At 36.0% G+C, this 144,179-nt stretch overlaps 2 protein-coding genes, 1 long non-coding RNA gene and 1 pseudogene across 3 annotated transcripts; all 4 read left to right on the top strand.

The window, feature by feature from the left end:
* The first annotated feature begins 31,357 nt into the window (after positions 1 to 31,357).
* Positions 31,358 to 103,081, top strand: LOC114278450 (uric acid degradation bifunctional protein TTL). The gene is made up of 4 exons (XM_082869240.1): positions 31,358 to 31,463; positions 32,624 to 32,685; positions 32,917 to 32,968; positions 102,594 to 103,081. Exons 2-4 carry the CDS (start codon positions 32,667 to 32,669, stop codon positions 102,844 to 102,846), a joined length of 324 nt encoding a protein of 107 aa, XP_082725366.1. The 5' UTR covers positions 31,358 to 31,463; positions 32,624 to 32,666; the 3' UTR covers positions 102,847 to 103,081.
* LOC145790154 (uncharacterized) lies at positions 41,969 to 47,398 on the top strand. The gene is made up of 4 exons (XR_014328800.1): positions 41,969 to 42,153; positions 42,271 to 42,737; positions 42,913 to 42,997; positions 47,059 to 47,398. It is a non-coding gene; the product is annotated as an uncharacterized LOC145790154 (long non-coding RNA).
* Positions 87,512 to 89,923, top strand: LOC145790732 (putative germin-like protein 2-1). Its single transcript, XM_082869239.1, has 3 exons — positions 87,512 to 87,639; positions 88,254 to 88,466; positions 89,601 to 89,923. The coding sequence occupies exons 1-3, from the start codon at positions 87,525 to 87,527 to the stop codon at positions 89,921 to 89,923; spliced, it is 651 nt and encodes a 216-aa protein (XP_082725365.1). The 5' UTR covers positions 87,512 to 87,524.
* A 3,320-nt stretch (positions 103,082 to 106,401) lies between the features above and the next one.
* LOC145791533 (uric acid degradation bifunctional protein TTL-like) lies at positions 106,402 to 126,313 on the top strand (annotated as a pseudogene).
* The last annotated feature ends 17,866 nt before the right edge of the window (positions 126,314 to 144,179 follow it).

The following is a 144,179-nucleotide window of genomic DNA, read 5'->3' as shown; positions in this document are numbered from 1 at the left end:
TCTTCTTTCTCTCTTTCTCTCTCTAATTCCGAAAGCCCTTGGTTTTTCTTTCTTATATCTCCCATTTCATTAAGATTCAAGCCTAAATCTCTTGCAAGAAGTGGAGTCTACGTAAAGATCTTACTTTCTACCGATTGAATTTCGATTCTACAAAGGATTCTTCTTAAAGTCTAGTTTTCTTGCTATTTTCTTGAGGTAGGGTATCTTTAACCGTTGTGACCATGATACTTTACTTGATGATTGAGTTACAAATTGAGTTTTATGTTTAACACCAAAAGGGATTTTACCCAAATTTTATCAAGGTTTCAAATAAACTCTTATGGATTATGAGTATTGATGTTGGGAACTATCACATATATGAAGAGGGAGTAAAAGCCCCAATTTTATTAAAAACCGTAGTTTTGATTTTGATGAAAAATGATGTTTGGATGAAATTGATTTTCAAATCATGAAATTTATTAGACATTAGGCATAAAAAAGTGGATAACTAGATTTTTGAGTACTGTATTAATGTATGTTGAATTGGGATTTGTAGATTTGGAAATTGTTAATCCATGTATTGTATATTTGACTATTCATCTCATGTATTTATGAATGCTTGGTTACTTGGAAGGTGGTAAAAAAGGGGATATAAATAGTGTATGGGTCTGGGTAAAGAGTCGATTTTTTAGAACAATGTGTTGTGTTGGTCCCTGTGTTAGGAGTTTAGGCGCCCAAATGCCCTATCTTGAGCTTATCACCGGATGAATGTGGAAAAATATTTTTGGATGTCCGTTGGTCTTGCCGTATAATTTTCATGACCCCAAAATTGCCCCTAGAGGTTAAGGATCATGACCGGCCTGTACTTAGGCCTCAAAGACAAACTTTCAAAAATATTTAATTAGTTTCGGGGCCTGAAGTGGAAACAAAACAAAAATAAGAATATCCTTTGAGATGTGTACATGATAGACTTAAATAATTAAAACATTCATATTGCCTATACAAGGACATATCTTATACATATCTCACACACACATAAGACTTTATCAAAATATAAAACTCTGACAAAACAAAGCTAAAGCGTCAATACGGAGGCACCGCTTGGGTGGCTTCACAAAGGGGCTGACTCCGAGGCAAACTCTAATGCCGATCTTCCAGTTGCTCACCTATATATATATATAAGGGAGAGGGGTGAGCTAAAGCCTAGTAAGTAATACCAAAATAAAGAGGTTAATGAATGAAGTCCAACATAATATAAAAACATGTTTTATAATTCTAGAACGAATCATATTTCACATTCATGTCAAAACATTTGCTATAACAATGTCCATCATCTCATAAAACATATCTTCCAATTTCCAAAACAATTCATATATCCAATCATATCAATATTTGCGATCACAATAATCGATTAAGTCTTATACGTGGTATATCCAATAGAGTAACAATATAACAATGTGTTGAAGCCAATAGGACCACTAGGGTCAATCCAATGGAACCACAACAGGTCAATCAATAATCCATAATTCAATGTGGACCATTAAGGTCTAACATCAAAGATCTCTGTGTTTCAATTAATCCAATGGGCCGTGGTATTGTTTTCCCTAGGCAAAGGCCTATTAATCAATGGGCCATGGTATTGTTTTCTCCAGGCGAGGGCCTATTAATCAATGGGCCATGGTATTGTTTTCCCCAAGCAATGGCCTCACTAAAGGATGCCACGAATACATTTTGCAAAAGGGACATTCATTAATTAATATAAAATAACATTTCAAAATCATCATCATGTAACAATTTTCAAAACATATTTGAACATATCTTTATAAGGATATTACTCACAGTGGGCTTGACATGAAATATAACTCCTCGGATGCCCAACCTACACAAAGCACACAAACGAACATATCGAAACATAATATTACTCTCTTGATCACATATAACTTCTCTTATTCTTTCCTTCCCAAATAAACCGAATTCTTATTTCCACGTATTCTTACTCTTTCTTTTCAATAAACTGATTTCTTACTTTGCTTCATAATCAATTAATTTATGTTGGTTCTTAATTTATTAATTCTCAATGAGTCATAATTTATGCCTAAGAATGCTTGGGAAGAGATGAGAATGAAAATATGAAAAAGATGTAATTTTTCAACACATTTTGAAAAGGCCTGACTGCTCGAGCCACCACTTGATCACTTGAGCGGACTGCACAGTCTGTAAAAATACTGTGAGCTCGTAATGTTCGCTCGAGTCACCAATTGGTTGCTCAAGTGGTCTATAAATTTCTTGGGTTTTTAAAACTGAAGATTTAGCTTCCAAACTTCATTTCAAAACTTAGGCTCATGCTTGACCCAATTTCAAACTCATAAATTCAAAAACATGAATTAAACTTTCAAAATATAATTTTAAAACTTGGGTTCATACATGGCTTGTCTAAAAACGTACAAACTCTTAAATAATCAAGAAAACATGATCAATTTTAAATCATTTACATCAAAACACCTTTAATTTAAAAATTAAGCTCATTTGTTCATGAACTCATAATTTTCCAAAGCTTAATTCTTATTTCATCAAAACATGAAATCAATTTTAAGAAATCTATGATACATGTACAATTAGAGTATTAAAACTTGTAGAATTTGTTCATGCATGTAGAAATGAGACTCAAATTCATGCAAGATATTCAAAATGAAACCCAAAATAATTAATTTCTAAATTTATTTCCATAACCATGAACCTAGATCAATTCCTTCATCATTTTGCCAATTCCTATTTTAATTACATGAAATTGAACTTAATTACTTTTTAATTTCAACTTTTAGGTGACTTATCTTCAAGATTCAAACTTCAATTTCTTACCTAAAGTCTTCAATTTGTTGAGTCTCTTGATAAAGCTTTGAGTTTCTTCCCCTTGTCTTCAATTTCTTGATCTCTCTCTCTAGAGTTGAATTTTCCAGCAAAAACATGTTGAACTCTCACTCTCTCTCTCTCTCTTTCTCACGGTTTGCTCCAACAAAATGACTACGATGCATAGGTCCAGGACAAATATACAATTAAGCTCACTTTCTCATTTCTCCTACTTTCTAGAACACTCTCTAACTCTCTTATCTTATTTAATTGACTTTGATTAGATGAATTCACTAATCACATATTGACATAAATAATGAATTGTTAATGTTAATTAATTATGTCTAATCTTTAATTTAATTAGTCTAATTAACTTCAATTAAGGACCAATTAATTATATTTAATTTTTACTAATCTAAATCAGATTTTTAATCAAACTCCCAAAAGACTCCAAATATTAAATTAAACTTACTGCCATCATCAATTTTGATTTCTCAAATCATTTAAGCCTTCAATTTCTGATCAGATCCAAAATTCTTCTCAATAATTACATATTCAAATTTGACGCCTCATAAGTGAATTTAATTCAGAATAATCACAATTTCTAATTCTTATAACCAAATTGGCTTAATTAATTCTAATTCAGACCCATTAATCAAATCTTAATTTTACTAGATTGAATTGAAACTGAATCGAATATTTAATTAACCTCCTATATGGTTCAATACTTGAAATTAACTTATTCAACTCATCAATTTCACCTTCTTGAGCCATTTAAGCCTTTAATTTCTAATTCCAAAATAAATCCTTAATCAAATCATATACGAATCAGACTAAATAATTCTAATAAATCTCAAATTAAATTAGAATAAGGACTAATTAAAATCCAAATCTCTTTTATTAATTAAATGCTAAATATTATACGTGGCGAAGTCGTCACAATAATAGTCAGCAAAAGTGAAAAAACAGATGGTTTTGGGTGCCCACCATGCACTGTATTAATAGTCGGCAACTGTGGGGATAGTTTTGGTTATAAATCTATATATATGTAGTATGGGGCTCCTATGAGGGTTTCATGGCATATTTACCACCCTGGTGTTGAGAAAGGTTTTCAATGGAATAATGATGTATTTGTTTTATTTTTTTTTAAACATTAACTTTAAATTGCGTTTGGGTTATGATGATACCATGTGGATGTTCAAATAATTAGATACTCTGTTAAACGTATTTCTACTAGGCATATAGCTCATCCTATCTAACATTTTTAGGAATTGGTGATGTGCCACCACCTCAGTGAGGAGAAGTAGACTCTTTTGTTTTGATTGGAGCACAGAGGCTCATGGATGTTAATGTAGAAGCTCCGAGCTTATTTGCTTAGGACCATTTGTCCATTTTTGTTGTAATAAGGCAATGCCTTGAATTTGTTTTAAGCCATTAAGGCATTTTATTTTGTATCCTCTAACTTGTTGAACTTTGTCATATAGAAGTGTATTTAATATGTTGAACACAAAACTGTAAATGGAAACCTTAGTTCAATGAGAAAGAGGACCTTTTAGGGTTAATATTATTATGATGATGACGAGATTTTGGGTCCAACCATGTTTTAATTGATGTTTACATTAAATAATTTGGGGACGTTACAAATTGGTATCAGAGCTAACCAGGTTTGACTAACTTGAGCTCGTGGGAAACGGCTAACGCTATAGTGACTCTGCCATGCTAGGAAGGATGTTAATTGCTTAACATGATTATGTGTTTATGTGACTATATGGGTATGGGATCAAACTTCTAGGATACAACTTGGATCCACTGCACTCATTGAAATCCTTTTGGAAAGGCACATGATCAATGTTTTTTCCACTTGGAAGTCCTTGAGGACCGTGGGACATATTGATTTCTCAGAAGGGTGGTTCGTATGTGCTCTATGTGACAAGGTGCTTATGTGGTTTAAATACATGTATGTCCTCATGCTAGTGCGCGTGGGACGGGTGAGACTAAGTGTAGAAAGGTGAGTCACGAATTTAATCTTATCTATAATTCTTACAAGATGTTAGGATATAGAAGAGGTCTTGGTAGACCACACCGGGATGGTCGGAATATTCCATCCAAACTGGAGATCCCTCTACAAGAAGAACAAGGGGGTCAGAACAATGTGGCCGCTCTACCAGCACAAGACGTAATAGGGGCTTTGGCTCGGGAGATGGTTGGAGCTCTTAGAGAGTCCATGGACATACTGAGAGCCGAACAAGCAGCTAGGACCATCGAAGGAGAGACTAGAACTTCTTTCCTGAAAAAGGAATTCTTTCGTTCAAACCTCGCCGAGTTTGGTGGCGGACCCGACCCTATGAAAGCAGATGAATGGTTAGAGCAAATTGTCAAATCTTTTGAGATCTTGGACATCTGTGAAGGTGACTTACGGGTAGCATTAGTGGCATACCAACTGAAAGGAGAGGCTAGGCAATGGTGGAAGTACGCCAAAAATTGTGTTGAGCACACTTGGAAGACATTCACGCACACTTTCTAGGATAAGTTACTCCTTCCTACTACTTGGGAACGATTAAGGAGACGATTTAGAGAGCTATCGCGGTGACATACTTGTGGCCGAGTTTGAAGCCACATTTACTAGTTTATCACACTTTGCACCGAAGTTGGTAGCAACTGAAGGATGCTGATGCTTAAAATTTGAGAAGAGGTTAAGACCGAAAATTTTAATGAATGTAGTGGGTAACATAATTAGAGTTATGACCGGCTTGTGGAAGTCGTGGCTCATGTAGAAATTATAGTGGTGGCTAAGGAAACCAAGCAAAAGTCAAAGAGATTGGGGTACTCAGAGTCTAGGGTTGATTTAGGGTCTTTGAAAAAGTCTAGGAGCTCATTGTCCTATTAGTCATCATCGCAACAAGTTAAATCTTCCGGTTCAATGATGATTGGTGGTTCAGGGAACATGGGTCAAACCCGTGGTGCGTGTTATAAATGTGCCTAGTTGGGTGACAAGTTTTCAGAGTGTGGTTAGAGAATTGGGGCTCAGACACAGTTGGCTTGCTCTTATAGTCAACCCTAAACTAGGGACCAAGCACCATCTTGCTACCAGTGCGGCCAACTGGGGCACTTGAAGAAGTTTCGCCCACAGAAGCAAGGACTGCTAATGTATCAGGATCTCACCAGTCAAGGGGCTTCCAGACAGGCCAGGGGCAGGCACACTCTCATCAGCTGGCCTAATCGGGTCAGGCAACCAGAGTAGTACACGGGGCCACATCTGCACAATCTGTGCAGCAGGCCTATGTTTCGAGAGGCGACCTAGGAGAGCAGAGGCCACAGGGAAGGGTGTATGTCGTCACCGCATTAGAGCAGTCTTCAGGACCATCCATGGTGAGAGTTAGGGGTGTGCGTGGTGCGGGTCGGTGCGGTTTGAGAGAAAAATAGAACAGTATGGCGGGCGGCGGATTGATAAAAGTGTCATTAGAATCTGCTATTTTCCTTATCAAAAACCGGCGGTTCAGTTGGCAAATAATGGCGGATTTGCCTTGGCGGTTCGGGCGGATTGGCGGTTTATAAAAAATATAATTCAAATTACAAAACTTAAATCAAAGAGTAAAAAAAAGACAAGAGATACTGTGATGTTAAGCATCTTGCGAAGCTTTCTTCTGATGCAGCAAGTGTAGCAACAACATGATAATATCAATGACTATGCCATCAGTTCATTACAAGCATCTGTGGAAGCTACAATGATCAAATACAATACATAAAATTAATATCATTCAAGGTTTACAATATATTGAAAATGTTTACTGTTGAAAAGTATTTAGATTGAAAAGTGAGCTGATGCAAGTTTGCAACATGGCCAGAAAAAAAAAAAAAAGATTGAAAAGTGAATTGGAATCCAACTTTATTTTGGATTACTGACATCTTGAATTCCCCTCGATCAGTAATGTAATACTATATTCTAAGGTATAGAATAACAAGCAAACTTAAGTAAAAAAGAATTTTTAGAATCTTATAAAGCATGATTTAATAGCGGTGCGGGTCGGTGCGGTTTGGAAGAAAAATAGAAACCGGCGGATTGATAAAAGTGTCACTAGAATTTGCCATTTTTCTTACCAAACCGGCGGTTCGATTGACAAATAATAACGAATTTTCCTTGGCGGTGCGGTTTTGGTGGTTTCGGCGGTATTATGCACACCCCTAGTGAGAGTTACATATCTTATTTTCAATACTTGGGCCAGTATGTTGATAGATACTAGGTCATTTCACACATTCATAGCATCCACATTTGCATCCATGTTGGGGTTAGAAAGTGAGCAACTAGAGTCTTCGCTTGAGGTAGAGTCACCTGTTGGGGGTAAAATTATCGTGAATCGGGGATGTCACGGGTGTGTAATTGAGGTCGCTGATCGCCGACTTCTATTCAGCTTTGTGTTGTTAGATATGTCCGGATTTGATGTCATCCTCAGCATGGATTCGTTGTCTTCCTACCGTGCCATTATAGATTGCTGCTGTATGAGAGTTATTGTTTGCACGTCGGGTGGTGATTGCTTCTCTTTTCTGGGGGATAGAACCGACAGATTGTTGCCACCATTGTATGACCCACGTGATCGAGGCGAACTTAGCTCTCTCTTAACAAATTTCTTAGATAAAGGGAGTAGTAAGGTCTAAAATGTGTTTCCTAAAGTGGTTTGCGAGTACTCAGATGTCTTTCAAGAGGATCTCACCGAATTACTGTTTCAGCAGGAGGTTGAGTTTTCCATAGACCTAATGCCAGGACCATATAGATTCGCACTAGTTGAGTTGGTTGTCCTAAATGATCAATTACAAGAGTTGCTAGATATGGGCTTCATACGCCCTAGCAACCCACCATAGAGAGCTCCGACCTTGTTTGCTAAAAAAAAAAGACAGTTCATTGAGATTGTGTATAGATTATTGCAAAATGAATCGAGTTACGGTTAAGAACAAGTATCCCTTGCCTAGAATAAATGACCTTTTTAACCAACTCAAAGGTTCACGTTGTTTTTCGAAGATAGATTTGAGGTCAGGTTACTGTGCGATGCTTCTCGGGGTTTCCAAGTGCGTCCAACAGTTCAGACTCCCAATCTCCTGATCTAGTCTCATTAGTGCAATGTGAAACAGAAAATGAGAGTCCAAATCTGATGACTTTTATAGATAATCCATTTATTGTAAAATATGCCAGAAATGGACTACATCACCAAATTTCAAAGTTGCTACCTAATCTTTTGAGGGAATTAGGAAACCCATGACTCGTGCCAAAGGCCACTATCCGTCATAACCAACGTGTCTCGACTCGGGAACATAGGTATTAGAGGGGGAGGTTATTAACTGAGCACCCCACTCACTTTTTCAATCATCATTGTACATCACCATCAGTGGCAATGAGACATGATGGTTGTTGTTATTCAACTTGAAGACCTTCATGATGCCCAATATCAATGTTGTGCCACTTGGAGTTTACTTGGAAGTGGCAAAAGAGACGAATTTAGTGAAAATTGCAAAGGAATAGAGACTATGATTTGGATGATATAATAAAAATAGTGTCTATGTTTGGTTATGAATCAAAGACCCAAAGATTAGTTCAAAAAAATAAAAAATAAAAAATAAAAATCATAGACCCAGAGAAAAGAACTTTAGAGAGAGAGAGAGAGTGTGTGTAACATGCTCATGTGGGAGTTTTGGATTGGTTGTTCGTGAAGTGTGCCTTTCATGGTTCAGTCGGTATAAGTTAATCCCTTCGTATGGGGTGTTTTGGAAAGTTGGTTAAAAGCTGACTTTTTGTTTGTTTTTTTTTTTTTGATTTTTTTTTATAATCTTTTTGTGAGTAAAAAATGTGAGAGGTGATATAACCTAAAATTGGTTAAAAGCTAAAAACTAACTTTTAACCAACTTGCTGAAAGAACCCATATATACTAGTTAATTAAGCCCATGTAAGGCATGGATGACTTGCACAATTTTTTTTCTCTCTTTAATTTGTGATTTTTGACTCTATGGTAGTGTTTGTTTTAATTAAATCAAAATATAACGGAATGATTAATTAGAAGAGGTTAAAGAAGAATAATTTCATTCAAATTCAAATTATTAGATATGTTTTGAATTGTTCAAAATCGACTTCATGCTATTTTCAAAAATAAGAAGTCTTTTTATCCAACTATTGGAGAAAACAAGGAAAAATTACCCTAATTATAAAATACAAAAAAATTATGAGAAAGTCTATTTTCACACCATACAAATTATCAATATGCACCACAAATAGTGTTTGGATATAAATTTTTGAACAAATGTCAAAGTTTGGATTTAAAATTATGAATAAAAATAAATTACTCAAATATATATTCCGTTCAATTATTTATATCCAAACAACTACTTTATGTTCATAAATTTATATTCGAACATTTAACTTTTCTTTGAATATTTATATCCGAACACTATTTGTGAAATATATTGAGAATTTATATTGTGTGCAAATAAAATTACAGTAACGCCCCGAAATAAATAAAATATACCCATATCATAACAACCGATAAGTGGCAACATATATGAATTGATAAGCTTTCACTAATCAAAGTTTGATATACAAAAGGCGATACATGCGATATACATTCATAAATAGTACATCCTGAATCCACAGCATGTGTTACAAGATTGAGAAGAGAAATGACAGCTAAACAGATAATCGTATGCCTTAAAGGCTTACATCTTTCCAAGTCAATACTTAGGTACATCAAAAGTCAGTCTTAAGCTCAATACAAACAAAGCCCTAAGCTTGTACAAAAGTGAATATAAAACAACAAAACTGAGCCTTCAGCTCCACAGTCTTTCTAAGCTAAGTCCTTGGTGGAGGCATATCACCTGCACCTGAACATGGTTTTCCCCAAATAGAGTGAGCCAAAGCCCAGTAGAAATAATCTAACACAATATATAAATCTTAACAAAGATATAAGGGTAAAATGCATATGCAATGCCCATGTCAAAACGGTTTACATTTCTTTTTCAAAATCATGCCATGCTCAAATTATATCACAATTCTCAAATCATGTCCTTTACAATAGAAAACAAGGGGGAATTCTTAAACCGGTATAACCTTTCACAGATATTTCGTCTACGGGAAATTGTCAAACAAAACCCATGTAAACGTAACCTATACAAGCGCTACTATTGCCATTTAATGGATATTTCGTTCGTGGGAATTGGCACCCATGATTACGCGTGTTTTTCGGGACTTTCACCCTGGACACACTGGCCAACTTAGTTTGGTGATACACACCTCTTTCCAACTTTCACCATTTTTTCTCAAAATCACATACATTTGCAATGTATTAAGTGAGCAACAATGTTCAATGCACATGGATGAGAAATTAGTTTCAATTCAAATAATACTCATGCAATGTCTACAACAATCATACTATCCTTCACCGATAGCCCAAAATAGATATTTCTAAATAGATATAAAATCTCCAATATAGATAAACTTTCCAAATTTCAAGGTAAGCGATAATACATATCGAACTCAACCATCTATATTGAAAAATCTAGAAATCCCCTAGATGTTGATTTGTGATTATGTATCAATTTTAAGCAGTATATAACAATCTCAATCAAACAATCAAGACAAATCAACACAACGATTTTACGTGGAAAAACCACAATTGGACACCTCCAATTGTGATAAAAAAACCACGAGCAACTCCTTCGCTCGAGCGAGCAAGGGCGGACAAGCAACTTTGAATGCAATTTTGCATTTCGCTTCGGAGGTGCTGTCCCTCGACCTCGCCTGGGCGCTGCCTCGGACCCGCCAAAGGGCGCTGCCCCCTGGACCCCCGCTAGCTGACCGGGCAGCTCGATCCCCGTCATAATCAGCGAAGTGGCAATCTTGAAAGTATTAACATCACAAACTTCTCTAACAAGGCATAATTCGGGTTGGATTCGCATCTAAACGCTCATAGCCTCACTGAAATAAAAAGTGCGAAAACAAATACAACTTAAAGGAGTTTTGTCAAACGGGGTTGCCAAGAATAAAAACCTAACATATATCAATATCTATCAAATTTCATATTTCCAACATTAATTCCATTTATTTATACATTATTTATATGTGAGCCATTTTGGATAAAAACCTCTTTTTCTTCCGAAATCCATTCCAAGTATCAAAATCAATAATTTCATCACAACTCAACCTCATATCCAACCCCACAACCATTTTCAATACATCCATTGAAGACCCCTCTTTTGATTTTAAACCAAAACCCTAGGTTTGTTCAAAATCCTCCAAAATCACAAGATTGTTTCATAAAAACAAATAGCTAAGTTAAAAATCATAAAATAGTATAGAAAATCCCTACCTCGAAGCTAGAAAACCAAGGGGAGAGTGGAGAAACCTCAAGGAAGCCGAAATCCAACTCTATTCGAATGAAAACGAAGATCTAGATGAGCCCTACCTTTTTAACAAAGGGAGTATGGTGTAGTTTTTTCCATATGCATAAACAAGGGCTGGTCTTTCTTCGAACTGAGCAAATAAATATAGATTCGATCTGCTCTCACTAACAAGAGTGTCTTTCGCCATCTTGGTGTATTTATAGAGAAAGTGTAAGTTCTAGAGAGAGAAGGTTTAGATTTAGGGTTTTGAATGTTTAGAGAGAGAGAGAGATGAAATAGTGACTTTTACGAACTGATATATGCACAGTTCGCTTGAGCGCAAGAAGTGATGCTCGAGCGTTCAGATACAATAAGTTTTACTGCTTGAGCGGAAGAAGTGACGCTCGAGTGTAGATTACACACTCTCGGTAGTTTTACAGATAGAAGACCATTGCTCGAGTGCAAGAATGGCCGACCATCGCTCGAGTGCAAGAATGGCCGCTCGAGCACACGACCGCTCGAGCGTAGGAAACACCTCTCGAGTGTTGAATACACTCTCCTAGTAGTTTTGCAGGCATGCAAAAGTACTGAGAGTTCTAAAGGCCGCTCGAGCGCAAGAAGTGACGCTCGAGCATAAGAGTAAAATTCTAAGCAACAAGGTTTTTGAAAAACAATGTACCAACCTGTTCCAAATATAACCAACACATCCCAATAGCCAATCAAGAGGGAAAATAGGAATAAGACAAGAGCAACAATACAAAACCAAGAAACCCGAATCCAGAATATCAATGAGTAGGGTCTTAAACCATAATCGCTATAATTACTCAGAAATAATACCTCTATGAAAGTGGTTTTCTCCAAAATAACTCTCAAAATTCTGTCCAAAGAAAAAAGCAAAATAGAAAATTGAAACACAAAGCAAGGCAAAATAGGAATCAAAATACAAGCCATATCTATATATTATATAAGCAAAATGGGGTTTTTAGTGAGAAGCCTTATGAGAGTTTCAATATCTAATACTAATTTTCTTGATTTTCTTAATTTTAAACAATTAAGAAAATCTTTATTGGTTAGCTTCCATTTAACTTTTATTTTGCAATCTCAAATTGAGAAAAGAAGGAAAATGTGAATTGTTTTACTTACATAAAGTGAAGGAAAAAGTGAATTGTTTCTTTTACATAAAGTGAATCTTATGTTATCATTTATATAAGCAAAATGAGATTTTTAGTGAGAAACCTTATAAAAGCTTCAATATCTCATACTAATTTTGTAACGCCCTCAAAATTAACCCATTATATATCATTGACATACATTATTTAAAGAAGACAATTTATTAATTCATTCATCAGAGTATTACCAAATAAAGTATTACATGTATCATCGAATAAAATGCCCTACAGGCTTACATCTTTCCAAGCCAACACTTGGTAACTCAATACAAGAAAAAGCCCTAGGCTTGAATGTTTACATGTACTAATAATTAAAGACAATTAACTAAAAGTAGTCTTCTTCAACCTAGAAGCCAAACCCTCCCAAACTAAGTCCTTGGAGGTAGTTTATCACCTGAACCTGAAAATGATGTTCCCACAAAGGGTGAGCCACAGCCCAGTAGAAATATACTAAACCACATATAAGCAATGAATAAAGCAATAGCATTCAACAGATGGTTAACCAAGATAATCAATTACTTCATTTTACAGTCTCATGACACTATTGTCTAAGATACGTTTTACTTTCCAATTTTATTAACATGGCTCAGAACCTGGCCAAACTTACAACAGTGAATCACATATATAATATTCACATCCTTCCAATATCAACAAACAAATGAGACTCAAGCTCAAATCAAACACTTCATACTTCCAGATTGATACACATTTTAGTGCTGTATCAATAAAACACTTCTATATAAATAAGCACACATAAAAGTGATGCTAATGGAGTCCATCCCCTATCTCCTCCCAAACAAAATCCGGTTTAGAGGTCCATCCCCTATCTTCCCCTAAACCGTGGAGTACATCCCCTATCTCCTCCCACACACAAAACAATGTATGCAAATGCAATGCTCAATCAATACACGTATTTTCTGTATCAATTCCATAGTCAAAATTAATGACTTAACCAATATGATTAGTTTCAGTTATTCCTAATCCACATGCAATGTCTACAACAATCACAACTATCCTCCACCGATAGCCCAAAACAGTTATTTCTAAACTGAAAATAACTATATCAACAATTCAATAGACAAATGATACCAATTACCCAGTTACGCCATTTAATCAATGAATTCCCCAATTCCATGAATTTAACCCTCTTTTCCCAATTCCATGAATTACTTATACAAATTAATTCAATAATACAACTAGGGTTTTTCCCAAAATTTACCAAAGTATCCCCAACATGTTAAAATACCAAAACTTAGAACAAAACCTATAAAATGGAGTAGGAAATCCCTACCTCAAAGAAAACAACTCAAATGGTGCAGAAAGAGATGAGTGCCCAAATACCAAAGTGCTCCAAATCGCCAAATGCTCAGATTAAATGGAAGCCCTTGCCTCACTCTATCTTTTTAATGAAGGATCTAGGGTAGAAACACTCCCTAAGTGGATCAAATCTAAGAGAGAAGGTGAGTAGGGAGAGAGAGAAGTCGGACCTAGGGTTTGGAATCAAAAAGAAGATGAAAAGGACTGATCAAAACCCGCTGCTGTAAATATATACTGGACAGGCTCGCTCGAGCGAAGACTTGGTCGCTCGAGCGACCAGACACAGAGAAACTACGCTCGAGCCAAGGAAGCCTTGCTCGAGCCAACAACCCAAAAGCTCGCTCGAGCGAAAGAAAGCTCGATCGAGCGAAAGAAAGCTCGATCGAGCGAAGAACTCAAACCCTCAGGTCTGTAAACAGACACACGCTCGAGCGAAGAAACTATAGCTCGAGCGAAAGATGAACTAACTCGCTCGAGCGAAGAAAAGCTCGCTCGAGCCAAGAATGCAAAGCTACAGGTCCATACAGGACGCCAACTCTCGCTCGAGCGACCCAAACCCCAGCTCGAGCGAAGAACCGAAACGACATCTCGCTCGAGCGACCAACGCCTCGCTCGAGCGAAACACCAAAAACCTGGACAGCAACACTTGGTTTCTAAACCCAACCAACCTGAAACAAACCTGCCCAACACATCCTATAATTCCAAAAGAGAAAATAAAGGACAACAACACCAATTATACAATGACAGAATCTACGGAACCTAAGTCCGGATACAATAATCAAATGGGAAAAGACCGGGGTCGCTATAAATTTGCTTGATTTTCTTAATGTTAAAAAATTAAGAAATCCCCATTGGTTAGTTTCTATTTAACTTTTATTTTACAATCCTATATTGGGGAAAAAAAATGAATTGTTTCACTTATATAAAGTGAATCTTATGCTCCCATTTAATATTGTTGTATTGTGCATGCTTCAGTTCATGACAGTTTAAAATTTAATAAAATAAAATTAAAAAGTTTTAATTAATTAATTTTTGTGTAAGCTGGTTGGTTTTTTGACCAAGCTGATTAAGTTGAGCCTTTTTCAGTTTGAATAATTTGCTGGTTTAACCATGGTTTTAGCAGTTTTATCAAAATATATTGATTAGATTTGTTTGATTCGAAATAAACTGAAGATTGACCTAAAAAAAGATTAAACGGCTGAGATTGCTTAATTAGAAATAAACTTCTCACCCAAACAATTGTTAACTTTTATTTTACAATCCCATATGGGGAAAAGAAAAGAAAAAGTGAGTTGTTTCACTTATATAAAGTGAATCTTATACTTCCATTTAATATTGTAGTATTGTGCATGTTTCAATTCAAGACAGTTTAAATTTTAAAATAAAATTTAAAAGTTTTATTTAATTAATTTTGTTGTAAATTGGTTAGTCTTTTAACCTAACTGATTAGGTTGAATCATTTTCGTTTTGACTAATTCACTAGTTTAACTGTGATTTTAGCAGTTTTATCAAAATATATTAGTTGGATTTGTTTGATTTGAAATAAACTAAAGATAGATCTGCTTAAAAATTGAACGACTGAGATTGCTTGATTAGAAATGAACTTCTTGTCCAAACAATTGTTAACTTTTATTTTACAATCCCACATCAGAAAAAGAAGGAAAAAATGAGTTGGTTTACTATATAAATCTCATGCTCCCATTTAATATTGTAGTGTTATGTATGTTTCAGTTCAAGACAATTTGAATTTTAAAATTAAAATAAAATTTAAAAGTTTTAATTAATTAATTTTTGTATAAGTTGGTTGGTCTTTTGCCCTAGCCAATAGGCTGAACCATTTTTGGTTTAACTGATTCGCTAGTTTAACTGCAATTTTAACAATTTTATCATAATATATTAGTTAGATTTGTTTGATTCGAAATAAACTAAAGATTGACCTAGTTAAAGATTAAACAACTGAGATTGCTTGATTCGAAATAAACTTCTAGCCTAAACAATTTTTAACTTTTATTTACACAATCTTATATCGGGAAAAGAAGGAAAAAAAGTGAGTTATTTCATTTATATAAAGTGAACCTTATGCCCCTATTTAATATTGTAATGTTATGCATTTTCAATTAAAGTCGGTTTAAATTTTCATACTCCCTCCATCCTAAAATATTAGTCGCTTATTCCATTTTTCATTATCCCAAAATATTAATCCCTTCTAAAAAATTAATGACTAAAATAATATGAATTTTTTATTTTGCCATTCATTTAAATTTATTAATAATACAAAAAATACAATTATGACAATTAATATTCTCAAAAAAATATACTATCAAAGGGTAATTTTGAAAAATCAATATTTTTAAGGGTGAAGCACCAATAAATTTCAAAATGTGATCTTGTGAATTATTTAGTCCTCCCTTTTTTCCAATGAACTCAAAAGTCCAATTAAAGTGAAAATTATACAAAAGTGTAGTCACTTCCATGTTTGGGTTTAATTTTTCAAGGATAAAAGTGAGTTTCTCTAAATATAAAATTACACATTTGGGCAATCCACATTATAGAAGTTTTGGATTTTCCCTGATTTTGGAACAAATCCCACATTATGAACAAAAATGTAACACTCTAATTGTAACGCCCTCAAAATAATAGCATTAAACCCTTTAAATACGACATGCATTTACATATAAACTAACCGCATTCCTTTCATTCATTAGAATTCCATTACATAAGTATTACATGTTAACCTCATAACAAAATGCCCTACGGGCTTACAGCTTTCCAAGTTAACACTTGGTTACAACGAAGAGTTCTAACTCGTTTACACATTAAGCCCTTGGCTTGAAATTACATGTAATACATCAAAAGTAAAACGACAAAACTATGCCCGCCACTAGCCTCCCAGCTATGTCCTTGGAGGTGGCATGCTTCCTGCACCTGAAAATGATGTTCCCATATAGGGTGAGCCACAGCCCAGTAGAAATACACTAAACCAACCATGGACAATGACTAAAACATTAGCAATTGATAGTTGGTCAACACTGTTACAATCACATAAATTATATATTTATGTCAACGACTGACAAGTCCCAATTACTTTTCATTTTCCCTTTTTCAACAGATAAGCATGCTAGCTCTATCATCATTTCCACAGATATGTATAAAAACTATATCTCACATTCAGATAAGCGTAAAAGCTATATCCACAATCTCAACAGATATGTATAACAACAATATCCACAGATAAGCATACAAGCTGTATCCACACTTCACAACAGATATGTATAACAACAATATCCACAGATAAGCATACAAGCTGTATCCACACTTCATACTTCACAAAGATAAGCATATGAGCTCTATCTTCACTTCTCTAGACAAGCATATGAGCTCTGTCTACGGAGTACATCCCCTATCTCCTCCAAATACCTATCCGGTTTAGAGGTCCATCCCCTATCTTCCCCTAAACCGCGGAGTACATCCCCTATCTCCTCCTCTACACACAACGTATATAAACACATTGGTTCTATATACAATCACACAATACAAACAATTAATGTATTCTAGCAACTGTCAAGTTTCATAACACATTCCATTGATTAGTTTCAATTTGCCTAATCAACATACATTGTCTACAACAATCACGACTATCCTCCACCGATAGCCCAAAGCAGTTATTTCTAAAACAGAAAATAAATGCACAAATGGATATTCAATCAACATTTCATTTCCTCATTTCTCATCAATTAATTATCCTAATTAATTAAACAATGTAATTAGGCCATTTTCCATAATTACCATTTCAACCCTTAGGTCCCATTTTCATCAATGATTCAACAATCATTCCATTTTTCTATGCCAAACATGCATCTAGGTTTATTATGAATAAAACCCCAACTTTTGTATAATTGCACAAAAGCCCCAAACTTTCACAAAATTACCAAACCAAGCCCAACATCTCAAAATACCAAAATTTAAAGACAAAACCCATAGAGAGGAGTAGGATATCCCTACCTTGAAGTTTAAGCCAAAAAGGAGATGAAGACTCCAAGATCAACTTGCTCCAAATCCAAACTTTTTCAGATTAAATCGAAGCTCTCAACACCCTCTATCTTTTTAACAAAGGCCCTAGGCTAGATTCACACCCTAGGGAGATCAAATCTTAGAGAGAGTGTAAGTTTAGGAAGAGAGAGTGTCGAATTTAGGTTTTGTTCAAAGAAAAGGGCTGAAAAAGTGATGTTTTAGACGCTGCTGTCCGCTGATATAAAACACTCTCGCTCGAGCGAAGGATTGGTCGCTCGAGCGACCAGACACAGAAAACTCTCGCTCGAGCCAAGAAGTTCTCGATCGAGCGAAGAAAAACCCAGACCGCTCGAGCCACGAAAAGCTCGCTCGAGCCAGAAACTACAACTCTCAGGTCCAGAACCGGGGCAACACTACTCTCGCTCGAGCGACAGACTCCTCGCTCGAGCGAAGGACCAAAAATCTGGGCAGCAACACTAGGCTCCCAAACACAACCAACCTGTAACAAACCTGCCCAACACATCCCATAACTCACTATACAAGGTACAAAGGATGCAAACATGATAATAAACAACAACCAACATCCACGGGCACATGTCCGGATCACTGTACAACAAGGGTAAACCCGGGATCGCTATAACCTCCCCCCCTTAAAGAATTTCGCCCCCGAAATTAAGCACAAGTTTTCAAAAACAGATTTTCCTCCATTTTAAACAATGTTACAATTTAACATTCAACAATTCGACCCATTACCGGTCATCCCATCCCTTTAACAAGAGACATATCACAATATGTAAACAACATATGTATTTTCAACATGCATTAACATTATGCACTATCCTTCCAATTTCAACAATATATTTAACACATATAATGTCACTTTCAACTTCCATATTAGGCAAGTTCCAAAACATACTTCCAATAACCAAAACATTTTCAATGTTTCACAACTTAAGACATATATCAAAGCTCTTAAGTTCAACAAGATGTAAAATTTAAATACAAGATTACATATCAACAAACAAGTCCGGATATTTCTCTCGGACTTCCAACTCACGTTCCCAAGTGGCTTCCTCCACTCCGTGATGTTTCCACAAGACTTTCACCAAAGGAATGGTCTTACCACGCAGGACCTGATCCCGCCTATCCAAGACCCGAACCGGTCTCTCCTCATACGAGGCATCCTCATCTACCTCTAAATCAGTCCAATCCAACACATGTGATGGATCTGGCTCATACTTCCGAAGCATACTCACATGAAACACGTCATGCACTCCGGACAACTGCGGCGGTAAGGTTAACCGATAAGCAACCTCACCTATCCTCTCAAGGATCTCAAAAGGACCAATAAACCGAGGGGATAACTTCCCACTCTTCCCAAACCTCATCAAGCCTCGCCTAGGTGATATCTTCAGAAAGACATGATCACCTACCTCAAACGCTAAAGGCCTCCTCCTACGGTCGGCATAACTCTTTTGTCGACTCTGGGCTGTAACAAGCCTCCTACGGATAAGCTCAACTTTCTCCGTCGTCTCCCTAACCAACTCCGGACCCAACAAAGGTGCATCACCCACCTCGGCCCAACACACTGGAGACCTACACGGTCGGCCATACAAGGCCTCAAACGGTGCCATACCGATGCTAGACTGAAAACTGTTGTTGTAGGCAAACTCTACCAATGGCAAGTGCCTCTCCCACGTCCCACTGAAGTCCAGGACACAACCCCGAAGCATATCCTCGAGGATCTGAATAGTACGCTCGGACTGCCCGTCAGTCTGAGGATGATAAGCCGTACTAAAGGTCAACTTAGTGCCCAGTGCACTCTGCAAACTCTGCCACAACCTAGCAGTAAAACGAGGATCTCTATCTGAGACAATCGTCACTGGGACCCCGTGCAATCTCACTACGTCCCGAATATACAAGTCGGCAAGATGATCTACCGAATCTCTCACGCGCATAGGAATAAAGTGCGCCGATTTAGTCAACCGGTCTACAACCACCCAAATAGCATCACTACCCCGTTGAGTCCTCGGAAGACCTACAACGAAGTCCATAGTGACATGCTCCCACTTCCACTCGGCAATAGGCAAGGGTTGCAACAAACCCGCTGGCCTCTGATGCTCGGCCTTCACTTGCTGGCAAGTAAGGCACTTCGATACGAAAACAGCCACATCTCTCTTCATACCCCGCCACCAAAACTGACGACCCAAATCCTGATACATCTTAGTACCTCCTGGATGCACCGCAAGGCGCGAATGGTGAAACTCTCGAAGTACTTCCTCTCGGCAAGACTCCGGTACAAACAAACGGTTTCGGTATCTCACACTCAGGTCGGGATACACCGTCAAACCCTTCTCAACTTTCCCACTGGAGATCTTCTCTCGGAGGGATTCTACCTCAAGGTCACCTCTCTGTGCCTCTAACACTCTAGTCACAAGTGTAGGCTGCGCAACAACAGAAAACAAGGCCGCAGCCTCAACAGATTCGCCCAGTAGCAAATCAAACTCGCCAAGTGCCCCCAACATCACCCATTCCCGGATGGCTATACTAGCAACATCATTAATGGTCTTCCTACTAAGGGCATCGGCCACAACATTGGCCTTTCCCGGATGATAATGTAACTCAAAATCATAATCCTCGATGAACTCCATCCATCTCCTCTGCCTCAGATTCAAGTCTCTCTGTGTAAACAGATACTTCAAACTCTTATGATCCGAGAATACCTCGAACCTCTCACCATAAAGGTAGTGCCTCCAGATTTTCAAGGCAAAGATCACAGCTGCTAACTCTAGGTCATGTGTGGGGTAATTTTTCTCGTGTATTTTCAACTGACGTGAGCCATAAGCCACCACTTTCCCCTCTTGCATCAACACACAACCCAAACCCTCTCGTGAGGCATCACAATAAACCGCATAACCCAACCCTCTCTCCGGAATAATCAACACCGGAGCGGTGGTCAATCTAACTTTCAACTCTTGGAACGACTTTTCACAAGTCTCACTCCACACAAACTTGACTCCCTTCCGAGTCAGTCTAGTCAACGGTGACGCCAACCTGGAGAAATCTTTCACAAACCGACGGTAATACCCAGCTAATCCCAGAAAACTGCGGATCTCAAACACACTCTTAGGCTGTGCCCAATCTTGCACTGCCTCAACCTTGGATGTATCAACAGACACCCCTTTCCCGGATACCACGTGGCCTAAGAATTTGACTTCCCCCAGCCAGAACTCACACTTCCCAAACTTGGCATATAGCCTATGGGCTCTAAGCAATTCAAGCACCACTCTCAAGTGTGCCTCGTGCTCCTCCTCAGAAGACGAATAGATAAGAATGTCGTCTACGAAGACGACCACAAATCGGTCTAAGAACTCCCGGAAAATCCGGTTCATCAAGTCCATAAAGACTGCCGGTGCATTGGTAAGCCCGAATGGCATCACCAGAAACTCATAATGGCCATACCGCGTACGGAATGCCGTCTTAGGAATATCTTCCTCCCTGACCCTCAACTGATGGTAACCCGATCTCAAGTCTATCTTAGAGAAACAACGGGAACCCTTCAACTGGTCAAACAAATCATCTATACGGGGCATAGGGTACTTATTTTTAACCGTAGCCCGATTCAACTTCCGGTAGTCTATACACAATCTCAAGGCACCATCTTTCTTTTTAACAAAGAGTGCCGGTGCTCCCCACGGTGAAACACTAGGGCGAACAAAGCCCTTATCTAGCAATTCCTGGAGCTGAACTTTCAACTCAACCAACTCTGCTGGAGCAAAACGGTAAGGTGCCATAGAAATCGGCGCCGTACCAGGCATTAAATCAATAGAGAACTCTATCTCTCGGTAAGGTGGCAAACTAACAAGATCTTCGGGAAAGACATCCGAATACTCACAAACCACCCTCGGTAACACAACCTGGGTCTCAACACACTCGCTATTCTCAAGGCTAGCAAGTAAACCACTAAGCTCACTTCGCCCTCGCGAATCATACCCCGGTGGCAAAACACTACCAACCCGGTCTCCCAAGAAATGGAACCACTCCCCGCTCAAGGTACACAATGTAACCCTCTGGCGGTAGCAATCAATAACAGCCCGGTATGACGATAACCAGTCCATACCCAAAATAACATCAAAACCCTTCATGGGCATGACAACAAACGGAAAAGGAAGCCTATAGTCGGCGACCTCTATATCACATCCTCTAACACCCTGTTTCAGAATCAACTCACCGCCCAAAGGCGATACCACACAAATAGGAGATGCTAACTGTGCTAACTCCAATTCCAAAACAGATGCAAATGCAGCAGATACAAAAGAATGAGATGCACCCGTGTCTATCAACACATTAGCAACCGAGTTGCAAAACAGAAAAGTACCTCTCACTACTGATGGAGCCGGTACTAAATCCTGCGCGGTAACAGCATACACGCGCCCCGTAGGCCCCTGGTCTACCTGCTCACCTCTCGGAGCAAAAGACTGCTGCACAGACTGGGATGACGAAACTCCCGGATTGGCCCTCGAGGCCTGCACAGACTGAGCTGGCTGAAAACCCTGCGTCTGCCTAGAGCCAGACGCTCCCGAAGTGGCACTCAACTGTGGGCAAAACCTCTTCATGTGCCCAGGTTGTCCACACTGATAACAAATCAAGAGCTGCCCCCTGCCCAAACTCTGACTCGGCGGTCTAGCTGAAGAAGGAGCAGCTTTCTGACCCCCACCCTTCTGCGGGCAAACCGAAACCTTGTGACCCAGCTGGCCACACTTGTAACAAGTGAATTCTCCCTGACTGCCTCTCCCCGAGCCTACACTAGGCACGGGAAAGGTCGATCTAGAGACTGCACCCTGAGACTGCTGAGGGTTATTACCCTTCTGCCTCCTGCCATCACTCTGACTATCCTGGCTCCTCTTGGAGCCTCTCTGACCCTCATCCTCCTCCTGCATCATAAGCTCCATATGAGCTGCAGCATCCACTAGGTGTCTATACTCTCGAATATAAGACCCACCAATTCTAAACTTGAGGCCCCGCCTCAACTTCCGCTCAAACTCATAGCAACGGCGTTCCTCAGACGCCACCAGTTCAGGTGCAAACCTAGACAGACTGGTAAAAGTAGCCTCAAACTCGGCCACTGACAAGCCCTGCTGATTAAGCCGGCTAAACTGATCCCTCAGCTTCTCCCTAGCTACTGCTGATAAAAACCTCTCCTGAAAAGCATTCACAAACGCCTCCCAAGTACCACCAACACGAGCTTTCTCGTATTTCCACCATTGACCCGCATCTCCCTTCAGTTGGAAGGATGCCAAGGTCACTTTCAATGCTCCGTCCTCGATGCCAAGCATCTCAAACGTCTTCGTTGTCTGTTCGAGCCATTCATCTGCCTTAAGCGGCTCTTTAGGATCCCCGATAAACTCGTCCGGATTACACCGAAAGAACTCCCTCTTCAAGAAGGAAGGCCCTGTCTCAGCTGCCTGATTCTCAGCCCTAAGAATACCCAAAGCTCCTGCTAACTCTCTGGCCAAGGCACCCATAGCCTGCTGACCCACTGGCTCGGCCACATTGGCCTGCCCAACTCCCTCCTGCACTGCCGGGATCTCACCCTGTAACGGTACTTCCTGCCTCGCAGGTCTACCACGCCTAGCACCTCTTCCTCGTCCTGACATCCTAATAAAGGCAACACAGAACGTTAGCACATTCATAAATGTGCCGAAACTAAACACTCACGTCCTAATGCATGGACAACTGTAATTCACTCCACATAAGCACATAAACACATAAGCACTTACGAATTTCATTTCCGGATAATGATAGTCCCAAGGCGTTACTAGAGTTCCGGTTAGAAACAGCATTGATCAAGTGCCTTTCCAACAAGACTCCCAGAAACTCAAGGATCCAATCAACATCCTAGAAATTAAATCCCATACCCACATAGTCACATAAGCATGTTATCAAATAAACACATAGCATATGGTACTACATCTACGTCTCTATCAAGCGAGACAAACCCATTGTGATCCTAATCACTTCCCACGTACCCAAAGTATTCGAACCCGGTACGCTCTGATACCAAGTTGTAACGCCCTCAAAATAATAGCATTAAACCCTTTAAATACGACATGCATTTACATATAAACTAACCGCATTCCTTTCATTCATTAGAATTCCATTACATAAGTATTACATGTTAACCTCATAACAAAATGCCCTACGGGCTTACAGCTTTCCAAGTTAACACTTGGTTACAACGAAGAGTTCTAACTCGTTTACACATTAAGCCCTTGGCTTGAAATTACATGTAATACATCAAAAGTAAAACGACAAAACTATGCCCGCCACTAGCCTCCCAGCTATGTCCTTGGAGGTGGCATGCTTCCTGCACCTGAAAATGATGTTCCCATATAGGGTGAGCCACAGCCCAGTAGAAATACACTAAACCAACCATGGACAATGACTAAAACATTAGCAATTGATAGTTGGTCAACACTGTTACAATCACATAAATTATATATTTATGTCAACGACTGACAAGTCCCAATTACTTTTCATTTTCCCTTTTTCAACAGATAAGCATGCTAGCTCTATCATCATTTCCACAGATATGTATAAAAACTATATCTCACATTCAGATAAGCGTAAAAGCTATATCCACAATCTCAACAGATATGTATAACAACAATATCCACAGATAAGCATACAAGCTGTATCCACACTTCACAACAGATATGTATAACAACAATATCCACAGATAAGCATACAAGCTATATCCACACTTCATACTTCACAAAGATAAGCATATGAGCTCTATCTTCACTTCTCTAGACAAGCATATGAGCTCTGTCTACGGAGTACATCCCCTATCTCCTCCAAATACCTATCCGGTTTAGAGGTCCATCCCCTATCTTCCCCTAAACCGCGGAGTACATCCCCTATCTCCTCCTCTACACACAACGTATATAAACACATTGGTTCTATATACAATCACACAATACAAACAATTAATGTATTCTAGCAACTGTCAAGTTTCATAACACATTCCATTGATTAGTTTCAATTTGCCTAATCAACATACATTGTCTACAACAATCACGACTATCCTCCACCGATAGCCCAAAGCAGTTATTTCTAAAACAGAAAATAAATGCACAAATGGATATTCAATCAACATTTCATTTCCTCATTTCTCATCAATTAATTATCCTAATTAATTAAACAATGTAATTAGGCCATTTTCCATAATTACCATTTCAACCCTTAGGTCCCATTTTCATCAATGATTCAACAATCATTCCATTTTTCTATGCCAAACATGCATCTAGGTTTATTATGAATAAAACCCCAACTTTTGTATAATTGCACAAAAGCCCCAAACTTTCACAAAATTACCAAACCAAGCCCAACATCTCAAAATACCAAAATTTAAAGACAAAACCCATAGAGAGGAGTAGGATATCCCTACCTTGAAGTTTAAGCCAAAAAGGAGATGAAGACTCCAAGATCAACTTGCTCCAAATCCAAACTTTTTCAGATTAAATCGAAGCTCTCAACACCCTCTATCTTTTTAACAAAGGCCCTAGGCTAGATTCACACCCTAGGGAGATCAAATCTTAGAGAGAGTGTAAGTTTAGGAAGAGAGAGTGTCGAATTTAGGTTTTGTTCAAAGAAAAGGGCTGAAAAAGTGATGTTTTAGACGCTGCTGTCCGCTGATATAAAACACTCTCGCTCGAGCGAAGGATTGGTCGCTCGAGCGACCAGACACAGAAAACTCTCGCTCGAGCCAAGAAGTTCTCGATCGAGCGAAGAAAAACCCAGACCGCTCGAGCCACGAAAAGCTCGCTCGAGCCAGAAACTACAACTCTCAGGTCCAGAACCGGGGCAACACTACTCTCGCTCGAGCGACAGACTCCTCGCTCGAGCGAAGGACCAAAAATCTGGGCAGCAACACTAGGCTCCCAAACACAACCAACCTGTAACAAACCTGCCCAACACATCCCATAACTCACTATACAAGGTACAAAGGATGCAAACATGATAATAAACAACAACCAACATCCACGGGCACATGTCCGGATCACTGTACAACAAGGGTAAACCCGGGATCGCTATACTAATAACGTAACACTCCAATGTAACATATTAAAAAATTCTTGGTGTATTTTTCCCAAATGTAACAACGTAACATTAAAAAAAAAACTTCTTAATGTACTTTTCCCAAACGTAACACTCTAATGTAACAAAAAAAAAAACTCCTTAGTATATTTTTTCCAAACATAACACTCCAATATAACATATTCAATTGTAACACATACAAAAATACTAAAAACTCCTTAACGTACTTTTTTTAAACGTAACACTCACAATTTGAAATTATACATTCGCCCAAAACTTACTAAGGAATTTTTTGTACTTCTTTTGGAATAGTTTGAAGAATCTCACATCTTTTTTTTGGATTTTTACGTTTGAGAAAAGTATACTAAAGAGTGTTTTTTGGAGTGTTATATCGGAGTGTTACGTTTGGAAAAAGTACACTAAGAAATTTTTGTATGTGTTACATTAAAGTGCTACACTAAGGAGTTGTTTTTTTTTTTTTTTTTTTTTTTTTTTTTGAAGTGTTATATTAGAGAAAAGTACACTAATTTTTTTTTCTTTTTTGTGTTACATTAGAGTGTTACACTAAGAAATTTTTTTAAAATGTTATATTGGAGTGTTATGTTTGGGAAAAATACACTAAGGATTTTTTTTAGAGTGTTACATTGAAGTGTTACGTTTGAGTGTTATATTGGAGTGTTATAGTTTGAAATTATACATTTGTCCAAAACTTATTAAGGAGTTTTTATACTCCTTTTGAAATGTTTGAAAAATCTCACATCTTTTTGGAATATTTGAAGAATCCCATATTTCAAGTCATTTTTATACTACTTTTGAAATGTTTTTCAAATAAAAAAGATTCTTATACAAAAATTAATCCCAAATTTGATTCTCGTAGATTGTGTACCTTACATTTCTAGCACAAAAGGAAAAAACAGGTAATATAATAGGAATAAGGATATAATCGTAAATCTAATTTTTAAATAATATATTAAATCTACCTTTCAAAATTAATGGGACTAATTGGTCTATCAAAAAATTCTTAGAACTAAATGGATCACCATTTCTCAAAATGGGATTTATAGATAAATTTTCCTATTTTTAAAGTGCAATAATTGTACTACAAAAAAAAAAGTTGGAGTATAAAATAAAATTAAAAAGTTTTAATTAATTAATTTTTGTGTAAGTTGGTTAGGTTTTTAACCAATTTTAGCGATTTTATCAAAATATATGTTATTTTATGAGAAAATTAGTCTAAGGTCCCTTTTCCATTTTTAGTAATGGAAGAGATCCACAATATTATTTTTTGATGTCCAAGGTCTCTAAACCCACACCCATCTATCACAGAAAAATTTGATATATCTTATGCTCTCTATCTCTGTCTCCCGCTGCTCTTCTCTCTCTCTCTCTCTCTCTCTCTCGCCGATCTCAAAGACGAGATCGCTTCGTTCTTGTCTTGATCGTACAACTCGAAGGCATTCTTTAGCCCTACACTCTTGGAGACTGATGAAGCCATCAAGGTCGGTGTTAAGCTCCTCCATTAACTACTTTCTTATTAATGATTATTATTTATTTTGGTCCAGGTTCACTGTACCTTAGCATCTTCTCAACGTAACAATGGGGCTTCAGTTGAGTAGTTGCTTCGAAATCAATCCTACTTTTTTTGATTTTGTTGTGAAATTGCAGCATCATAATCAAAATCCATTTGTTTTTGTTTTTGTTTATTCTCTCTTTCACAATCTCTCTCTATCTATTTCAATGGTGATTTCGGATGAATCTGCAGCAGATTCCAAAATTTCGCCGCCAAATACATTTGGATCCGTCATAATCGAAGACACCTTCAACCGATTACACGACGGTCACTGCCTTTTCCTCAAAGTTCTCTTCTCTCTCTCTTTCTCTCTCTCTCTCTGTATATATATATATATCTGAAAATGTATCTAATTAAGTTGGTACCTACAAAAAGCAGCGGAATTGGCTAGGGATCGCATTGTGGTTGGAGTTTGTGATGGACCCATGTTGACTAAGAAACATGTATTTTAAACATCTTTGTGCTCTATGAGAATCCATGCTTGTTGATTACTAACTGGGTGATTACTATAAATTGCTCATTGCTTCACTTCACAATTTTCTCCGGATAGAGCCACACAAAGCCACACAAATTTTCTCTAACACAATTTTCTATGGATAGAGCCACACAAATCCACACAAATTTTGTCTAACACAATTTTTTCTTACAAAATTTTCTCTGGATAGAGCCATACAAAGCCACACAAATTTTTTCTATACAAATTTTCTTTCCACAATTTCTTAGAGAAAATTTGTTCAGAGAAATTAAAAGCTTGTTATTACAATCCAGAGAAAATTATAATTATTACAAATTTCTCTGGACTTTTATGTTGTGTTTTTATGTGTTTTTATATTGAACAAGTTGTTTTTCACCTATTTTTCTTGTGAGTTTCTTAGAACTCTTTGACCATTTATGGTTTATATAGCTTAATGCACGCTGTGTTGAAGAGCTTGAGAGAGAAGTGCTCATGGAGAGATTGTTTGAAGATGATCAAGTCTGTTGAATTTCTCTAAGAAGTCCAGTCTAGAGAGTTTTGGATTTCCAGAATTTCTCTAGAGTTGTGGCTATGTTTTTTTCTCTTTTCTTTGAGCTGTTGTTGACTCAAGTGAGATCATAAGTGGCTAGTTTGTAGTTTTTGTATCTGCTTATTGTCCAACTTATTGTAGAAGGGTCAAATCGAACCATTGATGGGTGGAGTTGATATTGTTATTGCCTCATGCTACCTCTAGTTAATCATTTGTCTTGTTGTGCATTTATGTTGATACTATCAAAGTGTTGTTGCTTTTATGGCTTTCATGGTGCTGGTACAACTGCTTATTTGATATAGAAAGAAGATGATGACGATGACGATGGAGGCTATCAAAGAATTTCTCTGAAGTGGTTTAAATTTTCTCTAGATCAGGTAAGAACAAAGTAGAAAAATTTTGAATTTCTTTGGATTGGTTTGAATTTTCTCTGGATTAGGTAAGAATAAAGCAAAGAAATTTTGAATTTCTTTAGAGTGCTTTGAATTTTTTCTGGATCAGGTAAGAACAAAGTAGAGAAATTTTGAAGCCTTGTGAATGTACCTTGCAATAAATTACAGATTTATAGTCCAGAGAAATTCTCAACAATTCAATTTATAGTCCAGAGAAATTCTCAATAATAACGAAGCCTTGTGAACCAGAATTTCTCTATGAAGTCCAGAGAAAATTCGACCAGAGAAAATCTCTGTGAACTAAAATTTCTCTGTGAAGTCCAGAGAAAATTCGTTCAGAGAAATTTTCTGGATCGATGTTGAGGGACCTTAGACATTATAAAAATATTGAGTGTCATTTATGTTATAAAATCTTAATATTAGGACCTTTAAAAAAAAAATCCCCTATTTTATTTCTAAAATATGTGTTTAAGTTTTATGACAAACTTTAACGTAGAATAAACTAAAACTATAAAATTTATAAAATGAAATGTATTTTCATTTCATCATAAATATAATTTTTTTTAATTTATTAAATTTTTTTCATCTTTACCCATTAAATTATTACATCTATTTATTATTGCGAATTTAGAATATACAATTAATAATATAACAAGTGCAATATATATTCTAATAAAATGATTAAAATTTAAATTATTTTAAATTATTTTTTATATTTTTTAAATAAATTTTATATTATTATTTAATTTTAAAATTATTTTTAATTATTTATTTAGTCCGTATATAGGAGGCTTTTCCCAATATAACCTTTTTTACATTATATTTCCAAAACTAGGCCAACTTCTGACGGTATTCCAAAACTAAGCTAAAGCGCCATTACTATTCACGCTTTTACTGTTAGGAGGCCAAAAGTTGATGAATAGTGAAATCGCTATTTTAAATCGCGATTTTAATTAAGAAAACGCTGTTCCAAATCGCGCTTTTAACATAAAAAAAATTTCTGAAGAAAACGCTATTTAAAATAGCGCTTTTACTGTGCATATAATAATTTTTTTTTTTTTTTTTTTTTTTTTAAAAAAATGCCATTTGAAATGGCGTTTCTACTATTGATTCACCAACCAAAGCCAACACACACTGACACACACACACCAATGAAATAATATAATTTTTATATATAATAATAATTTATAATAATTAATTATATAATTTTTATAATTTTCGTAAATATAAATCATTTTTAGGTTATGAATGGTTTGATTTATAATACGTATGTAAGGATAAAAATTTTTATAATCAAAAATAATTTTTTCAATTTTTATAATGACTTAAATGATAAATCAAACCATCCATAACCTAAATTTTTTTACCCTTACATACGTATGGTTTAAATAATTTATAAAAATTATTGTCATACATATGTAAAAATCGATTATAAAAATTGCAAAAATTATTCAAAAATTATTACAGTAAATCCATCTTCACATTTAGATTATTTGTAATATTTAAAATTGCAAAATATAATTTTCGTAAATATAAATCATTTTTTTACCCTTTATTTATAAAATAAAGGGTAAAAAAATTGTAAAAATTGTAAAAATTAAAAAAAATTTAAAAATTATAAAAATTATATAATTGATTATTATAAATTATTATTATATATAAAAAAATTTATAATCAATTTTTGCAATTTTTATAATCGATTTTTACATACGTATGGCAATAATTTTTATAAATTATTTAAACCATACGTATGTAAGGGTAAAAAATTTTAGGTTATGAATGGTTTGATTTATCATTTAAGTCATTTATAAAAAAATTTACCCTTAAACCATACGTATGTAAATGTGAAGATGGGTTTACTGTAAATGTAAATGTGAAGATACGTATTAAATTATTTACATACGTATTAATTATAATTTTTTATAAATTATTTTTGAATAATACATACGTATTATAAAATGTGAAGATCGGTTTACTATAAAAAAATTTAAATAAAAAATGTAAAGATTTAAATAATACATACGTATTATAAATTATTTTTGATAATTTATAAATTATTTTTGATTATAAAAATTGAAAAAATTATTTTTGATTATAAAAATTTTTATCCTTACATACGTATTATAAATCAAACCATTCATAACCTAAAAATGATTTATATTTACGAAAATTATAAAAATTATATAATTAATTATTATAAATTATTATTATATATAAAAATTATATTATTTCATTGGTGTGTGTGTGTCAGTGTGTGTTGGCTTTGGTTGGTGAATCAATAGTAGAAACGCCATTTCAAATGGCGTTTTAAAAAAAAAAAAAAAAAATTATTATTATATGCACAGTAAAAGCGCTATTTTAAATAGCGTTTTCTTCAGAAATTTTTTTTATGTTAAAAGCGCGATTTGGAACAGCGTTTTCTTAATTAAAATCGCGATTTAAAATAGCGATTTCACTATTCATCAACTTTTGGCCTCCTAACAGTAAAAGCGCGAATAGTAATGGCACTTTAGCTTAGTTTTGGACTTCCGTCAGAAGTTGGCCTAGTTTTGGAAATATAATGTAAAAAAGGCTTATATTGGGAAAAGCCTCCGTATATAGCACGAGATAGGAGAGATAGAGACAGAGAGAGAGGGAGAGAGAAGAAGGAGAAGAGCCAAAGCTGCCGCTGGGACCAAAGAAGACGTAGAGGAGCAGTCACCATAGCTCGAAGCAGGTAACTTCACTCTCTCTTCTGTTTGCCTTACCATCCCACCCTAAGAATTCTTTCCTTTCCTTTCGTCATCATGAAAAACCCTTTGGTTTTAAGCCCTCAGTTTTATTTATTAAAATTAAAATAAAAATGGATTGATGAAACATTTTATTTAAATGATGTAAGGTTTATTTTGTCACTTTTTGATGGAAATGACCTTCTTTTAAGGTATGGAACATATAATTTTTTCATTTTTTTAATATAGGAAATGAAGAAATATTATTTGAAAGTGTAAGAACTGTTTTTGGTCTGCAACAAAGAATCTTATTTAGAGTTTTGAATAAATAGTTAATTATTTGCTATCATTTTAGTGATTGAGAGCCTTGACCCCATGCGGGATAGACATCTGTTTGAATTGAGCTCTTCTAGTGCACCTACTGTTTTTATTATTATTTTTATTTTTGGGTGGCACTACAAAAAATTAAGGTTTTAAAGGCCAAAATTTGGGGACAAAATTGTTTTTTAGGACCAAATAATTTTGTTGCCGAAAGTGTCGTCGTCATATTTTTAGCAACAAAAATTGGACATTAGTGATGAATTATTATCCTTTTGGATCAAATTTTTTGTCTCAAAAAATAAACCATTTTGAGACCAAATTATTTTGTTCCTAAAAGTCTATTTATTAGTGACATTTTCAAAATTTTGTCGCTAAAAGTCTTGTTTTTAACTTTTTGGAGAGACCTTTTAGCGATTATCTTTATGACGATGAAAATTGGTCCCTAAATGTCTTTTGCGACAAAATTTTCACTTTTAGAGACCAAAATATTTGGTCTTTAAAACTTTTATATGTTGTAGTGTGGAAATAGATTTTTACTTGATTTGATTAAAAGAAAAAAAAAATTGTCCAATAAAAGGAAGGATATTATACAATCCAGAGATTTATCAATGAGGTCTTGATTTTTTGAAATTTCTTATCAAAATGCTATTCAGGGAAACAGATAGATTTGAGATGAAAATCCACCAAAAACATAATTTGTCGATTGATGAATTTTTCTTTTATATGTTGTGCTTTAATTTTTGACTGGTAACCGGTGGGGTAGGTTAGTCTAACTTGGAACTTCTTGTATGTACACATATACTAGAGCAATTCAGTCACTTGGTAATTCCATTCTTCATTATACCAGTTTCATAATTTTAAAGGGTTGGGACTCGAAAGGGCTGAGAGACATGCCCCCTCAATCTTCAGGTAATGTTTCTACTTCATTGTCATTGCACCTTCTTGGGGGTGTACATTCTTTTCTTCAGTTCATCTTGGTCTAGATCCATGATCATTATTTGACTTACTGCTTTTTCCCTTTTTTTTTATTAGCTTATATTTATGAACAAAAGATTCTGGAAGTTTTATTTTGTTAACAGTTTCTAAAGTTTTGAAACATGAGTAAAATGTCTTCATAAGATTTTCATTGTAATAAAACAGGCTTATTTGGAAGTTTTGATGGCATGTGTGGAGTCGGAAAAAAGAAAATAAGGTATGCTTTACTTCTCAATATGTTGTGTGTATTTTACTTATTCAATTGCATACTATTTTTATTTTGCAATTAAATGTTTAATTTTCATTTTAATTGTTCAATCAGTAGCTACTCTACTCTTGTAATAATGCTACGTATATTACATAGTAATTTCATAAATATTATTCTTTTTGAAAAATGAAAAATCCTTTTAATTGATTGATTGTGTAACTCATGTAGTGGTTTGGTTGGTATTTTCTTAAGAACGATTGGTTCTTGCACATCATAGGCCAGAAAACTTAAGCAAAAATTATAATCAGAATTTTAATTGTAAGATGTATATCTATATAACAAAACACCACATTTTTTTGAAAATGTCTTTAAACTATGTTATACATAGTGCGTAGGGGAAAATTAGGATTGGGAGTTGTGCAACCGTACTTTTTGACTTTTGGTGAATAGTGATAACTTTTTAACTTTTTAAGTAGCTTTTTGACTTTTTGGCTTTTTGGCTTTTTTTTCAACTTGCCAAACTTGGCCTTAGTTTTAATAGTTTAGATTAATTTGTCTTCTATTTTATAGTCAAGATCATTAGCTAACCTTTACTTTCCCTTCCAAAGATGTGTCATAGGTGACCACTTCATCGATAGGGCATTGCTAGACTTAGGTGCTAGTGTCAACTTGTTGCCTTACCAACAATTGGAAAAACAACAGATAAAAGAATTGCTAACAATAACGGAAACAAGCTCTACCCTCTAGTCACTTAGTAATTATTGGCATTTGAAAGTGAGCTAGGGACCCCAGGCTCTAATGAGATTGGCATTCAGCTTAGGAGGATGTGCCCCATTTAAGGCGTTACCTAGGCACTACAACAAAATGCACCTTTGGCCACCAAATTTGGAGACAAACATTTTTGATCGCCAAAAGTCGGACCTTTGGCGACTAAATTTCATATTGGTCAGCAATGTTGTGAATTTTAGTTACTATTATTTTTTTAGTAGCCATATAATAGTTACTAGCTACTAAAACAAAATTTAGTAGCTAAAAATATGCACAATAGGCAACTAAAAAGTTTTTTTGTCGGTGTTTGTCGAAATTTTAGGCTACTAATTCTGCTTTTAGTCGGCGTACACTGTCTTTTGCCGACCAAAAAAATTTCGTCGCTAAAAAATGGGGTTATTTATTCGGGAACTCTTGCGCGACTAAATAATTTAGTCGTTGATTAATTAGTCTTGCCGACAAAATAAATATTTAGTCGCTAAAGGTAGGAAATTTGTTCTGGAGGGAAGCGTAAATATTGGCGCCCTCCCATTTGTTTCACACACAAAAACACAGACCACTCACAAAAACACAGACCACTCAACACCAAACCTGATGCCAACTCCACCGTCGTAGGTCGTCAGCGCCACTGCCACCGCTGGAAATCACCACCGCCACTACTGCAAATCACAGGTTTTTGTCTCTCTCTCTGTCGCTCTTGGTCTTCTCCCTCTCTGTCAATCTCGGTCTTCTCCCTCTCAAGCCATCTCTCTATTTCTCTCTCTCTCTCCCTTCCCGTATGTCCCCATCTCTCACACTTCATCTAGGGTATATTTTTGTGTTGATTTTGTAAATGGGTTTCGTAAGACATTCGCTTTGCTTCGTCAATTAGAAGAAATAAAAATTAGGGACCAAAAAAGAAAAACCCTGAATACCCAAACAGCGATAAACCCTTCTCTCTCTCTCTCTCTCTCTCTCTGTGGACATTGAAGCTCAATGCTTCTCGAATTCGAGTGCTCGATCCACAATTTTGCTTAATTTCACTCGCATTTTACTTTTATCTGTCAGATGCCATCTTCATATTGCTTTATACATACATTTATTAACCACATATACATATACCCTGCTATATATATATATATATATATATGCATGTGTGTGTTTATCTTTGTTCACAGTTGAAATTGTTACAAAATGGTATAGCTACCTAACTTTCCATGATTATCATAAACAGTAATGAAGGAATGTAAAAAATAATATGATCAAAATTAGTAAAGGCTGACTTAGATGTGTGGTTGAATCTTTAGGAAAGACTGATAAAACAGTTCTTGCCTTGTTATTTTGTTAATCCATAACTCATTGATTCTCTAAGGTTTTCCTTGGATATTGCATTAATGGAGGAATTCGTGGAGGGGAAAGAAAAGGAAAGCATCCTTTTTTTTTCCCTCCACTTTTCTCTTCGGTTTTCTTTTTCCACCTCAAATCACGTCACAAATTTATGATCCAAAAACAACATAACTGTTTTACAATGAGAAGGAAAGAGGAATTTTTTTTTGGCAGGAATAGCATTGTTGAATTGGAAAAAAAGAAATGGAACTTGCAACAAGTAATATGTTTCTCGCAAATGATGATCTTAATATACAAAAATGCTTCGTGAAGGTGCTATGAGGAAGCATTTTTCTTTTCTTTCCTTTCCTTTCCTTTCCTTTGTGTATTTGTGTGTGTGTTCTGTTGCCATTCTGTTTATATAAAATATTTAGATTGGGTATTACATTTGTATAGATGTGCATGTGCACACACACTAGTACGCATTTCTATATGCACCATTAGATAGAATTGAATTGATATTACCTACTCCTTTAAAGCCTTAATTTAACACTAGGCCAAGATGATCATGTTGAATGTAGTTGTTTGACTGATTAATTAAAATAGAGGGTTCAAGATAATATGATATGATCTTGTGTGATGCCAAACGTTAGTGTTGGATCTATGAGAGTGGTTGTTGCATGTACTTTTGTAATTCACACATACACACAAAATATTTGATGGCATTGAATATGATAGGACATGGTATTGTGTAACAGTGGAATTGGATGTTGGAGATGGATAAAGGTTATCTTGTTGCAAAAGAAAGGATAAAGAGCAATGATATGGTTGATGTCAATTACAAATATGTAAATCATATATACAAGTACATACACAAAAATATCAACACATATGAACCCATGACATACAAAAAAATTTAGAATGAAATTTAAACAAAAATATAGGTGGTGTTTGTTTTGAGGGATTGAGACATGGGATTGGATTAATAGTCCCTCCGGACTAATAGTCCATTGTTTGTTTCAAAATTTTTAATAATTTGGAGGTACAACTTAAACTTACACTCCTCTATATTTGTGGGGTTTTTTTTTTCTCAACCTTCACTCAATTGTGATTTCTCCAAAAATAATTATCTAAAAGTTGATAAAGGCAGTATCTTTACCAAAGATGCATGGTTTGTCCGATGTTTGTGGCATAGATGACAGTGAAATAAATCACTTGTCCTTGGTGTTGGAACTATGGTTGTTAGAGATGAAATTCATGTGACAGTCTCTAAAGGTTCGTTGGGTAGATAGATGGTTTGGTTGAGAGTTTGTTGGGAAAATGCGAAGATTGAGAATTTCATTTGCATCGACAATGATTTATCAAAGGTAGTGAGCCATTTTTTTTTATCAAATTAGTCCCTCCGGACTATGATGTCCCATTGGGGGGGGGGGGGGTGGACACATATGGGCGGGATAAGGGAGGAGATGGGATTAGGTGGTTAAATGACCATTTTGACCCAACGCTATTTAATTATGTATTACATTTAGTAAAATTCAATAAAATTTAAATGTCTCAATTTAAAAATAATTAAAATATTAAAGCTATGTTTAATATTGCTATTACTTGGTAAATAATTGAAAAGGGTAAAATAGTCTTAATTTGAGTAGACGTATGTCTTTCGAATTCAAATATGAATTTAAGAAATTTTGGGACCTTTGTATGGTCGGTCTATTATGCGTCTGGTTTAGAATTTGAATAGGACAAATAGGACCTTCTACTATCCACAAATCTTGCATATTGTGGATTTTCCATGATTGAGTAATTTTCTATGTGTTGTCCATTCCCATGTTCATCTTTGCTTGGTTTGTAGGGTTCGAAAGATGGACAAGAGTTGGAAGATGATCAAAGATAGGTTGAAAAGTAAAGAGCATCAACGAGGTGTTCAGTCATTTATTGAGTTTGCTACGAAGAATTTAGGGCCACAGGATGAAATTCGTTGTCTGTGTGTCGATTGCTTGAACGGCACAAAATTTGGTCGACAAGTATGGTTGCACTTAATTTGAAGAGGAATCGCGTGTTCTTATCGAACTTGGGTGCACCATGGGGAACATGTTCCCATCCGTCGTGATCAGCCTATTGTGTCAAACAATGATACTGAAAGCAATGGAGCTGGACTGACAGCCAATCACGATAATTTGGGTGAACTGTCTATTATGTTAGAAGAGATTTACATGAGTGGTCTTATGGATGATCATATCGACGAAGAACGTAATAGTTTGGAGATGCACAATTTATTGAAGTTCACTAAGTTGTTCGATGATGCTCAATGATGCTCAACGCCAAGTATATCCGGAGTGTGAAAAGTTCTCCATCTTGTCCTTCATTATTAAGATGCTTCACGTCAAGGTGTACAATAAATGGAGTAACAAATCGGTCGATATGGTTATGCAAGTTTTCAAAGACATTCTACCAAAGTGTGATGAAACTGTTCCATGGATCATTTATAAAGTGAAAAAGTTCTTACGTGAATTGGGTTTGGGATATGAGATCATTCATGCATGTAAGAATGATTGTACTTTATTTTGGAAGGACAACGCAAAATTGGAGAATTGCCCTACATGTAAGGAGTCTAGATACAAGTTGAACGACAAGACGGGTAAAAAAATTCGTCACAAAATATTAAGGTACTTTCCTTTGACACCGAGGTTGAAGAGATTGAACATGTCGAAAAAAACAGCCGCAAATATGAGATGGCATAAAGATAAACGTGTGGATGATAGAGTGTTACGACATGCAGCTGATGGTGAGGCATGAAAAGACTTTGATAGGCAGCATCCTACATTTTCTATAGATCCTCGGAATGTAAGGCTAGGACTTGCCATGGATGGTTTCAATCCATTTGAAAATATGAGTACATCGTACTACATGTGGCCCGTAATCTTAATGCCTTACAATCTTTCCCTATAGAAGTGTATGAAAGATCCGTTTGTCATGATGTCATTGCTTATTCCCGAACGATCGGCACCTGGAAGAGACATCGATGTTTACTTGCAACCATTAGTAGAGGAGTTAAACAATTTGTGGGAGCATGGTGTGCAAACATATGATGCCTTAAACGGCCAAATATTTACAATGCATGCAGCAGTCATGTGGACCATCAATGACTTCCATGCATATGGTAACATGTCTGGTTGGAGTACAAAAGGTTACTTCGCATGTCCTAATTGTAACTTGGATGTATCATTGCAGAGTCTGCGAAGTAAGATAAGGTATATGGATTCTCGTCGCTACTTACCTAAGAATCATAATTGGCGAAGAAGTAAGCTCTTCGATGGTGAAATTGAGAATCGGTTGAAACTAGTGGAGTTATCGGGAGAACAAATACTAGAGCAAATTAATTTGGGGACGTATAGGCCATATGGAAAGCGTCCAAACAACCGAAAAAGACAAAGGAATGAAAATCCATCTCCAAACTGGACAAAAAGAAGCATTTTGTTCAATCTACCCTGGAAAACACTGAAGCTTCGACATAACCTTGATGTCATGCACATAGAGAAGAATATATGTGACAATCTGGTTGGGACATTATTGAGCATAGATGGCAAGAACAAGGACACGGAAAAAGTACGTTTGGATTTAGAGGACATGTGAATACGAAAGGAGTTACACTTGATAAGGCATGGCAATGGCTCTTTCGAGAAGCCTCCGGCATTGTACACATTGTCCCCGGCAGAGAGACAAGGTTTTGTGATTTCTTGAAATCGATTAAGTATCCTGATGGCTATGCAACAAATATATCCAATTGTGACACCGCAAATGGTGGTAAGTTAGTTGGCCTCAAGAGTCATGACTGTCCTGTCTTTGTACAATGACTTCTTCCAATTGGGATGCGAGGATACCTTCCTACCATGATTGGGATCGCATTGTTTGAGTTGGGAAGCTTTTTCAAACAGTTGTGCTCAAAGACATTGAGGGTGACTAATTTGGAGAAACTGCAAGAACAAATCATACTTATATTTAGTAAACTTGAGAAGATTTTTCCTCATGCTTTTTTTGATGTTATGGTCCACTTGGCAATTCATTTGCCTCACGAGGCTATGCTTGGAGGGCTTGTGCAATATCGATGGATGTATCCTATTGAGAGGTATAACTATGAGTCTGAACTTTTTTTCATTTAAATAGTTCAATATGACCATACTGACGAACAGGCTGATGTTGACACGTAGGATGCTCGGACTTCTAAAAGGATTTTTGGGAAATAAAGCTCGGCCAGAAGGTTCCATTGCGGAGGGCTACATATCGAAAGAGTGTACGACGTTTTGTTCAATATATTTGGATGGAGTTGAAACGGTGTTTAACCGGGAAGAAAGGTACTATGATGGGGGTGACAATGGCTTGGGTTTGGCAATTTTCACTCAAAATGTTTGTCCGTTTGATCTACTCCCAAGGGCAATTGATGTGTCCGTAGCTGATCGCGAATTGGCTCATTGGTTTGTCCTACACAATAGCATGGAAGTGGACAAATATTTAGAGTATGATGCGAACCAAATATACACCATATGTGCGCTACAATTTTTTTTTTTTTTTTTAAGTCTTCATTATTCCAATTACTCATGAATTACATTGTATTAACTAGAGAACACAAGCTCTTGTTGCAACAACAACATGGAAGTGCATGTGACATTGCAACACGACAATGTAAAGAATTTCCTAAATGGTTCAAAGCTCGCGTAAGCTAAAATTCCTTATAGTATAGTTTACAGATAACGTTAAATTATTCTAAGTTGGAATTAACATGATGTACTTTGTTGTGTAGATGAACCAATTGCGAAACCAAAAGACACCCGAAACAACTGATGAGATGTGGTCATTAGCCAATGGTCCTAATGCCTTAGTGAACACATATTCGGGATGCATTTGTAATGGCGTCCGATTCCATACTATCGACCGTGACAACCGTCGTAAATATCAAAATAGTGGATTGGTAGTAGAAGGGGACCACCAAGGCCAATTGATAAAGTTCTATGGCTGCCTTTGCAAAGTGTGGGAAATGACATTTATTTGGACATCGGGTTGTTTTGTTCCAATGCGAATGGTATAACACCAGTGGTAACCGAACTTTGCGTGTCGAACCACATGTCACAATTGTTAATGTAAGAAGTTGATGGTATAAAGATGACTCGTTTGTGTTACCAAGCCAGGTTCAACAAGTTTTCTATGTTCATGATAGGTGCGAATTGGTGAGTCGTAGAAAAGTTTCAACATCGACGAATTTGGGATGTGCTTGAGATGGATGTGCCAGAAGTTGATGATGTGTTGCAACAAGATGAAACCACTACTGTTGTACCAACTGAGCCTATTGAGGATGTTGTTGTTTTGCGTCGCAATGGTATTGAACCTGAAATTATTTCAATGGAAGTTTCTTAGTCCAATAAGCGTGTACAACCCAAGGGTGTTATGGATGATGCTTTCATCTGTGATGAGGAAGATGAACTAACAATCGCAGGAGATGAAGAAGAAGAAGATGAGCTGCAAAGTGACTTTGATACAGATACGGACATAGAGTTTTTCCGTATGAGTTCAAAATTCCGATATGTGTTGTCTAAGTAGATAGGTCGGAACTTTGTTTCTTTGTCCTTCTTGTTATGTTGATGTAATGGGGGAAATTAAGAATACGGCTTTTGTTCTTCTTCTATTACGTAGTCAGATGTTATCCAAAATTCCTTAATTTTGTGCAATGTTCAACCTCTTAACCTGCTTCACTCATCAGGCTCAAGCACTACTAAAAATCGTTATGTGGTTGGGGACAAGACCGAAAGTTGCTGAAGGTATGTGAATGGCTGGGTATAAAGTAGTCTGCTGTTCATGTATATGCTTCTTTGGCTGTCATAGAGGAAGGAACTTTGGGATCTCACGTAGTTTCTAGTCACAGAGAGAGAGAGAGAGAGAGAATGAATAGATGTTTGGGTTGTACTGGTTTGCTAATCTGAACTCGAGTTAAGCTTGAAAACACAAGCTGATGCCTTAAATCTGCTTCATTTTCTTGGAATCTATTACATCCTGTTGTTATTAATCAGAAGGATGGAACCTACATCATGAATCCTGTAATTTGTTCTAGAAAAGGTAACACTTCCTCAATATAAGATTTTACTTATAAGCTCTGCCATGTGAAGCCAAATAACTCATCTTCATAATTTCACTCTATTGTTTTCTTCCTTGTTATGTTCCTATTAAGTGTAGAAGTAAAGCAGTTCAATAGTTTTTATGGCAAAATTTGAAAAGCATAGTATTATGTAATGTTAATATCAGAGTCTTAATTGGTTGATGCATTCAATCTCAGATAGGAAGGTATATTTGTTGTACAAGGATTGGAGATACAATGGGGGTGTTTGGGAAGAAAAAAAATAGCCAAATTTAGGCTAAAAATCACAAAAAGACAAAATAGGCTAAAATAGCTAATAAGACAAAATATCACATCAAACCCATAATCATTTCATTTTTTCTCTCACAAATATTACATCCAACCACAAAAAAATCCAATCATCTTCCCAAACACAAAAATTTTAGCCTACTTAAAATAGCCAAAAACTTAAATAGCCTACTAAAATAGTCACTTCCCAAACGAGGCCAATCTGAAACAAGAGTTCCTCGAACTTGAGGAACAACGTGTTGATGACCCCTATAGTTATCCACCTACTGGAGTCAGATTGGAGGACTAGAAATATTTGATTGATGTGGCTTGGAAAGATGAATCTCACTTGGTAACAAAATAATTATAAACCCCATTCTTCAAATTAAATTATACGTTGATATGTAAAAATTCTTCACTAAATATTTTTTTCCAGAAACGCTTAAATGCTGGTAGAGCAAATAGGCGTATGCTACCATATAATCATACAAGTGGATCTTGATCATTTACAATAGCAGTGTCGCTTATGGTGTGAAGTTGTTAATTTAGTAATGTACAAATCAATGCTTGTTCTTAATTTTCAATACTACTTTATGCAGTTTTTAATTTTGTTATTTCAAACCTAACAAGTAGATGAGGATGGAGATCTAGATTTTCCTGAATTTTATAAGAAATCACGTTGTCCAAAAAGACGGGAGACTGGATTGACCCCAAATGTGGTGAGCTACATGTGAGTATTGAACATTGAAACCAATTGTCTTGAATATCAATTAATAAAGTTGTTGTAAATTCTTTTGTCATTGTTTGTGCTTCTGGTAAATACTTAATTGTTTTTTTGCCATGACAGGATGAGATGGTGAATCTACAAGTGGTAACCACCGATGCCGGGACTCCATTGACCCAAGAAGAACTATCCAAGCAAGTGCTTGGGCCTAAAAAAAATTACTTGCGTGGATTTGGGATAGGCCCCCAACCCTCTTCGACACCTGATAGTGTGGCACGAGCACGCGATAAACATATGGAGTCAATGAGAGTTGAACTGGAGGTTCTTCGTGAGGAATGTCAAAGAGATCATGAGGAGCTGTTGAGGGAGAAAGAGGCTCGTGAAAGAGATCATGAAGAGCTATTGAGGGAGAAAGAGGAGCGCCAAAGAGATCGTGAGGAACTTATGAGGGAACGAGAAGAGATGATGAAACAAGTCGAACAAGAAAAAAAAGCACGGGAGGCCCAACAAGTACAACTCAATCATCTGAACGACGTGGTGTCACGGCTCACGACCCTCTTGCAGGGTTCAGATGGTCATCCTACTATTCGGTAAGAAGAATTTTATTGATGTGGTTCTAAAAGTTCTACAAAAAATGGATCATGTTGACATTATTGTGTACAATGAACGTAGAATTGTTTTCTAAAGTTCGTATTCAAACCTATTACAATGTTGATTATGGGTTTTGTTTTGTTTTGTTTTGTTTTTTTCCTGTGCTTCGAATAGGCTTTGAGGCGTAATGTGAGTAGACTTAGCAGCAGAGGACTTGGTGTTTCAATACTCCAAAGGATTTCATTCTGATTTCCATAAGGTAACCATATGATTTCAAAGAAATATTCACTTCCCCGGAATTGAGTAGGATGAGCTTATGAATATGAGGGAAGTCACTAAATTAGGAGCCTCATCCAATTGAATGGCATTACTAATATATCAAAATATGCTATGAATGCCTAACATAAATCCCTTTTCCTAATGAACTGCACAATACAATCATTCTTTAGCACTATTTGATTTGTTATATGATGATAGCACTGTCTGAGCATTCCATATCATAATAATATATGTCTGCTAAAGTCTACTTTATGTTTCTTGTATTGATACTTGCTTCCTATCATTATTGTCCAATTTGTAAGCTTTTTTTTTCAAGTTTCTGTACACACACACACACACACACACAAGCTCTATCACACACACAAACCCTGCATAGTGAAAAATCTGCTATAAAGGACATCAAGATAGCACACTGCCGCAGATATGTTAGAAGGCTCTTTGGATGTCACAGGTAGCTTTCTCGTGACAAATAGGGCATGTGGGGATAGACGAGATGTAATTAGTTTTTATGTTAAGTTTTATAGTAGGTTTAATTTTATGTTTTTTTTATGCTTTAAGTTATTATATATCAATGTTTGATTTAGGGTATCTCTCCCACCTCTTTTTTTCTATAAGCTTTGGTATGATCTCTTCATCCTTAAATGGGATCGTAACATAGCCTTTTATTTGTTTCATCCCTAATATCATGATCTTATCATAACTTTTACATGTTTACGATATAAGGTTTATGGTCATTCAAGAACATATCACATGTTGATATGGATCTTTTGAAACCATAATATTTTATTAATCTTTTTCACCTGCTATAATTGGATTTCCTTTCGGTTTATTTTCTCATATGCTTACATGTTTATGTTAATTAGGATATTGTTTATTATTTGGTTTGAATAGTTCCAATCCTTACCCTAACTATAGCTCCCAAATTTAGTCCTCTGGTGATCTTTAAGTAAAATAGGGCTTTATTTTGATTCCATTATTTTTTGGGTTATTGTTGGTGGTACCCTAAATAAAAACCAAGTGGCGACTCCCAATAATTTTTCAAAACAACAATCAAAAAATCAAAACATAAATGAAAACAGTTTTTTTGGCACTGGTACTTATAGTGGCAACTCCATTGACCCTCTAGCGAAGTACCTTTTCAGGTATATTAAAAGGGTGTAGTATAGGTGAATACCTATCAATCATTTCCCTAAACACAAATTAACAGCCGTAAAATCGAAAATATTGATGGTATGCACTGAAACCCTGGCCTGAGGGATGCTCAATGAGACAGATTTCCCAGCCTCTGTAGAACATTTCCTTCTAGAACAGGGGTCCCTATGCATGTGTTACTTGTACTTTGATGAATGCAGATTGTGGTACCACTAATGATCCAGGCTTGTTCTAAGATGTCCCTTTTATGTTCTTCAGATTGGGCACCATTCTAAAGCGCAGTCAGCTAATGTCAATTGGATCCCTGATCCAGCCACTCGTAGGTTAGGAAGAAATGGTGGGAATCTCTACAATGGGATGCTCACTCCAAAACCACTCTTCTGCCTTTATTCTCATATCCAGATTAAAAATGAGGCAAACTGTGTTCAAGTAAAAATACTGATAAAATTCTCAATTAGCCCTAGATGTAGAAGAAACCATGACACATCTACTTCAATTATTTGTGCTTTGTGACCCCGAAACTTATGTGGCACCACTGTTGATTTTGATAACAAAATTAAGCTTGATGTTTTAACTTTTTTCTTGATCTCTTTAGAAATCATATTGATATAGTTTCATGACAACCACATATGGAGTTTTGAACTACGAAAAAGATAAAAATAACTCCTAAACTTCAAAATGAGAAATTAACACCCTACCAGCTTGATCGATAACTTTTTATTTTAATGTCTTTAGGAAGTCAGGCTCATTTATTTTAACCACAAAAAATACTCTGTTGTATTTTTTTTGTGGTTGGTTTATGACAAAAACCATAGAGCTGCTGTTTTAATAATTTTTTTGGATTCCTAATTGTCTACAGTTCTAGAGAATTTTGTGAACTCTTTTGCTTATGAGTTTGGATTGTGTGACTGCAATAAACTGCAAAATTTCATTCGAAAAAATGCCTTGAACATTGATTTATGAGATCCCCTCATGGCTGAATTTTTAATGTTTTCTTGTATTTATGCTAAATGAGGATCAAGTAAGAGAATTGCCATTAACTTTGTGAACTCTTTGGCTTATGAGTTTGGATTTTGTCACTGCAATAAACTGCATATTTTATTGTATTTATGCTAAATGAGGATCAAGTAAGAGAATTGCCATTAACTTTGAGATTATCAAAACTATTTGTGATCATTATTTTAGTGTCATTGAAATGTTTTATAAGCTCAATGTGAATTTGTGTTTTTTTATTTATTTTGTCAAGAGTATGAATCCAATTGACTATGATTTGGACCCCAAGCAAATGGAGGTTAAGTATTGATACACTTTTGTTACTTTTTTTGGTTTTGGCTTTTGTTACTGTGGCTGCCGCAGCAAAATTTGATTTTGTGTTCATCAAACTGTTGAGGTTTGGATTGTTTGTATTGAATTATCAAATTTGTTGAGATTTCGAATAATAAATCCTATGAGTTTCCAAGGTTGAGGTGCATATAAGTCTGGGAGTTGGAGTGATTTACCCCGTAAACCTAGTCGAAAAAGGCTGTTCAGGGGCAAAAATGCAACGCAGCCCCCGAACCACTCCATGGATGTAACGGGTAGCTTCCTCGTGACAAATAGGGCTTGTGGGGACAGACGGGATGTAATTAGCACACGTAGTTTGGGAGTTGGAGTGATTTACCCCATAAACTTAGTCGAAAAAGGTAGTTTGGGGGCGAAAATGCAGCGCAGCCCCTGAACCACTCTATGGATGTAATGGGTAGCTTCCTCATGACAAATAGGACCTGTGGGGATAGACGAGATATAATTAGCACACGTAGTTTGGGAGTTGGAGTGATTTACCCCGTAAACTTAGTCGAAAAAGGCGGTTCGGGGACAAAAATGCAACGCAGCCCCCGAACTACTTTATGGATGTAACGGGTAGCTTCCTCGTGACAAATAGGACCTGTGGGGATAGATGGGATGTAATTAGCACACGTAGTTTGGGAGTTGGAGTGATTTACCCCGAAAACTTAGTCGAAAAAGGCCGTTCGGGGGCGAAAATGCAACGCAGCACCTGTACCACTCTATGGATGTAACGGGTACCTTTCTTGTGACAAATAGGACCTGTGGAGATAGACGGGATGTAATTAGCACACATAATTTGATAGTTAGAGTGATTTACCCCATAAACTTAGTCGAAAAAGGCTGTTCGGGGGCAAAAATGCAACGCAGCCCCTGAACCACTCTATGGATGTAACGGGTAGCTTCCTCTTCACAAATAGGACCTGTGGGGATAGACGGGGTATAATTAGCACACGTAGGTTGGGAGTTGGAGTGAAAAACGCCGTAAACTTAGTCGAAAAAGGTTGTTCGGGGCTAAAAATGCAAAGTAGCCCCTGAAAACGCTCAACAATGAGAATGATCATATAGATGGGTCCATTTATAAGATTCTAGGTGGTTTGGATTGACTAGCCTAATTTATTGAATTGTCACAGCTTATATGCAATAGTCAAAACCATTTCAATGATCTCTCAGTACAGTGAAACATTTACCCAACAACATGATATTTTTGCCAAATGTGACAACCAAACAGGGTTGTAAAGAACCAAACTGAAGAGTAGGCCCGATTTAACCTTAATGTTGACCTTCAATCATCTTGTAGTTTGACAAATAAGCATTGCCAAGTTTTATAAAGTAATTTTATGTCATTACTACTGCATATGTTGCACAACCTTACATTGATTGTCATTTTTTAGGGGCTAATTTTTTTCTCATTACTGTTGACCTTACATTGATTGTCATTTTTTAGATGCCAATGGATTTTTACTCCTGTGCACTTTGCGTTATTTAGATGCCAATGGACTTTTTTGGCATGGAAATTATGTTCAAATGCTATATGAACTAATGGGTGCAATTTTTGTTTTGTAGATGGCTTTTAGCATAGACATGTGGATCTTTCATTTTTGTGTACGGAGGATAATTTACACTTTTGAACAGTCCTGCTTTTTTGTCGTCCTCTGCTTTCTGGGTGGTATTTGGATGAATCGTATATATAACTTTTGCTGTGGCACGTAATACTTTTGACATGAAACTTATATTTATTGTCGTGGTATATAGATTATCTTTTGTCGTGGTACAGATTACAATGATAATTTGTACCATGCCAAATGGTCATTTTGCATGGTAGTAAATATATTTTTTTGTATGGAGGACATTGTTTTGGTATGCTTATTTCTTATGTATGAACTTATTATTTCCAATTGGAATATATACTTGGTTTTTATAGAAGTTGACATTATAAATTATTCTTTTTTGTTTGATGGTTGTAAGTAAAATATGCACTATGGAATGGGTGATAATATATATATATATATATATGTATATATAGTCTTCTTTTTATACTTGTTACAGGTTGTGGTAGATACATACAGGTTGTGGACAAATTAATTAAAATGAAAAAAAAAAAACATACAATGATGTTTTTGGCGACTAAACAATTGGTAGCTAAAAATGGAGTTAAATATTTTCAGCGACTAAATAGTTGGTAGTTGAAAAAAAATTAAATCTTTTGGCGACTAAATATTTAGTCGCCCAAAACATAAAATTATATTATAGGCGATTAAAACTTTGGTAGCTATAAAACGTAGATTTTAGGCGATTAAACTATTAGTAGCTAAACACCAAATCGAACTTTCAGCGACTAAACATTTTGTAGCCAAAAAAAGTTAGATGAAAAATATATATATATATATATATATTGGCGACTAAAACTTTGGTCGCCCTAGATGCTTGAAGTTTGGCGACAAAAATTTTAGTAGTTGAAAATGTGATATAAATTAAATTAGTAGCTTTTGGCGACTAAGTATTAGTTTTGTTGCCAATACCTTTACTTTTGGCTATTAACAAATTAGTTGACAAAAATAGGACATTTGGCGACTAAATATTTTTTTGTTGCCAATACTTTCCTCGTCAATCTTCCCGCGACAAATCCGGCGACCAAATTATTTAGTTGGGAAAATTTTTCGGCAACTAAAATCTTACTTTTGGCGACTAAAAAAATATTTTAGTGAGGGGACGGGCCATGCTCACCCTATTGTGTCCAAATCCCATATATTACTTGGGTTTTTCAGGCTTTGACCAGTCAACAGGTTGGTATGGGTCGAGCTTGTTTAAAAAACTAAAATCACATCCCACCTATAAGCCAAAATCTTACGGGTCAAAATCAAATTGAACTGGGCTACACATTTTCCATTAGACTTATATTATTAAGTTGTACACATTTTTCATTCACATTTTTCATTCACATATTTTTTTATATTTTCATTAGTTATTTTTCTTTTTTACTTTCTAACATAATTCAAGTATTTTCATTTCTTTTTACCTTTTTACATCTCATACAATCAAAAAACAATAAAGCAACATAATGTAATTTTATTTATAATGCCTACAAGTGGAGTAAAAAAAAGTGGAAGGACTAGCATCAAGGCTAGAAAACCTAACTAGGTTGGCCTTTCCTACCTTGAATTTGATCATGTGCTACCTGTCTCAGACTCTAAAAAATGAACCCTTTAAGTTAACCAAACTTCACGCTTTGCAAAGAGAAAAAGAGGGATATGATTAGTTGTTGCTATTTTTTTGTTCCATTCAAATCCTAAAACCCCATATAATACATACACACACACACACATATATATATATATATATAGTTATTAATGTATTTTAATGTATTAAATTTGAATTGAATGGCGTTAATTTTTTTGAATACATATTAAAAAAAAAAAAAATTTGACGGGATACTTAGTCGGGCTGATGGGATGGTCAGGCTGGGCTTACCCATGCAGGGTTCATTTTTCTTTTTTACTTTCCAACATAATTCAAGTATTTTCATTTCTTTTTACCTTTTTACATCTCATACAATCAAAAAACAACCAAGCAACAAAATGTAATTTTATTTATAATGCCTACAAGCGGAGTAAAAAAAAGTGGAAGAACTAGCATCAAGGCTAGAAAACCTAACTAGGTTGGCCTTTCCTACCTTGAATTTGATCATGTGCTACCTATCTCAGACTGTCAAAAATGAACCCTTTAAGTTAACCAAACTTCACGCTTTGCAAAGAGAAAAAGAGGGATATGATTAGTTGTTGCTATTTTTTTGTTCCGTTCAAATCCTAAAACCCCATATAATACATACATATATATATAGTTATTAATGTATTTTAATGAATTAAATTTGAATTGAATGGTTTTAATTTTTTTGGATACATATTAAAAAAAAAAAAAAATTGACGGGATAGTTAGTTGGGCTGATGGGATGGTTAGGCTGGGCTTACCCATGCAGGCTCTTACGGGCCGAGTTCATGGGTGGGCTTGGGTTACAAACTTTTGTCCAAAACCCTAAATCATCTTTTATGGGTTGGGTTGGGTTGGGATGGGATGGGCTTGGCACTCAAGCAGGCTAGGACGAGCCATGGGACAAGTGGGACGGGTTGGGTAATATCGGGTTTTTGTCCATGGGCCATTTGATGACTTCTAGCGTTAGCAGTTGGACAGTTGCTGATGCAGCGACTAAAGCCGCTATTGTACAAATTATCTGGGTATGATTTAATTAAATTGTTATCATTGCATCTTATGTAGTGATGCTATAATTTAATTTATTTTGATTGTAGGATAAGTTTGAAATTGGGGATGATTATGAGAACAATTCACTAGCTCTGAGTGTTGCGGGAAGGAAGTGCTATTCATTGCATAACCCCAATACTCGTTCATATAAAGGAGTGAGCCTAGATTGTTTGAATTATTTGATTGATCATGTATGGTCGGATCCCAAAAACAAGGTATGTTATAATTTATTTAAAAAATATTAATTTATTATAATTATATGTAACAAATATTTAATTTGTTTATATAAAGTCACTACGACACTAACAAACTTAACAAGAGCAAGCTACCTTACACTCACACTAGTGGATCTCGGTCTTTTCCGGTGCCAATGAGCATTGTAGTGAGATGTATTTCATTGATTTTATTAATTTTAAGCGCATAATTAAATATGTTATCATAATAATCAAGGGTTGTTAATCTCGGTGTTTGGCATTTCACAGGTGAAGAAGAATGGTGGAACGTTGCTAGATTTCTGTGATTTCTACAAGACGACTCATACAATCAAGAAGAAAAAAAGATTGGATTGGTCTTATATGTTGTGATTTACATGCAAGTATTTAACATCTAGACACTTATAGTAATTATTGTGTTTGACTTATATTAACAATATATATATATATATATATATTACAACGACATGAAGAGATGACGACAGTGCGGGACGACTCTTCCTAGTTTGGAACGCCGATGATGCAAGATGATATATCAAGAACGGTGCTTGGGAAGAAGAAGGGATACTTAAGAGGATTTGGGGTCAGACCAAAGCCCTCTTCCTCTTATTTTGGGTCAAATGCTGCATCACAAGCAGATGAGGAGAAAATGCAATATCCGAGGTGGAGATACTTCGTGAGGAGTGTGAGAATATATGTGTTTATTCTATATATTGTGATTGTACATTTTATAGGTGTAATTGTGTATGTGTATAGGCGTGATTGTATTTTTCTTTTTTGGTTTCAGCATTAGGGCTATATAATGTAGGGTTCTCTTGTAATCAAATATACAATTGAAATATACAGAAATATAGAAAGCTTACATGGTATCAGAGCCACGTCCGAAAACCCTAGGTTTGGCCTCCGCTTGCTGCTTGAAGTCTTCTCTGGTCTTCTTCGAAGCCACGAAGGTCTTGCTGGGTCATGACAGTCTTCTCTAGCGTCGTGATAGCCCTCTCTATCTTCGCTGAAGTCACGACTGACTTTTGGTGTTGTGTCTGAAGTCACAAGTCTCTGAAGGTCTCTCTCACTCTTTCAATTCTGCATTCTCATATAATTTTGCAGCCATTATTTGCTCCTTCCATGTTGTTCTTAAGCGATATCTTCTCATCTTTGATGTGTTTCAAAGGCTTTACCCTTTTTTCTACTTTGCCTTGCTTGGGCATTATCTTTTTATTTATCCTACATTTCTGAGGCTTCACCCTTTCTTCTGTGCTGCATTTTTGAGGCATCACTCGGCGCTTTTGCTTCTTTTTGTGGCGCTTGAAATGAACTTGGAATAATTCAATGTAGATAGCCCTTGAAAGGCATGGAAGCGCTAGCTTTTATTATTGTTAATGGTGGTGAATCTATTTGAAATGCACTCGGAATTGTTTCTTGTAGACAGCCCTTTAAAGGCATGGAAGTGTTTGTATTTATTTTTTATGTGATTCCTAGTATATCCAAATAGTGTTCTAGTTTTTTCAGTTGGAAATTTACGTCTACCTCTGAGATCTTCAGCTCTTTTTAGATCATGATTTTCTTTTCATTTGTACATCAAATTTTTGCTACGCCAAAAGGATCCATGACACTTATTTTTTATCGATCCCATGTACTTTTTTTTATTGTGCAAATATTTTGATATGTAGATTACATGACACTTTTTCATTTTTCTTTTATATAGATTGAAGATTGATGAACTTGTGCACGGAGTTGAATTTGACAAGACTAGTTGGCACTTATTATAGTTTTGAATAGATGTGTATGGATAACATTTTGGATAGACCACTTTTCATGTTATTAACTTGTTATGTTTGGTAGACCCTGGGTTTGACCCAATGGTCTTGTAGCCACACCTTAGGGTGTGGTGAGGGAAAGGTCAGGGGTTCGAGCAACAGTGACCCATTTAGTTGTAATTTAACTTTACTAACAAGCTAATATCTTCCCAAAAAAAAAAAAAAAAACTTATGTTGGATGTATGTGATCAACTATTAGTTAAAATAAAATGTTTTGAATTGAATAATTATATAGCTTGGATTTAGTTGTGGATGGAAAATTAATATATAATTGATGAATTGAGACATAATATATTGCTTATGGGTTATTGAATGAATTTATTGAATTGAATGTATGTTGCAAATTACAGGTTATTGAATATTCAACTAATGGATAGTTATTATCATATATTACAGGTTTAATGTTATTAAAACAATTTGTTTTCCAATTTTGATTTTATGAAATTTAATTAGTTACAAAATTTGGTTGGGGTTTTCCCGACCAAATGCTTAGTTTTGAAGATCAAAATTTTGGTAGGGCAAAAAGCTCACATTTGGAGACCAAATTGTTGGTCAGGGAAAAAGAACCTTTGGCAACTGAATGGTTTTCCTGGGAAACATCAATCACTTTTTGCAACCAAATTGTTGGTTGGGAAAACCTAACTTTTGGCAACCAGATGGTTAGTTAGGAAACCACTCTTTGTGACCAAATTGTTGGCAAGGGAAACAACACTTTTGGTGACTAAATGGTTAGTTGGGAAACCATCACTTTTTGTGACCAAATTGTTGGTCGAGAAACCATCACTTTTAGCAACCAAATATTTCAGCTACAAAAACATTTTAGTCACAATAGATATATCTTACTAACCAAAATTATAGCCATCAAATACAGGTTTTTGTCGACAAATGATATTTTTTAGTCATGGAAAAGAATTGTCGACCACAAATCAGTGGCCAAATTTGCAATGGTTTTAGCAACCAAAAATGCATTTTATGCAACTAAATTTTTAGTCGCAAAAGTTTTATTTCCTGTGATGGCTATTTTGACTAGACATGCCACTATTCAACCAGTAAGTTATCAACCTTCGAACTAACTACCAGGCTTATCAGAATTCCTCCTAGCTAGCTTTTGAGCAGATGCAGGCTTGTTAGGTTGAGTACCAGCAGTTGATTGCTTCCATGCAAGGCGACTTTTATGCTTATCGAGAGACTAGTCAGCAGTGTTATGACCACCTTGGGGCACTAAGGGCACTGATAATATGTTTTTCTAGTAGTTACAAATACATGGAACTTGATTTTTGCGATATGGAAATGAGGCGTTCAGTTAGTTGACCATTTCATGCTTGTCCATTGTTTTCTTAATGAACCATCATGTTTTAACTAAACACTAAATATGACAAATAGTTGATTTCGGGAGGAGTGATGCAATTTGTTGTCGTTAAGTTTATTTTGATGTTTATGGGTATCATCTCTGGAAATCTCTATGAGACTACACTCTTTTACGAGGATAACCTTGTGGTTCAAAAGGCTTGTTGCATATGATAAATGCAATCATGAGTCCTACAAAAGTGGCTTAGCTAGTTTTACTCTTATTTTATTTTATTTATTTATTTATTAATCTTTTGGCTTTAATCGAGGACTAACAAAATGTAGGTTGGGGGTGTGATCGGGGTCGAAAAGTACCACATTGAGGCCATCTAGTTTTCATTTATAGTCCTTGAGATACGTTTACTAGGCAGATATTATGTGTTATGTGTGTGTGCAGGTGTGATAGCTTGTTCCGGATAAAATGGTTAAAAAGTAATGGAACTAAAGAGAAAGAAACCACAGATTCTCTCGGTACGATCAACAAACGCATGACAACTAGTAGAGCACTATTGAGCTTCCGCACATGCAACCATCTCCACCGCATGAGTGCCTAGTGCCCAAAAGGATATTGTCAAAGCTTTGCTCATGCAGAGAATTTTTCCCGCACGAGCAACACGTAGAAATGAGAAATGACCTAGAGGAACTCTAGTATAAAAATAAAAAGAAAATAAAGGAAATGAGTTCTGATTCTTTTGGTTGGAATGAGGGAACTAGGGCTAGAGGTGAAACAAACCTTGCACAACTAAGGGTTCACCATCTCCTCCATATTTCCTTGTCACTCATTCTTATCTCCATGAGTGGCTAAACACCATACTCAGGGTTTCGATGAAACCCTAGTCAAGTAATCGGATTTTCACCTTGAGAACTTTATATTGAATCATTTGACTAGAATCAATTGTAAAACTTTTGAGTTGTTAAATGACTTGTTTCTATCTTTTCTCCTTATTCAATTTATGTGATTACAAATGAATGTTTTACTTTAGTTTTCATTGTTGTTGTGTTGGGAACTTGAGATAGGTTGTGCTCTCACTAGATGGATTGTGTCACGAATCTTAGTTTAGAGTGGGCAATCTGTACTGGTTGAGATAGGTCATACTCTTGCTTTGAACACAACATTACTGTCCTTTTTAATTTGGATATTTACACAGAGACTTCATACACTATAAAAACGCACAAATGAACCTCTTAAACTTTTGAGAAGTATCACTTTGCCCCCTTAACAAAAGTGTACCAATGGACCCCCTGACAGAAGAGGTCAAAGTGAAACACACTAATAGTTTATGGAGTCCATTTGTACACTTTTATAGTTATAGGGCAAAATGATACTTCTCAATAGTTTAGGGAGTCTTAGTGAAAATAACCCTTTTCATTTCCAACTTGTAGTTGAGAAATTGGCCTATTCCAACCAATCATTTGTGTAATCTAAGATGAGAAGTACAGAACTAGTGATGGATTCAAATTCCTAAGTTATCATTTCATATTCTGTAACTTGAATTTCTCTAGCTTATTTAATTAGGGTTTCATTATCGATCTCAACAAACAATCCAGTTCAACAAACTAATTTGGGAATTAATAATTGAAATAGGTAGAATTACACAATTGTCCCTGTGGATATGATACCCATACTCTACCGCTATATACATTTAAAAACCTTTACGGGAAGATTGATTTACGACAATCAACTAATACCCCTCAGACCCTATTTTTTTTTTTTTTTTTTGTTATTTTATTTCACTTTCTTCTTTCATACACATAATTTATAATTTCTAACATTATTTATAGCGGCTCGAGTTAGAACCCGACCTTTTTATACTTTTTGATTTGGAGTCTGGTATTTATTATAGTTGTTTATATTCCTTTTGGTCTTATTGTTGATTGGGAGTGGTTGTTTGGAGAGTTTTGGTTTTGTTTGGAATAGGTTGAGATTTAGTATTTCAAGGGGAATTCTGTCTGTTTATTCTTAGGTTCGCTCAAGTTGTCTTTTGTTCATTCGAGTGGTCTTTTGTTTTTCCCAAAATTTGTGTTTGTAGACTGAATTTCTAGGAGTATGCCATTCTTCAATCAAGTAGTCTTTTCTTCGCTCGAGTGATCTTTGCAGTCTGAACTTCCAAAGTGGGTTATTATTTGCTTGAGCAGTTTTTTGTTCACTCGGGCAATCTATTTTGTAGGGTTGATGTTTTAGGAGTTCGGTTCCTTCGCTCGAGCCATGTTTTGGTCACTCAAGCATCGTGTTGTGTCTAACGTTTGAGCAATGTTTTGGTCACTTGAGTGGTCTGTGCATATAAAACTATAGGGAAAAGATCTTTTTATCAGTTTTCTGATCTCTCTCTCTAAAAGGTCTCCAGACCCATTTTTCTTTTCTCTCTCTAGTTCTTGTACAAATCTTTCTCTACACTCTTATCTGTGAATCTCGTTGTTTATGTGCTTTGGGATAAAAGATAGAGTGCGAGAAGGTAATCATTTTGATCTAGAAAAGTTCAAGATCCACCTCCGTTGATTTGGGTTCATTCTTTCTTTTATTTCTACTATTGAGGTAGGGATTTCTTTAACATTTCTGCCTGATTCTTAGCTTCGTTATGATCTCTTGAGTAGAGTAATGTATTAGGGTTGATTTGGGTTGGATTTGGTTTGATTTGGGTTTGGATTTGGGATTATGAAAGAAGGGTTTTCTTGGAAATGATATTGGAATGGTTTGGTATTGGAAATTTGGGAAGTTGCTTTTAAAATGTGAAATGTTGGAAAGAATATCTATTTGGGGGTGTTTGGAAATCTTTGAGCATTTATGATTTGAATAAATGACAAGGGAATTGTTGAGATTTGAAGTGATATTGTAATAATATCTGTTGGGTTGGAAGTGGAGTTGAACATGTATTGTTACTTCAAGTATTGAAATTTTATCTTTATATCAATCTCCTGAATTTATCTTTTGAATAGAGATATCTGGTTTGGCTATTGGTAGAGGATATCATTGATTGTTGTAGAAATTGCATGAGAACTACATTAATTGAAACCATTTACTCATGCATTGTATTTGAACATTGTTTTCATGTTTATACATTGAAAATGTATTATTTTGAGAAAAAAATGGGTGAATACCTTAGAGAATCTAGTTAGGGGGTGTGGTTGTGGTTTATATTATGTTGATCTGTGTGTCAATGGTGAAAGTCCAGAAACCTGTGCGGTTAAGTACCGATCATTCCGGTTAGTACCGGTAAAATGACTTTGGTAGTACTCGTATAACCTACAGGAAGACACATACCTAGAGATTTTCAGTATTTGTATCTACTGCCCTATTTTCTATTTTGAAAGTAATGGTTTATGAATTGAAGTATAAACATGGCATTGTAGTTTGAGAAGGAAAATGCATCGTTTTGGTAAATGACATTCATGTGCATTCACCATATAACCTTGTTAAGCATCATACATTATATTAAATTAATCTCTATTGGGCTTTAGCTCACTCTATGTGGAAACCAACTTTCAAGTGCTGATGGTATGCCTCTGCCAAGGACTTAGCTTGAGAGGATCTAGGAGTTGAAATCTCATTTATTTTTGTGTTGTAAATATCTTTTGTACAAGCCTAGGGGTTTTATTTGTATTAGGCTTGACTCACTTTGTTGTAACCAAGCATTGTCTTAGAAATATTTTCTTCTCATTTCTTTTTTTTATTCTATGTATATTTGTCACATGCTATAGATTCATATCTTAGAGTTAATGAATGTATTAGTGCATGTGACGTTATCTTTGTACTACATTAAAGGTATTACTGAAGAGAGAATGTTCTGGTAATGATGTCTTTGATGAATGATTTAATCTTATGAGCTTCCATATATTTGTGATGTATTATATGGGCATCTGTTGAGGGTTATGAATGTGTCTATCGTTATTATTTCATGACATTATAACTTGGTATAAGAGCGTACCGAGTTCAAATACTTTGGGATCGTGGGACGTGGTTATTACCACAATGACTAACTAGTAATAGATGTATACCTGGTATGCTATGTGATAACATACTTATGTGATTGAAAGAATATGTGATTTAGTTTCTAAGATATTGATTGTGTCTACGAATTTCTAGAAGTCCCGTTAAAAAGGCACTTGATCACTTCTAATTCTAACTAGAACTCTGCTGATGTCGTGGACCGGTTATTATCTAAAAAGGAAATTTGTTTGTAAATACGTGATTCAGTGTTTATGTAGAGTGAATTATCGTGTTGTCCATTATATTAAGGCATGTGTGAATTAGTTATGGCTCATTTGTGAATGTGCTAAATTTTTTGTGTTACCTTTATTAGTATGTCAGGACGTGGACGTGGTGGTGGTAGGCGTGGTAGGCCTAGACGTCAGGAAGTGCCAATTCAAGATGAAATTCCCACCCATGAGGAGAGAGTTGGCCAGACAAATGTGGCCGAGCCTGTGGGCTAACAATCCATGGGAGTTTTGGCTTGAGAAATGGCAGGAGTGTTACAAGAATCCATGGACATTGTCTAGGCCGATGTTGTAGAGACATGGCCGTCTTTTTTAAAGAGGGAGTTCTTCCGGTCGAATCCGAACGAATTTTTAGGTAATCCAAAGGAGCCACTGAAGGCCAACGAGTGACTTGAGCAGATGGTGAAGGCGTTTGAGATGCTTGGCATTGAAGACGATGGTTTGAGAGTGACCTTGGTATCTTTTCAACTTAAAGGCGATGTGAGTCAATGGTGGAAGTTTGCAAAGGGCCGTATCGGGGTGACTTGGGAGGCTTTTATTAATGCCTTCAAGGACAAGTTTCTACCACTGACAGCAAAAGAGAAGTTGAGAGAGCAATTTTTGAAATTCAAGAAGTTGAGCACATCGGTGGCTGAGTTTGAGGCTGCCTTTATCAGCCTTTCAAGGTTTGCATTGGAACTCATGGCGACAGAAGAACATTGTTGTATTGAGTTCGAGAAGAGGTTGAGGACTGGACTCCGTTCCAAGGTTATCGAGTCTATGTTTCGAGATTATGGTTGTTTGGTAGAGTCGGCGACTCATCTAGAGGTTGTGATCCATACCAAGGAGGAATGGATGAGAGGCTCCAAGCAGAGAGGGCAGAAGTCTCAAGGAGATATGAAGGACAACAAATGGTAGAGGGGTTCTATCCTGTAGTAGTCCCAGGCTTTGCAGTTTAGATCCGCTTTTTCGTTTCGGGTTCTGGTTCGGGAAGAGGCAATCAGGGTGGGTTTACGTGCTTTAGGTGTGATCAGTTAGGCCACAAGTCTCTAGCTTTCCCGCAGAGAGGAGAAGGGCAACAACCGGCACAGTCTTCGGCTCGTTCTTAGAGCCAGAGCCAGCTAGAGCCAAGGGAGAGGTTAGCCGACTACCTATTATTAGTGTGGATAGATCTAGCACTTGAGGAGGTTTTTCCCTCAGTCTAGTGTATTTGGTTCGAGGCAGACTCAGAGCTATCAGCTAGCACAGTCAGCTCAGTCCTTGAGGATCAATCAGGGAGCCATTTCGGCTCAATCTATGCATTAGGCCTATACTCCGAGGGGTGAGTAGGTGGATTAGAGGCATCTAGAGCGTGTGTATGCTATTACCATGCCGAAGCAGTTACCGTTACCTCCCGTTGTGAGAGGTAGCTTTTTGCTATTCAATTTACTAGCCAATGTGTTAATTAATATGGGTGCATCTCATTCTTTTATATCATCATTTTTTACATTTACTTTGGGGTTAGAGTTTGATTTGTTAGAGTCTCCTCTGTTTGTTGAGATACCGGTTAGGAATAAGGTAGCATTGGGTTGAATATGCTGCTCTTGTGAGATCGAGGTCGCAGATCATCGACTCTCCTTTGATTTTATTGTCCTTAAAATGCATACATTTAATGTGATTCTAGGTATGGATTGGTTGACCTATTTATAGGAGGATGTCTGTGTGTACACCATCCGGAGATTCCTTCTACTTCTTGTGTGACTAGGGTGATAATTTTATTCCTCCATTGTATGACCTTAAGGGTTGAAGAGAGTTAAGTTTCCTTTTTGCCATCACGGTAGCTGATGAGGCTAGTACGGTTTGAGGTGACTTACCGAGGGTGGTTTCGGGAGTATCCGGATGTCTTTTTGGAGGATCTTATTGACTTATCACTACATAGAGAGATTGAGTTATTTGTCGATTTAGTGCCAAGTATGGCTCTAATTTCCATGGCATTGTATAGGTTTGCACCTGCTGAGTTGCATGAGTTGAAGGTGTAGCTTAGGATTTATTAGATGTTCCTCATCACTGTATTTGAACATTGTTTTCTTTTCATGTTTATATATTAAAAATATATTATTTTAAGAAAAATGAGTGAATACCTTGGAAAATCTGGTTAGAGAGTGGTTGTGGTTTATATTATGTTGGCTTGCGTGTCCATGGTGAAAGTCCAGAAACCTACGCAGTTAAGTGTCGATCCTTCCAGTTGATACCAATAAAATTGTTTTGGTAGTGCTTATATAGGCTACTGGCACGTACCTAGTGATTCCCAGTATGAGTATCCACTACCCCGTTCTCTATTTTGAAAGTAAAAGTTTATGAATTGGGTTATGAACATAGCATTGCATTGTTTGAGAAGGAAAATGCATTGTTTTGGTAAATGACTTTCATGTGCATTCACCATATGACCTTGTTAAGCATCATACAGTATATTAAATTAATCTCTACTGAGCTTTAAGCTCACCCTATGTGGAAACTAATTTTCAGGTGCTGATAGTATGTCTCCGCCAAGGACTTGGCTTGGGAGGATCTCGGAGCAGAAGGCTCATTTATTTTTGTGTTGTAAATATCTTTTGTACAAGCGTAGGGTTTTTACTTGTATTGGGCTTGACCCACTTTGTTGTAACCAAGCATTGTCTTGGAAATATGTAGCCATTAGGGCATGAACTTCTCATTTCTTTTCTTGTTTTTTATATATTCTTCACATGCTATAGATTCATAACTTAGGGTTAATCAATATATTAATGCATGTGATGTTACCTTTGTACTACATTAAAGGAATTAATGAAAGAGAGAATGTTCTGGTAATGTTGTCTTTGATGAATGATTTAATCTTATCTATGATGCATTATATAGGTATCTGCTGCGGGTTACGAATGTATCTACCTTTATTATTTCGGGATGTTACATTATTTCAATTAAATCACGATTAATTATAAATTCTTAATTATTTATTGTAATTCCTAACTTTTTAATTTAATTATATTTTGAATCACATTTAATCCGAAATCCTTAATTATTTCCTAATTTTTTAGTCTAATTTTAATTTATTTATATTTTAGATCACAATTAATTATAAATCCTTAATTATTTATTATAAGGAGCTATAGTGCTTTGGTCTCAAATCATAAGGGGGTAAATTTTACCCCCAAAAATGGTTTATTGTATGATATTTGAATTCCATTTAAACTGTTGTAGTGTTCATTTGTGACCAATTATGCATTGTGCTTCTCAATTTGTTTTTTCTAAGTGCACGTAAACATTGCCACGGATTACACACAAGTCAGTGCATGAGTTAATAAAATTGTTACAGCCACCATAGAAAAAAAAAATTGTTAAATCAATTGGTTAGTGAAGCATAATACAATTAGGGCTTTCATGTAGGGGTCAATTATAAATGTAAAATGAGACTATGCAGATATCAATGAGTTGTCCAAGAAGTATGGTGTTTAATGAATATGGTTATATTTCATTAAGCTCTTTTAAGGAAAGAATTGTTCAACATGAAAACAGACAAGGAGGATTCCAAGAGAAACTTTGTATTGTACATTCTAGGTTCTCTTTTATGCCCCACATCAGAGTTGTCTATAAGTCATTGTTTCTTCCATACCTCCAAATATATGTCCTCTTTAAATCAGTTAAGTTGGTCGAAGTTTGTTCTAGACTTTTTAACTGATGGTGTGAAAAAGTACAAGGACAAAAGACAACGAAGGATTCATGGTTGTTTATTTTTCCTCATAGTATGTCTCTAAATGACTATGTATTTATATATTTGGTCCATTCTTGAACTTAAAACTTACTAATCATTACATAACCATCTCATATTCTATCTCTAGCATGTAATACTTGCTATGGATTTTGTTATTATATCTCCAAGTCGACATGCACCTTGTTTGGTAGATTTGGGAGATAGAGAGATTAGAAAGAGAATAACCAAGTTGAAGTAGCTACAATACTAAAAAAACAGAAGGTAATCTTGTGTGTTATATAACTTAATTTGTATGCATGTTGTAATTGGAGAATTTGTCTAAAATGTTTGTAATTGTTTTCTTAGTAGATTGGTTTGATTGTTGAAGGTCGGATGTGGGTGTGGAGGTAAGTGTGGATGCATGATTGAGCCAAGTTGAGAGATAGGTCAAAGATTTGAGAGGAGACCTTGGTGCATTGAGTAGAGCTTATTGGTTGGGGTCACTCAAACAATGACATCTGCAAAAGAAGAGATTTAATGGAAATTGCAAAGGCAGGTAATGGGCCACAAGGAGTTAAGGAGGAGAAGCCTCTGTGATATTGACCCTCCCCCAGTTGGGCAAGAAAGATGTCTTTGTACACATTGATTAGAAATGGAGTCCATTGCGTTACGCCTTCCAGGAGTTTAAGTTTCCTATGGATGAACTAGTAAAGGAAGAAAATGAGGGATTCTCTAAGCCCCCATTATTTTAAAGTTCAAAATCAAATCATCTAATATATCCACTTGTACCAAATTGTAACGTCCTCAAATTTCATAATTGATCATTTCTTTAATTTAATTCCATTCATAATTACACATATCGAAAGGTGATATGATAGCCACGTTAGACATGATTATAAAAGAAAATAATCCCCAATTCATATATTCCATTTCATAAGGTCGAAATCTTACAAAATTAATCACATCCTTTAAACATTCATAACTCTTAAGGCCTGAATCTATAACATCTGATATAATTACAAGATTATGTAAATATCCAAATAAAATGCCTTCGTAGGTTACAAATCTCAAGGTTTGAATACCTTGTTACAAAAAGTAAACTCTATCCCAAACAATTAAGCCAAGGCTTTACAATTAATCAACAAAAATGAGCTTTCGGGCTCCATGAACTCCAACCCTTCAACGAGGCAAAAACATATCACTGACACCTGAAAATGGTTTCTACTGAGGGATGAGCACAATTGCCCAGTAGAGACAGTATTAGAAAAGTATATAAGATTAGTATGAGAATGATCATGAATGCAAATAATGGCATTTCATGCTCAAAAGGTTTTCATTGTTCAATAAAAAATGTTCCAAATGTCCACCAATTCCAATAAAAAATTATTAAATCGTAAATAATACATGGGAAAATCCCTAGGCAGTGTCTGCAAGTAGTCTATACCGAACTACCAAAATTCTACATTCTCTGACTATTAACCAGAAGGACAATTGGACATTTGACTCCGTGCGGGTTCCCAAACTTTCACCGAGAACTTCAAGCCAACTTAATTCAATTTACAAACATTTCTACACATTCTAAATTTGACCACATTATTTACTTTAATGATTCAACAATCTTCAAAAGATATCCAAAAGGTCACAACATTGATTTCTCAAAAATGTTCCATGATATGCATGAATGAAAGCATGAATATGACAATCCAATACATGAATTGAAAAATATTTCGATTATCCTTGTTCCCAATTCATTTCTATAGCAAACAATGCACTCATCCACTGATTACCAAAAACAATTATTTTTATCATAGTATTCCTCTAAGGCAATACATGAGCATAACTAAATCAACATTTTCAATAATTCTAAATTTTTCATAACTATTCCAAAAATTCCCAATATCACAAAACATATCAAACAATTCAACAACACCCAAGTTTCCAAAACAAATTATCCATTTCTCATGTCAACTAAAACCCCCAATTTCCACATTTTAGGGTTTGAACAAGATTTAAGGCTTTCTCGATTTTAATGTCAAACTTTGAAATCAAAACAATATTTATCAATTTGAGTGATAAATCTCTTAAATTTTAAACCAAAAAGAGCAAGCCCTAGTTTTTATGCCACATATATGCATATATATATATCAAAGCCCCAAATTTTCAAAAAATCATATATAACAAAATACCACATAAACATGGTAAAACATATATACAAGAGTAAGAAAATCCCTATATCGAGTTTGAGAAGGAGAAGAAAATTGCATACCCGAATCAAGATTTGATATATCTGGCTATTATTATTATTTCCTTTGAGAAAGAAGTTCATTACCATAAAAATATGCATGTATGTTATCATTCAAGGTCGTTGATAAGATACTTCTATATAGTAACACCATAGCATGATATGACCTTAAATTGGGGGGTGAAGTTCAAATGACGTGTCCATATGTGCTACAAATTTTATTTGATGGGTCAAGGTTAGTGTAGCGAAAAAGAAAAAACAAAGAAAAAACCTTTAGAAAATAATAACTTCGTACAAGTTATTAAAAAAAAAATATATATAGATTGATATCAATGATTTAGGAACTGTTATTTTAAGGAATTTTATTAGTTGATAAAAAAAATCTACTTCTATGTTTTTTTTTAATGGAAAAAAACAACAAATGGCATTTGCATATCAAATCAATAGAACTAATGGTATTATGTAATATGTGAAAGAGTTCGGGTTCATGCCAAATATATTAGGAATACTCATGAAATAAGGAGTTGACTGATAAATCAATTTAGACTGGTCTGAATTGTATGGTTTGATCTGATTTTTCAAGATCAATTTGGTTTTGGTTTGAAGTAATTAAGAACTATTGATTATTGTTTAGTTTCAAGATTAAGGCTCAAAGAACTAGACGAAACTGTTATATTTATAAGATTTTTAGTATTGCTATTCAGACCAAAAAAGTAGACTTACTTTTTAGATCCAACAATGTGTCACTTTATTCAAATATCTAAGTCAAATTTGTAGGAAACTATTTATTAAACTAGTGAACTGTGTATATTTAAAAATAAGATAATGACTTATACAATAAAAGTCTAAAATATTTCAGAATCTAAATTATTTTTTGGAAACCAGAAAATTATTTTGTAACAAAATAATATTTCCAAAAACCACAAATAAGAAAAGAAATTCTTGTGAAAGTATATAACAAGCATAAGACTGCAAATTGTAAATCAAATTAAATAATACAAATAGAACTTACAGGATGTAGAAATACAGAAAAAGTTAGGTGTGTGTTGGATACACTTTCCTTAAGATCGTTATGTCCTTGCTATGGTGCTTGAGAACAATGACGTCAACCTCTCAAGATGCAATGATTGCACCCAACAACGCAACACTACGAGATTGGGACTAACAGAATGTTAGCACTGTCACGCAAAAACCAGAGAAAGAAAAATGTAGAAGTATGCAAAAAGCAAGTGAATGAAATGCTGGATAGGGGGCCTGAATTTATAGGCTTCATGGTGACTGTTCGGATGGGTTTGGAGGGCTTCTGAATAGGTGCGAATCGAAAAATTTGTAGGTGTTGTTTGGATATAGGTTTTTTTGTGATTTTATTTTTGTTTATTTTTTGTCTTTTGTGACATTTTTTTACGTGTTTGTAAGAAAAAATTATATATTTATATTATTTCCAACTAGACAAATATAAAAAATGAAAAAAAATTGAAAAATTGGAAAAAAAAATTAAATATAATTCACCCTACCAAAAACATATCACTATATATTTAATAAATTTTTTTAACTACACATAAAAAATAAACAATCACCAATTACCCACCAACAATCATCCATCATTCAACCATCATTCATTCACCAACAACCAACCACCAACTACCAACAACCATCCATTATTAACCCAGCATTTATTTACAAACAACTACCCACCCAACAACCATCCATTATTCATCTACCCACCCAATAAGCACCCATTATTCATCCACCCACCCAACAACCATCCATCATTCACCCACCCATAATTTTCTCTATAAATATAACACAAGGTTTTCTACAATTTTCATATTCACCTATCCATCATTTTCATATCTTCTAAACTCTCTGCACCCACCTAGAAGATTTTCTACAATTTTCATATTCACCCACTCACCCATCCACCTACAATAAACAATTTGACTAAAACCATATTCAATGGAGATTTTGATGAATCTTCATCATCTGATGATGATATTATCATGATGCAACTGTTCACAGCGTAACAACAAAGAATACATATGTTAAGCCTAAACCAACCAACCAGATGTGTTAGTTCCACAAGTGGTCGTCAATGCATTAATCGTGAGAGGGTCAAAGGCGACGAACAAATTTATAGAGATTATTTTGTAGATAATCCTATCTATCTAGAAGAATACTTCTGAAGACGTTTTCGAATGAGGCGGTCATTGTTTGTTAGTATCTTACATGATATTTAACAAGTGAATGAGTACTTCATCCAAACCCGTGATGCCACTGGTGCTCCTGGATTATCCGGTGTACAAAAGATGACTGCAGCACCTCGGATCCCACAGTACGGCGTGCCCACTGATGCTGTAGACGAGTACATTAGAATCGGTGAAAGTACTGCAATTGCCGCCTTGAATTTTTTTACCAGATCAATTGTTGCTACCTATGAAGTCGTTTACTGAAGATCCCCAAATGAAGCAGATGTCGCCAGATTATTGAAAGAGGGAGAGCAACGCGGGTTTCCTAGAATGTTAGGGAGTTTGGATTGTATGCACCGGCGTTGGGATACATGTCCAACTGCCCAAGCCGGTGCTTACACTGGACACTAACACTTGTGGTCCCGAGCTGGAGAGTTAGATTAACTTTGTATTTTATCTTTTTAATGATAGTTAATGTCATTTAATGTCAGTTAATGTCTTTTTATCATAATAAAATTATCTTCATTTAATGTCAGTTATTGTATTTTATCTTTTTATTGCCTTCATTTGAAAAAATATATTTATTTTTTTCATTATACTTTATTGAAAAATTTAAATTATACTAAAAATTAGTCATCATTATACATTGCAAAATAATATTACATTGTTTTGTAGAAAATACTCAAAAATAAAAATAAAAAAACATGAAATTTTATTACAAAATAAAAAATGGCATTGCAAATAAAGACTAACAAATACATCAAAAATTAAATGATATTGCAAAATTTAAAAATACATTATCTCGTAATTATTCATCAGGAGGTAGGGGGAAATAAAAATTTGGGCTGCTCACATTTGAGGACCACTTGGCGAAAATCTCATTTTTTCGTATTGTGTAATACGCTTTCATCTGAGGGTCCAAATGAGAAATGTCCGTAGTCATTATTATGTGTTCTTCCTTTTTCATCTCAAAGTCATGTTTTTTCATTCCAAAGTCATGTTCTCTTATCTCAAATTCTTTCATCTCCTGTAGTGCTTGAATCATTTTTTCTTCTCTTTCCTCTTTTTTCTTTTCTTTCTCAACAAGGTGTTGGTTAAATGTGTCCAATTGTATGCTTAGTTTTTGGACTTCAATTTCAATGACTTGATTTCTCCGAAATAATTCTTTTGCAGCTTTCCTACCCATAGGCCTTTTACCCCTTGCAGAGACACTACTATAGCGACCCCGGTCTTTTCTCTTTAGATTATTGTATCCGGACTTAGGTTCCGTGGATCCTGTCATTACTTATTGGTTGTTGTTGTCCTTTAATCTCTTAGTATTTGAATTATAGGTTGTGTTGGGCGGGTCTGTTACAGGTTGGTTGATAGTGATGCCATTAGGTGATGCCCAGATTTTGGCCTTCACGCTCGAGCGGAGGTTTTAACGCTCGAGCGGGCCCTTCGTTGTTGCTTCTCCGCTCGAGCGGGAGTTTTGACGCTCGAGCGGGATTTTCCATCTCCCAGTATTTTGCTCTGCAGTTCTTCCGCTCGAGCGGTAGTTTTTACGCTCGAGCGTGATCCCTTGTTTTTGTTCCTCCGCTCGAGCGGGGAGTTTGACGCTCGAGCGGGCGTAGCGCCTGCAAAACTTCTGAAAGGGTGCAATCGACGCTCGAGCGGCTTTCTTCACGCTCGAGCATGATTCTGTGTCTTACGCTCGAGCGGGGCTTTTTACGCTCGAGCGTAGAGTCGACTACATCAGTCCGTGATTTCACTTTTCTGATCACTTTTTGACCTACCTTTTCATCTCTTAACTTTTAAAAACCGCCCCTTGAGAGTCTCTCTCTCTGCTCTTACCTTCTCTCCTAGATTTGATCTATTTCCGGTGGTCTTCTACCCTAGTTCCTTTGGAAGAAAGGTAGAGCTTCACGAGATCTTTCTTTTAATCTGAAAAAGAGAGGATTTGGAGCACTTTGGATTTTGGATCATCATCTCCATCTTCTCTATTTTAGTTGTGATCTTCAAGGTAGGGATTTCCTACTCTATTCTATAAGCTTTGTTCTAAGTTTGGTATTTTGATAGGTTGGGGACACTTTGATAATTTTGGGAACAAAACCTAGTTAAATTGCTAAATTGATTGGAGTAATTAATTTAAGGAAAATTGGGGAATTTGGTTAAACCCATGAAATTGGGGAATTTATTGATTAAATGGTGTAGTTGGATGATTTAAATCACTCACCTATTAAATTGTTGATATATTTATTTCCAGTCTAGAAATAACTGTTTTGGGCTATCGGTGGAGGATAGTCATGATTGTTGTAGACATTGCATGTGGATTAGGAATAACTGAAACTAATCACATTGGTTAAGTCATTAATTTTGACTATTGCATTAATATAGAAAATACGTGTATTGATTGAGCATTGCATTTGCATACATTGTTTTGTGTGTGGGAGGAGATAGGGGATGTACTCCACGGTTTAGGGGAAGATAGGGGATGGACCTCTAAACCGGATTTTTGTTTGGGAGGAGATAGGGGATGGACTCCATTAGCACCATTTTTATGTGTGCTTATTATATTGAAGTGTTTCTACATGATTATTGATACAGCACTAAAATGTGTATCAAATGGGAAGTATGAAGTGTTTTGATATGAGCATGAGTCTCATTTGTTTTGTTGATATTGGAAGTAATGTGATTATGTTATATAATTCATTGTTGTAAGTTTGGCCAGGTTCTGAGCCATGTTGATAATAATGGAAAGTGACATGTGTCTTAGACATTAGTGTTACGAGACTGTTTAATAATAAAATTGATTATCTTGATTAACCATCTATTGAATGCTATAGCTTTATTCAATGCTTATATTTGGTTTAGTATTTTTCTACTGGGCTGTGGCTCACCCTTCATGGGAACATCATTTTCAGGTTCAGGTAATAAGCTTCCTCCACGGACTTAGCCTGGAAAGATTTGATGTTTGGGATGTCGAAGACTTGTCTTTAGTTATATGTTTTATTTTGTTATTTTTGGAATTTCATGTAAACATTCAAGCCTAGGGCTTAACTTGTAGATGAGTTAGTACTCATCCTTTTTGTGTCCAAGTGTTAGCTTGGAAAGATGTAAGCCCTTAGGGCATTTATTTTGATGTTGCAGGATGTTACAAGTAAAGTCTGTCAATAAGAATACTCTGATGACTAACTCAAATGATTCATTTTCTTTTATAAATGCATGTTAATGTTATGGTTATTATGGGTTTATTTTGAGGGCGTTACAACTTGGTATCAGAGCGTACCGGGTTTGAATACTTTGGGTACGTGGGAAGTGATTGGTATCATGATGGGTTCGTCTCGTTTGATAGAGACTTAGTGTAACGTTATATGCTTATATGATAACATGTTTATGTGATTATGTGGGTATGGAATGTAGTTTCTAGGATGTTGATTGGACCCTTGAGTTCTAGTAGTCTTGTTGGAAAGGCATTTGATCACTGCTGCTTCCAACCGGAACTATAGTAACGCATTGGGACTATCATTATCCGGGAATGAAATTCGTAGGTGCTTATGTGATTATGTGCTTACGTGGAATGAATTATTGTTGTCCATTGTATTAGGACGCGAGTGTTTAGCTTTGGCACATTTATTAATGTGCTAATGTCTTTGTTTCCTTTATTAGGATGTCAGGACGAGGACGAGGACGCGGTAGGCGTGGTAGGCCGGGTAGGCAGGAGGTGCCAGTGCCAGAGGAGATTCCGATAGTTCAGGAGGGAATTGGCCAGGCCAATGTGGCCGAGCCAGTAGGCCAGCAGGCTTTGGGCGCTTTAGCTCGAGAGATAGCGGGGGCATTCAGGGAGTCAGTAGGCATTCTCAGAGCTGAGAATCAAGCTCAGGCTGGTATTGTGGATGCAGGACCTTCCTTTTTGAAGAGGGAGTTCTTCCGGTCCAATCCGGATGAATTTGTGGGTGATCCTAAAGAGCCACTTAAGGCAGATGAATGGCTCGAACAGACAACGAAGACGTTTGAGATGCTTGGCATCGAAGACGAGGGGTTGAAAGTGACCTTGGCATCTTTCCAGTTGAAGGGGGATGCGGGTCAGTGGTGGAAGTTCACTAAGGGGCGTATAGGAGGTACATGGGAGGCTTTTGTGAATGCTTTTCAGGAGAAGTTCTTATCTCCAGCAGTTAGGGAGAAGCTGAGAGACCAGTTCTGCCAGCTTAAGCAGTCGAGTTCTTCAGTGGCCGAGTTTGAGGCTGCATTTACTAGTTTATCCAGGTTTGCACCTGAATTGGTGGCGTCTGAGGAACGCCGTTGTATTGAGTTTGAGAGGAAGTTGAGGCGTGGTCTCAAGCTGAGAGTTGGGGGAACTATGATTCGGGATTATGGGCGTATGGTTGATGCTGCAGCCCATATGGAGATCATGATGCAAGAGGAGGAGGAAGGGCAGAAGGGCTCCAAGAGGAGTCAGGATAGTCAGAGTGATGGTAGGAGACAGAAGGGTTTTAATCCCCAGCAGTCTCATGGTAGCTTTTCGAGATCGACTTTTCCTGTACCGAGTGCTAGTTCGGGGAAAGGCAGTCAGGGAGACATTACCTGTTTCAAGTGTGGCCAGTTGGGCCACAAGTCTCCAGTTTGTCCTCAGAGGGGAGGAGTTCAGAGAGCAGCATCTTCTTCGGCTCGATCTCAGAGCCAGAGTCAGGGTAGAGGTCAGCCACTCTCGTGTTATCAGTGTGGTCAGCCAGGGCATATGAAGAGGTATTGCCCCCAGTTGGGTGGCACACCTGGTGCATCTGGTTTGAGGCAGATTCAGGGTCAACAGCCAGCTCAGTCGGGTCAGGCCTCGAGGGCTAATCAGGGGGCTACATCGTCTCAGTCGGTGCAGCAATCTTATGCTCCTAGGGGTGAGCAGGTTGATCAGAGGTCATCTGGGCGCGTGTATGCTGTTACCGCGCAGGATCTTGTACCGGCTCCATCCGTTGTGAGAGGTATTTTCTTGTTTTGCAACTCGGTTGCTAATGTTTTGATTGATACGGGTGCATCTCATTCCTTTGTGTCTGCTGCATTTGCATCTGTTTTGGAGTTGGAGTTAGCACAGTTGGCATCTCCTATTTGTGTAGTGTCGCCTCTTGGGGGTGAATTGATTTTGAAACACGGTGTTAGGGGTTGTGATATAGAGGTTAATTACCATAGAATTCCATTTTCTTTTGTAGTTATGCCTATGAGAGGTTTTGATGTTATTTTGGGTATGGATTGGTTATCGTCATACCGGGCAGTTATTGATTGCTACCGCCAGAGGGTCACTTGTTGTACCGTGAGCGGAGAGTATTTTCATTTTCTGGGGGACCGGGTTGGTGATGTGTTGCCACTGGGGTATGTTCGACGAGGAAGGAGTGAGCTTAGTGGGCTACTTGCTAACCTTTTGATTAGTGAGGATGATGAGACCCAGGTTGTGTTGCCAAGGGTGGTTTGTGAGTATTCGGACGTCTTTCCCGAGGATCTTGTTGGTTTGCCACCGCATCGAGAGATTGAATTCTCTATTGACCTAATGCCCGGCACGGCGCCGATTTCTATGTCACCTTATCGTTTTGCCCCAGCCGAGTTAGTTGAGTTGAAGATCCAACTCCAGGAGTTACTAGACAAGGGTTTTATATGCCCTAGTGTTTCGCCGTGGGGAGCACCGGCCCTCTTTGTTAAAAAGAAAGGTGGTGCTTTGAGACTTTGCATAGATTATCGGAAATTGAATCGGGCTACGGTTAAGAATAAGTACCCTATGCCTCGTATCGATGATCTGTTTGACCAGTTGAAGGGTTCCCGTTGTTTCTCGAAGATAGACTTGAGATCGGGTTACCACCAGTTGAGGGTCAGGGAAGAGGATATTCCGAAGACGGCATTCCGTACGCGGTATGGCCATTATGAGTTTTTGGTAATGCCATTCGGGCTCACCAATGCACCGGCAGTCTTTATGGACTTGATGAACCGGATCTTCCGGGAATTCTTGGATCAGTTTGTAGTCGTTTTTGTGGACGACATCCTTATCTATTCGCCTTCTGAGGAGGAGCACGAGGCACACTTGAGGGTGGTGCTTGAGTTACTCAGAGCCCATAGGCTGTATGCCAAGTTTGGGAAGTGTGAGTTCTGGCTGAGAGAAGTCAAATTCTTAGGCCATGTGGTATCCGGTGAAGGAGTGTCTGTTGATACATCCAAGGTAGAGGCAGTGCAAGATTGGGCACAGCCTAAGAGTGTGTTTGAGATCCGCAGTTTCCTGGGGTTAGCTGGGTATTACCGTCGGTTTGTGAAAGACTTCTCCAGGTTAGCATCACCGTTGACTAGACTGACTCGGAAGGGAGTTAAATTTGTATGGAGTGAGACTTGTGAAAAGTCGTTTCAGGAGTTGAAAGTTAGACTGACTACCGCTCCAGTATTGATTATTCCAGAGAGAGGGTTGGGTTATGCAGTCTATTGTGATGCCTCACGAGAGGGTCTGGGTTGTGTATTAATGCAAGAAGGGAAAGTAGTTGCCTATGGTTCACGTCAGTTGAAAATTCACGAGCAGAATTACCCTACCCATGATCTAGAGTTAGCAGCTGTGATATTTGCCTTGAAGGTTTGGAGGCATTATCTTTATGGTGAGAGATTTGAGGTATTCTCGGATCATAAAAGTCTGAAATATTTGTTTACACAGAAAGACTTGAACTTGAGGCAGAGGAGGTGGATGGAGTTCATAGAGGATTATGACTTTGAATTGCATTATCATCCGGGAAAGGCCAATGTGGTGGCCGACGCCCTTAGCAGGAAACCTGTTGGTGACATAGCTAGTATAGCCATCCGAGAGTGGGAGATGTTAGGTGCACTTGGAGAGTTTGATTTGCTTCTGGGCGAATCCGTTGAGGCTGCGGCCTTGTTTTCTGTTGTTGCGCAACCTACACTTGTGACTCGAGTGTTAGAGGCTCAGAGGGGCGACCCTGAGGTAGAATCCCTCCGTGAGAAGATTTCTGGTGGGAAGGTTGAGAAAGGTTTGACGGTGTATCCCGACCTGAGTGTGAGATACCGAGACCGTCTATTTGTGCCGGAGTCTCATCGAGAGGAGGTACTCCGAGAGTTTCATCATTCACGCCTTGCGATGCATCCGGGAGGTACTAAGATGTATCGGGATTTGGGTCGCCAGTTTTGGTGGCGGGGTATGAAGAGAGATGTGGCAGCTTTCGTATCTAAGTGCCTTACTTGTCAGCAGGTGAAGGCCGAACATCAGAGGCCAGCGGGTTTGTTGCAACCCTTGCCTATTGCCGAGTGGAAGTGGGAACATGTCACTATGGACTTCGTTGTGGGTCTTCCGAGGACTCAACGGGGTAGTGATGCTATTTGGGTAGTTGTGGACCGGTTGACTAAGTCGGCGCATTTTATTCCTATGCGTGTTAAAGATTCAGTTGATCATCTGGCCGATTTATATATTCGGGACAGAGTGAGGTTACACGGGGTTCCAGTGACGATCATTTCAGATAGAGATCCTCGTTTTACTGCCAGGTTGTGGCAGAGCTTGCAGAGTGCCTTAGGCACTAAGTTGACCTTTAGCACAGCTTATCATCCTCAGACTGACGGGCAGTCCGAGCGTACTATGCAGATCCTTGAGGATATGCTTCGGGGTTGTGTTCTTGACTTTGGTGGGTCGTGGGAGAGGCACTTGCCTTTGGTGGAGTTTGCCTACAACAACAGCTTCCAGTCTAGTATCGGTATGGCACCGTTTGAGGCCTTATACGGCCGACCGTGTAGGTCTCCTGTTTGTTGGGCCGAGGTGGGTGATGCACCTCTGTTGGGTCCGGAATTAGTGAGGGAAACGACGGAGAAGGTTGAGCTTATCCGTAAAAGGCTTGTTACAGCCCAGAGTCGTCAGAAATCTTACGCCGACCGTAGGAGAAGACCTTTGGTGTTTGAGGTGAGTGATCACGTCTTTTTGAAGATATCACCAAGACGGGGATTGATGAGGTTTGGGAAGAGCGGGAAGTTGTCCCCTCGATTCATTGGTCCTTTTGAGATCCTTGAGAGGATTGGTGAGACTGCTTATCGTTTAGCTATGCCGCCGCAGTTATCCGGAGTACATGACGTATTTCATGTGAGTATGCTTCGGAAGTATGAGCCGGATCCATCACATGTATTGGATTGGACCGATTTAGTAGTTGATGAGGATGTCTCGTATGAAAAGAGACCGGTTAGGGTCTTGGATAAGCGGGATCAAGTCTTGCGAGGCAAGACCATTCCTTTGGTGAAAGTTTTGTGGAAACATCACGGGGTGGAGGAAGCCACATGGGAACGTGAGTTGGAAGTCCGCGAGAAATATCCGGACATGTTTAATGATTTGTAATCTTGTAGTTAGATTTTGTAATATTGTCAAACCTTAAAGCTTTTTATATTTGTCTTAAGCTGTAAAACATTTAGAATGTTTTGGTTAATGGAAATATTTTGAAACTTACCTCGAAATGGAAGTTTAATGGAACATTGTATATATTGAATATATTGAACATTGTTGAAATTGAAAGAAAATTGCATAGTGTTAATGCAGGTTGAAATATATGTTTGTTTTGCATATTGTGGCATGCCTCTTAGTTGAGGGATGGAATGGCTGGTGTTGGGTCAAGTTGTTTATTATTGAGTTAACATATTGTTGGAATTTGAGAAAACTTGTTTTTAAAACCTTGTGCTTAATTTCGGGGATGAAATTCTTTTAAGGGGGGGAGGTTATAGCGACCCCGGTCTTTTCTCTTTAGATTATTGTATCCGGACTTAGGTTCCGTGGATCCTGTCATTACTTATTGGTTGTTGTTGTCCTTTAATCTCTTAGTATTTGAATTATAGGTTGTGTTGGGCGGGTCTGTTACAGGTTGGTTGATAGTGATGCCATTAGGTGATGCCCAGATTTTGGCCTTCACGCTCGAGCGGAGGTTTTAACGCTCGAGCGGGCCCTTCGTTGTTGCTTCTCCGCTCGAGCGGGAGTTTTGACGCTCGAGCGGGATTTTCCATCTCCCAGTATTTTGCTCTGCAGTTCTTCCGCTCGAGCGGTAGTTTTTACGCTCGAGCGTGATCCCTTGTTTTTGTTCCTCCGCTCGAGCGGGGAGTTTGACGCTCGAGCGGGCGTAGCGCCTGCAAAACTTCTGAAAGGGTGCAATCGACGCTCGAGCGGCTTTCTTCACGCTCGAGCATGATTCTGTGTCTTACGCTCGAGCGGGGCTTTTTACGCTCGAGCGTAGAGTCGACTACATCAGTCCGTGATTTCACTTTTCTGATCACTTTTTGACCTACCTTTTCATCTCTTAACTTTTAAAAACCGCCCCTTGAGAGTCTCTCTCTCTGCTCTTACCTTCTCTCCTAGATTTGATCTATTTCCGGTGGTCTTCTACCCTAGTTCCTTTGGAAGAAAGGTAGAGCTTCACGAGATCTTTCTTTTAATCTGAAAAAGAGAGGATTTGGAGCACTTTGGATTTTGGATCATCATCTCCATCTTCTCTATTTTAGTTGTGATCTTCAAGGTAGGGATTTCCTACTCTATTCTATAAGCTTTGTTCTAAGTTTGGTATTTTGATAGGTTGGGGACACTTTGATAATTTTGGGAACAAAACCTAGTTAAATTGCTAAATTGATTGGAGTAATTAATTTAAGGAAAATTGGGGAATTTGGTTAAACCCATGAAATTGGGGAATTTATTGATTAAATGGTGTAGTTGGATGATTTAAATCACTCACCTATTAAATTGTTGATATATTTATTTCCAGTTTAGAAATAACTGTTTTGGGCTATCGGTGGAGGATAGTCATGATTGTTGTAGACATTGCATGTGGATTAGGAATAACTGAAACTAATCACATTGGTTAAGTCATTAATTTTGACTATTGCATTAATATAGAAAATACGTGTATTGATTGAGCATTGCATTTGCATACATTGTTTTGTGTGTGGGAGGAGATAGGGGATGTACTCCACGGTTTAGGGGAAGATAGGGGATGGACCTCTAAACCGGATTTTTGTTTGGGAGGAGATAGGGGATGGACTCCATTAGCACCATTTTTATGTGTGCTTATTATATTGAAGTGTTTCTACATGATTATTGATACAGCACTAAAATGTGTATCAAATGGGAAGTATGAAGTGTTTTGATATGAGCATGAGTCTCATTTGTTTTGTTGATATTGGAAGTAATGTGATTATGTTATATAATTCATTGTTGTAAGTTTGGCCAGGTTCTGAGCCATGTTGATAATAATGGAAAGTGACATGTGTCTTAGACATTAGTGTTACGAGACTGTTTAATAATAAAATTGATTATCTTGATTAACCATCTATTGAATGCTATAGCTTTATTCAATGCTTATATTTGGTTTAGTATTTTTCTACTGGGCTGTGGCTCACCCTTCATGGGAACATCATTTTCAGGTTCAGGTAATAAGCTTCCTCCACGGACTTAGCCTGGAAAGATTTGATGTTTGGGATGTCGAAGACTTGTCTTTAGTTATATGTTTTATTTTGTTATTTTTGGAATTTCATGTAAACATTCAAGCCTAGGGCTTAACTTGTAGATGAGTTAGTACTCATCCTTTTTGTGTCCAAGTGTTAGCTTGGAAAGATGTAAGCCCTTAGGGCATTTATTTTGATGTTGCAGGATGTTACAAGTAAAGTCTGTCAATAAGAATACTCTGATGACTAACTCAAATGATTCATTTTCTTTTATAAATGCATGTTAATGTTATGGTTATTATGGGTTTATTTTGAGGGCGTTACACTACCCTCACCAACAGTTTGGATTGTTACCAATACTTGGACTGTTGTCATCTTCAAGAGAAATGCAGTTATCCATAGAGGAATCGGGGGTTGAATTAGGGGTAAACGCTATATGCATCCTTGACTTTACTGTATTCGTAGGAGTTACATATTGCCACCTGATATTGTCTTGCAAGATTGACCAACAATGTTCAAAAGTAAAATGTTTTTTTCATCTTGATGGTATAACATTTTTGCTTGAAGCATCTATATCAATAAAATTGAAACATTTTTTCATTAGTTAATTTTTATACGATACCAAAATAAGAAACTAAACATAATAATTGAAGATGAAAACTTACTATATCAACTTCAGATATCTCACTTGGGTGAAGATTTTCGACTTGCACCAAACACCCCCGAAATTTGTTAGAACATTTCATGATTATACCCCATCGAGATTGGATAGACACTTGTGTTATTGACTGATCATTCTGAAGCAAGCAATAATTTTCGTAAATTCTCCCCCAAAAGTGAGTATACGATTGCGAATTGCCAACAATTGGGTCTTTCGAAATGTGACACCAAGATTTACAAATTGCCATATCTTCTTCAATGGTGAATGATTTTCCTCTCTTTGTTTTTGATGAACCTTCCATAGTGATTGTATGAAAAAATGAAAAAAAATTTTTTTTTGGAGGTTTGTTGTGAAATCAAATTCCAAGAAACAGAGGAGAAAAGAAAAATGAAATCCAAATGTTTGCTGTGAAAAAAAATTGACACGGAGAGTTTCTATTTATAGAAATTCGAAATATTACCATTTGAAAAAAAATAGTCGTTTGAAGATAGTTGTTGCTGTGGAAATATTATTATTATTATTATTATTATTTTAAAACCAAACAGAGCACAACGACTATTTTAAGGGCAAAGTAGGAGATCACAACTGTAACAACCCTCATACTGTTTACTGATTAATGACTGATTGATTACCGATAATCACCGATTACTGCTAAACGGAACTGATAATGACTGATAACTGACTGATAATTGGACTGGTAAAGGTACTGAACTGACTGACTGAAATTGGAAACCGAATTGATTGAGTATAAGTTAGTTAAATTGCATTCTATCTGTTTGACTGTAGGAATATCTGTTCATTCTTATATGTTTAAACTACTAATTGAAGGCCTTATCGGCGGCCGAATTAGAAATTGATTGATGTTTTATGATCCACATAATTAATGTGATTTTATAGTATGATTATCTGAAAACTGATTAGGTATGATTAAATTAGATTAAATAAGCTAATTAAAGAGTTGGACTTAATTACCGAATTGCCACCCTTAGTGGTCCACTCAAATACACACACTTGAGCCTTGTATACACTTCAATCAGAGCATTTCATCAGCTCATTTCTTGAGCTTAACCGACCAAGAGGGGGAAAGGGAGAGGAATTGAGTTCTACCTTGTGAATTGCTTAGGGAATTGAAGGTTGATTGTTGCTTTGTGGTCCTACACTTGTAATTGAGGCTCTAGGTAAGAGAACTCAACCTTTATTGATGTGTTTGAGCTAGTTCTTGCATGATTCATGCCTCATTTGTAGAGCTAAGTCATGATTTGGTTCATTAATGGTGGATTGAAGCTCATCTCTTGCATGCATGTTAGTTTTGTTGCATTTTAAGGTTGATTACATGGACATTAGTACATGCATGCTCATATTGTTGTTATAGACCATGTTTTCATCTGGTTTTGAAAAGAAATGAGCTCATTTGAGCAAGCTTTGGAGCTTTAATTTGGTTTGAAACTCATGCATGTCATGTTTGAAGATTATTCTTGAAAATGATTTAAAATTGGTTTGAAATTGGGTTTGAATTAAACACCCTTGGGCTTTGATTTCTCAAATTGAGCTTTGAACCACGTTATTCTATGTGTTTATAAATGTTTTCCAGAAAATGAGCCCAAGAGGATCGGTTTTGATGCATTTAAACTTGAGTTTGAGCTTGGAGGTGCAATCTGGGTTTTCCAGATTTCGCACTTCCGCTCGAGCGGGGAAAGTTACGCTCGAGCGTGGAATTCGAGCGACCAGCATCCCTCTGCACTGTTTTGCAGTCCGCTTGAGCGGAGGATTGGGCGCTCGAGCGGAGTCATGTCTCAAGCTCGAGCGGGCGTCGAGCGGAGATTTCACCCATCCAGTACTTTTACAGTACGCTCGAGCGGAAAAGTTTACGCTCGAGCGTGTACCTTTGTTGCATGTCCGCTCGAGCAGGGAAACATGCGCTCGAGCGGGACTCTGTTTTTCTGAAAATGCTTTTAAATGTGCATCTTTGCATCCTCATCCCATCCTAGGCATTCTTAGGCCTAGTTTAAGACATCTTGATGAGGATATCGTTGTAGAACACACCGAGGCAAATTAGGGATTAAGTTATGATGTTTCCCAACTGTGTAGCTTAGTGTGTGTTCAACCTGTGAACTGTGTAGGGTTGGCAACTAGGGAGACACGCTCTAGCATACTGTAGCCCAGAACTCTGTGAGTAACAATTGTGTAAAGATATGTTCAACTGATATCTTTTGAATACTGAACTGAACTGTTTACTGAACTGGTATTATTGAATGAATGTATGTCCTTTATTTCTGAACTGTACTGTGGCATCCTTAGTACCTACGGTTTACTGTTACTGTTACTGTTACAGAGATCTCTGTCGGTTCCCTCATGGAACCACTACTGTTTACTGACTGATGGCCATCATTACTGTTCGGTCTTTTAAGACCTACTGTTACTGTTATGCTAATGGATGTACCACATATGACTGTTTACTGTACTGAACAACTGAATGACTGATTGAAATGAACTGTTTTCATACCGTAAGGATATTCATTCTTAACCTCTTTACATATTGTGTTATTCACTGGGCTTTAGCTCACTGTTTATATATATATGTAGGTGTACAGGCACCAGACCGCAGCTAGGAGCGTTAGGGTAACTCCAGTTTTGTCAAGCCAGCCTATGTGCCTCACTGCGAGGTTCCGAGCCTATCTGTTAAGGCTTAGGGGTCTTTTACAATTCCCCCTTCTGTACTGTTTTACTGTTCTGTATAGACCGAGTGTTACTGTACTGTTATATAGGGTTGAGCCCCTAGTCTGAATGATTGTAAATATTCTGTATAGACTGTACTGTTTGTATATGTAAGAATGCATGAAAAGTCCTTTTGCATACAGACTGTCACAGCTCAATGGACACTATTTATTTACTGTATTGGCTTCCGCCAGGCCCTGTACTCTGTTTTACTGTATTACTGTTAAGCAGGCCTTCGGTAATCTCGGATTACTGGCCGGTTACGGTGCTAAACCCATAGGGCCGGGTTTGGGTCGTGACAACAACCGTCCACATCTAAAATGTTCAATGGTTGAGATAATTCTTTAGAATCATCCAACCCTCTCCTCTCACTCTCATCGCACTGTCTTCCCTCTCCCACTCACTCTGTCTCCCCTCTCACTCTCCTTAAACCGATCTCTCTCTCTCTCTCTCTCTCTCTCTCTCTCTCTCTCTCTCTCATTCTCGCACTGTCTTTCCTCTCCTCAAGCCGATCTTGCTCTCTCACTCTCGCACTGTCTTCCTTCTCCCTCTCACTCTGTCTGCCCTCTCCTCAAACCGATCTCTCTCTCTCTCTCTGTCTTTCTCCTCTTCAAATTGATCTCTCTCTCTCTCTCTCCCTCTCTTTGACTCTCGCTCTTTCACTTTCGCACTGTCTTCTCTCTCTTCATCGATCTCTATACTCTTCGATCTTTGTACTCTCTGATCTGTCTCTCTCTCTCTTTCTCTCTCTCTCGCTCTCCGTCTATAGACATATCATATATATATATATATATATATATGCTTTGATTTTTATTTTATTTTTCTGGTTGTTGATGTGGAGGTGATCGCGATTTTTCAAACTCAGGTCTCGCGATGGCTTCAAATTGGATCTTCAAAGAACTCAAGCATCTCCAGATCTTCAAACAACTCAGGTCTGTGCTCTCCGACTTTTCGTAATTATTTATTTTAATTTTTGGTTTAATTTTTGTTCATCCATTTATTTTATTTTGATATTTATTTTGATCTTCAAAGAACATCCATCTGATTTTGGTTTGGTTTATTGTGATAATATCCATCTGATTTTTACACTCCATTTGGATCGACTGATTTGGTAATAAATGATTAAAAAAAAAGAAGAGAAATTGAATTTGGGTTTGTCAAATTTATTCTGAAATTTGTGAATTTGGAAAAAAAATTGTATAAATTGCGTTTGATTCTGAATTTGTTGGGTTTTCTATTGTTTCAAATCTGTTTCTTCAACTGAATTTGGTGTCAAAAATCTGTTGATATTTGCTGATCTGGCAAGTTTGGCAACTGCTATTCAACCTGCCAAATTTGAGAACATAAATGGCATCTGCTATCTTTGGCAAGTAGAATACCAGGCCATTGGAGACCCTATTTTTGTCATTCTTGTCAAATTTTTGCTTTGGCAGGTTGAATAATAGCTCCATTGGAGATGCTCCAAGGAAGGTATAAGCCATTAGGTACAATGAATATTTTTTGTTGGTGAAATAATTTGGTGAGAAGTCTTTTAATTTTTTTTGAAGGATATTTTGTTTCAAATTTTATCCCTTAATTTATCTGTTGACTTTTTTTTATCTGTTTGTTGACTATCGGTTCAAAAAATTTTGACTATCTGTTCAAATTTATATCTATCTGTTGAATTTTCTTTCATTTTCTTTTTTGGAGAACCAAATAGGGAATTATGAAGAAAAAGAAATTTTTTTTTCTAGCCAGAGTTACTAAACCAGGCTTCATCATCAATAACAACAACACAAAAATAATATGTTTATTTGTTGAAAACAGTTTGTTTATGTCAACAAAATTATTTATTTGTTACAATCATCATTGTTGCTATCAACAACAACAACAACAACAAATCTAAACAGATAACAATACACACACAAAAAATAAAAAAGAAAACAAAGAAGAAAGAGACAGATATAGAGAGATATAGAGAGGAGGGATGATTTTCATTTGCCAAGTATTTTCTGTTTTTGATCCATGGTCCATTTTTATCAAGTATTCAACAAATCCAAATAACACAGACATTTTCAATAATTTCATAGCATGCGGTCAATCACAATGACAATATGGTTCTGGTCACTTTTCTCTTCAACCATTTTCAGATCCGTCATAGAGTTGCCGTTAAAACTCTTCCGCGGCGGATGTCGATCACTCACCCTAGATCTTTATCTAGATCTTGAAAACCCTATATCTAGGGTTAGGGCATTAGCAGAGGAAGAAGAAGAAACATGACAGAGGAGGGCGACAATGGACACGGTGGTTTACAGTTGAGCAGAGGCCTAGGGTTTGTAATAAGGCGAAGTTGGCAAATTCAAGAAAACCATACTTGAAGATGCTGCAATCGACCTATAATGATTTCGGTTTAGACCTAACCCATTTCTTGCTTTTGAATCCGAGAATTCATGTCCTTAACTATTGTTCATTTCATTTTCATCTTGTGCTAGTTGAGTTTGACTATTTGAGAGTTATGGTTGCATTTGAAACAGGTTGGGAGTTAGTTTTTGAAAAGAGTTGTTGCCCTAGATTTTTGCCTGTTCGCTCGAGCGGTCTTTTTTGTGTTCGAGTGCTCTTTTACAGTCTACAAAACTACTAGAAGTGAGGTATCTTCACTCGAGCGGTCTTTCTTGTGCTCAAGCGGTCCTTTGCAGGTTTGTACTTTTGGGAGGGGGTCATTATACGCTCGAGTGGTGTTTTTGGTCGCTCGAGTAGTGTCACTTATTTTGTGTCTGACGCTAGAGTGGTCTGCATGTATATCAGTTCGAGAAAAGGTTTTCTAAGTCACTTTTTTATTTGTCTCTCTCTCTAAACATTCCAAAAACCTTAGTTCTTCACACGCTCTTTAGTTCTTCCATTCAAGCTCTAAATACTCCCATTCTATTGATTTCTTCACTTTAGCCCTCTGGAGAAAAAAAGGTAAAGCACGTCGAGAGCTTTGTTTTAATCAAAGGAGTTATCATTTTCAGCGCCACAAAACTTCAATCCTTGCTCTTTCTTGTCTTCTAATTTCGAGGTAGGGATTTCTTCAACCTTTGGTATGATTTTTACCTTAGTTATTTGTCTATTGATAGAATCTAGTGATTTGGAGATTTTGGGTTAAACCTAGGGTTTGGTTTTGAATTGAAAAAGATGGGTCTTCAAATGGGTTTTTGAGAAAGGTTGTAGGGATGTTTTTATGATTGAGATATGTTAAAATGGTGGAATTTTTAACTTAAAATTGATTTTGAAAGAAAAGGGGATTTTGTTCTAAAATCATGGATATTGGTTTGTGAAAGAAAATGGAAATGATGTTGGGTTTTGTAAGGATGAAACATTGTATATGTTGGATGATGATGGTGGAGTTGAATATGTAATATCACTTCCATTTTGAAAATGATGAGATTATATCTTTTGTTGGAAATTATCTATTGTATAGAAATATTTATTTTGGGCTATCGGTGGAGGATAGCTTTGATTGTTGTAGAAATTGCATGAGAATTAGGTGAATTGAAACTAATTACTCATACATCTTGCATTGAGTATCGTTTCATACTTAAGCATTGAAAATGTATTGTTTTAGAAAAAGAGATGAAGACCTTGGTGAATCTAGTTAGAGGGTGCGATTGTGGTTATTATGTTGGCCTGTGTGTCCTTGGTGAAAGTCCAAAAACCCATGCAGTTAAGTGAATCCTTCCGATTAGTACCAGTAAAATGATTTTGGTAGTGCTTGTATAGCTTATTGGTAGAAACGTACCTAGAGATTCCCAGTGTTTTGTATCCACTGCTTTGTTTTTTGATATAAAAGGTTATTCTCATGAATTGATATATAATCTGGCATTGCATTGTGTTGAGATGAAAATATGAAATGTTTGACAAATGGTATGCATGCGCATTCATCTTATGACTATGTTAAGATTTATATATTGAGTTAAAGTATATCCACTGGAATTTGGCTCACCCCATGTGGAAAATAACTTTTAGGTGCTACGATATGCCTTTACCTAGGACATTACTTGGGTGGACTTGGAGCTAAGAGTTTCTTTTGTTTTATTTGATGTAATTATTTTTGTATAAGCCCTGAGTTTTAATTGTGCTGAGTTGAACTCATTTTGCTGTATCCAAGTATTGACCTGGAAAGATGTAGCCATTAGGGCATATAATTACTTGATTTTACTTAAATTTTAATTCATATATCCATGTCATATGCTATAGATTCAAGATCTAGGATGTATGAATATATACACGTCTATGTCATCTTTTGTATCATCAAGTTTATAAATGGAATATAAGATATGATGTTATTGATCAATTGTACGAAATATTATGAGATGGGCTATTGTTATTATTTCAGGGCATTACACGATTATTGCGAAGTTGGGAGGCGATGCTAATAGCTTTTCTTCATCGCTTTCCGACACGTCTCTAGCGGACGGAGGGAATTTTTCTCCACTGTAGGGTATGGTGGCTTCGTTCGCAGGACACATCGCCAAAAACCGCAGTGATGAAGATCTGGAAGTTGCGGCAGAGGATAAACAAGGTAGCAGTCGAACAACCGCTGTGGTGGTCGCGACAGTTCGGTGGCGGCGATAGAGGAGGAATGTGGCGATCGTGTGGTGTTGAGAGAGAGAGAGAGAGAGAGAGAGAGAGAGAGAGAGAGAGGAGAAGTGTAAATGTTAGGGTTTGAGTGAAATGATACTATGTATATGATATATATATATATATATATATAAGGAGGGGTATTTTGGTCATTTTACTTGAGTTTGTCCTTTTGAACGAAGTGTTTGAGTGTATGGACCTTTAGCTAAACAAAATTGACATTTGGATGTATAAACCAGGTACCCAAAAGAAAATTTCAAAATTACTTTAGAGAATCGAGACTCATAATAAAACTCTTAAATATGTATACAAAGAAATAAATAAATATATATTTATAATTGTAACTTTTACTAGTATTTTAACTATTCAAGTTTGGTTTGAATTTTTTTACGAATTTTATAATTTGTTCAAACTTGGTTCATTTTACTTTTTTATGTTACCAAACTAAATCAAATGAGCAATTAATTGTTCAATGTAGCATTTTCTTTTTTAAATTTGCTTTTCTATATGTCAAATAATTTTGCTTTTAACTCTAGCATGGTTGATTTTTTGACAAAATAAAAAATCACACAAACAAGATCAAACAATTCATGGGTAATTTGCCTATTTAGTTATAACAATATTTTAGTTATGACTCATAAGATCTTTGATTATGTCTCATGTGGTGTTTGCTTATGATTTTTTTTTTTTTTTTTTAAGTTATGACTCAAAAAATATAAAGTTATACCATTTTTTTTTTAAATTATAAGACACATATGATAAATACTATTTGAAGGGTGTGTATCATAATCTTTTCCTTCATATATATAAATATAAATATATATATATATATATATAATCTAATAAACTCTAACGAACTTTTCATGTGATGCATAGAAATATATATATATATATATATTATCTGAGGAACTTTTCATGCGGTATTCCATCGGCATGAACAAGTCACCTCACAAGACATGAACAAGTCACCTTACAATTGAAGCTACCTCGTCAAACCAAGCAACATGCTTATTCCTTAATATATGTTGTACTATGAAATGGGAAATCCTAAATCGATGATTTGTTGGGGTGTTCGGCAAGTGCATTTTTTTGGATTTTTAGGCTAAAATTTACCAAAAAAAAAAAAAACAAAATAGACTAAAATAATTAATTGTAACACCCTGTCCCACATCGGAAGTTTGCATGGGTGATCTTGGGCATATATAGCACCACTACCTTGCTACTAAATAACTTGGACTTAAGCTTTTGGGTATTGTTGGTCGACCCACAAGTTATTTGGGCCAGCAAGTAGTGGGGCGTTACAAAATTTTTTTTTAACCTGTGTTGCTCGCAGGTTTCGAACCTAAGACATCCCACCATCACATTCCAAACCTTTTGCCAAACACTCCCTCCACTATGCCACAAGTTATTTGGGTTAATGTAAAACCCAAGTTGTGTGTGGGATTATTTTATTGGATAGATTAGTAATTAAATTAATTTATATGGGTCATTTATTAATAACAAAGAATTAGTTATGAGATGGCATTATATTTCCTATTACTTGGATGGGTAATTTTGTAACTTTGAGAAATTAGGTTAATAAGCCCACCTATTGTGGCTTTAAGTCTTGGGAAACAAACAAAATAGAGGCTGTGAATTGCTCCATAGGCGGTTAGGGTTTGAGAAGGTAAAAGAAAAAAGAAAAGAAAAAGAGAAGAGAGGTTCAAGTGAGGCTACAATAGGGATTAGAGGCAGCACGTTGGTGATTTTGGGACACCCATTGGTTAAGGTAAAATCTGTCTTTACTGTTAATTATTAAGTTTATGTTGAGGAATTTAACAATCAATGCATTAAGGGGATTTGGAAGATCTATAGATGCCTACTTAGGTTTTGAGAATTGGGTGCAATGTGTAAGTGTAACTTTGGGTGGGTAATAGAAACAATGGAGTTTTGTATCATGGGTAAGGGTGTGTTTGGCTATAAAGTTGGGTTGAATGGTTTGATCTCTTGGATATTAAAGCAATACATTAATCTAATATAGTGGGGCTTTTGTGGGTGTATGTAACATGTAAAAAATATTAATTTATTTGAGGTTTTATTTATTAGGTTTGTGTGATTGAAGTGGTGGAGCTGGGTGTTTGGAGTTGGTGTTGGAGTGTTATTTCTAAGCTTTTGAGGTAAGTAACCCTCTATCATTGTTGGTTCATTTTTTATTCCTATCAAATCGTTTAAAATCATAAATATTTATTTATAGCTTTCATGTTCTCTTAAAATAAAATATGGGTCAAGTATAAAACAACATCGAATGTTATTATGAAAATTATTTGAATATTTGGTAAAACTATTCTGAAAATTGTACTAAACGTTTATTTTGAAAATATCGAATGTTTTTGTAACGCCCCACTACTTGCTGGCCCAAATAACTTGTGGGTTGACCAACAATACCCAAAAGCTTAAGTCCAAGTTATTTAGTAGCAAGGTAGTGGTGCTATATATGCCCAAGATCACCCATGCAAACTTCCAATGTGGGACAGGGTGTTACAAACTCCCCCACTTATAAATCCTCGCGTCCTCGCGAGGGTCTATAATCAATCAGAATACCACGACAAGCTCGTGGCCAGCCCAGAATAAGTGGCCCACATGGTTGTGTGCATGGGTCAGCTCTGATACCATTTGTAAGCCCAGAATAAGTGGCCCACATGGTTGTGTGCATGGGTCGGCTCTGATACCATTTGTAACGCCCCACTACTTGCTGGCCCAAATAACTTGTGGGTTGACCAACAATACCCAAAAGCTTAAGTCCAAGTTATTTAGTAGCAAGGTAGTGGTGCTATATATGCCCAAGATCACCCATGCAAACTTCCGATGTGGGTTAATAAGACAAAATATCACATCATCAAACCCATAACCATTTCTTTTTTTTTCTCATAAACATCACATCCGACTATAAAAAAAATCCAACTATTTTTCCAAACACAACTTTTAGCCTCCTAAAATAGCCAAAAACTAAAATAGCCTACTAAAATAATAACTTCCCAAACACCCACATAATATTTTGTAGAGGTAGTATTACTGGACTGAGAAAGACAGCTCCCTATTAAAGGGTTTAGAGAGGATGTAGAAACCAAGCAATTTCACAGGGGAAATGCTATATACCATATGCACCATATTAGAAAAATGTGTAATTTTATTGAAAAATTTGGTAATATTAATTATAAAATGTATAATCTTATCACAAATTAATGTAACAAAATATTTAAAATTTTGTGATTGATGTTGCAAAAGTTTGTGACTTAATTACGACATTTTTTGTTACACTAATTTGTGAAAAAATTATGCATTTTATAATTGATGAAATGAAATTTTATGGTAAAATTACATAGTTTGTAGTAGGGTGGTGCACACCATAGCATTTCCCTTTCATCCGCCGAAATATTGACAATTTCGTCAAGAAATGGCTTCAACATGCTGTTGGCTGTTTATTAGAAAGAATGAATAATAAAGAATGAAGAATATAGACTCATTCTGGTGCATGCATACTAATTAGGGTCAGGAGGGCTATTAGGCTGGCTTTAAAGTCTCTCTTTCCATCTTCCAAAAACATTTATAAAAGCAGTTCTAAGTGGTTACTTATTTCCCATCTCATCAAATCTTTCAACTCTCAAAAGAAGATTGCCTCATTCTCGACAGCAATAAGATTTTTAGTTTCCAAAATGGCATCACAATTTGCTTTGTTATTAGGATTATTGGCTATAACTTGTTCGGTCGCTTTTGCATCTGACAATAATCCTCTTCAAGACTTCTGTGTTGCAGACAACAGTAGCTCAGGTTCGATGTTCTTCATATATACTTTCTAGTTTATTTGGTTCTATTTTCTATTTTTTTTCTGTTTTTTATTTTTATTTTCTTGAAAAATGTAAAAAATTGTTTGACGAACAGCTTTTGAATTAATTATTTATTTTTGAAAATAGTTCACTATTTAGGAAACACGATAGTTTATTTTTAATTTTTGAAAATAGTTTTTGCATAAAAATGAAAAACACAAAAAAGAAGATTTTATTTATAAAAAAAAAAAACAAACCAATTTATTTGTATACACATCCTATAATAATCTACTTATTGAGTTTTACGGGCCTTAAGGCCTTGTTTGGTTTGTATTTGAGAAACATGTTTTGAGATAAAAAGTACGAAAATTTGTTTGGTTTGGTTTTTTTTCAAAAGATGTTTTGAAAAATTATTTTGAGAGAGAGTTTTGGAAAAAGTGATTGATTTGATGTGTATGAGAGAGAGATTTGTTTGGAAAATTTGTAAACCAAACAAGTTTTGGAAAAAAAATTTAAGAAAATTTGTTTGGTTTGATTACTTCTGAAAACTTATTTGTAGAGAATTTTTCCCAAATTTTTTTGAGAAGCACCTAAATCTTTTATTTTTTGTGGTTGTAGTGCTAGTGAATGGTTTGGTGTGCAAGGATCCGAAGCTTGTAGAAGCCAATGATTTCTTGTTTAGAGGGCTACACTTAGCAGGCAATACATCGAATGCAGTTGGATCGAAGGTGAATTTAGTAAATGTTGCACAATTTCCAACGCTTAACACTCTTGGCATTTCCATGGCCTGCGTTGACTACGCACCATTGGGCATCAACCCTTCCCACATACATCCACTATAAGAAAAAGAACCTTTGGCGACTAAAAAATCACATTTGGTCGTTGAAAGTATAGGTTTTGGCGACTAAAAATGCATTAGTAGCCAAAAGTAAAGATTTTTCACGACTAAAAAAGTTTAGTAGCCAAAAGTATAGGTTTTGGGGACTAAAAATCTGTTTGGTCACTGATATATGGCTTTTACCAACTAAAAAAATTTTAGTAGCCAAAAGTAAGGCCTTTTGGCAACTAAAAAAAATTTAGTAGCCAAAAGTAAGGCATTCGGCAACTAAAAATCTATTTGGTCGCCAAAAGTGAGGCTTTTACCGACTAAAAAAATTTTAGTAGCCAAAAGTAAGGCCCTTTGGCTACTAAAAAAAAATAGTAGCCAAAAGTGAAGCATTCGGCGACTAAAAACATGTTTAGTAGCCAAAAGTGAGGCTTTTTCGCGATTAAAAAGAAGTTTAGTCGCCAAAAGTGGTAATTTTAGCGCGGGAAATTTTTTTTTAATGACTAAAAAATAATTAGTCGCCAAAAGTGGTCTCTTTTTTTTTCTACTAAATAATTTATTTTTACATAAATTATGTTCAATAAAAAATAATTATGTTTATATATATACTTTTATATTAATACGGGTCTAAGTACTATATAAATAATATATGTTGCATATATAATCATATGGTGTTATGGAGGCGTAGTGGAAAAAATGTTTTGTATAAGGTTTATGGTGTGGGAGGTTGATGGTTCGAATCTCCACAAGAGCAAAGTGTAATTTTTTTTTTCACGAATGAGCTTTTGGCGACAAAAAGGTTTGGTCGCCGATTCCTTGAGTATTGGCGACTAAAACATTAGTCGGTAAATGTATAATTTAAAAAATATAATTGACTATTGGCAACTAAAAAATTGGTCGGTAAATGTACAATTTAAAAAATATAATTGACTATTGGCGACCAAAGTTTTGGTCACTAAAGACTTTATTTTTGGCGACAAAAAGTTTTTGTCGCCAATACCTTTCCCGACCATCTTCCGTCGACCAAACCGGCGACTAAAAAATTTAGTCGGGAAAACTAAAAAACCGACTTTTGGCGACTAAAAATTAACATTTGGCGACTAAAAATTTAGTTGCCAAATGTGTTTTTTCTTGTAGTGATCCTCGGGCCACTGAAATTTTGACTGTCATTGAAGGGAGCCTACAAGTAGGGTTTGCCACCTCTAACCCAGAAAATCGTTTCATCATAAAGCTACTTCAGAAGGGTGATGTGTTTGTATTCTCGATGGGTCTTATCCATTTCCAGCGTAATGTTGGACATGGTAATGCAATAGCCATTTCAGCACTTAGTAGCCAAAATCCTGGTATTATTACCATTGCAAATGCTGTCTTTGGGTCAAAACCTGCAATCTCTAGTGATCTTCTCTCGAAGGCTTTCCAAGTGGATAAAAATATAATTGCTCATATGGAGTCTCAATTCTAAACATTCATTCCAAAGCAACAAATCAAAAAGAAGAATGTCTAGGTCAATTGTTTCAAGATTTTAGAATTTTTATATTTTACTTTATTGTTCAGCTAGTTGATTTGTTATTTTGTACCAAAACAATAGTCTAGGAAGGTTGATTTGTTATTCTTTGATCGATTTTTCCAAATATAAATAAAAGAATGTAATAAGTTTGTAAACTTCTTTACTTTTACATCATACAATATTTTGAATTTGTTAAATATTTCATTGTTTTTAGTGTATATCAAGATTTGATATATCTGGTTATCATTATTATTTCATTTGAGAAAGAAGTTCGTTGCCATCAAAATACGCATATATGTTATCATTCAAGGTCGTTGATAAGAAACTTCTATATAATAACACCATAGCATGATATGACCTTAAATTGGGGGTGAAGTTCAAATGACGTGTCCATATGTGTTACAAATTTTATTTGATGGGTCAAGGTTAGTGTAGCAAAAAAGAAGGAAAAAAAAAACCTTTAGAAAATGATAATTTCTTACAAGTTATTAAAAAATATATATAGATTGATATCAATGATTTCTTAATACTTATCTCAATTGTTTCGTACAAATTTTTTGTTCCATAATAAGGAACTGTTATTTTAAGAAATTTTATTAGTTGATAAAAAATCTACTTTTATGTTTTTTTTATAATGATAAAAAATCTACTTTTATGTTTTTTTTATAATGAAAAAAAAACAACACATTTTTTTGAATAGCAAAGTAGAGAACTATATTGATGAAGAAAACTATTACATCAATAAAGAAAAAGAGGATGAGTGCAAAGCATCAAAGCGAGCCAAACACCCTCAAGGGTTGGTGAGGAACCAACCACAAACACCCAAAACAATCTCACCTAAGAAAAAGCTAACCAAGCCTAAAGCATAACAGACAACCCAAAGACTAGCCAAATTAAAAACAGCAGTAGAACACCTACTCAAAAAACACCAGCAGAACTGATAGCAGAACTAAAGCAGATCACTCTCAAGCAGAACTAAAGCAGCCACAAGCAGAACTGATAGCAGAACTGATAACAGATCACCCACAAGCAGAACTGATAGTAGCAGAATGAAAGCCCGGATCACCCTAAACCAGACCACCACCTAAGCAGAATCTAATTTGTGGGAAGTTATAGAGGAAATCATAAATCGAGAATTGAGACTCCTTGAAAGCAGCCTTTCACCAGATAGCAAGTCTGGTGATAATAAGCTCCTGAAGCTCTAGCATCCTAGGTTGAGATCCATCAAAAATGCATTCGTTTCTGTGCTTCCAAATGGACCAAAGAGCCACTAACGGTATGGCTCGCCAAATCCTCCTTTCCTCTTTATTGCAGCAGAGCCCTGCCCACCATTGTAGCAAGCCTTCGATGGATCTTGGAACCACCCAGACAGTCCCCTACCACTGAAGTAGACCAGACCAAATTCTCCAAACCAAAGGGCAAAGAAGTAGTACATGTTCAATTGTTTCTTGCTGAGTTTTACAAAAGATGCACATGGTGGATGTAGACAAATTTAAAATACCAACCCGATGCAAGGACACTGATGTTTTGACCCTACGCTTCCATGTGAGCCAACCAAAGAATTGCACTTTGGGTGTAATATATTTGATCTAGACCAATTTACTGATGCTAACATTATAGCCAAAATTGAGCTTAGTATGATTGTAAAAAACAGAGACAACAGACTGGCCTGGCTTAGCAGCTAACCATACAACACTATCTTGGACCTCCAGATTCAATTCAGGTGAAGCTGATAAGGTGCCAATGAGTCTGTGTAATTCCTCTTTTTCCTAGTCAAATAGGAACCTCCTAAAATTGAGAATCTAGTTCCCAGAGGAGTTTGAGAGATCCACAAAGTCCTTGAGATAACCCTCCTTATTAGAGGACAAACGGAAAAGCCTTGGGAAATCATCATTAAGACAGATATTTGCACACCATCTATCATGCCAGAACCTGATTCTGCATCCATTGCCCACTCTTAATTCCAGGTTATTAACATAATATTGCAGGAGAGAGTCCTTTTGTTCCACTACTGCTATTATGTCACTCCAAAGTTTGGAAAAATTGGTGCCTGAGGTCAGAGATGGAAGCCAGTAACCTTCCAGAAGTCTATACTTGCTGCATATAACTCTCTTCCATAATGTGCTATGTTCATAGGCGAACCTCCACCACCACTTAAGAAGTAAACACACATTCACATCTCTAATTCTTCTAATACCCAGCCCACCTTGATTGATGCTCTTGGTAACCTTTGACCATTTCACTAAGTGTATTTTCCTCTTCGAATTTGGGCCACCCCATAAGAATGAAGCTTGAATTTTGTCTATCTCTCTAGCTATCCCTTCAGGAAACCTGTACAGAGACAAGTAGAATATTGGTAGACTTGACAGAATAGCTTTCACCAAGATCAACCTTCCTGCAAAAGATAGAAACCTCTTTTTCCAACCAGCAAGCCTCATTTTAAACTTTTCAATGACAGGCTGCCAAGTCTTCTTTCTCTTAGGACTAGCTCCCAATGGTAAACCCAAGTACTTAAGTGATAGTTTATCAGTCTTACAATTCAGCAACGAAGCAAAATCACCAAGAGCAGAGGTAGAAATATTAAGCCCACAAACCATACTTTTATGGTAGTTGATTTTAAGCCCTGATGCTAATTCAAAGCATCTGAGAATCCTTTTCAAGCTAAGAACTTCTAATAGATCAGCTTCACAGAATAATAAGGAATCAGCTGCAAATTGGAGATGAGAGAGCTGAACATGGTTATTTCCAATGCTTACTCCTTTCAGCAATCTCAAGTCCCTAGCTCTCTGGAGGAGTGTATTTAGTGCTTCTGCAACTAAATTGAATAGGAATGGTGATAGAGGGTCACCTTGCCTAAGACCTTTCTGAGGACTAAACTCCTTGGTAGGTGAACCATTGACAAGTATGGAAATCCTTGAAGATGAAACACATTCCTTGATCTAAGAGATCCATTTGGAGCCAAACCTAAAATTTGCAAGCATGGAGTAAAGGAACCCCCAATTGATAGAGTCAAAAGCCTTTTCAAAATCTAGTTTGAGTAATAGTCCTGCTTTCTTAGATTTGTGCCATCCATCCACAACCTCATTGGCTATCAAAACTCCATCAAGAATACTACTACCACCCAAGAAAGCTGATTGTACATCACCAATTACAAGAGGCGTAACTTTTTTGAGTCTAGTTATAAGGACTTTAGAAAGAATTTTGTACATTGAACCAACCAGGCTAATAGGTCTAAAATCCTTTAAGTTGATAGCTTTTTTCTTCTTAGGTATGAGAGTGATGAATGTACTATTTAAACCTGAGGCCAATCTGCCATTGATGTGGAATTCTTTCATAAAGTTGAGCACCTCATCTTTGATCACTTTCCATTGCTTCTGAAAGAACATGAGATTAAATCCATCTGGCCCTGGGGCTTTGTTCCCATTGCAGTCTCTTATTGCTGCCCAGACCTCCTCCTCAGTAAACTCTGCTTCAAGCATGTGAAACAAATCACTGAGCCTTATGCTCTTGAATTCACCAGCAAGTACTGGCCTATTCACCCAATCCTCTTTGAAATGATTGGAAAAATGGGTCCATACCTCATTTCTAACCTGGTTTGGCTCCTCAAATACCACCTCCCCAATTATGATGGAGTGGAGAGTGTTTCTATTTGGCCTGCTGGTAGGCATGACGTGGAAGAATCTAGTGTTCCTATCACCTTTCAGACTCCATTCCAGTCTTGATTTTTGTAGCCATTCCCATTCCATCTTCCTGCTCAACCTCTACACTTCAGATCTTTTCTCTCTTTGTAGCTTCAATTCTTCCTCAACCAAAGGCCTGGTTTTAGCTACCAGATCAAGATCATGTAAATTAGATTCAGAGTCTTGCAATTGGGATACAACATTGCCATATACCTCTCTATTTCATTGTTTTAGTGCCAACTTAAGAGTGTGCAATTTCCTTTGCAAAATGAAGCCAGCAGTCCGAAAAATTTGTGATTCCTTCCAAGATTTCTCCACTAAAGGGGCAAGGGTAGAATGTAATAACCATGCATTCAAAAACTTGAAAGGTCTAGGCCCCCAATCCCTCTGATCCTCCATGAGGACAATTGGGCAGTGGTCAGATGCAGTTCTAGGGACGCCCCATAATTTAAACTTAAACCTCTCCATCCACTCAAGGCTAATAAGGAATCTGTCTATTCTACTCCATTTGTTTCCATCAAAAGCATTACACCAAGTGTATTTCCTACCTAACATTTGCACATATATCACCTCACATCTGTCTATGAAATCATTGAATTCTTGCATGTCTCGACCCCTTATTGATGATCCTACTCTTTTCCCTAAGTGCCTGATCTCATTGAAGTCTCCACCAAGACACCAGGGCTGTGGGAAGGAGTGTTTGAGGTGTAACAATGTCACCCATAGCTTCTCTCTCCTTGTAACATCATTTGGAGCATATATATTAACTATTACACAATCAAAAGAGCTGAGTAATTTACCTGAGAGAAGGATAAAGTTTCTATTGCTACAGCACTGTGAGAGTTGGAATACTGCAGGATCCCAGAGACAAAGTAACCCACCTGCTAGCCCTTCTGCATCTACAGCCATGAGCTCCAGACTATCCCTAGGGCAAACACTCTTCACCATCTCATTGGTCAAATTAGATCTTTTGGTTTCTTGAAACAGTGCCACATCAATTTTCTTATCCAGCAAGAGCTTCCTGATCTTTCTTCTCTTTTCTAGTCTACCCATCCCTCTTATATTCCAACTTAATGTCTTCATAAGAACATAAATGACACTGATTTCACCTCCATGGAACTGTTTACTCCGCAATGCCATTTGCACTGCCCAACCTCTCCTTGTCCTTCACCTCCATGAGTGTTAGATGTCTGATTATCTCAAATTCCTGCCCTTTATAATCAAGTCCCAAATTTCTCCCCATCAATAGAACTAATGGTATTATGTAATATGTGAAAGAGTTCGGGTTCATGCCAAATATATTTGAAATACTCATGAAATAAGGAGTTGACTGATAAATCAATTTAGACTGGTCTGAATTGTATGGTTTGATCTGGTTTTTCAAGAGAACAATTTGGTTTTGGTTTGAAGTAATTAAGAACTATTGGTTATTGTTTAGTTTCAAGATTAAGGCTCAAAGAATTAGACCGAACTATTATATTTACAAGACTGTGAGTATTGCTATTCAGACCAAAAAATTAGACTTACTTTCTAGATCCAATGATGTGTCACTTTATTCAAATATCTAAGTCAAATTTGTAGGAAACTATTTATTAAACTAGTGAAGCGTGTGTATTTAAAAATAAGATAATGACTTATACAATAAAAGTCTAAAATAATTTCAAAATCTAAATTATTTTTTGGAAATTAGAAAATTATTTTGTAACAGAATAATATTTCCAAAAACCACAAATAAGAAAAGAATTTTTTGTAGAAGTATATAACAAGCATAAGACTACAAACAATAAATCAAATTAAATAATATAAATAGAACTTACATGATGTAGAAAATGCAGAAATACAGAAAAAGTTGAGGCCTGTGTTGGACACACTTTCCTTAAGATCGTTATGTCCTCGCTATGGTGCTCGAGAACAATGACTCCGACCTCCCAGGATGCAATAACTGCACCTAACAATGCAACACTACGAGATTGGGACTAACAAAATGTGTAGCACTGTCATGCAAAAACTGGAGAAGGAAAATGTAGAAGAATGCAAGGAAAGAAAGCAAAAAACAAATGAATGAAATGCTGGACAGGGGGGTCTGAATGTATAGGCTTCATGGTGACTGTTTAGATGGGTTTGGAGACCTTCTAAATGGATGCGAATCAAAAAACTGCCGGAGTGAAAAGAGGTGACCGGAGAAGGGATTGGAAGGAATTGGTTCCGATTTGAAAATTCAAATTCAAAATTTTTTCCCGCAAAATTTTGAAGCAAAACAATTAAGAATTTGATTTTTCCTACAAAAGTTTTGAAAAAAATTCATATGAATTTTGTCTAAAAAAATTAAAGGTAGGACTCAACCGGCCAGCGGCGCGCGCGATGGATTTGGGTCAAACATACATTGTCCATAACTCCCCTCCTTACAAAACTTAGGGTGCCCCTTGGGGCCCATCCCAAGTATGCCAATCTAGAGTTTATATACTCATATAAACTCTCTTTTTGTTTTAATGTGGGATAAGCCATTTAATGAGTAAACCCACTTTGTCTATTCAACTTTCATTTTCACGAACCTGAAAATGAAGTCAACTTTCCATTCACTCGGAAATGTTTTTGACGAACCATCTTCAAGGCATGATTCAACATGTGGCAAAGAACACATCACCACTTAGACCCACCTCAAATGGTGCATGGGTCCCACTTCAATTTAAGCTCAAAGTTGCCCAAAAATAAGCCTAGAAACTCAAACTTTCCAACAATTTTTTTCTCTCATTTATTCGCTAATCATCAACCAATCATCTTATTGACACATCATTGAGTTTAGAAAATGAGTTTAAAAAATAGGCTTATATATTAATTTCCTAAGATTTTACACTTATTATATATATATATATATATATATATATATTTTTTTTTTGATCAGCAAAAAGAAGTCTTATTGATGGAAAACATACAAAGATGCTACAGAACATCAATAAAGCAGAGGGAGCAAACAGCATCACAGTGAAACGTCAAGATCCCAACCAGGTTGGCACCAAGATGCACACCAAATCATCTGCTAGTACACACTCCAAGCTCCAAGTTGGTGAGCAACCAACACACACAGCAGAATAAAACAAGCAAAACGAACAAACGAACACAACAGTACAAACACCAATTAACCACAACAGCCAAAGACAGGAAACAGCCACCCAGCCTCAGTAACAACATCAACACCTACAGCATCAGAGTAACAACATCAACACCTGACATCAGAGCAACAACATCAACACCTGCAACCTAACAGCAACCCAGCATCACCCCAGCTTCTCTGTAACAACACAACATTAGGAACCAAGAACTGAGCCAAAGCAAAGCTCCTGTTCTGCAAAAACCAACAGTTTAACCCAATCCAGTGCAAACAGAACAAGACAGCCCCAAGTTACCAACAAAATCGAACCCGATTAAGATTATACATAAAATCACTAAAGGAGTAATTCCACCCCTTTGATGATGAAAGCTGCCAAATAGCCACCCTAGCTTTAATCAAATCAGAAAGGTCCCCAATATCTGCAATAGCACCATTAAATGTACACTTATTCCGAAGCTTCCATATAGACCATAGGGCCACAAGAGGGACAGACCTCCAAATCTTCTTTTCATTTTTCAAAAACGTCCCACCCTCTTATCAACTCAGCAGATTAGCAGCAGAACCAGGTATGACCCACTTTAGCCCTCACCACGCTAATAAAGTTGACTAGACCTTCCACACAAAAGAGCAGTGCAGCAGCACATGAAGAACTGATTCCTCCTTAGTTTTACAGAAACAATGCAAGGAAGAAGCACCTACAGCAAGAACCCCAATCCTACGTGTTAGGTTTTATTTCTTGGCAATCCCGTTTGACAAAACTCCTTTCAGTTGTATTTTTTTTTCGCACTTTTTATTTCAGTAAGACTATGAGTGTTTAGATGCGAATCCAACCCGAATTGTGCTTTTCAGAGAAGATTGTGATGATAAAGCGTTCAAGATTGCCACTTCGCTGATTATGACGGGGATCGAGCTGCCCGGTCAGCTCGCGGGGGTCCAGGGGGCAGTGCCCCTTGGCGGGTCCGGGGCAGCGCCACGGCGGGGTCGAGGGGCAGCGCCCCCGAAGCAAAATGCAAAAATGCATTCAAAGTTGCCTGTCCGATCATGTTATATTTTTCCAGTTTTTCCATTTTTGGCCTTCCCGCTCGAGCGGGGAAAGTGACGCTCGAGCGGGGATTGGAAGCTCTCAGCATCTCTGCAGTCGCCTGTAAAAATACTGGAAGGTGTGATTTTACGCTCGAGCGGATTCTCCTATGCTCGAGCGCATCTCAGTTTGTTCGCACGCAGTTTTTGGTCAGTCCGCTCGAGCGGGCTGTGTTGAGCTCGAGCGGAGATCGCGAACCCAGATTTTCAGATTTGATTAAAAGAGTTGGTTTTCTTCTGAATCTAGGATTACTTTTGGTTCTCTATAAATACTTGGTTTTCTCCCAAAACTAAGTGTATTGAGAGACTTTTTTCCAGATCTTATTTTTGGATCTTAAGGTTTATATCTGGAGAGATTTTGCTAGTTTTCTTTGATGTTTTTATTGAGTATTCAACTCATGATCTAAAGAGAGTACATCAAAGGTTTGTTTGTTATACACAAAAGAGAGAGTTATTCTTCAGTTGTGGATTCTGAAGAATTCGAGCCTGAAGCTTTGGTGGAATCCGGAGTGGCTCATCAGAAAGACAATTCCGTGGTGAAGATGGGGTTGGAAGAGGCACATAAAGGTTGGTTCAATTAGGCGTTGTGGATTCGCTAGGTAATTGAGAGTATACCTGTGTAATTCCTTTAAATCTTCTTAGTGGATTGTTCTTATGGCTGTTGCCCGTGGTTTTTTGATCACAGTTGGAGGTGTCCAATTGTGGTTTTTTCCATGTTAAATCGTTGTGTCTCTTTGTCTTGATTGTTTGATTGTTTGATTGGGATTGTTATATTCTGCTTAAAATTGATACATAATCACAAATCAACATCTAGGGGATTTTTAGATTTTTCACTACGTAAGAAAACGACAACTTTAATCCTATGTTTCCATGCAAGCCACCCAAAGAATTGCACTTTAGGAGGTAATCCATTGTTCCAGAGCAACTTACTAGGTCTAGATCCAGAACACACCCCTACAGTGACAGAACTGTACAATGATGATACAGAAAACACACCTGTGGAATTGGCTGACCACCGTGGGTAATCCACTCTCCCCAAGCTAACTGCAGGGCCAGGTTGAAGAACAGAGACAAACCTCAACATTTCAACTCTTTTCCATTACAAAAACTCCCTTCTTGGTAATATATTCCACTCCCCTGAAGCCTCCTTTAGATTAACAAACAAACTGACGGCTCCTTTTTTCTCCCTAGACAAACTAAATAATCTAGGAAAATCATCTTTCAAACATACAGAACCACACCACTTATCCTCCCAAAACCTTACCCTACTCCTATCACCCACTATTATTTTAAAATCAGAACAAAAACACACCAGCATATTTGGATGGAAATTAGCCACTGAAATTGTATCTGACCAGACTCTTGATAACCTACTGCTAGTTACACAAGGAGGCAACCAACTATGCTCCTCCTAGTTATATTTACTACATATTACTCTTCTCCACAACACCTTTGTCTCACCAGCAAACCTCCACCACCATTTAAATAATAAACAAGAATTTGCCACTCTACTCCTCCTAATGCCCAAACCTCCATGCCCCATACTTTTGGTCACCTTCTCTCACTTAACTAAATGTACCTTCCTCATAAGATCCGACCCTCCCCATAAAAAAGTTGCTTGAATTCTCTCAATATCCTTAGCCACACCCTCAGACATTCTAAACAAAGACAAATAATATACCGATAAGCAAGAGAGAACCGATTTAATCAATGTCAAACGGCCTGCAAATGACAGTAGTCTTCTTTTCCATCCAGCTAACCTTGCTTTAACTTTGTCAAGAACTGGTTTCCACGTTTTCTTTCTACTAGGATTTGCCCTATATGGCAGGCCAAGATAAGAGAGAGGTAACGAACTCACCTTACAATTTAAAATGTTCGCAAAGTCAGCCAGTTCAAATATTTTTTGTGATTTGGTTTTGTTTCTTCAAATTTCTTAATTTTGCTTAAAATCAAACCAAAATGTTCCGTGAACACCACTACTTGGTGTCTTGGTTGGTGCTGGGCTTTGGGTGTGTTTAATATGCAAGTGGTTTTGAGGCAACTATGGGGTCATGCTTGAATTTTGAAAATAATCATAGATGACACTGGCAACTTTTGTCTGTGTAGTGTGGATGGCTATCAATGGGGTAATCTTGATAATACTTTCAAAAGCAAGAGAGTTCAGTGTAATTATTACAACTACATGGGAGGACCTTGCAATTATGCAAAACCTCAGGGGAGGTTAGTGTTATTTACCCCCCCCCCCCTTTTGTGTGTGTGTATTTTAAGTAATTGGTCAAGATCTTTTAGCATGATCAGTACCTCTTGTTGTTCCAAAGATGAGGTTCAAATCTTGGTATGATGCATATGTCTTTCTTTAATAGAAATAAACACAAATAATTTTAGTGAGGCTGTTTTGCTGTAGGTTAAGCAAAGGAGAGTAATCAACTACTTTGGCTACTGCTACTGATTCTACCTTGCAGGTAGCTGAAACTTAATGAAACAATTCTAATCTATTTTGTTTTGTGTAAGATATCAACAAGCCACCTGCTACAACACATGGTGGGTGAAGCAAAACTACATGGAGAACAAAAAATGGCCGGGTTGTGACCAGTTGAAAATTGAAATAATTATATTTTACTTCCTATGTTATTGCAGCTATCGTACTGTGGGATTGGCTTTTCTAGTTGCTTTTTGACCTATTGGCTTTTTGAGAAACGAAAAAAAGCTAATGTAATTGGGAATTTACTAAAAAGTCTCTTTTTTGTGATGTAACATTTGCCAATTTTAGCTGTTGATGACGAACAAGCTTTTTGCCTTTTTGCCCTTTTTTTTAAGCCTAACAGTTGGCTTATTTAGTACATTTCAAACACCCCCTTAATCAAATATGATGCAGACTAGATGTTTATCTTTATTCCTATGACATGTGCGCATGCATAAAAATCCTCATCTAATTTGAAGGCCTTTTTGTTTTTGTGGGTACATAACTTGGAATATTTGGATTGGATAGAAGTTTGAAATGATTGTCTATTTCTGAAACCATCATTCCCTGCATTCGTCGAAACATGATTCACCTTGTCCATGCCGAAACTATCTGATTGGAATAGTCGATATCAGCAGAAGTTTGGATTTGTTTTTCTTATATGTGCCTCTAGTTTGAGTACCCTGAAATACTTGCTGAGTTGAAGGTAAAGTCTTTATGGTCAATTGCTTCTTCAAGCCCACATGATTATAAAATATATAGATTTCTTCCCTGAATGCTATGAGCATTGCCGTGCATGCTTTTGGAGAACAAAATTGTTTATTGAGGGGAAAACACTAAGGTTGTGATTGGATCCTGGATTTGTAGAGGAAAAATAAAGGAATGGGAAAAGAAGAAAAGAAAATGAAGTAGAAGCTAATTTTTTTTTCCTCCCCTTTCTTTGTTAGGTTAGAAAAAGAGAAGAAAATAAATATATATTTGTTGAAAAAATCTATTTTTTGTTTAGTTACATATATAAGATGAGCATGTATAAGTAATTCTATTTCCTTTGCCATTTGCTTTTTCCTCAATGAATCTGGGATTCTTGCAGCCTAAATAATACTTTCTTTTCTGCAAAACAGAACCACCTATTGAGGATATAGTGTTTGATGATAATATTATATTTTCAGAGTTCGTCAAAAGTGCATATGTCATGAATCTCTTACGCCTCCAATATATTTGGTGTTTCAATTGTTTTTTTTTTTTAAATTTGATAGCACAGCTCCTTGGTTTAAAATTATCCATTAGGAAAAAATAGCAATATGTAAAAAGCACTCTTTCATAACCCATTGGTCTTAACCTATTTGATTGGCAACAAATTAATTACTCTGGGATCTTCCAGCTGTGTACCAATAAATTGAGACACTTAAAAATAATAAATGAATTTAAAATTTAATTACTTTCGGATGTTGTAGCAGTGTACCAATAAATTGAGAAAGTTAAAAATAAGAAAAAAAATTTGCATCATTCATTGTGATATGCATGAAAACAAATCTTACAAACTCTGCATGTATTTCTTAAATTGAATACACCTGATGTTACTTTTTTCTTCATTTTCTATTTACTAGTTCTCTTGAAACAACGATATTCAAATGGCTGGCTCAAGTTTGCAGGCTGATGGAGACGCTTTTTTTTTTTTTTGTTTTTGCTTGCTTGTAGAGGCATTACCAAATCAAGCCTCTGGTTGAGTTTGAGATTGCAACCCCAGAGGAAATGAAAATTACTTAACAACGTCTTGCCAAGCTTTTTTTGACTAAACTAGAGAGTGCATGCTCAAGATGTTGCAACAAAAGCTGGAGGTAGTGTTGCACACTAAGTTACATGAACACTTCAAAATAAATTAAATATTGACAAGGTGTGGGTTATATGTTTGATACTTTCCATCAGACACTTTTTTAACCATTTAATTGCTATAAAGTAAGTAAAATGTGACACTATTTTATCTCATATAAAAATATGACTTCTTTTTTTTTTTATTAAGTCTGTGTACCCTTAAATTTAAAGTTTGATGGGTCCGACTTCTAAGTGCGCACGAGTACACGACATCTGTATCCGAGTTCATGTAAGATATTGTTATGTGTTATATGAATTACATATGTATATTACAGAATGTGACGTTCAGTATTAACTTGTAGAAGATCGTGTCAGCATCATTGAAGCACATCTAACTGCTTCATTTGAGGCTCTTGTGGCAAAACCATTGGGAATTCCTGTTAGGACTCGCCCGCTCATCACAACTCATGTCTTTGCTTGCAGGTCTCCCACTTCTGGTATTGATGTACGATTAGAGATGTGGAGATGCAATCAAGCTTGCCCAACATTTGGTGAGAATGAAACAGGCAATTGGGTGTTTCAAGGGTCTTCAACCACCAACAAAGACGGACTAAGCGGTCAGCTGATGAATATAGTTGATGCTTTGAATCTGGGGACATACCGGATAAGTTTCAATACAGGAAAATATTCATCAGGCGGTTTCTTTCCTTTTGTCTCTTATCGTGTTTCAAGTTAGGAAGTCGCAAAAGTGGGAACATTTTCGTGTTCCTTTAATGCTTTCACTGTTCTCTTTCTCAACTTACCGTGGAAGCTAGAATTTGTGTCTAGTCATTGGCAAATGAAACGTATACACTTTATACTTGGACATTTGCATTACACGTGTGAGTTTTTTTTATCAATTGTTAATACTCTAATTATGCATGTATCTTAAATTGATATTTATACAAAGTTTAAAGATTTGTATAGATAAATTGATCTGTATAAAAAAATAATTAAGTAAGAAATGAATACCTACACGGCTGAAGAATTTGAATGATAAATGAAAATTTTAATAAATATAAATATTAATTTACAGTTGGATTGTTGAGATCATATTCTTATCTTAAACAATAAACAATAAGCAAATTCTTTAAATATATATTGTTACACAAATATTTTTCTATCAACTTCCCACTTCAATTTTTCATAATCCATATCTGTAATACAATTGAATGTATGAAATTAATTACACAATTATACAATTTTGTTTAATAGTTCATCTCATAATACAAATTCATTGAACCCACTATTGCATACTATTTGTATACTATTGGTGTAAGAATGCATTAATATCAATATGAAATATATTTTTATACATCAAGAGTTGTTAAGTCTTATTTCCCGTGCCACGAATATTTTGCATGATGGAAACTACCCCTAAAGACCAAACTACCCCTAACACTTAACAAAATACTAAATAGATCATCCACAAAAAAGATATAAACGACATAAACGACAAGCGTTAATTTCAAAGTTTTTTTTTTAAAAAAAATATAAAATTATAGTTAATTTTTGTTAATTTTGAATGTTTTTTGATGTAATATTATCTAGATAGAAAATAAAAATATATTTATTGCCGTGTCCCTATTTTTTTGAAATCATTATGTCTCGTGTCCACATTCGTATCCCTGAGGAGTTAAATTCATGTATAATGAATGGTATAATTCTTAGTCCAAAAATTCTGTATAGAATCACAAACTTTAAAAATCAAGAAATCATGTCAAACGAATAAATTTTGAATTGAAATTTTTACAGTAGATTAATTATATATTGAATTGTATATCTGAATTTTCTCATAATTTTTGGGAGTTAAAATCCATATAAACTGATGCGTTTAAATCTGTCCAGAAAACTGGTTTTAAACAGTAAGTTCGGGAGTGTTGTTCTCTTTGGGTATAAATCCAAAAATTATCAAATTAGAGTCATTAGAATTGATTACGAGTCTAGTTTCATACGTTTTTGGCCTTGCATTGATTGCTCATGTATGCTAAGAGAACCACTAATTTATTTAAAGTGCTGCAGAAAACAACCTGTTTAGATATAATTAATTATAGATAATTATTTTGATAAGAAAATCAAGTGAAACCATTTGGGTTTGAAACTTAGGATATATTAGTTGATATCTGGAGGGTTTTAGAATTTTTCAAACAACGTAGAGTGGGTTTTTAATTTTCAAAGTTAGCGAATAGATTGAGAAAACATTTTTAAAACTCTGTTTTATTTTAAAGTTACTTTTAATTTAGTTTCGATTTGAACCCATGTCTTGGGTGATTTTAGACCTTGAAGAACATGAACTTAGATAATATTCAAGAGTAACGGTGAGTTGGGTTGAGCCGTGTTAGTGCGCTTTAGTTTGAGGTTACTTAGTTCCTATTCTTTAGTATTTTTAAATTAGTAGTGACGTGTAGTTTTCATACTTGGTTCAGGGCACTAGTTGGACTTTTATACTCTATTTGAGGATTACATTATTCCGTTTCCAGGTGAGTAGTTTCATGCTACATATTTTTATAAGTGTTCCCTACCTTGAACTGTTGGAAAATAAAATTATTGTTTCAAGACTAAACTGTTTTGATAAATTATTACATTATCAATAGAATTAAATTATTTCTGAAACATGTGTAAACTTGGCATACTGTAAACTATTTGTTATAGTCTCATGTTTATAATGGTGAACTACCATGTTTTGCGAAACTGATGTGTATTGATTATTGGGAGCATCTGGGTAGTCCAGGGAAATTATTCCACTGTGTATGGTGACTCTAGCCACTAAGGAACAAATCCGGGTTGGGCCGTGATGACTCTAGTGCCCAACAATTGTAAGGAAAAGACCTAGGTTAAGTTAGATGACCTTCAATCGGATCGTCTTAGAGAAAAGGCCCGAGTTGCCACCCTAAGGATGACTCTTAGTTCGGTATTGGATCCAACAGGGTTTATAGCCTTGAGAATTGTGTGGCATGTTACTTGTTATTTCTTGGTACCCAGAAAATTATTGGTGTTCATGTTGTAATCTGTTTTAAGTGGAAAATGTCATTTATCATGTTCTTGAGAGACATGAGTATTTTAACTATTGAACTGTGAAACCTTCTTTTTGAAACAGATTCTCTTTACCAAACTGTATGCCAATCTAATTTCTGTGATATATGTCTGATTTTGGAATTGATCCCTGTTTTCAAAACTGTATATACTATCCATGTTGCTACTCACTGAGCTATCAGCTGACTTAGTTGTTTACCATTTTCAGGTGTTAGAAGGACTTAGAGTGGACTCATGGCATAGCGGGGACTCGATTGCATGGACCTCTAGGACATTCATTTATTTTGTTTTAGCTTGTTATGTCCAGTTTTGTGCATACTTTGTGGTTGGTTTTACCATTTATAGTTGTGACTTGTCACTGGATTGAGTTTTGATTTATTTATTTATGGGCTATCATCACATTTATTCTTCGTGACTTTGGGTTCATGTTTAGGCTTACGTGTGCCTTAGGTGAGTCCCTGTGGGCCACGGCTGGTCATGCCCGGATTTGGGGTGTGACATCTTATATTATTTAAAATTGCATTTATATGTTGTATTTAATATATAATAAGAAGAATTTGATGTGCCTTTTACACATTTTATAAAAGTTGGTTTGGAGAAATATTGCTAAGTTCTTAAGCATGCTTCTCAATTTTTTGGGATACTTATATAGGTATAAACAAATTTTTTATTGAATTGAATTTTCTTGGAACCATAGAATTGAACCGAAATTGAACTATTTTTTTGTAGTTTGGTTTTGGTTCAGTTAGAAAGGTTAGACAGTTCAGTTTGGTTCCTAAATTCTTAGTTCTCTTTAAAATTGAAACAAAAATCGTCCGTGAACACCACTACTTGCTATCTTGGTTGGTGCTGTGATGTGGGTGTGTTTAATATATAAATGGTTTGGAGGTAACTGAGGGGACATGTTGGCATTTGAAAATAATCATAGTTGACATCAGCAACTTTTGTTATGTATAGTTACGGATGACTCGTAATGGGGAAATCTTTGTTGATGCTAAAAAAAATAAAATAAAAATAATGGGGAAATCTTGATAATGGTTTCACATGCAAGAGAGTTTAGTGTAATTATTAAAACTATACAGAAGTCCTTGCAATTATGCAAAAACTCAAGGAGGTCAGTGTTGTTTACTCTTTTGTGTGTGTGTGTGTGTGTGTGTGTTTTAAGTAATTGGTGAACCACCAGCTTTTAGCTTGATCAGTACCTCTTGTCATTCCAAAGATGAGGTTCAAATCTTGGTTGAATTACATGTATGCCGTATGTCTTTCTTTAATAGAAATAAACATAAATAATTAGTGAGGCTGTTTTCCTGTAGGTGGAGCAAAGGAGAGCAATCAACTGCATTGGCTACTGCTACTGATTCTACCTTGCAGGTAGCTGAAACTTAACGAAACAATTCTGAAATCTATTTTGTTTAGTTTAAGATATCAGCAACACACCTGCTGCAACATGTTGTGGGTGAAGGGAAACTACATGAAGAACAGAAAATGGCCGAGTTGTGACTAGTTGAAATGAAAGAACTATATTTTGCTTCCTATCCTATCCTACTTTGGGGTTGGCATTTCTAGTGGCTTTTTGCCTTATTGACTTTTGTAATGTGTTTGGGAAATTTCTAAAAAGTCTCTTTTTTGTGAGTGACAAAGTTGATGTTGTAAGAATTTTTCCTAAATATGGGTTAATGTGGTTTATGCATGATTATACTAGATTCATCTTATTAAGCAAGATACATATACATTAATTAGATAGTGACTAATTATTGATGAATACACCTATATATACATAATGTATAGAAGACTAATGGAGATAGTGTCAATGCATTGAATGTGATAGATTCATTATGAATGAATCTTAGAGAATTTTTTTTTTTTTGATCGGCAAAAAAGAAACTTTATTGATGTAAGAGTCAAGCGCAAAGTATACAACAAAATACATCAATAAATAAAAGGAAGTGCAAAGCATCACAATGAGCTAAATCATTCTAACTAGGTTGGCACCAAAAAACCCATTCTATCATTTGTTAGCACTCCTAGAGTTGGTGAGAAACCAACAAGAAAACAAAGAGAAAAACAGACCAAAACCACACATCTGAGCAAGCAACCCCACTGAAGCAGATTGAAACTTTAAACAGGGCTAAACTCATCACAGCCAAGAAGCAAAAACCCAACCAATACCACACTGAAGTAGACTGAAAGAATAGCAGGCTGAACTACCCAAGAACAGAATAGCAGATGCTAAGCAAACACACCAACAGCAGGTCACACCAGATTCCATCTCATAGCAGATCTTAGTAGACCAATAGATCACAACCTAAGCAGCCAAGAAACAAAAGGCAGATCTGGCCTCCTCATAATCCTTAGTAAAAAAAAGACCCAGACTGATGGCAACCCCCATCACACAACTGGTAGACACCACCACTACAAACAACAAGAATAGAACAGACACACCTACAACCAAGTCCACCAAATAAGCCACCTGTGAAGCCCTCTGAAACAGCATGAGCACCTGCCATGAACTCCATTCAGACCAACAACCAATTCAAACCAAGAAGCAAAACACCCAACCAATGCCACACTGAAGCAGACTGAAAGAAACAGCAAGCTGAACAACTCAACCAATGCTGCTGCAAGCTGAGCAAACACAATAGCACCAATTCAAGGCAAACACCAGGAATAACACCAATTCATCAGCCCAATACCAGGAATAGCACTATGCAAACTTGGAACTCAGCAGCCTGATGCTAAAGCATACTCAATCACCATACCTGAAGCAAAGAACTGCTCATCAGCAGCAGTAGACAACTAAGGAAAACAAAACTGGTGCCTTGTAAACCAACAGAAACAGCAGCCTTATACTATCAGACTAGTAGCACCAATGCAAGCTTAGAACTTTGCAGCCTGATGCTAATGCACACTCAACTGATGCCTTGTACTCCAGCAGAAACAGCAGCCTTATCCACAATGGCAGTCTTCTACCTTACAAACCAGCACCTGAACTGGTGCCTTGTAAACCAGCCCAGAACTAAACCTCAATGCAATACAATAACAGAAAGAAAACAGATCATACAACATACCACAATAACACGGATCTCACACCAGACCACAATAACACAGATCATACAACACAGGAACAGATCAGAAAGAAAACAGAATAGCCTGATGCTAAGGAAAACAGAATTGGTGCCTTGTATTCCAGCAGAAATAGCAACCTTATCCACAATAGCAGTCTTCTACCCAGGCTCAAGATCCACAATACCATATAAATTAGCTAGACAGTAACCTTAGCCAAGGCAGACTATAACCTATTGAAGATGATGAACAATGTCATTGACTGAGTAAACTACAGCTGGGCAAGTAGATTTGGTCCATATGCAATCCTCACCTTAATGGAATCACACAAACTTTCAACATCAGCCTGAGCACTATTAAAAAGACTGTCATTCCTCTGCTTCCAAATGGAACAGAGCACTGCCAGAGGGACAACATTCCAAATTAACTTCAGCTGCTTTGATACTTTCCAACCAGGCCACCAATTGAGTAAGCCGCTCACAGACCCAGGTGTTGCCGATTGAATACCACACCATTTGATAATCTTAGACCAAATCCTCCAGGAAAAGGGGCAAAGCAACAACACATGGAGACCACTTTCCACCTCCCCATTACAAAAAATACAATTAACAGATGATCCAGCATTTAGAACATCAATTTTATGCAGATAACTAGAGGACTTAACTCTCCCTTTCCATGCTAACCAACAAAAAAACTGAACCTTGGAAGGAGATACATTCTTCCAAATGAATGCAACAATCTTGCTAATAGCTCCAAGACCCAATTGACTCCACTTATAAGCTGATGCTACAGAGAATGAACCTAAGGTATCTGCACTCCAACTCAATATATCCCTTCTACCTTCCCTAAGAGCCGGATCATTAAGTAACATTGTAGACATTCTCCTCAACTCCTCCACCTCCCACTGAAATAGAGACCTTCTAAAATTCAGATTCCACTCCCCAGTACCAGTTCTTTTACTATACACCAAGCCCACAGATTCATCCTTTCCCACTGATAGAGAATATAATCTGGGGAATACATCTTTCAAAAATACATTTCCAGCCCAATTATCCTTCCAGAAAAGCACTCTCTTCCCATCTCCAATAGCAAGGGCTATGTTATTTTTAAAAAAATCCACCAAATCAGGCCTACCTGAAGCAAGCCCCAAAATATCTTTCCAGATCAGAGAGCACCTGAGATTATCCACAGGAATAGGCCACCATCCCCTCCCTTCCTCATAATACTTGCTGCATATGACCAGCTTCCATAGGGTTTTATCTTCAGCCCCAAACCTCCACCACCATTTTAAGAGAAGACAATCATTCATAAGCCTGATCCTTTTAACTTCGAAACCACCTTGGTTTTTACTTTTAGAGATCTCCTCCCACTTTACTAAATGAATCTTTCTTCTAAGTTCATTACCTCCCCATAAGAATCTAGACTGAACTCTATCAATTTCTTTTGCAACCCCTTCTGACATCTTGAACAAAGATAAGTAATAGATTGGTAAACTAGACAACACTGACTTTATCAGAGTTAATCTACCTGGGAATGATAGGAATCTTTTCTTCCAAGAGGCTAGTTTTTGTTTACACTTATCAATCACAGGTTGCCAGAATCTTTTTCTCCTTGGACAATCCCCCAATGGCATCCCTAAGTATTTTAAAGGCAGGTTTTGATGAAGGCAGTTCAATTTTTCAGCAAAACCTTTAGTGAGGTCCTCAGTAATGCCAATCCCACACCCCACACTCTTATGGTAATTTATTTTCAGCCTTGAAAGTAGTTCAAAACACCTCAGAATCCTTTTTACATTCCTAATCTCCTCCCATTCTGCCTCACAAAATAGAATTGTATCGTCTGCAAATTGAAGATGGGTAATCACAAGATCATTTGAGCCAACCATAACCCCTCTAATCAATCCCTGCTTCAGAGCTCTACCCAAAAGAATATTCAAACCTTCAGCTACAACATTGAAGAGAAATGGGGATAATGGATCCCCTTGTCTAAGACCTCTTTGAGGAATGAACTCAGATGTTGGTGATCCATTGACTAATACAGAAACTCTGGCAGAATGAACACATTCTCTCATCCAACTATCCATTTGTCGCCAAACCCAAAATTTGCAAGCATAGAGAAAAGGAACTCCCAGTTAATTGAGTCATAGGGCTTTTCGAAGTCAAGTTTTAAAACAAAGCCTTTCCTATGCTTCTTCTTCCAACCGTCAACTATCTCATTTGAAATCAACACACCATCCAAAATACTTCTACCCCCAATGAAGGCTGATTGAGAATCACTAATGATCTTTGGCATTACAATCTTAATCCTATTAGACAAGACCTTTGCAAGAATTTTATACAAAGAGCCTAGGAGGCTAATAGGCCGATAATCATTGAGGCAAGAAGGATTATCAGATTTTGGAATCAAGGCAACAAAAGAACTATTAATCCTATGAACCAACTTAGAGTTTTTGTGAAAATCTTCCATGAAATGAATCACATCCCCCTTAACAATCGGCCAACATTTCTTAAAAAACATCAAGTTAAAACCATCCGGACCAGGTGCTTTGTTCCCTTCACACTGCTTCAAGGCTCTAACTATTTCAGCTTCTGAGAAATCAGTTTCAAGTGCTTCCCTAACATCAGCCCCTCCTATGGATTTGAAAGGGCCAAACAAACTTGGCCTGCTTGACCAACTTTCAGCAAAAAGATTCCTAAAATGAGCCAACACTGCAGCCCTAATAGCCTTAGGATCTTCCAAGACAACACCATTCACATTAATAGAGCATAAGGCATTCCTGTTGTTACGAGAAGTAGCCATAACATGAATTTTTTTTGTATTTTTGTCGCCTTTTAATGTCCAATTCACTCTGGACTTCTGCACCCATAGCCACTCCACCATTCTACTCAATTTCCAAGCTTCCCATTTTGCATCCCTTCTTTATGTTATCTTTGATTCAGATAAGGAACTTTCTTCTGCTTTCAAATCCAAAATATGTAGTTCCTCCTCAAGGAGTTTAAGCTTGGAATCCACATTACCAAACACCTCAACATTCTATTTTTTCAATGATAGTTTAAGCGCTTTGAGTTTTCTTGGACATTTGAACCCACTCCAACCCTCCACAATAGTCTCCTTCCAAACATTTTCTACCAGAGCTAAGAAGCTAGGATGGAGGGTCCAAGCATTTATGAATTTAAATGGTTTTGGACCCCAATCCCGCTCATCTTCCATGAGCAAAATAGGACAATGATCAGATACCCTTCTTGGTAACCCCTATAGTTTAAAATTGAACTTATTCATCTGTTCAAAACTTAGCAAAAATCTGTCAATCCTACTCCACTTCTCATCAGCCTGCGCATTACCCTAGGTAAATTTCCTTCCCAACATTGGAATGTCACACACTTCCAGATTGTCAATAAGCTCATTAAACTCTCTCATACCCTTATCTCTCCTACATCAGCCCTTCTTCTCTGATATGCGCCTAACTTCATTAAAATCGCCCCCCAAACAACAAGGTTTTCTATATAACAGATTTAAACTAACCAAAGAATCCCACACTCTCTTCCTAGTGGCACTATCTTTTGGACCATAAATATTGACAATGACACATTCAAAATTGGAATAAAGGGTACCTGACAAGATGATAAAATTCTTACTGCAACAGCAGTCCACCAATTGAAAAACATCTGGATTCCAAATGCATAACAACCCTCCAGCTGCTCCCATTGAACCTACTTCCATGAAATCCATCTTTTCACTATGCCCAATTGATCTGACAAACTCCTCATTCACTGATTGCTTTTTAGTTTCCTATAAAAGCACCATTTCCACCTTCCTTTCAAAAAATAGATTTTTTATTATTCTCCTTTTTGCAGGCTTACCTAGCCCTCTAACATTTCAGGATAACAGCTTCATTGAGGAAACAGATAACATAACACCAACCCACCTAAGAGAGACAGTTCAGTCTGCTCCCGCTTTCCTCATCTTCAGCTTCGCCTTGTCCTTTGCTTCCAACTTTATTAGTTTGTTTAACACTACCTCCTCTTTCCCATCACAATTGAGCCCCAGAGCCTGACCAATTTGAAATAGAGCTTCAGCCTCATTAAGCAGCAGTTGCTTCGACCCTGATTTGCTTGCCATTGACAGTGAGATTGCCGCAGCAGCTGATCTAAATATAGCTCCTTTCCTCAAGTTCAAAGAAGATCCTGTACCACAATGAAGAGGACCTTTTCGCTTACCAAGGGGTCGAACAACTCCTTTAGCTTTCTCCTTGGTAGCTTTTCTTCTCTGAACTTGTGGGGCAGACTGACTTAAAACCCCACTGTTACTCCTAATTTCATCACCAACCTGGGCTTTCTTACCAGTCATGGCCAGTCCCAAATCTCCTTTTGTGGGCTGCACCACTAACTCATTACTAACAGATACATTTTGGGCCCCCTTATTGCTTCCCTTCAAGGCCTGGGCCTTATCTAGGCATATTTCAATATTGAGCCCAGGTCTATAAACCTCAGACCCACTGATGCTCCTTATAAAACCAGGAGTTACAACTTCCTCCACTACATTTCGGTTACCTCCATTTTGAACCTGCCTAGGACTCTCCACTGTTTCTGCAGTCCTACCAGAGCATGCGCCCCCAACATGTATCCTTCCCATGCGATGGTCAGTCTCTGGAACCATAGACATGCTTAACCACCTGTCTTGATTGTCCACATCGTTAAGCTTTGCATGCCTTACCTTAGACTCGCCTGCTGCCATGTCACATTCCTTGTCCAGTTCACCTACTATCTGGCCAACCACCTCTGCCACATCTTCCTCCTGATTATTCTCCGCCTCTGGCATCAGAGTAGTGGAACCTCCATTAGAACTGTGGCTTTCTCCATTACTCTGCATCTTATAACAATTACATTGTTTGTATACCACCTCCGAGATAACAATCTGCACTTCACAAACTTTTATAGGATAAAGCTTCCCCTTACAGCTCAGGTGAATAGTTTCATTAATGGAGTCCATACACTTTGTAGCTATCCTCACCTTCCCACAGTACAGGGAATGCACTTTAGAAGTATCATCATCCAATCCAATGACTTCCTCCCACAGTTTTCCTATATTACTAAAAGTGTTGCTGCTCCATAAATTTAACGGTACTCCAAAACATGATAACCAAACGGACCGTTCTTGTTCAATAGCCATCCCTTCCTTGCATTCCTTTATCGATTCGCTCCATACATAAATCCAACCCTCCATGGCCTTCAAACTCTCATGCATTCCTTCCACAGAGTCAAAAGTCATGACCATGTCCCTACCTCCTCCATGTCGCACCTGGATAACTCCCAATCCTCTGCTCTTCAGTTCTTGTTTAAACTTTTCCACCTCACACATCGGTTTCAGTCTAACAATCACACTGGAATACAACCATCCATTACCTTCTTCAAAGGCCTTTATGATTAAAGAGGAATTAGCTACTGGCTCTCCGCCATACACGACCTGAGCATATGACTTTCCTCCCCGTACCATACCAAAAACTACACTAGCACTGCCTATATTCCCTCTTCGAACTGGTTGTGCTACTGGCCTCTGGTTCATTTTCATACCTTTACCAAAATTTGCAACTTTTACCTTTAATGCTCTGTTATCACACCAGAGTCCATGAGCTTTCTGACAAGCCACCTTGGTTGCAACTGAGTAGTCATAACGTATGAAACCAAATCTTGATCGTGTCAGCTTCCGTCTCTTGTTTGGGATGAACACATCTCTCACAACCCCAAAGTTAGAAAATAGAACATACAGACTTTTTGGACCCATAGATTCTGGAAGATCATCCACGAATAGTGTTTGAACATCGTCCTCTCTTTCTTTGAAACGACTGTCTTGTCCACCATGTTTGCGCAGCACCGGCCTTCATCCTCCCTCACACTCTCTTTCTCTGCTTTTTCCTATTCCACTGGCTTTTTCTAACTTAACTCTTATATAAATATATTCCTTTTGAAGGAGATGTGGAAAGAATCTACCATCTTAAAGATGCATTATGTATCTATTATGAATGTAGAAGATACATTAATCTATCTAATGACTTCATTAATATAAAAGGTGCATTATGTATCATGAATGTAAAAGATACATTAATCTATTTAATGAAGTTCATTGAATAAATGGATTCTTTGATGGGAAGAATACTAGTATATATAGTGTAAGGTCCCAAACCACACTCTTCATCACAAAAACTCAAGTTGTCACCACAAGAAGGCTCCCATCGCCTAGAGAGAGAGAGAGAGAGAGAGAGAGAGAGAGAAGTGGTTTGAAGATCTTAGACAAGTAAAGAACTTGAAGGTTGAGGTCTTTTATTCAAGGTTTCTCTTTCTTAAAAGAGGATTTCATACTATCATGGATCAAGATATGTATACACTTATTTTGTATAGTAGAAATTCATATAATTTTCATGTATAGAATTGAATCCTTGATGGTTTTTAGTTTATGATTCGCAAAGTTTTCTATCAATTGGTATTAGAGCATGGTTCTCAATTCTGATGCATGGAACGTATAAGTATGAATTTCATTTTATGATGATGTTTTGTGTAACAAGTGCATAACCTTGATTTATACTTATCCAATTTTATTTTATTTTTGGCCAATCTTTTATTCTACTGATATTAAAATAAAAATTAAAAATTATTGAACAAGTGGTAATTAAGATAATGTCTTATGCACTTATAATGTTTTGTTACACACCTTATGAGTTGAAACATTGTTGATCAGCCCAACGGAGGTTCAACACTATGTACGTTTGAACAGCCAAAATGATTAGTATAATAAATATAGCAATAAGTTTTTCTGCCCAACGGTGATAAATTTCTCACGTGCTTTAGTTAATAACATAAAATAAAATAAGAGACATTGAGTTTTTTTACCCAACGGTGATAAACTCGTTACGGTCTTAATGATTATTTTATTTTATTTTATGTTATTTATTTTTATTAGTCATCTCATTTACTTTTATGAATTGTTAAAATATATTGTTATTCGGCCCAACGGAAGGATAACTTGATTTCGTATTTAACTAATTATGTTTTATAGTTAGATATATTTAACTTGTGGTGCTATTTTTATGACATGTGAAAAATAGTTTTCTTGATTATATTATGTAATGGATATTATGTGTTTGCAACATTGAATCCTACTGCAATTAATAGTTACTTGTTTGGTATTGAAGCTTTGAGTGGAACTAATTTTAAGAAATGGAAGGAACAAATTAAAATTGTTATGGGAATTATGGATTTAGACTATGCATTAAGAGAGTCAGCTCCTACAAAGCCTAATGATACAAGTTCTAAAGAACACATGGCTTTATATGAAAAATGGAAACACTCTAATCGCTTAAGTCTAATGATTATGAAAGGCTCAATTACGCCTGTAATTCAAGGAGCAATCCCTGTTTCTGAAAGTGCAGTGAGCTATATGAAATCTATTGAAGAACAATTCATTGGAACTTCCAAATCCCTTGCTAGTACTCTCATGATTAAAATGATGGCAATGAAATATGATGGTTTGAGTAGTGTTCATGAACATATCTTAAAGATGAATGACATGGCCTCTCAATTAAAGGGAATGGACATGGAAAATTTTGAAGGTTTTCTTGTTCATTTCATTATGACTTCTCTTCCTGCGCAATTTGGTCTTTTTAAGATCAATTATAATACGCAGAAAGATAAGTGGAAGATGAGTGAGTTAATTGCTATGTGTGTTCAAGAAGAAGAGAGGCTTAAAGCTGAAAAGCCTGATATGGCTCACCTTACCACCTTGGGTCCAACCAAAAAGATTTTCAAGAAAAGCAAAAGTAAGAAGAAGAAGAATGCAAATAATGAAACTCACAAGGCTAATGAAGAAAATAAGATTCGATGTCATTTCTGTCAAAAGAAAGGTCATATAAAAAAAGACTGTCCAGGTTTTAAAAAGTTGGTTGGACAAGAAACGTAACACTCAATGCTTTGTGTCTTATGAATCCTTTTTGGTAGATGTTCCACCAAATTCTTGGTGATTGACACTGGTGCAAGTATTCACATAACAAATTCCATGCAGGGATACCTTACAAGTCGGAAACTAAATGAAGGAGAACGAACCATTATGGTTGGGAATGGAATAGAAGTGGACGTTAAGGCTATTGGCACCCTCCGTCTAATTTTAGACTCTAGTTTTATTTTAGATTTAGTAAACACAGTTTATGTTCCTGTTTTTACTAGAAACCTAATTTCTGTTTTACAACTTGATTCCTGTGGTTATGAATTTAAGTTTGGAAATAATATAGTCTCTTTATTCCACAATTCTCATATGATTGGTTCTGGGACTTTATATGGTAATTTTTATTCATTGAATTTAGATTCCACTTATGCACAATCTCTTTTTTCCTTTAATGTAAATAACTTGGTAAATAAAAAGAGAAAGCGAGTGAATGAAAATTCATCCATGTTGTCGCATAAGTGCTTGGGCCACATATCAAGAGAAATTATGGAACGTCTTATTAAAGACGGAATTTTAAGTTCACTTGATTTTTCTGATTTTAGTACTTGTATGAATTACATTAAAGGAAAATACACAAAGACAAAGAAAAAGGGTGCTACTAGGACTACTGAATTATTAGACACAATTCATACTAATATATGTAGCCCCTTTACTGTTCCAACTATTTCTAGACATAAATATTTTGTTACTTTTATTAACGACTTTTCTAGGTATAACTATGTGTATCTTATTCGTGAAAAATCAGAAGCACTGGATATGTTCAAACTCTATAAAGCTGAAGTTAAAAATCAACTTGGCAGATGGATTAAAAGTGTAAGATTTGATAAATGTGGTGAATATTATGGTAGATTCACTAAGTCAGGTCAAAATTTAAGTGCTTTTGCTTTACTTTTGGCTGAGAATGGTATTGTTGCTAACTACATAATGCCTGGTACACCTGAGCAAAATGGTGTAGCTGAGCGACGAAACCGTACTCTTTTGGACATGATGAGAAGCATGATGAGTAACTCTTCTTTGCCAGATTACTTGTGGGGTGAAGCTTTAAAAATTGCTGTACATGTTCTTAATAGGGTTCCTAGTAAGGCTGTGCCTGTAACTCCTTAAGAGTTGTGGGTTGGTAGGAAACTTAATTTGAATTATTTACATGTATGGGGTTGTCCTGCTGAAGCAAAAATTTTCAATCCACAAATAAAGAAATTAGACCCTAGAACTATAAGTTATTTTTTCATTAAATATCCTGAGAGATCAAAGGGTTTTAGATTCTATTGTCCCACTCATAGCACAAGAATTGTTGAAACTAGAAATGTTGTATTCTTAGAGGATGAAAACATTAGTGGGAGTATGAATCTCAAAAATGTTTCTTTGGAGGAAAATCGTGCTTTTACGCCTTCCACGATTGTCCAAGAAAATATAGTACCTGAACCTATTGGTACTCAAGAGATTTCTCACATTGAAAAAGAAGTTATCCTACTTGTAGAACAACATTTACGTAGATCACAAAGAGAAAAGAAACCAGCCATATCAGATGACTATGAGGTTTACCTAAATGAATGTGATATAGGCTTGGAGAAGGATCCTGTTTCTTATGCCCAAGCCATGAATAATGGAAATTCAATTCAATAGTTAAATGCCATGAAAGATGAGTTAAAATCCATGAAAGACAACAATGTCTGGGATCTTGTAGAATTGCCTAAGCGAACCAAAACTATTGGATGCAAATGGGTTTTTAAAACCAAGCGTGATCCTAAAGGCAATGTTGAAAGATACAAGGCCAGATTAGTTGCTAAAGGATACACTCAAAGAGAAGGGATAGACTATAAGGAAACTTATTCTCCTATTTCTAATAAGGATTCCTTGAGAATAGTCATGGCCTTAGTAGCTCATTATGATTTAGAGTTATATCAAATGGATGTTAAAATACCCTTTTTAAGTGGTGACTTGCATGAAGTGGTCTACATGGACCAACTTAAAGGTTTTCAGGATGAAAGCAAGGAAAATATGGTTTGTAGGCGTAAGAAGTCCATATATGGTCTAAAGCAGGCATCTCGACAATGGTATCTTAAATTTTATGAAGTTCTCGCCAAATTTGATTTTAAGGATAATGTGGTTGATCAATGTGTCAACCTTAAAATCAGTGGGAGCAATATTTGCATTATAGTTTTGTATGTTGATGATATATTGCTTGCAAGCAATAATTTGGGAATGATACATGGGACAAAGAAATTCCTTATGAGAAATTTTGAAATGAAAGATCTTGGTGAAGCCTCTTTTGTCATTGAGATAGAAATTCACCGGATAGGTCTCGTGGTATTTTAGGATTGTCCCAAAGAGCATATCAAAAAGGTTCTTAAGAGGTTCAACATGCAAAACTGTTCAAATAGTGTTACCCCTATAGTTAAGGGTGATAAATTTAGTGAATTTCAGTGTCCCAGAAATAATTTAGAAAGGGAACAAATGAAAGAAATTCCTTATGCCTCTGTGTAGACACCCCATTTTTGACCGTCCTCAAGACTTGGACGTCACCGTTTGAACACTCGGTGATCATCCATGTTTGTGTTCGTTTGGAGTTCCCGGAGGTCTCGGCTACGCGCCTTGCCTCAGGACCTCCGAACTCGACCGTTTAGTGTCTGGTTTTGCACCAAACACTTGCATTTTGCCTTGGAAGGGCAGGGAATGCCTTGTGAGGCATCCCCACACACCACCGGTCGGCACTATTTGTTGCCGGTCGGCACTCTTTTTTGCCAAAATGGCATCTTTGGCCGGCTGACTACTGTGCATCTGCTTTTGCAAATATTTTGTCACAGCTGTCTTGCATTTGGCTCCCCTCCACACACGTGTATGGAGGGATCTCCCTCTTTAGAAGCTTGTCTTGTAAGCTTTACAAGACAAGAGGCTCTATAAGAGGAGCCCTCCTCTCCCTTGCTTAGGGTTGGTTGGTTAGACATTTTAGAGACAAAAAAACACAGAGAGAAGCTTTGGTTTTTAGGGTTAGGATCCATACATATCCTATCTCTCTTTTTCTCTCTTTGTGTTCTAGGTGTTTTAGTCCATACTATTGCACACAAACACCTAGTGTTTCACCTTCCTTTGGCTCTTGAGGCTCTAAGAGTTTGGTTTTGAAGTTTTGGAGTTGGATTAAAGCCAAGGAGGGCTGTTGGAGCACCATTGTTGAAGGGGTCTTCAAAGGTAAGAAACTAGTCCCTTTATTCCCCATTTTTGCATCTTGTTTTTGCCTACCTTTGAACTGTTTTTGTGCTTAGTGTATAACATAAAAAAGTTCTATTTTTTAGCCCTCTTGATTGTTTATTAAGAGTGTTTTGTGGTTTGGAGGTGTTTGACCCCTCTTAGGCCTTGAAAGGCCCCATTTTGTGCTATTTTGAGTGAGTTTCGAGACTTTGGTGTTTGGGCCTCTTCACCACTGAAATCTTGAGGGATTTTAGTGGCGGAGATGGTGCCTTGAAGTCTCCAAAAGGGGAGGGCCACCCCCTCTCCTTGTTGTCCTTGAAAGGACCCTTTTTGGCCTCTTGAGGGAGCATCATGCTAGAGTGTGTATTGATCATGTCTTGGTTGTTTTCCATGCTTATTATGCCATGATATAACCTTTTTGTGTGTTGGTTTTGATACACCATGCATGCTTAGCATACTTACCATGTAATGCCTTGTTATTGCTTTAATATGCCTTAGGTTGTTAGCCCTTGTTCAAGCATGTTTTAGGCTTAGTCTTGTGAAGCTTTTGTGCATATTTTTCCATGTTTAAGGTCTGTCCATGGTTGTTTGGGTCGGATTTGGCATACTTAATATAGCCCCTTTGCATTCCGGCTTGTTGGCCTTAAGTGTATGAATGTATAGCATGACATTTTTGCATTGATTTGGTGATTTGGAACCATCCACCATGTCATTTCAGTCCCCTTGGCATGCCTATATGTTTGCCTTGAATGCCTCTTTAACGCTTTGAAAGCTTGTGTAGTATGCTCCATGTTTTGGCCATTGTGCATGCTTTGAAATTGAGCCACTTAGATGCCATCTAAGGGGCCCCCTTTGCATAGTCTAGGTCTGTCTTGAACCTATCTTAAGCCCTCTTAGCCTTGTGAGGCTTGGTTGGCTTAGCCATGGTTCGAGTCCCTTTGACTTGTTTCAAATACTTGAACCATTGTTGCATGTTTAGCTTGCCTTGTTGCATGGTTTGGCACCATGTTTTAACATGATTTTCAGAGCTTATGTTGCATGCTAATTGTCCATGATATCCTCATTCGAGTGTGCTTGAGAGTTGCCTCACTTGTGCCTAAGTGTTGGCCCTTTAACATGTGCATGTGTGTATGTGTTTTGGCCCTTTATTTTGGTCACTTTGGCTACTGTTTTGGGCCTATTTAGAGTTGCCTAAATCATGTATAAGTCCATCTTTTCATCCATTTGCATTGCCTCATGTTTGCTTGTATGCTTGCATAAGTGCCTTGCCATGCCATGTTGCATCCTTAGTTTGCATACTTAGGTTGCATTGCATCTTGCATGCATGCCTTGTTCCTTGACTTGGTGATAGGAATTGGGCCTTGGTTTGTTTGTTTGGTTTGCATTTCATTTGACATGAAAGTTGCACACTTGACTCTTTGGGCCATCATGCATGGGAATGCGTGATTGGTGGTCCGAGAATCGAGACACATGTCCTTTTGAGTCACAAACATGATAAGGGACATGATTGGTGCATATATGCCTTGAATTGTACTGCCATGCTTTGCCTTGCCCTTTGTTGCTGTCAATTGCAGATTCTGCAGGAACACTCTGCCGACCGGCAATGCCAAGTGCCGACCGGCAATCTTTTCTCTGCCGATAGCTTCACCAATGGCCGGTGGCCACCTAACACTGCCGGTGGTAATCCCATTCAGCCGGTGGTGTCCCCCAATGTCTAAGGAAGCAATCCTGAGGTTTTGACAGCCTCCAGAGGAGTAAAGGAAGGAAAACAGAGGCAGCCTATGCATGGCGGTGCATTTCCGAGCAGGATCGAGCATGCATTGCATCGAGTTCTTCTCCCGGGGCGGTTTATCTGTTTCCTAGATTAGTTAATTTGCTTAGCTGATTAGGCAATTTGTAATATTTAATTAGCTTGCGTAGTTAATTAATTTGTATTATTTATTTGGTCTCTCCGAGCGAGGGCAAATCTGTAATAAGTGTGTGTGAGTGGTGTGTATGTCTTCCAATCCCCACTTCTTTCTTCCCTTTTACTTACCTGCTTTGATGGTTAGTAATAGGACATGTTCAATTTAGCATGCCTTATGCTATGCATGCGTGCATTCATGCATTTGTATTGCATGCATTAGGCTCGGTACATCACGCTAACTGTATTTGTACTTCAATTCCAAATTGAATACGTGCATCAATTGATCGCATTTCACATACCATGTTTAGGGTTAGCCGAGCCTATCTAATTGCATTTTTGCATGCGATGCATTAGCCATTTTTAACATGAACTAGGACATGCATGTTTGCTAACTAGTTTATTGTTTTGGCACGGAGTACGATGTAAGTATTTATGCTTTAGCATCCCGCATGCGTGTGAGTGCTATCATGACGGTATGCTTACCATGCGGCTAAATGCTTATGTGATAAATTGTTTGATTGCCTGTGGGTGAAGGTTGGACTGTCTGAGTTGGAAAAAACTCGTTGAAATCCGTATTTTAGCCTACTTGCGAGTAGCAAATTATAAAGTATTTTTCAAAAATGCAATGCTTGTTTCCAAATTAGGCAATCTAGTCTATACTTGTGTGCTGTGCGCATAACATAGTAATTCTAGGCTAATAAATGGAGTAAGAACACATAACGTTTTCTAAACTGGATATCACGGTTAGTAAAGGCCGATCTTCGGATCGGGCGAGAGGGGGTGCTCATAGCTGACCTTCCCCAATCGTACCCTAGCTCTTGAGCCGAGACAACTCCGGTGATGACGGACATGTGGCCTTCGGCACCGAGTCAGGGTTTCCTAAATTCTCCCATTTTAAAATATTTAGGTGGCGACTCTGTATCTGGCAAAGTAGTCCATGTTTGGCACTTCTTTCAAAAAAAATCTGTTTTTCTCAAAACGATTTGCCGGATTTGGACTATTTGGTTCAAGATTAAGAACCATGACACAAATTGAGTCCGAACTGTAGTAGCGAGGGCCCCACGCGGGGCGCGTCTACACTCTGCAGTTGGGAGCATTATGTATGCTCAAGTTTGTACACGTCCTGACATAGTATTTGTAGTTAGTATGCTTGGTCGATACCAAAGCAATCCCAGACTTGATCATTGGAAAGAAGTTAAGAAAATGTTGCGATATTTACAAGGCACTAAGGATTACATGCTCATTTATCAAAGAACAGACAGTCTTGAAGTAATTGGTTATTTAGATGTTGATTATGCTGGATGTAAAGACACTCAAAAGTCCACTTCTGGGTACATTTTTATCCTTGCTAATGGACCCATTTCATGGAAGAGTCATAAGCAGTCTCTAACAGCCTCTTCCACTATGGAGGTAGAGTTCATAGCATGTTATGAAGCCATATGTCAAGCAGTATGGCTAAAGAATTTCATATCTAGATTACAACTTGTCGATTCAATTTCGAGGCCTTTACAAATTTACTGTGATAATGATACTGCTGTTCGGTTCTCCAATAATAACAAAACTTTAGGAGGATCAAAGCATATTGATATCAAGTATCTAGTTGTTAAAGAAAGGGTTTTGAATCAGACTGTTTTCATCTCTCATAGTGGCACTACACTCATGTTGGCAGATCCTTTAACTAAAGGTCTCGCATCTAAGCTCTTTCAAGAACATGTTGCGTGCATGGGCTTAGTAGAAAGTTTATCATGTTTAGATTTGAAATGAATGTATGCTAATTGTTATGTTATAATCATCTTATGTTAGTAATGATTATGTTTGTTGTTTTCATTCTTCATGCTTGTGCACAATTTAGAAGAAGATATAAACAACGGAACCGTTATAGATGAATTAACATTAATCACCATTATGTTTCTAATGTCATCTCTGTGATTTAAGATTCACTTATTCATGTTGATGGAAAATATTAACACTATAACCATTGTACAGTCTTGATCAATGTGTAAATCATTGACTACAATGATTTGGTGCTAATAATTTCATTGAGCAGAATCTAATGGTGATGGTGCAATCTTCCAATGGGAGAACGCTGGCCATATTATGATAATCTAGTGACGTAATATAATCATGAAAGCCAAGTGGGAGATTGTAAGAATTTTTCCTAAATATGGCTTAATGTGGCTTATGCATGATTATGCTAGATTCATCTCATTAAGGAAGATACATGTACATCAATTAGATAGTGACTAATTATTGATGAATGCACCTATATATGCATAATGTATAGAAGACTAATGGATATAGTGTCAATGCATTGAATGTGACAGATTCATTATGAATGAATCTTAGAGATGCATTATGTATCTATTATGAATGCAGAAGATACATTAATCTATCTAATGAGTTCATTAATATAGAAGATGCATTATGTATCATGAATGTAAAAGATACATTAATCTATTTAATGAAGTTCATTGAATGAATGGATTCTTTGATGGGAATAATACTAGTATAAATAGTGTAAGGTCCCAAACTACATTCTCCATCACAAAACTCAAGTTGTCACCACAAGAAGTCTCTTATCGCCTAGAGAGAGAGAGAAGTGGTTTGAAGATCTTAGACAAGTAAAGAACTTGAAGATCAAGGTTTTTTATCGAAGGTTTCTCTTTCTTAAAAGAGGATTTCATACTATCATGGATCAAGGTATGTATACACTTATTTTGTATAGTAGAAATTCATATAGTTTTCATGTATAAAATTGAATCCTTAATGGTTTTTAGTTTATATTCCGCAAAGTTTTCTTTCAGATGTGACATTTAACTTTTTAGCTGATGATGACAAACAAGCTTTTTGGCTTTTTGTTTTTTTGAGACGGTTTTTTATGTTTTAGTGGACATGTAATTTGGAATATTTGGATTGGATAGAAGTTTGAAACTATTATCTATTTCGGAATCTGAAACCATCATTTGCTGCATTCATAGAAACATAGTCCGTCTTTGTCTATGCAAGAACTATCTGATTGGAATAGTCGATATCACGAGAAGTTTGGATTTGTTTTTCTTATATGTGCCTCTGGGAGGAGTACCCCTGAAATACTTGCTGAGCTGAAGGTAAAGTCTTTATGGTGAAATTCTTCTCCAAGCACCTCACCTGATTTAAAATGTATAGATTTCTTTTCTGACTGGCATGAGCATTACCTGAGTATATTTATGGAGAACAAAGTAGCTTGTTGGGGGGAAAACACTATGGCTGTGTTTAGACCCTGGATTTGTGGAGGGAAAAGAAAGGAACGTGAAAAGTTAGGAAAAGAAAATGAAGTAGAAGTTAAATTTTTTTTTTTTTTGATCAGGAATAAGAGAAGAAAATGAATGTATGTTTGTCAAAAAATCTATTTTTTATTTAGTTACATATATAAAATGAGCATGTCTAAGTAATTCTATTTTCTTTACTGTTTCCTTTTTTCTGAATGAATCCAGGATCCTCGCAGCCTAAATAATTCTTTCTTTCTTGAAAAACAGAGCTACATATTGAAGAGATAATATTTGGTCAAAAGTCCAGCAGAGAATGTTTATGTCATGAATTTTTTCCAATTTTCTCCCATGTTTCAATGTATTCTAGAGAATTTAATAAAAACAACTCCTTGGTTAAAAAGGAAGTTTAAAAATGATCCAGCAGGAAAAAGTAGCATTGTATAAAAAACTCTTTCTTAATCCATTGGTCTTAACCTATTTGATTGGCAACAATAACCTACGACAAAGATTTAATTACTCCGGGATGTTCTAGCTGTGTACTAATAGATAGAGACAGTTACAAATAAGAAAAGAATTTACTCCACTGTGATACACATGAAAACAAATCTTGGGAACTCTGCATTTCTTTTGTAAATTGAATGCATCTGATGTTTCTTTTTCCTTCACTCTCTATTTTACTAGTTCTCTTGAAATAACAATATTCAAATGGTCGGCTTAGGCTGATGGATGTTTTTTTTTTCCCCTTGCTTGTAGAGACATTACCAAAATAGGCCTCTAGCTGAGTTTGAGATTGCAGTCGGGGAGCAAATGAAAATAATTGAACTATGTCTTGCCAAGCTTTTTTCGACTAAAGCGGAGGGTGCTTCAATAACTAATGCTCAAGATATTGCAACAAAAGCTGGAGGTAGTGTTGGACACTATGTTATATGGATTATTCAAAATAAATTAAATACTCATGTCGGACACCTGACAGACACTTGGACAAGGGTGTGGGATATGTGGCCAATACTTTCCGTCGGACACCTATTATACCGTTTAATTGCTATAAAATGATTAAAATGTGACACTATTTTATCTCACATAATAGATTAAAAATATAAAAATATGACTTTTTTTAACAGAGTCTGTGTACCCATAAATTTGAGGTTTGATTGGTCCGACTTCTAGATATGCTTTTGCACTTGACATTCATATCCGAGTTCATGCAACATATTGTAATGTGTTATATGAGTTACATATGTATATACAAAATGTGATGTTCAATATTAACTTGTAGAAGATCGTGTGAGCATCGTTGGAGCACATCTAACCACTTCATCTGAGGCTCCTGTGGCAAAACCAGCGAAAATTCCAATTACGACTCTCCTACCTATCACTACTTATGTCTTGGATGTTACTCGTGGGTTTCCGACATCTGGTATTGATGTATAATTAGAGATGTGGAGAGGCAATCAAGCCTGCCCAACATTTGGTGAGAATGAAATAGGCAATTGGGTGTTTCAAGGGTTTTCAACCACCGACAAAGATGGATGAAGCGGTCAGCTGATGAGTATAGTTGATGCTTTGAATCCGGGGACATATCGGATAAGTTTCAATACGGGAAAATATTTACCAGGTGGTTTCTTTCCTTTCATCTCTATTATGTTTGAAGTTACGGAGTCGCAAAAGTGGGAACATTTTCATGTTCCTTTGTTGTTTTCACCGTTCTCTTTCACCACTTACCGTGGAAGCTAGAATTTGTGTCTAGAATTTCATGCTCTAATCCTCTGTCCTCTGGTGTGGAGAGTTTGGCTACTGCAGTGGCAGGGGGTTACTTGGGTAGTTCCTGGCTCTGTTCTTGGTCTGCTACAATGGTGGTCAAGGTACCACTGTAGGAAATCTGAATAGCGAATTTGGTGTGCCATACCTCTGGTGACTCTCTGGTTGATCTAGAAACACATGAATGATTGATTCTTTCAAGCTTCCCAACCAAAACTGCAGGAGCTGCAAGAGCTTATCATCATTAGACTTGCTATCTGGCTTAAGGTAGTTTCCAGGGAGTTTCATTTTTCGATTATTGACTTCCTTTATAACATCTCAGATATGAGGAATTGTATTCAAGGTTAGTGGGGTTGATCGCTGCTCCTGACCTATTTGCTTGTTTTGTGATGCGCTACTATTGATGGGCTGATCTTGTGCATTGTGCAAGGGTTGGCTTTGTTGGCCTGGCCTTGAGGTTGTTTTCTCATCAACTTTGAGGTGTGCTAGCATTGTTTCCGTCCCTCTCTTTGTAATTTCTATTGTATGTTGAGGATACTAACTCTACAGATACTAACTCTGCAGTATTATCTACTCAGCTCAGCTCAGCTCAGAACCTGCACCTACTCAGTTCAGTCGTCTATCTCTTTCTCAGCTCAATCAGTTCAAGAAGAGTTCTATCAGTTCAAGATGCAGCTCAACTGCTTTACTAACTACACCAATGGTGGTTAGAGAATCTATTAGAAGATCTGTTAGTAGTTGTTAAGTTGTTAACACACATGTAAATCAGTTAGATTAGTTAGTTAGGTTATTAGATACATATCTGTTGTATATGATAGGTTGTATAAATAAGTGATCTTGCATCACTGATATTTTCAAGAAATGAGAAAGTGATATTTTCTACATGGTATCAAAGCATCTAAGCTTTAACAAGCAAGATAACAATGGCTACTCCTTCATCTCTTTCATTTTCCATTCTATCAAATTTAACTCTTCTCATTTCGAATCTTTCTTATTTTCTTGCTGTAAACCTAAATTCAACAAACTTCATCATTTGGAAGAGTCAGATCTCCAACATGCTTCGTGCTACCAATCTTTTGGGATATGTTGATTGTACAATCCCTTGTCTTTTGTCTACAGTTGTTGATAACACTGGTATTGTGTAGATTGTTGTGTTGCCAAAAGCCATAGGCTTCCTTTTCACTTGTCAAATACCATTGTAAATAAGCCCCTTTCACTCATTCATAGTGATGTATGGGGCCCTTTCTATTCTTCTTCTACTTTCAAGTATTATGTCTTTTTGTTGATGAATTCAGTAAGTTCACTTGGTTATATCCATTGACTTACAAAAGTGAAGTGTATGGTAAATTCTTAGAGTTTGAAGCCTATGCTGAGAAACAATTTGAGACTGTTTTGAAAATTCTTCAAACTGATGGTGGTACTGAATATTGTAATGCTAAAATGAAAATTTTTATTTCAACTCATGGTATTGTCCATTAGCATTCTTGTTCCTACACTCCACCACAAAATGGCACAGCTGAGAGAAAGCATAGACATATCACAAAGACTGCTGTCTCTTTACTTTATCACTCTTCTGTGCCTCTCAAATTTTGGTTTGAGGCCATAGCTACAACCACTCATTTGATTAACAGACTTCCTTCCACTTAGTTAAATCATAAGACTCCATTTGCGGTCTTGTTTCACCAAGTTCCTGATTATTCATTTCTTAAGGTGTTTGGTTGTCTTTGTTATCCTTGGTTTCCACAATACTCCTCTCATAAGCTACGTCTTAAATCTCTTCCTTATGTATTTCTTGGTTATCGTCCTTTTGCTAAAGGTTACAGATGTTTTGACACTGCTTCTGGAAAATTCTATCTTTCAAGACATGTCATTTTTAATGAGTTTGTTTTTCCTTTTGTCGCCTCTTCTTTTTCTGATTCTCTTCTTTCTTTACCTCAGCTTCAGTCTTTCTTTTGGTCTACTGTGTCTTTATCTAATCTTTCTACATCTAATCCTTCTTTTTCTAACATGTCTCCATCTGTTTCTCTCTCAATTTCTGCTACTGCTCCTAGTCCTAATAGTTTTCCTACTTCCAATCAGTCTTATGCTATTCCTTCTCATCCTCTTATTTCTTCTCCACCTGTTGCACCTTCTAATTCTTCTCTTGCACCTGTACCTATTCCCATTTCATCTATTTCTATTAATTTGCCTCTTCTTCATTCTTCTTCCTCTAATGTACATCCCATGGTTACTCGATCCAAGTCTTCTTCACATTGTTTGATTCATACTAATCCTCAACAGCCTTCTGTTACCTCTTCTTCTCTCTATTCTGATATTGAACCTCCTTCATATAAGGAGGCTCTTCATTCTTTTATTTGGCATAAAGCAATGACAGATGAAATTGATGCCTTACATAAGCAAAATACTTGGTCATTGGTTTCTTTGCCTCAAGATAAAAATGTTATTGGTTGCAAGTCGGTATTTCGAGTTAAAAGAAATTCAGATGGTACTATTGCTAGGCAAAAGGCTCGACCTGTTGCCAAGGGATATCTTCAACAAGAAGAGGTTAATTTTCAAGAAACTTTCAACCCAGTGGCAAAACTTCCCACTATCAGAATTTTGATTTGCTTGGCTCTTCATCATAGCTGGCCCTTAAAACAATTAGATATATCTAATGCTTTCTTGCATGGTATCCTAGAAGAAGAGGTGTTTATGCTGCAGCCACCTGGGTTTGTTAATTCAGCTCATCCTCACCATGTCTGTCATCTCAAGAAAGCTTTATATGGTCTAAAACAGGCCCCTAGAGCCTGGTACTCAACATTTTCAACCTATCCGCTCTCTCAAGGATTTCACAATAGCAAGTGTGACTCTTTCTTGTTTATTCAGAAATTGGGCACAAACCTTACTATTATTTTGGTCTACGTTGATGATATATTGCTTACAGGCAATAATCCTTCTTATATTCAGTCCCTTATCTCTCATATGCATACAACTTTTTCCATGAAAGAACTGGGGGATCTATCTTACTTCCTTGGCCTGTCTATCACCACCATTGCTTCAGGCTATGTTTTGTCTCAAACCAAATATGCCCAAGACATTCTCAAGAAAGCAAGTCTAGCTGACTGTAAGCCTTGCTCATCTTCCATCTCTGTCAAGCCAACTCTTCCTCCAAATGCTGATCACTCATTTCCTAATCCTGCTCTTTATCGTAGTCTGGTTGGGGCTCTTCAGTACCTTACCATTACTAGACTTGACATTTCCTTAGCAGTAAATCAATCTTGCCAACATATGCATTCACCCACAGTTGGTCATTTTGCTACTGTGAAGAGGTTGCTTCGTTTTGTCAAAGGCACTCTTACTTATGGTCTGTCTTATTTCCCTAGTTCCTTTAATGTTCATGCATTCTCTGATTCAAACTGGGCTGGAGATATCATTGATTGTAAATCCACTTCAAGCTATTGTATCTTTTGGGTAGTAATCTTTCCTTTTGGTCGGCTAAAAAGCAACCTACCGTTTCCAGATCCTCTACTTAGGCAGAGTACAAGTCCCTTGCTCATACTGTAGCTGAATTAGCTTGGATTGGTATGCTTTTTCAAGATTTATCTGTTGTCTCTCTTGTGTTCCCTACACTCTGGTGTGATAATATTTTTGCGAATGCTTTAGCCTCCAACCCTATTTTTCACTCACGCTCTAAACACATTGAGGTCGATTGCCATTTGTACATGATCAAGTTCTAGCTAAGAAGCTGGTTCTTCAGTACATTCCTACCATTGATCAATTGGCTAACATCTTCACTAAGCCTTTGTCTGTTTCTCGATTTTTGTATCTTAAAACTAAGCTCATGCTGTGTCCTTCTTTCCCCATTCGCTTGCAAGGGGATGTTGAGGATACTAACTCTGCAGATACTAACTCTGCAACATTACCTACTCAACTCAGCTCAGAACCTGCATTTAGCTCAGAACCTGCACCTACTCAGTTCAGTCGTCTATCTCTTCCTCAGCTCAATCAATTCAAGAAGAGTTCTATCAGTTCAAGATGCAGCTCAACTGCTTTACTAACTACACCAATGGTGGTTAGTGAATTTGTTAGAAGATCTGCTGCTAGTTGTTAAGTTGTTAATACACATGTAAATCAGTTAGATTAGTTAGTTACGTTATTAGATACATATCTGTTGTATATGATAGGTTGTATAAATAAGTGATCTTGCATCACTGATATTTTCAAGAAATGAGAAAGTGATATTTTCTACAGTTTTCATCTTTAATAGATGGCCTTTTGCTGTTAAAAAAAAAAAATTGAAACGTATACAATTTGCATATTTATCCATATTTATACTATATATGTAAGTTTGGATGTGTTTGTGTTTGTTTTGTTTTTGTTTTTGTTTTGTTTTGTTTTGTTTTGTTTTGTTTTGTTTTTTGTGTGCATATTTATCCATATTTATGCTGTATATGTAAGTTTGGATTTGTTTGTGTTTGGTTTTTTTTTTAAAGTTCTAATGCATGGACAAAAGTACCCTTGTCTAAAAATAATTTTAATGCATGATAAAAGGTGTTGTAAGTCTGGCTTATGGAACATGTAAGTGTCCATATTCAATAACATCCTATAGTAGAGTCACATGTGGCCATGTTTGATTATCTTCACGAGTTATGAGGTTGGATTAATAATATGGTAGGTTCTACATAATTCATTTTTAATTACAAAAACTGACATGATATTAAGAGTGGAGAAATTTTACTTACACAACATATTTATCTCTTTACACTTTCTATTTGAGATACATATATATATATATATATTTTCAATTTTACCCATGTGTGAAATTACTTCTAAGGACAAAAAGTAAAAATTAAATAGATTTGATTATCTCTTTACACTCTTTACACTTCAATTCCTATTTCTTTTCTTCCTTTCTCATTTTTCTATACTATACATTTACTTTCAAAAAATGAGAATTATAATTTTTTGATCATAAAATAAAGTAATGGACGAATAAATGGTGATGAAAGACAAGCAAAAAAGTAAAATAGTGATTATTTTCTTTATTTTTTATGTTTTCATTTCGTTTTTTGAAAGGGTTGTTTGACTTTTATTCAGTTTACCAAAACGAAACAAAATCAAATAGTCTGGAATTGTGCTACCGAACAAAAAATATATATCCAGCAATCTACTACCGAATAAAAAATGCTTGACCAGTAACCTACTGCTGAATAAAATGTACATGCCCGGTAACTCACTGCTAAACATTTTCAATTTTATTTTTCTGACATTTTTGTTTTGTTTTTTGCTTTGAAAGATTATGCTTCTATTCATTGTAGTATAGCTAGTGCATTGTTAATGGACTATAGTTACGAATTCATTACAGACGAGATTTGTTAGATTTATCAGCTTACTAGTCATTTAGTATCTCTGAAAAGCAAGTAATTAGATTCGTTTTTATCACCCGTGTGCTAATGAATGAGAGAAAGCATATACTACTGACATTGATAAATTTTGTATGCTTACTATCAATATAGATGGATTGTGATAATATCTCAGTGTGTTTTTATAGATGTTTATATTGACAATTTTTATGAATTTTTGTTACACTTTATGTTTTTATGGATATTTGATATTTTAAGGAAAGTGAATCTGCAAATATGCAATAATGGATGGCTGGATAAATCTAGTTTATTCGGCAATATGACACTGGAATAATGCAAATTGCTTGGAAATGCATAACAGAACAGGCCCATCATAAATTTAGAAAAAAAATAATGTTTCAAGGAAAGTGAATCTATAAATATACGACAATGGATGGTTGGACAGATATAGTTTGTTCGGTAAAATAATAGTGGAATAATTCAAAAGGAATAAGTATAATGAGAAAAATTTGTAAGGGTTTTGAAAAGGGTTTAATCTAAGATTAGTTTTGGTATTATAAAAAGTGTAATGAGAATTTCAATTATTTTTTAAAGGTGTAATGAGAAAATAGGAGTAAAGAGGTGACATTGTGGGATAAGCAAAATTTCTCTTAAGCGTGTTATGGGACTATGAATCTTCAAATGGGTGGGATTAACATTTATATGGAAGAGTAGTATTGTTAATCCTATATCATATATTAGACTGAGTGATGAGATTATTATTGTCATGATATTAGATTGAAAATGTAGGATAAATTGGATTAACTCTAATCTTTCAGATTGATCAGTAGTTGGTATTAACATGGTTGACTTTGCCCAAAGTCGTTTAAGTGGAAAACATAAAAGTACTAAAAAGAGTAAGCTATTTATTATACTAGTCTTAAAAAAAAAAGTTTAACTGAATTTAAAAGGTTATGACAAAGTTTGGTGAAGATTTAAAATTAGCAAATGGTTGATGTAGTGATTTAATTGAAGTTATGGATAATAGTTTTTACAGGAAAAAAAAATTAAAATGCTGATTAATATGGTGAGTTATTTAAAATTAATAGATTGTTGTTTCCCAAATGCATAGATTGTTTATAGAATAAGATTAATTATAATAGTTATAGTTGTTTTTGGAAAACAACTTTTTAAATTTAAAGTTGATTAATTTTATTTTCGGTCAATTATGTCACAGGAAATATTGACTGTATTAGTAATTTCATCCATTGAAAAGGAATAATTTGATAAGTTGGATTATGCAAGATTAGCAAATTTACAGCTAAAGATGAAAAAAATGGTGATGTTTAAGTGATATTTTATTACAGTTTATTTACTTTTTATTTGATGCTTGAGCTTCGATTATTTTGGTCCTTTTCTTATTGTAAAATTTGGTATATTTTAAGTAGCATGTACCAAAAAAAAAAATTTATTTTTTAAAAATATAAGAAAGGTATCATATCGATAATTCAGTTTAAACCCCGAAAAGGTTAAATTACACTTTACACCCCTACACTTTGCATCAAATCTCACTTTAGCCCCTGCACATGAAATCATGACAATTAACCTCTTGCACTTTTGGTCAAATTTTACTTTGGTCCCTACACTTGAAATCGTGATAGTTAACCCTCTGCACTTTTACTCAAATCTCACTTTGGTCCCTATACAAGTGTCAATGTCACTCTTCTGTTATTTCATTTTTAAATATTTAACAAAATCTAGTCATATGACAAAAAATATGACTACGAAATGAGGGTAAGAGAGGAAAGTCATCCATGTTTTCCACCAATACACTTTCTCCTACGTGACAAGCACATGAGAGTTATATGTCTATATATATATATGTTCGTATGATAAAAATTGAGATGAAAAGGCAAGAAAGTAGAGCTGTTGAAATATAAAAAAAATGCAACAAAAAAATCAAAGAGAAAGAAAGATAAATATATAGTGATTCTGGTTTAGACCTGACTCGTTGATGTTCTGGATCCGGGTTTTGTTGTCTTATATGGTTGTTCATGTCTTGTTTCCCCTTATTTCTCATTGAGTTTAGTTATTGGTGTGTCTTGATTTCGTTTGGAATAAGTTGGTGGCTTGCTTTTCAAAACTGCTGTGCCTAGATTTTTGTCTCTCCGCTCGAGCGGGGCTTCTTGCACTCGAGCGGTCTTTAAGAACTCTTAGTACTTTTATAGACATACAAAACTACTGGGAGGGTGTATTCTTCGCTCGAGCGGTGTTTTGCCCGAGCAGTACTTCTTGAGCTCAAGTGGTGGTCTTCTATTTACAAATCTTCTAGGAGTTTGTATTCTACACTCGAGCAGTCACTTCCTATACTCGAGCGGTCACACTTGTTGTATCTGGACGCTTGAGCATCACTTCTTGTGCTCGAGTGGTCTATCCGAATTCAGTAACTATAAAAGTCACTTTTGGACACATCTGGATCACTTCTTTCTCTCTCTCTCTCTCTCTCTCTCTCTTCTCTCTCTTTCTGCCATTGTTGAGCATTCAAGCTCTTTCTCCTTGGTTTTTATCTACTTTTGTACATTTTTGATTCCTAGTTCCATATACCAAAACATTGAGCTCGACGAGGGCTTCCATTTAATCTGAGTGGATCGTGTGTTTTCGTTGAAGTTGGATTTTTCGGGCTTTCTTCTCTTCATTGCTTGAGGTAGGAATTTCTTTGCTCCTTTTCAAAACTTTGTCTACAGATAGACATGTGGTAGATTTTATTACATAAAAATCATATCTATTACAGATCTTTTGAAAATCATGAAAAGAGATCTAGGGTTTGATCATTGGGATTCAAATTGATTAAATTGGTTGTTGATTGACTAATTGGGGAGTGATTTAATGTGTTTATGTTAAGAGGAAGAGAAAGCCCTAATTTGATATATTGACCTAACAAATTAATAAGGGATAAAGTTAATGAAAGATTGTGTTTTGATAGTTTGAGTTGTGTTATTGTGTTGTTAGTGTAAAGGATGAATTAATTACGGTATTGGAATTTATTTGGATTAAACATGTTAAGTTGTGTTGGGTTATGTCTTGGAATCCATGGATGTGGTTTTATTGAAAATGTGGAAATTTGGCCTTTTTGAAAGAACATGATTTGGGCAATGTAACTTGAAAAACAAAAGGGTTGATTTTGAAAAGAGAACGAAACCTTGATGTATTGTAAAATGTAAAATTTGAATTTGAGGTTGGATTTTGAAACCGTTGATTTCGCTTGTCATTATTATTGTCGTTGGCCTTAAAGTCAAGAGAGTATTGGATTATTGTATTGCGTATGTTTAAATACTCTTGCTTAGAGGTTTTGGCCTTGGTCATCGGTGGAGGATGGTATTGTGATGTTAAATAGTTTATGTGTATGTAGTACACTTGGAATTATTTGTATTGGTTGAGCAGATTTTGTGTGTGTAATACACTCGGATTATGCTTGTTTTTTGAACTATGTGATGGTGGGAAATATACACGAGCTAAGAAGAAGGGATACCATTACCTTCCAGCTAGCGCCTAGAGAATTGGTTACGCTGAGAATGTGGGGTATCAGTATCTTCCAGCTAGCGCTTGGTAAATTGGCGTGAGTATTGGAAATGTGTATCATTGGCTTACCGTGCTTAAGGCATGTAGAGTGTTGATGAGTTTCTCTTTGTCATTTCGGTTCTATTCATGTGTACCATGCATAGTGATAATTATTTTCTGGAGAATGTTAGTTGTCTTATGTGGTTATGAAAGAAACCTTTTATATGTACTATCCTAGTGTATGTTTGGGATGTTATTATTTGGGAATGTAAGTGAAATGGGCGTATGTTCAGTAATGAAGAGAAAATGTAATTGGGTTATTTGGGTTCGTTTCAAAAATCGGTTGTTGTTGTCGGGCGAATTTAAAATAGAGAGGTAATATGAAGAAAGAAAAATGAGTGGTTTATGTTGTTGAATGAATTGAATGATTTGAGAAAGGTACTTATATATATATATATATATATATATATATATATATATCTTTAGATATAAACTGGCAATTATGTATATGATATGATATAGAGTATTCATGATCATAACTATCTGTATATTGTTATTGTTTAAGATTATATTGGGATTCCTACAGAACTTTATGTTCATCCCACATTACTAATCTTTTTTGAGGTGAATGTCAAGAGGTGGTTCAAGATCGAGGATCTTCATTAGTTGTTGGCTATGGGGCCTTTTATTTGTTGATTGAATGCCGTTGTTGTAAAGGAAAAGGGTTGAAACTTTTCTTTGATATAATGATGTAAGCATACGGGCAATTTACAGTGATTATGTCTCATGTCACATTCGCTATGTATTCGAATGAGATAACCTTTACTTAATTGTCTTTATTGATGTATTGAAGTTCCATAGGTTACATCTGAAATTGTATTATAATAATAGATTTGGTAATGCTACCTGAGTAATTAAAAAGTGGGACGCGACAGAATAGATAGAAGACCGTGTTACCGTGAAACACAGAATTTCATAATTCCCATTTATGCAAAACCCTATTTTATCTTCTTAATTGTTCACAATTTGCATTTTGTTTTAGTCTAATACAGTCATATTTTGATGTAAATTTTGGGATAAAGTGTGTATTGTTGGAAAATGTAGATGATTTTCCTTTCTTACCCTCATGCTGTAGTCACATTCTTATCACATGACTAAATTCTGTTAAAGATTTAAACAACTGAGTAACAGAAATGGGACATTGACACTTGTATAGGGACCAAAGTGAGATTTTACCAAAAGTATAGGGGGCTGACTATTATATTTTCATGTGCAGGGACCAAAGTGAGATTTAAATAAAAGTGTAATGGGTTAACCATTACGATTTCATGTGTAGGGGCTAAGATTTGGTGCAAAGTGCAGGGATGCAAAGTGTAACTTACTCCCCTCCTCCCCTCCGAAAATGTAGCCATCCCTGCTCATTAAGAACTCCAATAGACACTGATTATTTGGGATGGACAAATATCAGGTGGTAGTATGTTGTGTTGACACTATATAGTAAGAGTCCATGTGTCATCCCAAGCCTTACCCGACCTAACATCGATCTTAACTTAGCCAATTATAAAATTTTAAAAAATAAATAAAAGAGTTTGAAACATTAAAAAAATTCAATTATAAAATGAATACAATCTTTTAAAAAGTGTATTAATTTAAGTTCTAAAAAGATATATATATATATATACATGTATTTTTTTTCTTTATTATCTTTCTAGTTTATTTGTAATTATATAATATAAAAATTAAAATTAATATTTTATAAATGGTCAAGTAAGACTAAAACTCTTATTCTAAGTCAAACTCGAAAATTAAATAGGTTGAAAATTGTAGTTCAACCTAGATCTAGGAATTAAATATTTTTTTAAACCTTAAAAATATTATATTGAGTTGGGTCGGTTTGGCAAGTCATCAGACCCATGGCCGTCCCTTTCATTATCACTATTTTGTATACTTATTATAAGATAGAATCATTAGTGTGCAATAATTCTATAAAAATTTCAAAGTTCTCTTCCACTATCATCTCTCTCTATATTATATTATTCTTATCATGGAATTTTATTCTTGATTTTTATTTTATCTAACCAACTTTTCATGCAAAACATAGAAATATATCAATATTATTATATATGTGAGTATATGACTTGCTATCTAACAATGTGATGGCTTCTCTTTTTATCACGTGACAAATTTTTTTATGCTAAAATAAAATATGAGTAAAATTTGAACCCAATACTTTAAATTTTAATAAGAATATTCTTATCATTAAAATAACGTACATATTATGATATTAAATTTTTTATTATTTACTTTTATACTTATTTATCTAAATTAGACACGCATTGTCTATGCCACTCACAGTATATATATGGGAAATTGTTTGATGCACACAAAAGACTCCCTCAACTCCCTCGAATTACGTGGCACCCTCTTAACTGAAAAAAGCCCTACGCATTTCTCTTTTCCTCTCTCTCTATCCTCTCGCTGACGACGGCCGAACTACCAAAGCCCTTTTTCTCTCTCAAACTCTCCTCTGTCCCTCTCTTCTCTTTCATACTCCAAATCAATTTCACCTCAGCTGTGGCAAAAACAACTGTAAATACAAAAATCCAAAAAAAAAGAAAAATAATTAATACATTAAAGAATAACTATATCTACAAATCTGGATTCAGATCTATCCATTTAACTACATCTACACTTTTATAGATCTGGTTCGAAATGGTTGGGTCGTGATGGCGATGGCGAGAGGTGATAGGCCAGTATGGACGACGAGGTGGCTCGGTGGCGATGGAGCATAGGAAAAATAAATAAATAAATAAATATACAACATTATTTATATTAAATAAATAAGCACATTAGATAGATAGGTCTGGTGGGGCAGCCTTATTTTTGTCTGTATGTTAAATAGCAAGGTGCCAGGTCTAACTGTCTCACGTGGATAAATTTCAAGACACACCTTATAAACAATAACAAATTAATAGAGAAGAGGTCCAGTGTGGAAGTAAGAGGCAAAAATGCCTGCCAGCATCGGTAAATTACACAAAACAAAAGGACAAAATCGAGAAAAGAAAAGCAAGCGTCAAACCCTGCTTATTATACATAGATATATTTCATCTAAGGAACTTTTCACGCAGTATTCCGTCGGCATGAACAAGTCACCTTACAATTGAAGCTACCTCGTCAAACCAAACAACATGCTTATTCCTTAATACTATGTTGTACTATGAAATGGTAAATCCTAGTTCTATGATTGGTTTATTTATTTATATCTACATATATATATATATAGTGGTGAAGTCAGAATTTTGACTTAGGAGGGACAACATTGAGTTAAGGTTATAGCGATCTTTCACAATGTAAATAATTTTGACTTTTAATTGAGGGTAAAACAATTAAAAATGAATATAGTTACAGATTTAAAATTTTAAAGTTATGCTCAAGTTAGTAAATTTTTTTTGCTTTATTTACTTATTTTTGATTTTTGATTGTTTATTTATTATTAATATGATTTGCTATTTCAGTTTTGTGAACGTGATTATCATTATAATTTAAAATGCGATCACATATTACTATTAAAAATGAGAATAACAAAATTACACTCAAAAAAAAAACAAAAAAAAAACAAAAAACAAACAGAGAGTGGAAGAGAAAGACATGAGAGAAAGGAGAGAAATAATATAGAATTTAAAAAAAAATATTTTAACAAAATTAAATATATAGAGTGACAAATTATAGGAATTTGTATTTTATTTTTAATTAATGAATCATGTTATAATGAAACTAATGAATTATAATCATAATGAAAATCAATACACCATATAATTAATATAAATAAATATTTTCAAGATAAGAGAGAAAAATCATAAATAAATAACATGAAAAATAAAATCAATAATTAGATTGAGATATTTGAACCTCTAACCTCATAATGAAAATGCAAGAATTCTGACTAGTAGATTAACAATGTTGGTTTTGCAACGATTTTGCCAAAAAAAAAAAAAAAAAAAAAAAACCTAGAAGATGAGATACAAAAAATTGTGACATACTTTGAATTTTAAAATTAATAATTTTTCAAATAGGGGTAAAAGTGAAATTTCCAAAAATTGAGGGTGGGCACATGACCCTCCTAGTCCTAACGTGCCTCCGCCCTTGTATATATATATGTATATATATAAAGAAGTGTTTATTTGTTTTAGGCTTTTTAGATAATTTGGTCATTTTCTTGGATTTCTTGATAATTTTTTGTGTTTTTTATTTTAATGACTTTACTCTCACGTATGGGTCAACGATTACATTTGAGGAAAAATATTTTATTATCCATCATACTTTGAGAATATTACAATTCACATTTGTTTGTTCTGCCTATTGTAATTTTTTGGTTGTGAAGGTCCTTTATAACATTTGGATACTTTAGTTATATAGAATTTATTACTTGCCTTTGGCACTATAAGACATGGGTTTTTGTAAAATATCAGTAGTCAAACTAAGTTTGAATTTATCTCAAATTAAAATATAAACTTGGGAGAATTTGAGAGATTTGTGAAGTTCATCATATATATGTACCATTTTGATAAATTAAATCAACCGCAACATTTTTTTTAATCACATTTGTTTTCAAAAAATAGACAACTGTATTTTTTTTTAAAATAGACCACTATTTTTTTAAGAGACAAGCACAATAAAATAAAAAAATTATAATTGTCTGATTAATCTAATTTTTTTATGAATGTTATACAGAAAGAGTCTTACAAAATAAACGGTTTAGATTATTAAAACGAGACTTGTGGTTACCTCTATGATCCCTTTAAGTTCTCTCAAGATTAGATTTGAAGGTAAAAGAAACTAGAAGTAATTACATATTTTTATTCTCTCACAAGAACAACTTCATTTATAGAAGTGTCAAAGTCATTTTCTAACTTGTTACAGTGTAAAAAAGGAAAAAAAGAAAAAGAAAAGAAAAAATTGTTATTTGAGAATAATCTTTAGAGAGGTTATTTTGTGGTCTAGGAGTAATACTTTACACTACTTATTATTTGACAATTGTCAAATTATTTCTCAATATTCTAATAAGAAGTATTGAATTTCACAATTTTAATCAATAATATCAAGTATAGGCACCATGTGAACTTATCCTTAGAGCACAACATAATTTTTCAGAGTCTTTGTAATAGCAAGGACTAAAAGTACTATAGTGTCTAAGGTTTTGTTTGATTTGATTTTTAAAGTCTGTTTTTAGAAAGAAAAAAAATTGTAAAAAACTAAAATTTATTTTGGTGATGAAAAAAAATTAAAAACATTCATCATTTTCATATAATTTTACTTTAGGGGGAGGGCTCTTGGAAATTATGTAAGAAAATTGGGTTAATTTTAATTAGCTTAATAGTACAAAAGTTGAGTTTTTTTTTTTTGGTAAATTAAAAATACATCCCTTAAGGTTTGCTTCAAATATAAATTATCCATTGTGGTTTTGAAAATTATATTATGTCCTTTGAAATTTTAAATTTCATAACAAATAGTTCATTTTATTAATAAATTATCAAGTCAATTAACAATTTTAATAATGGCATAAATTTATTTCAATTAATAATCCAGGTAATTTTATTATTGTATAGGAGAACAGTTAGAAAATTTATTTTTTCAATTAATTTTGTTAAGTAAAAAATTCTAGCAAGGGTGTATATGTAATTTTTCAAACCATAAAAATCTAATTTGTATTTTAAGCAAATATCAAGGGGTGTATTTGTAAATTATCCTTAAAAAAAAATGATGCTAGAGTGATTATTTGTATGGTTGTTATACTCTTAACTTTTGACTATTGTATTTTTAATTTTTGTATAATTAAATACCAGTCAGCTTAAAAAAAAAATTCAAAATTACTTTACAAAATCCGAACTCATAACTAAAGTTGTAATAAAGGCACATAATCATTCAATTCTATCTCATTCTAATTAATTAAATACAACATAAGATTTCATAAAAAAAAAATATCATAAGTAAAATAAAATGATATATAAATATATAAAATCTATTCCACTATATATTTAAGAATAGGTTTGGTTGAAAAAGCTCGTCTTTTGTTGCTTATTTTGCCTCTAGTATCTTTTAGAATTTTCTATTTTGCCCTTTACGTTGTGTTTGACTAAGGGATTTGGGAAGAGATTTAGAAAAGAAAATGGAAAAAAGTGTGTGAAACTAAGTGAAATATAGATATATTTTATTCAAATTTCACATACATTTATATTTCTCTTTTTAAATCCCTCCTCAAATCCCCCAATCAAACACAATATTAGTTGGTGAATTAATTTGGGTGATGGGCTTTTGGAAATTATATAAGAAATTTTGATTAATTGTAATTTGGCTAATAGTCCAAAAGGAGAGATTTTTTTGAGGAATTTTTTTTCCCCCCTATTTTTTAAAGGTGATGTTAGAGTGATTATTTGTATGTTTGTTATACTTGCACCTTTTGACTACTGTATCTTCAATTTTTGTACAATTAAATACTAGTTATCTAAAAATAAAAGAGTAAATTGTTGAAAAGTCAAGTTAAGGAAGGTATAAGCCATTAGGTCGAGTAATTATTTTTTGTTGGTGAAATACTTTAGTGAGAAGTCTTTTGGTTTTTTTTTTAAGGATATTTTGTTTCAACTTTTATCTCTTAATTTATCTGTTGACTTTTTTTTATCTGTTAGTTGACTATCTGTTCAAAATTTCTCATATCTGTTCAAATTTTTTTCCCTCAAATGTTCAATTTTTTTACCTTATCTATTCAAATTTTTTTGACTATCTGTTCAAATTTATATCTATCTGTTTAATTTTCTTTCCTTTTCTTTTTTGGAGAACCAAACAGAGGATTATAAAGAAAAAGAAAAAGATTTTTCTAGCTAGAGTTGCTAAACCAGGGTTCGCCATCATCAACAACAACAACACAAAAATAATCAGTCCACTATCTGTTGAAAACTATCTGTTTATCTATTGAAAACAGTTTGTTTATGTCAAAAAAATTATTTATCTATTACAATCATCATTGTTGTTATCATCAATAACAACAACAACAAATCTAAATAGATAACAACACACACAAAAAATAAAAAAGAAAAAAAGAAGAAGAAAGAGACAGATATAGAGAGATATAGAGAAGGAAGAAGATTTTCACCTGCCAAGTATTTTCTATTTTCGATCCAAGATCCACCTTTATCAAGTATTCAACAAATCTAAATAACACAGACGGTTTTCAATAATTTCACAGCACACGATCAATCATAATGACAATATGGTTTTGGTCACTTTTCTCTTCAACCATTTTCTAATCTGTTGTAGAGTTGTCTTCAAAGCTCTCCGGATGTGGATGTCAATCTCTCACCCTAGATCTTTATCTAGATCTTGAAAACCCTATATCTAGGGTTAGGGCATCAAGAGAGGAAGAAAAAGAAACACGACGGAAGAGGGTGGCGATAAAGATGGTGGTTTACAATTGAGTGGAGGCCTAGGGTTTGTAAGAAGGCAAAGTTGTAAAATTCAAGATAACCATACCTGAAGACGTTGTAATTGACCTAGAACGATTTCGGTTTAGACCTAACCCATTTCTTGCTTTTAAATTTGGGAAAACATGTCCTCAACTATTGTTCGTTTCATTTTTATCTTGTACTAGTTGAGTTTGACTATTTGAGAGTTATAGTTGTGTTTGAAACAGATTGGGAGTTCGTTTTTCAAAAGAGTTGTTGCCCAGATTTTTTCCTGTTTGCTCGAATGGTCTTTTGCATTCTGCAAAACTACTGAAAGTGAGGTATTTTTGCTCGAGCAGTCTTTCTTGTGCTCGAGCAGTCTTTTGCAGGTCTAAACTTTTGGGAGGGGGTCATTGTGCGTTTGAGAAGTGTTTTTGGTCACTTGAGCGGTGCCACTTATTTTTTGTTTGACGCTTGAGTGGTGTTTTGGTCGCTTGAGCGGTCTGCACATATATCAGTCCGAGAAAAGATTTTCTGAGTCACTTTTTCATTTTTCTCTCTCTCTCTCTCTCTCTCTTTAAACATTCCAAAAACTCTAATTCTTCACACACTCTCTCTCTAGTTTTGGTATTCAAGCTCCAAATACTCCTAATATATTGATTTCTTTACTCTAGCCTTTTGGAGAAAATGTAGAGCACACCGAGAGCTTTGTTTTAATATGAGGAGTTATTGTTTTCGGCTCCGCAAAAATTCAACCGTTGCCCTATCTTGTCTTCCAATCTTGAGTTATGGATTTCTTGTCATGACCCAAACCTGTCCCTAGAAGTTTGGTTCATAACTGACCAGTAATCACTTGATTACCTATGGCCTCATACAAGCATATAAAATAATTATAATAATGGGGTCATAAGCGGAAGCATATCACAAATGAAGAAGTCCATTGAGCTATATTCAAAACCCTAACTCTTTTAAGTGTTGAATCCTCAAATTCCTCTTGATTTCAAACAAAAGAGGAGTTATATACAAAGATTCTAGGTCGATTTTGATACCTTAGCTCAAATCTAGGAGTTTCCTCTTGAATCTCTTCCAAATCCCTAGTTTCTCTTCTTCCTCTCTCTCTAACTCTCTCTAGCAAATACTCTCCAAAAAGATGAACTAAAGATAGCTAGATACATATAAACTTAGGCCAATTAACTTAATTAAATCATTACAAATCGTAATTTTACAAAATTTTATAGTAGGCTCTAAAAATCATGCTTAACACAGATATGAAGTCGGTTTTGATTTCTTGGGACTTTAAGGCGTTCAATTTCCGTTCAAAGTTGTGATTGCAATAGATATCTCTACATCCAACAGATATAATTCCAAAATTACATAATTCACACACTTAAACTTCCAATTCATATCAAACACATAATCACATGCATAATTAAGTAAAATACGAGTTGGGTTATCCATTTCTTCAACATTTGGTATGATTTTTGCCTTAATTATTTGTCTATTGATAGAATCTAGTGATTTGGAAATTT

This window comes from Camellia sinensis, chromosome 5, assembly GCF_055761805.1.
Source record: "Camellia sinensis isolate YWXY chromosome 5, ASM5576180v1, whole genome shotgun sequence".
In the NCBI taxonomy this organism is placed as follows: Eukaryota; Viridiplantae; Streptophyta; class Magnoliopsida; order Ericales; family Theaceae; genus Camellia; species Camellia sinensis.
This window is presented reverse-complemented; position numbering and strand designations above follow the sequence as displayed.

Bases quoted from the DNA above. Each gene is read 5' to 3' on its own strand.
- LOC114278450 (XM_082869240.1), top strand. The intron at 32,969-102,593 runs GTATGCTTTACT...CTTTGCTTGCAG, and splicing joins GTCGGAAAAAAGAAAATAAG to GTCTCCCACTTCTGGTATTG.
- LOC145790732 (XM_082869239.1), top strand. From the start codon at position 87,525: ATGGCATCACAATTTGCTTTGTTATTAGGATTATTGGCTATAACTTGT. The intron at 87,640-88,253 runs GTTCGATGTTCT...TTGTGGTTGTAG, and splicing joins TGCAGACAACAGTAGCTCAG to TGCTAGTGAATGGTTTGGTG. The intron at 88,467-89,600 runs ATCCACTATAAG...TTTCTTGTAGTG, and splicing joins CATCAACCCTTCCCACATAC to ATCCTCGGGCCACTGAAATT.